The following is a 127,283-nucleotide window of genomic DNA, read 5'->3' as shown; positions in this document are numbered from 1 at the left end:
AAAACCTAAAATTGGGCCAAATGCTGCTTCTGCAGCACATGCAGCTCCAGAATGAGGAGCAAACCCGTTCCGATCTGTACGCTCAATCTGCATGAGCAAAATGAGTCAGCTGTGTGCAAGCCTGCCCTGCTGACTCCACCACTCCTGTCACATGTGGCTAGGACAGAATTAGGCCAAGCGTTGTAGTTCATGATGCATCAGCCCTCAAACTCTTCCTACAGAGGTGCTCAGACCAGAGGTTTTAGCAGACTGGCAAAAGCCATTTTAGGGTTTTTGGGGAAAGATTTTGCAGGGATTCTTGCAGCTCAGACTGCAGAGAGAGATGCTACTTACCCCATTGCACAGCATCATCCCACAGAGCATGGTGTCAGCACGGGAGTGCTGCATCATTAGTGACATCTCACACACACAGGGACAAAGTGCCCAGCTCCGCCACCTCAGGGCATCCTGAGCTTCAAGACAGTTTCCTACCATTTGTGGAATTCCAAGACAAGGGCACCCAGTGACTGCCTGACCCTGCAGAAGGTTGTGGGGAGCCTGGAGGTTGGTTTGAGGCTGCAGACTCTCCCCCCACAGTCCTCAGTCACCTATAGTCACCGCTTAGGAAATATTTACAGCAATAACCCACAATGCCCAGCAAAATTCAGGAAGTGCATTGTATACATGCATATGTGCGAGAACCAAACAAGAAATTCCTCCTAAGTGTGTGGCTGGAAACAGCTGCAGGTCTAAAAGTGCAGGCAGTTTTACTTTTGCACCCTCTAGACAGATTCCAGAGGTCTTAAACTGCAGCTCCACTGCTCCTGCAGCCAGGGCAGATGGACCGGACCCTCCCTGCCTTCCCCATATGTTAGCTCCAAATGCCACAAGGTCCCTTACCGATGGAAAACACGTCCAGCTAAAAGGAAAATATTTCCACAGTGTCTGCCTAAGCAGTTTTTGTAAAGCACTTTTCACAACACTTCCCAGTTAGTAAACAATCAAAGCACAAATTTGGACTCCAATTGCAAGCAGGATGTGACAGGAATTTTGTAGCAAGCATATGGTGGGAAGAGGCAGCTCATTAAAATGAAAGGTACCATCTGACAGCCAAGGACTCAGTCCTGCATCTAAGATCCAGGTATTTAGGTCCTTAGTTCCTATGGAATTCAGGACATTATGGTGCCCATATAATACTATACACCTGTCTGTCTCTCTAGCCTCTCTGTGCCTCATGGCATCAGCAATGAGAGAAAATTTCCCTTCCCTTCTTAGTATTTTTGGTTGACTAGTCTGCTTTGCATAAAGACACCCTAAGAAACCAACATCGGGAACAGATACTTGTATTTATGCTGAGTGCCAAGTGATGCCTAGACAAGGACAGCACCCTCTTTACACACCAAAATACATATATAGCTCATCCAGTTACTGAGGAGAGTGTTAAGATAGGAAACATCAGTTCACAGCCCATCTTTCCCCATTGATACAGGCCTGAATGGGATCTAAGGCTGCACAGCCGAACATGGCAGAGCCCCAGGTTTCCATGGAAACAGGCTGTAGTAAACAGGGCTCTCCGGCTGTACCGAGGTATTCACAGCACTGCCCTGGGACTGGGCAATTTAAACCAGCAATCAGCAGGTAATAGAGCACATTTCCTTGCATATTTTCTCCAGGTGTTGCAAAATGGAAAAGGGTAGGTAAGGGTGGGAGAACAACAAGTTTTGAGGTGTCTCAGAACCTGCAGAAACCAACACAAAGGCTCCCAGGGCTTTTCAGGGCTGCATTTGGTGTGCAAGGAGCAGCCGTAGGTTCCGTGGGCACCAAAATGCAGCAAGGCACAAGGATGAAGGCACCAATGGCTCAGAGAGGGATGCTGAGTCCATTCCCTGCTCACCCAGCCTTTCCCATGGGATGCAGCTAGCAGAGGCAGCAGCTGGGACAAGGGGTGCTGTAATCACAGCACATGATTCATTGGCTTCAGCTTCTCCCATTTATCAACATTCAAACACAGTGATATATGGAGCAGCAAGAGATGGCAACACTTCTTGTAATGCTGCCCTCATCACCGTATATCACCCAGCAGAGCCACATTAGCTCCCACACCTGCCTGATCCTGCTCCAGCTGAAGGCAATGGTGGAATCTCCAGCACACCTGGAGCTGCCACATTGATCAGCCCTGCAGAGCTGCACACACTTAGTCCTGTCTCCTTCAAACCCAGGAATAAAACAACATCTGCTCACTCACCCTGTGTCCTGGGCTCAGTGGGGCTGGATTTAAATATGCAGTTTAGGATGCATGTGGGTGGATGCATAGAATGCACATCAATGACATCAAACAAGACAGAAAATTCCTTTTAATTTGGAGAATACAGCACCATTGGCTGCAGAGACTCACAGCCTCTGAACACTCTGATCTCAGGGTAAAAATTGTATTTTACCCTGTGCTTCATAGCTCTCTGCTCAAACATTACTTTGAGCTGCTTCAACCTTTTAACAGAGCATCAAGCACTGCTATCAAAAATGATATTTCAATCTCTTCTAAGAGGAGTTTTGTTCAAAACCCAAATGAGCCAACCAAAATTAAAATCAAGCCCTAACTCTACTTTTACTTTCGTATCTTCACCATGAAGTCTTGCCTGATCAGCAAGTGCTACCAGTTAGTCCTTCCACTTCCAACCCTGCAGAATTCCCTCTCTAAAGTGCTTTCTTTGCCTTCAAAACTCTACCTTCCAGTTATCACCACTCACCTATTTAGAGGCCACTTATCAGACCCACAAGCAATTATTTACAAATGACATAGTGAGAAGTTTTATCTAATTAGCTACATAGCAAGTCCTGGGCAGGCTAGTGTATCATGGCATGCACAGATGCACCCTGACAGCTCATCTGATTAACAGCAGCTGTCTTGTATCAGAGCTGGACTGCTCCATCCCAGTTCAGACACCAACACAGGCAATTGCAGTAGATTATCAGAATAGAAGAGCTCTGTATGTCTCACTTACTAAGAACATTCAGTGCCCTGGGGCCACTAGCTCTCTACTCAAATCCAACAGATTTCTGAATATGGTTTGTTTTATTACCCATCCTAATCTCAAATTTTGAGAAGGGAGAAGCAGCAGGATAAGCTAACAGAAGAGATGCTCTTTTGCTTTGTTTTGCTCTGTCGAGTCACATTGCCCTGATTTACCTGGTTCACTGCTGCTGTGCCCTGGATGACAGGCAGCAGTCACTGAACCCAGGGTCACTTCTGATTTTCTGGCACTTGTTGGTCTGGGCTTTTTCTCCCCTTCTCCAGATAACACTGTAAGCTAGCAAACATATTGCCTTATTGACCAAATTAACCTATATGTAGCTGAGCACAAAGGAAAATAGATATTAGCTACATAACCATCTCCAATGGAAAATAAATACAACATAGTTTGAAGGCCACATTCTCTGCAGATGTAGAATGGTGCAGCCCCATTCCTGTAAATAGCTCCAGCCCCATTCATGTAATTAGAGAAACCAACTCTTAGGAGATTCAAACTGTGTTATTTCCAGGAGGCTAACGCAGCCTTCCCATTGTGGGCAGGGACAAACACCTGATCTCAACACAACTGGAGCAAGTGCTAATACTTATTTCCTCCCTAAGGCAATACAGACTGCTAATCACTTAGTGCAATCAATATCTCAGTACATACTACAATAAAAACATGATTGCCATGTCAACCAACATGCTGACATTTACCAGCCCAGAGAAAAAAATCAAATATCAATAGATAAAACTAATCAATAGGTAAAATAAGAACAGCCTTGCACATGTCAGAGCCAGATCATCCAATTAGAGTGCTGACACATCCCAGAGCAAATAACCCCTTCGTGAATTTTGCCTCAACCTGAGAACTTGAGCCACAGCAAAATCTCTAAGCACTGCTCTTTCAGATAGGAACAAAGTGCTCTATTAGTTGATAAGGTAGTTGTCCTAGTGTTTAATTACCTGCACTTGAACATCACATCTTTATTTCTAGTCTGAATTTGTCTAGCTGTAACTTCTGGATACAAGGTTTCATTGTGCCATTTTGTACTAGATTAAAAAGCTTTCTATTGTCAGAAATTTTCTTGTCTATAAAGGTAACTGTCACCTATCATTAATCCACATATTAAAAGCTTCTAAGAAAGCTAGAATCAAATGAGCTTTGTGGTTTTCTAAATTTTGCATCAATTTTGCAGCTCTTTGTTAAACCTTTTCCTATGTTCCATAGTTTTTCTATGTGCATTTTCAAGCATGGCCAAAACACATGGCCAAAACACCAGGAATGTTCTCCTAACCACAGGACACAGAAGCACCATTTCCATGTTTCACCTGGGAGCGCCCTGCTTGTCCATGCAAGGATATCCATGCTCTTTGCCCCAGCTCTGTGGTCTCACACTTCATTTGCCACCTCCCCATTCCCACACAATCATTTCACTGATGCTACCTCTCAGCACATGGAGTTTCATCACATCCACATGGTCTGGACCAGAGATGCAGTGATGTCCAGTGGTGCTGGAATGGATGCAGCTCCCAAGTCCCATCCTACCAAAACAAAGCAGTTTCAGCTCACACACTATTCTCTAAATTTCCTATTTTCCACAAACTTAACTAGTAATGACTTAATACTCTCCAGATCAGTGATAAAGACATCTAGTAACACTGTTCCAAGAGCAAACCATGTAGGATGCAAAAAGTTTCCCCAACAGACACTTGTAGATGCATGTTACCCATTTCTCCACCCATTTAACATAGGTTACATTGATTTTAAGCACTATTTTTAGCAGAATGCCATGCAAGATTAAGTCAACAGCTTTGAAGAAGTCAAAGTCTGTTATGTCAGAATTACCTTTAACTGCATTTATAAACTCCTCAAAGATCACTTGTTTGATGAGCAGCTTTCTGGAGCAACGGATTGACATTCCACAGACCTTTTCACCATGCCCTGTGGGAACACAGCATCAGCAGACTAATGACACTGAAGTTACTTGGATTATCCTATTTCTCCAAGCCATATCAGATCACCACTATCTTATTTCCAGACCTTTAAACCTTACCAGGTGTCTGATTTGTTTCAAACTCAGCATTGGGGCTCAGGGCACATGCTATCTGACAACTACCCATCCTAAAACAAAAATTATTACTTCCAAAAAGTGCTGTTTAATGCTGTCCTAATAAGCTATTAAAGTAACAAGTTCAGACCTGCCTGCAATGAAAAATGGGGAAAACAAGCACACAAGTATTGTGCATCCTGCCATAAAAGCTTAGCAGAATGGGGCTGTAGATGGTGATAGCTTTGCTCTTGCTCTCCTTGCTGGCTAGGAAAGGATGTGTTCAGACACGAGGCTGCGGTTAGGCTGTGGTGCTGGCTGTAGCAGAACGTGTTTCCTGTCACTAAATGCTGATTTGGGGACCTCATGGGCTGCACAGCCCTCTCCACCACAGAGCCCTCCATGAGCTCACCAGGCAGCTGGAAATAGTGACTTGAGCCTCCTCCTCCTTGCCGAGCTCAACTTTGGGTCAGTATTTTCCATCCATCCTGAGAAGCCATCTGAAGCAGATGAGTTCTGCTTCAGGTGAGGCCGAGAGGACTATTAACCAACAGGAGATTCAGGAAGATGAGGCACAGGAGGAATCAACATGTACAAAGCTGGCAAGGCCAAGTCTTGACTTGCATACAAGAACCTAACTTGAGGAAAGCACCCAGGTCTTGATGCACATTTCCATGCCACACCAGGAGGAGAGGGATGGCCCTGGGGTGCAGAAAGGTTAGCAGCCCACCTGCTGCATCCCCAGGCTCTGAGAAGGGGTTTGCTCCAGCTTTCCTGCCCAACAGAACAGCCTTGTACATCCTATGAGCCCTGGAGTGGGTGTCCTGGCTCTGCAGCATCTCTCCTCTCCAGGCACACAGCCAGCTGCACTGCACATGGATGCATTATCCCAAGAAGCTCCTTCCTCAGGTCTCTTCCTGGGTCTCTGCACTCCAGATGCTTTTTAAAAGCTTTATTCCATGGTCAGCAAAGCAGCTTTTCACTCAGATGATCCTCCGTATTTCACATATGAATAATATTACTCACTGGGATTCTCTATTACAGCTTATCTGCAAGTTGTAATAATCTCTTCTATTTGGAGAGGCAATAATTTTTCCTCACTGAGTCCCACTCTTCAAACAGAGGAGTTTCTGCCTTAGGACTGGATTCAGCAGAAAGATTGCAGAAGCTCTTGAAAACTCTCAGTCCTGCAAAGCTCCACAGCACAGCAGCTTTATTTAGACCCATTAGATCTGCCAGATCAAGGCAGGGTTCTGCCCCCCAAGGATATTGAACTTGATTCCTCTTAATTCATTGCTTTAACTAACAGGAATTGCTAAGCATTCTGCTGAAACCCACCTGTGTCCCCTGAAGAGCTCCCTGCAGGGCCCCAGGCTCTTTTGAGCCAGCTGCTGCAGTTCATGTAATTACATTTTATGAAAATCCCAAAGTCAAAGCAAATGCTCCTGGTTCAGACAGACTGTGTGTGGCCCTGATCCGCACAGCATCCCTCACCTACCAGGGCATTTCTCCTAAGAGGTCTGATGCCTCTCAGCCATCTTCACATTGGTTTCAGGCTTACTCAAACCACTTGGCTCACAGCTCAGCAATGCATTTAAGACCTTCCAACTTAATTAATTCTCCTTCCTTCCCCAGGAGGGATAGGTAAAACTGTGTTGCTTCATTAGTTCCATTTTACAAGCCAGCATAAGGCAGCACCAAGGATGACATTTCACTAGAAAGCAGCCCAGGCCAAGGCTCCACTGCATATTATCCCCTCCATTGTAGCCCCCTGCACCTGCAAGGGGGACCAAGCAGGTTAGAACTTAAAACACTGAACCTGAATGCATTGAGCTCACCTGTGCCTCCTATCCCAGGAAACTGTGCTGTAAAAAAACTGCTGTCAAATGTGCAAGAGAAGATACCCTGGTCTACACACATGGAAACAGAGAACAGAGCCAACTTTTCCTTGCTGGCTTAGAGGAAGCATTCCTCCTTGCCTAGAGGAACTTAGAAAAAGGTAGAACAAGCTTTCCAGCAAGCAGGACCACAGCAACGTGCTGTCAGCATATCAGAAATGGACAGAAGACCGCTCACAGAGAGAGCATTTCATTGCAGCTATTGCTAGTAACAGCAGACAACGACAGTGCCAGCTCAGCAGTGACTGCAGCTCGGGTCTGCCATCGTCTGAATCACATCGCTCTTCCTGTGCACAAACCCCAGCAGAGGCTGCAATCCATCCCCAAGCTGCACGGAAGCCTCCGGGCTAATGAAGGGAGATCCCGGTGCTTTGGAGGGAATGCCCAGTCCTTAGTGCCTGCAGGATGAAAGCACCAAGGCAGTGGAGCTCTTCTGCAGCATGCTGCAATGGCTTTGAATATCAGTTTTTTAAAAGAAACATTAAAACATACTTAAATTCTAAAGATGCTGCAGTACCATTGCTTGGTGTTGTGATCCTGCCTGGATTTTTCAGTGAAACGAAGTTGTACCTATCCGTTCTGATTAGAGACATTCAATAACTGGAAAGAACAAGATGATGCAAGGAATTTGATAGGCCTTACTCTTCTTGGAATGAGTAGTGCCTTAAGATATAAGGCGCAAAAAGCCTTGGAGGTGTTCCCTGTCAACAGGGGTGTGTGAAGTCAGACCATCCACAGGCACAATCTCCTGTAACACAGCCTAGCCCCAGTGTTCTGCACCCAATTCCCTTCTCCCTGATCCATTCCCTTCTCTTAGCTGCTCAGTGCAGCAGCCCTTCTTGTATTTAAAGATTATTAACCAATTTCCTCTATTCAGAGCTGAACAAATCAATCCTGCACACTCCTCACCTCATAGGTCATGTCTGACACATTCACCCAAAGCCTCTCTAATTGCTCCATGTGCTTCCCAATGCACAATGGGACACAGACACAATTCAGCAGCTAAGGTGACATTTTAAGGTGTTTGGGTTTCTTTCTCTTTGTCATGTAAGTTGCCTGTTTCATCACAGCTGAACAGCAGAGCTGAGTGGTGGCTAAAGTCCAAGTACTGGCAGGGAGCTTCTTGGCATGAGTATGTAGGGCTAACCAAACCCAACCCACAGCAAAGTAATTGAATCATTCCATCTAATGAATTCAAATCTATTGTGACCTGTTTGCCACTTCTGCAAGAAAAAGAAGCTGGGTTTGTCAGCTGATAAATTATCCACTGCAAATTCATGAATTCTAAGGCCAAAGGGGACCATTAGGCTCATCTTAGCCTGACCTCCTGGGTAAGCCAGGCCAGGGAATTTGACCCACCGGTTCCTGCAGCATTAAGGGGTGGGTGACCCATTTGCTCAGAGCACTCTGCAATACCCTTTTCCCTGGCCCAAGCCCAAACTGGAAGGCAGCCTCCACCCTCCTTTCTTTTGCTTCCCTCTCCAGCATTGTTTCTCTGCCCACATTCATTAAATGCCGCCCTGGAGCAGCAAAGCACCCTCTGTCTCCTGCGGTTAAGGAAGGGTTGTAGCCAGAGGCAACAGCAGCTGGTTCTCATTTTTTTTTTTCAGTAGCATTCTTGAGCTGAAGAGGCTGGGAGGGAAGCAAACCCACACTGTGGAGTTACCAAACACTCTTAAGGCTGAATTGGGAGCCGCTTCTTCCAGGGAGCTGCTCATGCTAAGGTGTTTGCATTACTCTCAATGAAGCCACAAGCCTAGGTGAAAACTGTCCAGTGAGTGGTGTGGGCTCATAGCCAGGCCTGGGGGCTTGCCCATCATGCCCCCAGCACCACTGAGATGACTCCAGGCTCCTGGTCATCTCCTCAGCCAGGAGGCAGCACTCAGGGTGCTGGGCTCAGCTTTTGCTGCTTGGGTTTAGCTATAAAATTGAGCCTATTTCTAAGCAAGGACATGGATATAGGCTTGTTTATGGGTTTTATTTTGGATTGAAATGCCTACTCAATTAGCCCTCAGGAGCGAGGCTTTTATGGTTAGCTATTGAGGTGTTACTGATGATGCTTTCCACAAAGCAGCAGCTCTGCTTGCTCTTAAGAGGGGTTTTTGCATGGGTCCCCAGAGCAAAATGCCCTGATAAGCAGGACACTGCTCTTCAGTTCCCCTGAGCACAGCCGATAGGAACAGAGAATGAGAGTCTGCTGAAAGCTGTAACTTCTGCTTGCACTTCTCTGGGGTGCCTATGAGGACAAGAATAGTCAGTGAGATACTACTAAGGAGACAGGACTAGTTCAGAACCAGACTGGGTAACTAGTCCCCTGACTTCTGTAGCACCAATGAAGGCCTAAGAAAGCAGAAGCTAAGTGTAATACTTGAAGATGACCTGCCCCATCTCTAGATAACTGCTTAACAAAGAACAAAAAGTCCCAAATCCCATGCAATTCACTTACCAGACTACAAAAGCTGCTGGAGACCAGAGCAACACCCCTTCCCTCCTAGCAGACCACACTGTGAGGAAAGGAGGCTCTTTGCCCATGGCTCTTTAAGCCCGGAGCCTGGCTGATGCCAACGAGCATCACCTGGTGCAGATGTCCAGCGGGAGCGGGATTGGGAATGGGAACAGCTGTGCGAGGTCCTGCGCTGTGCTCATCCCCCACGTGCAGGCACTTAGTTATTAGCACAACAGGGCTCCAGGGGAGCAAGACCAGAGGTTTTTTAGGGTGGGATGCAGGGGCTGTGCTGGCTGGGGGGTGGTTGGCAGTGCTGCTGTGCCTCTTCCCCGTGCATTACCGTGGTGTCACCGCCTCGCTGTGCGCGGAGGGGAGCGCCTCGGTGCCCCCTCTCCCTGCTGGGGCTGCGGCGCGGGCCGGGCGAGGAGGAGGAGGAGGAGGAGGAAGAGGAGGCGGAGGAGGAGGCAGGGCCGCTGCCGGCCGCGGGCTGACATCAGCCGCCGGGGAGGGGCCTCCCCGCGAGTTTCGTGGCCGGGCGCATCCCGCGCTCGCCGGTGCCGGGCCGGGCCGTGCCGTGCCGTGCCCATGGCGCGCCCGCCCGCCGCCCGCCGCCTCTGCGCCAGGTAGGCGACGCGGGGGACACGGGCGGGTGCCGCGGGGGACCGGCGGGACCCGGCTCTGCAGCGGCCACAGCCCGGGCCGCCCGCGGCCGCTCGGGGCGGCTCCGGGTCGCGCTGCAGGGACTCGGCGCTTCCAAAAACCGGGCACCGCGCGCGTTCGTGGGTGTTTTTGTGGAAATCGCTTCTGCGGGCACCGCGTGCGGGAGCTTGAGGCTGCTTTGCCTTTCTCTTGCTCCTCTTTAAAGAAAAAAAAACTCCAGTGCAGCCCGCGCGAGGCCCCGCAGCGCTGCTCAGGGCGCTGCTGTTTACACCGCTCGTGTTTTGTTTTTCTTCTCGTAGTCCGATGTGGGGACAATGCAGTATCTGGACTAAAGGGGGGGAACGCTGGAGCCATCTGCAGTGTAGTATTTTTTTGGCGAGCTCCCGTTGTGTGCTTCACAATAATCTATGAGCAGCAGCCAGTGGGCTGTCTAGTTTTAATGAGCATTGGTTCATTAGGACAGCAGGTGTTTCTTGGTTTTGTCATGCTGTATAGGAACTCCTGGCAAAATGAGGAGAGAATGTGCTGTTAAAACCCCTGCTCTGCCTGGCCTGGCAGAGTTGTGGAGAAATACGCTGCCTTTTGGGCAGGCTTTTCTTGTCTCTTTTCCCTGAAAACTTTTTGGAGAATAAATTTTGGCCTTTCTTATAAAACAGGTCCTAGAAGGGGGCTTCAGCCCTCTAGCTCATGCACATGAACCCGGCCAAGGGCTGCAAAGTGAAGGCAGGATAAAAGGGAAAGGGTAAATGTCTGTGTCTCTCCTGGGCCTGCTTAGGAGGGAGGAGGCTGCTCAGACTCCTCATGGTATTTTTCAGACTTTCCAGGCCTTGCAAGTATGTGAAAATGGACCTTCCCTGTCTATATTGCCCTGCCTGCTGCAGCTGAGCTGCTGCTTGAGTGTCACTTGTGTCCCTAGGTAGAAACATCCAGCGGGAAGTAGCTGCCTGCCAAGCGTGGGCAGAATCTCTGGCCCTTCTGACCCTGCATGTGGAGCCCGTAACGGGCAGCAGTGAAATCAGGTCTTCCTTGGTGTGGTTTCAGCCCTGGCAGGGTGTCAGGCCGCAGGAAGGAGCGGGAGGCCCCGGCCTGCTGCCCTGGGCAGGGAGGGGAGATGAGTTATCTGGAGGAAGAGGATGGGGTGGGAGGAAGTGTCGCAGAGATGCAGCAAAGCGAAAGTGTCTGCCCGCTTCACTGCATCCCTGGTGTTTCCCTGTATCCAGCATGCCCTGAGCAGAGGTATCTGCTGTCATTAGGCAGAGGAGCTGGGTGCTGACTTCACCAAACCCCTTCATATTGCAGGTGCCCAAGTCAGGAGTAACTCTGCTAATAGCAGCACTACTCAGGGTGTGTTTTTGCAGGAGTTTCTCTGTGGCTCTTTGTCAGCCCTTGCTAGCCCTGCTGATGCTATTTAGTTTGTTGCCTTTGCTAGGGCACAACCCTGGCAGGCGGGTTGGAAGAACAGAGCTTTGGAGGTGCTTGAGTAGTTGTGATGGTCTCCAGGGATGGCTGGTCCACGGTTTGGCCCTTGGCAGCTCTGGAGATGCTGAGGCCCAGGAGCGAGGTATGGGCATGCCCTGGGAAGAGCAGCACAGATCTGACCGATCCTGCACAGAAAGGACATTAAATAATGTGTCAATTTGGTCAGAAGTGCATAAATCGGCCATTGAAACTCATCTGAGAGCGCATCTTGTTCCTGGGCCTCTGTTTCCCTTTCCTTGTGGGGTCTTCTCTGCCAGTGCTGCATATTTCCAGTAGATCAGTTGGCTTTTACAGTGTTAACTGTCCTCAGCTTGTGGCATGAGCAGTCTCTGTCTTGTTCATTGATGCCACCGTGGCAGGTACATGACCTGGATGAGTGGCAAGTAATTACAAAGCTCCGAGCGCCACGGGCTTTTCTAGAGAAGGCAACTTTCCATCTGCCCGTGGCAAGCTGAGACACAAGAGCTGTTGTCCTTGCACAGAAGGCAGCAAGAGAGGATGCGGCTGAGCACGTGGGTCAAGCTGGGATAAAGCTGCGTTTGTGAGGCGAGATGGGAAGAGGTGCTACGTGCAGCAGCGTATCCACCACGGGTGCTCTGCCCTCTGCAAGGGCTCCTGATGATTTACTGCAATTGTTCACCCTGAAACAGTTTGTTTTCCAGGTACTAGTTCTTGTAAAGTAAACTTGCAAAGCTTTAAAAAGAATGGGCTTTAGACCATGCGGAAAGCACTGTTGTGTTTTGTTTATTTGAGAGAAAAAGGACGTCATATGTGTGGCAGTATTACTTTCTATTAAGACACAATTAAATACCACCTCTTAGAAGGAAAATAAATATTTTCTGCCTGTTTTCCCGCAGAGATGAAAATTAGCACCACCAGCAGGTCTGGCCCTTGTTGTTCATTAGGAATTTTGCTGAAAGAGCCGAGTGTATGAACCTTCTGCTGGGGCGCCAGGCTCTGCATTGCCAGAACCCTCATGTTTGTGTTTGCAGGATCTTTCACCTGCTCCTTGTGCCTTTGACCTCCTGGCATCTTTCCTGCTCTCCTTCTCTTCTGATGTTCCCAACTGCTACAGCTCTTCCCTTCTTTTCCCCTGGGTAGGGATCCTCCTGATGGAAACAGCAGCGTTATGAGAGGTGTGATCAAGTGTGGGCTGTCCTGGATGCACAGCTTTGCAAAGCGGGGGTCAACTGAAGCCTCACGGGGAAAACACAGTGGTTTGGGCCACCAGAATGCAGGCAGTGACTCCTTTTTTTCCTTACTTTGCCCTGTAGGTGGTATTTGAAGCTGCTTGATTATTGCATTTGAGAGTATTATTTTAGGGGTGTCTTTAAAAAATTGAAATCTTTCTTTTATGGGTCCATGCAGGTGGGTTCCTTCAGGCAGAAGGATGTGAAAAACAGGACAAGCATTTCTAAAATAGCTGTGCTGCATAATAGGTGACTTCAGCAAAAATTACATGATGGCTTAGCATGCAGTATTGGTTTTGTTGACATCTGTTTTGGACATTTTGAGTAACTCACTCGTAGTTCCAACATTGTGAGTAACGTGGTCATCCCCAAAGCCAGCAAGCAGGACATTGGGTCGCTGCATGGTGGGACCAGGACCTTGGGCATCTTCTCCCATCCCTCTGTGTCTCACCTTGCAGGATGTGGGGAGAGCTGCTCTCTTGCCCTGCTCCCTCCGGTGTTGCTGTTATCCTGTTGGGTGTTTCAGGATGCGGTTTAGCTCCAACCTGGGCAGTGCCTTGCACAGCATGAGCTTCATCCTGCTTCTAACCAATAGATGTTGCTGCAAGGCCAAGAACTGTCTTGGGAGCTGATTTGACTTGCATGTTTGTGCGGGTACACCAAATTAGTGTGATAAACTTTTATTTTTCTTTCCTCTTCTCTGTGCTGGCTTAGCTGGTTTGCGCTTGAGCAATGCAAGGCGAAGCCACCACCCTGCTTGGTGCATTTGAGAGCTGTCCTGCTGCAGTGGCTATCCTGAAATGCTTCCCATGCTACAAGGGATTTGTGACAGATGAGGCACAACTGGCCTTCAGGCCTCAGAGAACATAAATTCACAGCTTTTTTCCTGTCCTGCTGTAGCTCTGCTGTTTTTGTGTATTTGCACGTTAGGTGATGCCTGAACTTGCATTCAGCCTTGCGCTAGGAACACATCCAGCCTCTGCCATGTTTTGTGCTGCAAGAAGCCAGTGGCAGCAAGTTTCTTGGAGGGATGCATTTTATTTAACCCTTGATGCTGCTTTGCTCTAGGAGCAGGTTTATCTCAAAATTGCTGTCTGGGTATGTGCCTTGTTCTGCAGCCCGGCTGCTCTGTCTCACTCGGGTCAGCCAGCCCTGCTTCCAGAAGTCAAAGCCACTTCCCCAGTACAAAAAAACCTACTAAAACCCACACTGAGCAAAACCATGAAACAAAAATACCTCCTGCCTCTGGGTGCTGGGGCTGGACCGAGACTATTTATATATTGCCTGTGGAAAAGATTTCCATTGACTGGGGCTCTGTCCTTTAAGGTACTTTCAATTAAAATCTTATTTGGCAAATCTGATTTGCTAAGTGGCAGAGATTGAACCTGTTTAAATGGGATTCTTCTCCCTGCTGAAGAAAGGAGGCACAATCTTGTTGGAAGGTGTTTTTAGCTCGCATCTATCTGTTGTTTAACACAGTAAGTCAGACTGAATGCAAACACAAACCCTGTGCCCAGAGCCACCCCTGGGCAGTGTTAGCACCCACCGTGCAGGGACGTGATGCAACTGGCCAGGGAAGGAAGTGGATACTGGCCCTTACGCTGCAGTTTCAAGGGCAATATTATATCAGCAAGTTGCATTACAACCCTGTGCTTAACCAAGAGTCCCCTGGGTGAAAAGTATTTGCTGTGGCACATCCTCAGTATCCAATAGTTTCAATTTCACAATAGAAATAAGTTAAATATTTTGGCTATTCCCCCTTTTCTTTCACAGCCAGAATTTTGCCCAAAGGTGACAGGTGCTGGGACCAAAGGCCTGTCCTTTTCCACTCTGAGGTGACACATGGTATTTCTGCAGCTTCTTAAGCTCTTGGTGTGAGTCAGTACCTCTGCAGCTGCTAAACCTGAAGAGTTTTTCATCCCACCTTACCTTGTCTCCACTCATGTCCTTCTCTTGCCTTTGCAGTCGCATCCTCCACAGCGGCCAGGTTTGGTTTGTGGCTCTGCTGCAGGAGTTTGGGACATTTTATCTTCAGGTGCTGCGGGAGAAAGTTTAAGAAAAAGGATTAAAAATGGGAGAAATCCCATATGTTAGTGCTAGTATGTGTAGCATAACTCGGTGTTGCAGCCATTTCGTGCTGAGCCCTGGCTCCACCCAAGAGCAGATGTTTTGTCTTGGAAGCTCCGTTTAAAAATGTATGGATAAAGCCTGGTCCTAGCTGTGCTCGTGGTTTGCTCCGAGGCTGCGAAGGCAGCAGCATCAACCACCAGTGACGAAAAGGAAAATCTCTGTCGGAAGCAGCCTGTGTTTCTCTGATCCCTGCAGGGATCTGAGTACTAAAACAGACGAGTTTGCTGCCACGCACACAGAATTTCAAGGCTGCAGCCCCTGGCCAGCTCCTGCATCGCTCGTTGTTCCCGGGGCTTTGGTGCAGGATACGGGGAGCATGGGAATAGCTTGGGAATGCAGTCACAGGGGGTGCTTTCTGGGATAAAGGTGCAGCAGACAGGCAGACCCTTGTGTTCTTTTTACACATAGAAATTGGACTGTGAATAACCAGAGTGTGCTGGCAAATACTGCAGGATGTCCCGTTGGGTATGGGACACTGGAAGCAGGGCCAGGTGTCTATACGGAGTTAACTGATGCACTTGGAAATACCCACGTTTTTCTCCGCTGTTCTGGAAGAAAGCAAAAACTCACGTTGCAAAGTGTTTGTTTCCTTCCATAAATGATCCTTTGGCAGCCCTCTGTTTCTGAAGGGCCCTGGACGTGGCTGTGGTCGGTGAGATTTCGGGGTGTCCTTTCAGGCTTGTTCAAGCACCTCTTGGTGGCTTTACCTGGGTAGGTGGCCAGGTCTCCCAGGGCTAGTTGCCCGAGGCTAGTGTGGCTCATAGGGAGGAGATGTCAATCCACACACATACAGAGGAGAGGGAAGTAACCTCTCCTAGTGTGTGTTTGGAATTCCCAAAACAGCACTAAATCTGCACATTGTGGAAGGTGCAGCTGCTCCTGGGAGGCTCTTGCAGAGGCTGTTTCCACAGTGCAAACGCAGCCACTTCGCAATGCCCTGGATTAAACCAGGCAGGCTTCTCCGGCACACAAAATCCACATGGAAGTGGTGTCTTTCCCACGTGTCGCCAGCCTTGGGCTTCATCCCTTCCATGTGCACAGTAGCAAACAGCTCCCAGGGAGAGTGTGGGCAGCAGGAAGGGTGAAGAGGAGGAAATGTGGGGATGGAATAGGAATGGGAAGCTAAAGCCATAGAGAATGTGGCCTTGAGGAGCTTGCTTTGGGAAAGGGACACCCTTTGCGAAGGGGAAGCTTCGGTGCCAAGTGTTTGCAGAGTAGGTGTTACCCATGGAGCTAAACTAGGACAGAAGTGCTAAAAATTCTGGGAAATGCGGTGGAGGACGAAGCGTGTGTGATCCTTTGGAAGGAGTGGAACCAGCCTGCAGGATGCTGCAGCTCCAGGGTTTCCCGTGGAGCCAGCGGGCTGTGCTAGACAGTGGGCTGCTTTTCCTCGGATCAGTGGGATGCTGCGATTCCGGCCTCGCGTGTGATCCGTGCTGCTGCGAGGGGTGGCCTGGCCTCTCCGTGGAGCCCTGCCCTGCATGGGCGGAGGGGCTTGCAGATTAAACGTATGGAGAACACAGACTTTTCCATAATGCCGTAAAGAAACAAAAAGCTGCTTTTTAAGCATGGTCATAACCCTATTTGGGTCCCACGCGGCCCTGATTTAGCAGGGGAAGCCCCCGTGCTCGTCAGGGATGGGCTGTAGGCAATGCTGGTGCAGGGAGGGCTGTTCAGTAGCCCCCAAGGCTTCTCACGATGAGAAACCCTCGGCTGAAGGGAAGTGAGACAAGGAAGGAGCAGAACCAAATGGGCTACGAGTTGCTGGGAAGTCACTGGAAAAGCCTCGGTGTGAACTGTGCTACCGTTGCCGTAGGATCCGGCCCTTTCCCGTGCCTGGCGGGTGGCAAAGGGGCATCCTGATCGCTGCAGCTGGGATGCAGGAGGATCGGGATGATCCCACTCCTGTGCAGGGGACCAGGTGACAGTGGGTGCCCGGGATGGGCTGAGGGGCCCTGCTCCAGCCTCTAGGGCTGGCAGCCCCTTTGCGTGCGGTTGTTTCCCTGCTCCAAGTCCGTGTTGGAGGCGAGAGCAGCTTGCGAGGGGAAGGGAAGGGGGGCTGCAGCCCAAGGAGTTTCCAGGCAGCTTGAAATGAGAGAAGACCGGGGCCCTGTGGCCTCTGTTTCTGGGAAAACGAGACTTGGCTTCAGAGAAGTAATTTGGGGGTGGAGGAAAGGAAATCTCATCAGGCCCTGCAGTTGCGCAGCACAACGGGAATGGTTTTGTGGGGTGGAGTTTGTGCTGGGTTTGAGCAGAGCGGGGTCGGATCCCTGCAGATCTGCTCCCAGAGCCTTTGGAGCGCTGCTTTGGGGGTGATGAAGAGGATGGGAGGTGCCAGGCAGCCCCTTGTCCCACCCTGGATGTGCAGGGGAGCAGCTGGGCCCTGAGGATGCTGCTGATCCCCCCTCACCACATTCGGGAGGACAAGCACAAGGGATCTTAGTGACTCTGTTGCAGTGGAGAAGAGGGACCTGGTCTTGAAAACCTCTCCTTTAAAGCAAGGAAGGGCCATAAGTGAGAACTAAACCCCCAAACCAGCCGTTTCCAGTAACAGATCTGCATGGCCGCAGTCTTGCACGGTGCTGGTGGAAGCAGTTGAACAGGGTAAGTAAAACAGCAGGTAAACGTGCTGTCCTCGCTGCGCAGCTGCTTGCAGGGCTCCCTGGTTTACTGCCGTGCGTCACAGCCGTAACGCAGCGTTTGAGCTGCGTGCTGATTTAAAGCACAGTCTATACTTCAGTGAAAGGATGTGTTGCCCTAATTGCCAGACTAATGCTGTAATAAAAAGCCGTTCAGACTGCGTGTCCTCCGTCGCCCTCTGGGTTCTGGAAGCCCCCGAAGGGAATAGGGCTTCATTTCTGGTGAAATCCTCCCAGGAGCTTTGCCTCGATACAACCCAGGATTGATTCATTTGAAGGCACCGGTGCTGTGCAAGACAGCAAATCCTTCCTAGAAGTCAGGGAGTTTTCCCTGTTGCGCTGAAATGATCACTGGGTTTATTTTGAGTATTTTCTGTGGCAAAACACAAATGCTTCAGGATTTGGCCTGCTGCATCTGCAGGGTTGTTTGCCTCTATGGGGCAAGTTTCGGATCTTAGAGGTGCTCTCCTGGCTGTGGTTAGGGGACTGAGACAGTACAGAGAGATGGAGCATCATCTTGGTGTCTCCTGAGAAGGGGAGAGTGTCCTCCCTGTGCCACCCTGTTCCTGGGTGGATGAGGCTCTGCATGCACCTGTGCAGCTCAAATCCTTCTGCAAAACATTGCTGAAGTGGTGGGTAACCTCCATCTGCCTCCAGTTTTGCCTGTTGCTATAAGTCAAAGCACAGAGGAGGTCATCCCGCGTGGCCCTGGGTTGCATGGCCTGCATATGCTGCCGGGTGACTTTTGCTGTGGGGAATTTGTCACAACGACGGAGCTTGTCGGAGCCCTTCTGAATGGAAATGGGGTCTTATTCAGCTCTGCTAATAAGAGGGTAAATGCAGCTAAATACAGCTGTTGTCCTCCCTGTCATTTGGTATTTATTAGCAAATATGCAGTAGAATTGAATCCCTTGTAAGTGCTCTGCAGCTAATGGTAGATGGCAATTAACTGAAATGAGCACTGCCGAGCGCTGGGGCTGCCATCAGCTGGGAGAGGAGGTTTGGAGCCAGCGGCTTCCAGAGCCCCCTGTAATTTTCCCCTCTGGCTTCTCCATTTCATGCCCTTGTCAAAAGACTGTAGGGAAAATCACTTTTTTTTTTTTTATCATCCCATCTCCTGTGCTTCAGAAGATGTGAAAGAAACAGATCCAGGCAGCTGGAAGGGATTTTGGAGCTAGGAAGGACAGGGTGCAGCACCCCTTGTTCCATCTTTGAGTCAGGCTGATGCATCTTGGCTCATTTTCTGCCTCCCCCGCCAGTCTTGGTTGACTCTTCTCCGTATTGCCCTCGTGCTCGAGGGTCCTGGTTGTCCCGTAGGCAATTCCCACATCCCAGCAAAGGGACCATGAATCCTCAATGGGCTCTGCCGATGGGACACTAGTGGCTCCGATTCATTGGCTTTTCTCTGCCCTGCACAAGGGCTGGGGAAGGGAATCACTAAGGGGGTGTAATTCCCCTTCCTAGCCTGATTATTTTCCTTAAGGATGTGCTGCTGATGGTTATTTTTTTAAATCATGTTTAATTAGGTAAGCTAGTGAATATACATTTATGCTGAGTACCTGGTAAATTTGATCTCTTTTTTGATTGGAAGAGTGCTTCACTGCCTCTGTTGCCAGTGCTCTGAAATCGCATTTATTTTCATATAAGATTTGTTCAGATTGCAAGCATGATGCTAAAATCTCTTGCATCATTAATTCACATTAAGAGAAACAAATTTTAGAGCGAGGCTCTCTACTGTCACTTTTCCCTCCTGATTGTATGACTCTACCCATCTAACAGTTCATTTATTTTATTCTTCACTCAGACCTGACACAGCTCAGGTTTGGAATGGGTTTTGCAATGGAGCCCCAGGTTAGAAGCAAATAACTTTTAAATGCGATTTTTGGAAAGGAGCTTGGGCCCTGCGATGGGGATGCAACTTCATCCATCCCTGCAGCTGCACGTGCTGCTGCAGCCCCCGGGCTTCAGGCCAGGGCTTGAGATCTTGCCCAGAAGCTCCTGGCTCGAAGACACCGGCGCTGCTGTGCCCTGGGCTGGCAGGGGGTGACAAAGGTGGCCATGTCCCTCCCTGGTTTTCTGCCTGGTGCATTCGGGCGGGAGCTGGGATGGGGTCCAGGAGATCCCGTGGTCGTTCCAGGCTCCCGAACGCGCGCCGTGAGCCGTGCTCCCCTCCGGATAGCAGCACTCGTCGCTCATCAGAGCGCGGCTGTGGCAGCGGAGCTGGCAGTGGTTGTTAATGGCATCGGTGACACCTCGAGCTGCTCGCTGGGTTTCTCTCTTGGCAGCATCGCAGCCCTCCTGGGAGCCTGATTGCCTTCTGCCTCCTGCTGTGTTGCCTGAAAACACTTGCTGTGACGGAGCCCTTGCGCTTGGCCCGTGTCTGCTGTAAATGGATGGGGTTTTTTGCTCTTCAATCTTGCAGGCTGCTTGCGAGGCGGGTGGGAAGCGGCACGCGTGATTCCTCATCACTGGTTGTTATCTGACTGCAGGGAATGACCCTGGGACACCCTGTTAAAGGCAATAGCTGCTCTTCCTGTTTCTCCCTGTCCTTTCTGCCTTCAGCTTGGTTATCCTTTAAGGGCAGCTGTGGAGGAAGGAGGGAGCTGGCAACCAGAGCCGCTTGCAGGGGCCGCTTGGGCTTTCCAGGTTGAGGAAGGGACTTCTCGGTCCCTGTCATGGTACAGTGGGCGGTTGTCCCTGTGGTGCCTCGCGGGAGCATCGGGAAGCAGCATTCCCACTGGCGGGATCCCACGGGGATGGGCACCAAGCTGTGTGCAGGTTGCTGCGCTCGCGTGTGGCCGAACGCTGGGTTATACTTGGCCTCCTGCTGCTTTGAATAAACCTGCTCTTTTTGGTGCTGCTTCTCAAGCGATGCGCTTGGTCCCCTTCCCTGTGCAAGGTCACGTATGGGGGGAGTGTCCCCCGTTATCCCAGGTTGAGATGCCCACGGCTCAGCGGGAGCATCGCCCTAGCAGATGGAGTAAGAGCTGCAGAGCCCGGTGGTTGGTATAGACACAGCGATGCCCTCGATGCCTTCACAACACCAGCTCCCACCTGTGCACTTAGAGAGTGGTCTGTGAAATTGTCCCCAGCGGTCCTTGACCCCATGGCTTGCTGCTGCCCATGGGCTTGGGTTTGTGTCCAGATGATGTGTGATCCGCAGGAAAAGAGGCAGAGGGTGCGATCCCTGGGAGGAGCCGGGCTCTAGCTTGAGTCTCTCAAGGCTGGTTGAGATGTAGGTGTACCTGTGTCACGCTATATATATGTGTATATATATATGTTTTCCTAGGTGTTATCCTCAGCTCTTGTCCCTTCCCGTGGCAGCCAAGGCTCAGCTGGGGGTGATGCAGAGAAAAAGCCACCTCTGCCCTTCCCCTGTCCACCAAGGTCCCAAACCGAGCGGTGACGCTAATGAGAGGAGTCAGATGCGCTGCAGAGCAGCCTGCTCAAGGACGAACAGATTTTAATTAAGGGCTGTGTGTGAGGGTCATGTCATGGCGCTGGGCCTGGAGAGTTACTATGGGAACACCAGGAAAGCGCCCGGAGCCCACGCATGGCTCTGTGCGAGTCCCAAGGCACAATTTTCACTTCTTATGTTTTCGGTGGCAAATACAGCCTGAGCAAGATGCTACTCTGGGCATTTATAGCTTGGACTGTGCTGCTGTGGGGCTGTGTGTATGGAGGGGAGGCGGTCTGGGTCTTAAATTGCAGAGCAAGTTTGATCTGTTCTTGACTGTGATGCTGTGAGTTAGGGAAACTGGTCCCTAGCTCTGTTTTGGGATGTTTGCACTGGTTTCAGCTCAGTCCTGAAGGCACCCAGGATGTTGGGAAGTGCTTTGTGTGGAAATCTGGCCTGGACTCTGCCCTTTGCAGGTTTTCTCGCTGCATTCACCTTCATTCACCCCCATCGCTCCAGTGCTCGCGGCTCCTCCCCAGGTTCAACTACTGTAAGTCCATCTCCACCAAGCACCTTGAGTTGCATCTTGCTGATTTGTGCATCAGATCTCGAGCCTGAAAACATGCATTGCAGCCGATGGGAGGTTGGTGCCTCCCGAAGTGCAGGAATGGGCCCTCCCGATGCTGCATGCTCCAGCATGAGCTCATTCCTGCCAGTTTTTGTGTGGCCTGGCAGCAGCCTCAGTAGAGAGGAGCTAAATGTTTTTAGTAATAATAGGCTTGGCGTTTTCTTCTTACCCCTTTTACCCAGGGACTCATGTTGCACCGGCATTCCGAGCAGCTTTCTTGCCCAAGTAAAATAGCCCCTCGAATGTGGGCTCTGCAGCGAGCTTGAAACCAGATCTTTGTGTGGGAGTCCGAGGTGGGAGCTCCAATGAGCTGTTTCTCAATCCCTCCCTTGTTATTCCGCGGTTCTGGGGCCAAACGTGCAGCGAGGCGGGAGCAGCCCCGCGGGCGCTGGCAGGAAGAGGGAATGGGAGCATCCCGAGGCCTTCCAGCTGCAGCTTGGGGATTGTCCCGTGCCTGAGACCTGGTACAGAGCAGTTGGTGGCAGTTGTGCAGCAGGGACGTTGGGCAAGCTGCTTCTCCAGCCACGAACCCTTCTCCTGCTTCCTGCTATTCTTCATTGATGCTCGAGTCAAAGCCTCTTCAGGGCGTTTGTTATATAATAAAACAAACTCTGTTTTTGTCTGACCTTCAGTTTTCTGCTTCTGGACAAGCTAGCTTGTTCCTCATGTGCATGTGTAAAAGGTCTATCCGTGGTACCTATCCAAGCCCAGAGGTATCTTATCTACCTTTGGCATATGTAGAGCTTGGCTCTAAGTAGATAAAGCAGAAAGAAGAAAGCAAAAAAGATCAGAGGAGGAAGAAGGAAGCAGCACGTTGCAGAGAGACACGTGGTGGCTGCCCGCCTTGTGCCCGCAGCAGGGAGGACGTCCCCGAGCTCTCGTGCCTGTTGCGCCCTGCAGGCACCGCTGAACACGCAGGGCTGGGTCACGGAGGGGACCCGCGTGTCCCCACGGAGCCGGGAAGCCGCGGGGAGCGAGGCGGGAGGCCGCCGCGCGCTGCGGCGCTGTGGAAAAAGTGACGGCAGGCGAGGAAATGAAAAGCAGACGCCGAGCGCTGCGAGCGGCTCCGCCAAGGCGTTCCGCGCGGTCCCGAGTTTTCCCTGGAATCCAATCTGGACGTGTGGCAGTTTCGCTCCCTTCCCTATTACCTCTGGGAGCCTGGCATGTGGCTCTTGCACCCTGCCAACCGGGAGGCCCCGCGTCCCCATGTCCCCATGCTGCTTCCTACCGTGGTCACTCCGTGGCATCTTCTGCCACTCGCGGGTGCCATCAGCGTGTCCGGGTGCCTGATCCTCGGGGTGGAGCATTTCCGAGGGGGATCTGATGTGTTTTTGGAGCCTTGCGTGGGTTCGCTTGACCGGGCTGTCCTGCTCTCGGCAGGATGGAGGCGTCGTGCCTGGAGCTGGCCCTGGAAGGAGAGCGCCTGTGCAAGGCTGGCGACTTCAAAGGCGGCGTGGCCTTCTTCGAAGCAGCCGTGCAGGTGGGCACCGAGGACCTGAAGACTCTCAGTGCCATCTACAGCCAGCTGGGCAATGCCTATTTCTACCTAAAGGAGTATTCCAAAGCCCTGGAGTACCATAAACATGACCTTACCCTGGCTAGGTAAGTGTGTTGGTTACGGCTCATCTTAATCACACACATGAGCTCTTGAACAGCCCTTCTTCCTCTGGTCCCCTTGCAGAACCATTGGGGACCGCATTGGAGAAGCAAAGGCAAGCGGCAACCTCGGGAACACGCTGAAAATACTCGGGCAGTTTGATGAAGCTGTCGTCTGTTGCCAGAGACACTTGGACATTTCCCAGGAGCAGGGAGACAAGGTAATCTGTTCCTGGCAGCCCACAGGAAATATTTCCTGTCTTTAAGAATGATCCGCTCGCGAGCCAGCGCATGTGACATGGTGGAAAGTGGCTCTGGAAGGAGATGCGGTGTGACACTCCTGTCTGGCTGCATTGCAGCTCTGACAGTGGCAGCTGATGTGACACTGGAGGTGGGGAGGGAAACTGTGGGTCTCCCGGCTTAGCTGAACATCTCTGCGGAGCATCGGAAGGGTCTGCACTGCGATACCAAGTGTAACCCCTTGTGGCTCCCTGTTTTCCTCCCTTTTAGGTAGGTGAAGCCAGAGCACTCTATAATATAGGCAATGTTTACCATGCAAAGGGAAAGCACTTATCTTGGAACATGGCCCCAGACCCAGGCTACCTGCCTCAAGAAGTCAAGGAGACGCTACAGAAAGCTTCAGAGTATTACGAGTAAGTATCCGAGCTCGGCCACCCCTTCCTGCTGCCGGGAGCAGGGCTGCTCGGGCACCCAGGACTGATAAAACGCACGCAGGTACCTCGCTAGCAGCACATCCGTGTCCGTGGGGCTCCCATTTTGCAGGATCTGCAGATTGGATGCGCTCGGATAACTCCGAGGTGCAAGATGACGGTCTTAGCGAGTCCCATTGGAAGCTGTTTTCCCAGGAGGCGTTTCCCGGGCTGTTGAGGACATGCGATTTCTGCAAGATGCTTGTTGTGATGAAAGGGGCTGGCAGCAGCATCTTTAAGAATCAGGCCACTGGCTGGGCTGTCTCTGGGCTTCCACGTGTGTAAACCCCATAAATCTCTAAATCCTGCTTCTTTATTTCCCTGCCAGGTACAATGAACGTGTAAAACAACGCTGGAGTTCGGGGCGTATTTGTAGAAAACGGATAGGGCAGCTATAAGTCCCCTGCTCTGGAGCATAATATTTTGATAGATTAAGCTGGTGTGTTTGATTCTGCAGCCCGGGGAGGTTTCCATCCTGCACGCTGCGTTCCTGCTGCTGCAGCCCCCAGGACGTGGTGCAGCTTGCGAGCTTGCAGATGTGCATCGGGGGGCTGCGTTGGCTTAAATGACCAAGGGCTGAAACAGCAAAATGCCCCACGGCGCTTCCCGAGGCTGCGCCAAGTGGAACTGCGGGTGGAGGGTTAGCAGGGGAGGAGGCTCCGTCCGAGAGATGCATTCCAACCTCAGGATTTTGTACCCATTAAACTGGGTGATAGATGAAAGTGAAGATTAGGTTTTGCTGTTACTCTTCCATGGTGCAGATGAAGTGCTGGGGAGCTTTTAACAGGAAGCACCTGGCACGTTTCTGTACTTGGTTTCTAATTTTCCCTTTCTGAATAAGAATGAAGGGGGAAACCGCTGTGGGTGGCACCAGCTGGGTCTGGCTCTGCAGCTGAGCTGAGACTCAGACCCAGGTGCTCTGCAGGCCCTGGCTCACAGGCACAGGGCAGTTGGGTGCTGTAAAATTTTATTCTTTGCAAAGGCAAAGCTGGGCCTTGGTTTTGTCTCTGAGGCCAAAGCTGGACGCTGCTGCCTATTCTCGCCTTCTTTTTTTCTCAAGAACAATGTTTTGCATGTTGCAATGAATAGGGAATATTCCCTGGAGGGAACCAGGTGCGACAGCAAATTCTATTCGAGGAAGGTGAGAAAGGAACTGCAAGCTTCTGAAAATCAGAGCTAAAATTCCCCTGGTGGGTCTTGATAAGGTTCTGTGTAGACTGAAGCATGATCTATGCAATTAAGGCCACGAGTCTGCTCCTGCTTGGAGCTGTTTTTGGAAGGAGGGCTCTGGGCTCGTGCAGCCCCTGCTGCTCTCTGCTGGCTCTGCTGGGAATGGACCCAAGGCATGAGGCTTTCCCTCCAGGTCCTGCTCATCCCCGGGATGGATCTGTGGTTTGTCCTGGTGCAACATCCTTCTCCTCCCTAGATGACTCCAAAGTTTATACCAATTCCCCACCCAGGAAGGCTTCCGCCAGGCTTAACTTTGGGGCTAACATCTTTCTCCTCCTACTGAAGGGTTTTGCTGCATGAATGGGTTGTTTTTAATAGCCTGTGAGCTGACGTGCTGCTCTGCTTGATTTCAGGAGGAACCTGTCCCTGGTGAAGGAGCTGGGGGACAGAGCAGCCCAGGGCCGTGCGTACGGCAACCTCGGCAATACCCAGTACCTGCTTGGCAACTTCAGCGAGGCCATAGCCTTCCACAAGGAGGTAGGAGCTGGCCGGGGCTGGAGGAAACAGCCTTTCTTCCCAGTGTGTCCCAGGGAATGCAGGGAGCTGCTGGCTTCACTCCTCGGGGTGCATCAGGGTCTGGCCTGGAAATGCAAGGGAGGCTCCCAAGGGCCAGTTTGCAGCTGGACTTAGCAAGGCTCTTCCGCTCTTAATTTGTGTCAGTGTAAATTTTAATAAATGCAAACTGTGAATTTAATTAAGCTGCTGAAAGAGCTGCCAAGCAGAAATAAATGTTGCTTGCGGAACATAACAAGCTTCTATAAAGCTGTGCGGAGGGGTGAGGTGACAGTGTCCCTGCCCGCGTGCGCACGCGGCTCAGTTTGCAGTTCGGAGGCCGCCCAGGCCCTGCTCAGGGGAGTGCTGAGCCCCTTGGAAAGCCCAGGCCCTTCCATCCTGCTGATTTGAAACGTGGAAGATGCGGGGAGCGGCTGCGGTGCAGACGGGGGGATAACACGTGCACGGTGCCACGGCGCTGTGCAATGTGCCCAGCGTGTTCCTGGGTGTCACAGTCCATCAGCCTCATCCCTTTGCTCCCTGTCCTGAAGCTCCCCGTGCTGCCGTCTGCTCTGCTTGGAAGTAGGTGCCCTGTTCCTCAAAAAAAAAGCCTTAAAACTGAACAGCTGTGCGCTGAGCACCCGAGTGGGAGGCAAAGGAGGATGTGGTGCTACTTCCCTTCTCCCAAAGGTCCTTCCTGATGCTGAATTGCCAAAGGGGAGAGATTTCCTATGGCATCCAGCCCTGAGGCATGTCTACCACTGCCTTCCTGGATGAGAGTTTTGCAAACGAGATTAGTTGTCTGGAAAACTTTGAGAGAAAGTTTGGAGATCTTCCAAACCGGCTTGGATGTGACCCTGTGCCCTGGGTGTCCCTGCTGGACTAGATGATCTCTGGAGGTCCCTTCCAACCTCAACCGCCCTGTGATTCCGTGTAAAGCTGCCCGTGGCCAGCCCGTGCTCACGGACGTGTCCCTTGCAGCGCCTCGCTATTGCCAAGGAGTTTGGGGACAAGGCGGCGGAGCGGCGGGCGTACAGCAACCTGGGCAACGCGCACATCTTCCTCGGGAGGTTCGACATCTCCGCCGAGTACTACAAGTGAGTGCCCGCTGCCAGGGCAGCTCGGGGCGACGGGCCCCTTGCACGGGCGTCCTGCAATGACCCAGTCTTTGCTGCTTCCCTCCTCCGTGCAGGAAAACTCTCCAGCTCTCCAGACAACTCAAAGACCAAGCGGTAGAAGCCCAGGCTTGCTACAGTCTTGGGAACACGTACACGCTGCTTCAGGACTATGAGAGAGCAATCGACTACCACCTAAAACACCTGGTGATAGCACAGGAGCTGGGAGACAGGTAAGGGAGACCTCGGGGGATGCAGTCTGTGCTCCTCTGGTTTATCTTTCTCTGTAACTAGGGCTAAAGAACTTGTGTTCTCAGAAGGTGTTTAGAAATCTCAGAGCCTGGGCTTCAGCGCAATCATTTGTTTAAAAAAGCAACATGATTAAGACCTTTATCATGTCACTCAAGCCTTTTCTTTCCAGAGATCATGCCCTTAAAGCTGTGCCAGCGTGGGTTGGATTACATGCCTGGTGAGAAGCGCTTGAAGAGAACCGTTCTTTTCAGCACGTTTCCCTGCAGCTCCTGCTATTCTTTCCTGGTGGGACCCTCCAAAACTCCTCAGATTGACAAAAATTGCCAAGTCCTTCCAAACCACGGCAATAGGACAGTCATCTGCCTTGTCCTGGCTGCTCTGAGATAGCACTGGAAGCTTCCACCTTGAAATGAGCCGTGGTGAGGAGGCAGTGTGCTTTGCTTGGCCTCCTTCCTTCCTTCCTTAGGAGGCTTTTCCTCAGTCTTCCTGGGAGGTAGCTCCTTTCTCCGGGATGTTCTCCCTCCCATCCTGGCGTCTCCCTTAGGCCGCATCCTCCACTAGATGGAGCAGAGCCGCTGAACCGGGAGCTCCGCGGCGCTGCTGGTGCAATCCCACCCCGGGGTGAATCACGCTGTGGGGGTGCAGCCCTGTGGGCTCCTGCCTTCCCAGGAATGCGCCCCATGAGCAGCAGCCATGGAGCGGGGTGACAAGAAAAGCGCTCAGATGCTGATGGAGCCGCCCAGACCTCCCCACGCGCTTTATTTTTTATCCCCACACATGTGCTCGCTTGCAGTGCGCTTGACTCGCTGCTCCGGGGATGCCCGGGATGCCCGGGACAGGGTCTTGAGTTTGCAGCTTGCTCTAGTTTTGGGGCACGGGGCTGCACCCCGAGAGCCTCGTGGGAATGGGGAGGTGTTTGCTCAGTCCTGGTGCTTGCAGGAGTGCTGCAAACCTGCCACGTTTTCCTCCTTGCTGGCTCTGGGTGCTGGTGAGCGGCCGGGGTGGCTGCTCCGTGCCCTGTTGTTGGGGGCCCTGCGAGTGTGACCATGATGTGTCCGTTCTCCTCCCGGGACCCCAGTGGAGGGTGCTCAGCATCTGGCCCTGCTGAGAGGCTCTTGTTGAACGGCTTCTGCGGAGCAGGGGTGTCCCTGGGCTTGTTTTCCACCCTGTACCCCCAGGGTGAGGTGAGGGCTTCAAGGGCAGAGGCAGGTTCAAGCTGGGAAGATGCTCTGCACGGGTTGGAGAATCTTTGCTGTGCAAGGTGGGAGCTGGGGGAGGTCATAAACTCATAGAATCACAGAATTGTCAAGGTTGGAAGGGACCTCTAGAGATCATCCAGTCCAACCCCTGCACACGCAGGGTCACCTAGAGCACGTGGCACAGGACTGTGTCCAAGCGGGTTTGGAAGATCTCCAGAGAAGGAGACTGCACAACCTCTCTGGGCAGCCTGTTCCAGGGCTCTGGCTCCCTCACTGTCAAGGAATTTCCTTAAGTTCCTGTGGAACTTTTGGCACTTCAGTTTTGGCCATTTTCTCTAGTCCTATTGGTGGCCACCAGTGAAAATGGGCCAGCACCATCCTCCTCGCTGCCTCCCTCGAGTTATTTGTAGATGTGGATCAGTCCCCTTGCACCCTTCTCTTCCTCTCTTCCCAGCTCTCTCAGCCTCAGTCCTGGCTCCTGCTCACAGATGAACCCAACCACCCGGGTCTCTGCCGGGCTGCTCAGCGCCGTGGGCACCGACCCGGTTTGCAGCATTGCTCAGGCCCTGCTCGTACCGGGCTCAGCAGAGTGAGAGCTCCACATGTAACATGTTTCCTTCCCTACGCAGGACCTCTCCGTAGGTGGGAGCTCTGCACTGGCTGCTCTCCGTGGAAGGGCTGCTGTGCCGTGCCCGGCATTTCCGCGGCTGACGGTTTCCTGTTTTGCAGGGTGGGAGAAGGAAGAGCCTGCTGGAGTCTGGGAAATGCCTACGTCTCCCTGGGGAGCCATGAGCAGGCCCTGCGTTTTGCAAGGAAACATCTTGAAATCTCCCAAGAGGTGAGAGAAACTGGTTCAGGTCAGAGGGAATTGGTCCACCAGACACTTCTGCTTGTGCCAATAAGCTACGGTTATGGGTTTTGTTCCCCACGCAGGTGTGGGGGGTCTCAGATACCTGCTGGTGTCCAGCCCTGTAGCAAAGTCCCCTCCCTGCAAATGAGGCAGAGGGATCCAGGCTGCGATGAGCCCTGCGGCTCTGCCTCTGCTGCAACACGGTTTGCTGCAAAAACCTGCAGCAAAGACCTGCAAAAAGCAACGCCGGCCTCTGCCCCTGGAGCAGCTGCTGTGACACTGAGTGCAGAGGTGACACTGTCCCAAGTGTCACCAAGCATGCAGGCTGCTGCTGGTGACGGTGCCAGGGCACCCTTTGGGCTCTGCTGCAGCTGCAGCGACTTTCGGCTGTGCCCCCAGATAACTGCAGCTTTCCTGGTACAAAAAAATGAGGCGCTTTCTGGCTTTGCCAAAAGCCAGAGCAGTGTTTGCTCTTTCCTTTGTGCTATGAGGAAATCGGCCTTGGCCTCTTTAGCGTTCCCCAGATGAAGAAATTGCCCTTTAGAAGAGCTAATTGAAATCATCGCATGCGAGTGCTTTGTGTGTTCCTCTGCCTGCCTATTGGACTGGCTGGATCCTGGAGTAGGACTGACACACCAGCCTAATTATGCACTTAATTATACTTATCAGGCATGCAGAGGAAACGCTGTTCTTTGGCCCTGTACATTTGAGGACAAATTAACTTCTGCAGCTGAAGCCTTCCAGGAGCGCCGTGGCGGGGGGCCCGTTGCTCAGAGGCAGGTGGCTGCGAAGGGAGGTGATGCCTCTGATCACAGGCTATGTCAGGAGCAGCTTTCTGGCTATAATAAACCCCTCCATGCTGTTAAGTTTGGAGCAGTAGAGCAGAGGCTGCAGCCGTTCGGGAGCGCCCGTGTTAGCATCTTTCTGAAGGCGATGGGTTATTTTAGCCTTGAACCAGGTCAGCTGCCTATTGCCATTGTGGTTTGGTCCTTCCCAGGCAGTACAGAGCGTTTTATGCAGGGAAATGTGAAGAAGCTGAACGTTTGCACGCTGGTCTCTGCACCTCTCCCATCGCCCTCTCCTACCAACGTAAATGTGATGGTGACACTCGAGTCTGAGATGAAATCCGTCGGGATCGACAACACCAGGAGCTGCTGCAGATGCGAGCAGGGCTAACTGCAGGATTTCTCCTGAAACAGCTGGGTTAACGAATGTAGACCTTAAAAAATAAAATCTGCAGCCGGCCCCAGCTGCTGGATGTGCCTTTCCCACCTTGGCATGTGGCTGGGTGCTTTTGGGCATGGAAATGACCAAGCTGAAGGCAGAAAACCTCAGGCTGTGCTCGGCAGGAGCCCTCGTCATTCCCTTGCCCTTGTGCCCTGGTGTTAATGGGGCCTTAATGATAATCTGGTGTGAGTGGAAATCAGGGAAGCCTTTAACAGAGCACGGCAAGTGCTACAAGACCCAAGCAGGACACAGTAATTTCTCTGGAGATGGTGTCAAGAGCAAATCTCTTGCAATTGGCAGGGGATTTGCAGCTGATAAGCTGTTTGATCCGGCTTTCTTTAGTGGTGCTTAGGGCTTTCTCATGAAGAACGTGAGGATTTACGGTTTTGTTCTAGGGTGGCTCCTGCTATCTCAAAGGAGCACAAGGAGCTGGGGCAAGGCACTTAATGAGGAGCCAGGCGGCTCTGCGACCAGCCACGGTCTCCCTCGCGGCGGCTGCTCTTTCCCTAAGGATGAGAGGCCGCTTCCGAGTGATCTCTGCTCGCTGGTGACACGGGACACGGTCATTCTCGTATTGATTAATCTTTGAGGAGCAGCGTGGGATGCAGCTCCCACTTTAGATAGCGGTGCCACTGGAGCGATCTCTTCCTGAAGGTCTAATTGTGTGGGAAATTCAACAGTTCTGCAAAGGTGAATTGTGTCTTGAAGCTTTAGGATCAAATAAGCTACGAGTGGGATGGGAATTCTCAATTTAGCGTCTCTTGAAGTCCCCAATTCTTTTCCTTCCCTCTTCCTGCCTTTCTGGTGGATTCACAAGGACGTTTCCCGGTGTGTGGACGCGTCCTCCACTCGGAGCCTGGTGTGGGAGCCGCTCCAAGCTCTGTGGATCGGAGCCAGGAGAGAGGGTCTGGAGCATCCGAGCCGTGAATGTGACCCTGCCCGGGAATGCGCCCCGGGGCCTCTGCCATCCGGATGCTCCCAGCACGGAGGCTGCTGGCCTTGGAGCTCGGTGCCCGCTAACCCATGGCCTCCCGCTCTCGTCCCGCAGATCGGGGACCGCAGCGGGGAGCAGACGGCGCAGCAGAGCGTGGCCCGGCTCCGCGCGGCGCTCGGCCTGCGCGACGAGGACGGCGCCGCGGCCCGGCGCGCCGCGGGCTACGAAGCGCAAGGTGAGCGTCGGGGCGCTCGGCGGGAACCGCGCGGGAAGCGGGAATGCCGGAGCAGGATGCGGCGCCGCAGGCAAAGCCTGCGAGGCGTTTGCGAGGAGAGGGTGAGGATGGAGCGGGTTTGTGGCACATTCTCGTAGGGAAGCCCTGTGGCCCCGGCGTCTCTGCAGCAGAACTGTTCCCTAGCGAGAGGCTGAAGCACCTCCTGCATCCATCAGCATGTGAGCAGGCTCCCGTTCTCCTCTCCTCCATGCTTTCCATGAGCTGCAAGGACAGGGAAGGATCCAGCCCTGGAAAAAGGGCATGGAGGGGGCTAACAGAGCCAGTCTGCGTCGGGAAGGAGATTTCCAAGCAGCAAAACCCTTCTTTTGTCTCGTCTTGAAGCTCTGCAGTCCCCTTTAACCTTAAAGTGACTGGTAGGACAGGCCTGTTGCTGAATGTTAAGTTACCTGCTGGAAAGGGAAGGTTTACCCAAAGCCCAGCTGTGGGAGAACCTATTTAGCTGACGAACCTTGTGGGAGCCCATGGGACTTGTGTCCTCTCCTGGTGGCTCCTGCTTGGAGGTCCTGGGCGTCCGGGCCGGTGTTTCCTTGGCTCCTCTCACCAAGTTCTCCGAGAGCCGCTTAATATTCTGGGAGCAGCCGGGTGGCAGGAGGCCGAGCTGGACGGAGGGGCAGCGCCGCACGAGTCCTGTGAAAGCAGCGACCTTGTGCCGGAGCGCAGCCACGGCGAGCTTGGAGCAGCGAGCTGAAGGGAGGGAAAGGAGCTGCAAGGCAAAGGAACAGGCGCTCCCTGCTCCTCTGAACACCCTGAAACGGGACCCCGCAAGCAGCCAGTGCCCTGGCACTTTGCACAGGCCGGCCTTGCCCTTCGGAGCGTGTGTGTATCTTAAGGAGGATTTTCTTGGGATCTGGGCACTTGGGAACGGCAAGAAGCACAGGCCGGAGCTGGGGGATGCCCCAAGCTCCAGCTGGTGCCGCCCTGGCTGGCTCCGCTATTCCAGGGGGGTTTCCAGCATCCTTCCTCCTGGCAGCATCGCGGGGAGGTCCCCATGCCTGGTGGCCGCCCCTGCGCTCGGCTGGGTTAACCCGGGTCTCCCGTGTGTGTCAGTGGCCTCGTGGTGTCCCCTCCGCGTTCCCGGGGTGTCCGGGAGCCCCGCGGAGCCGCACGCCGGGTTGTGTCCATGCAGGAATGTGCGCGGTGCCGCGTGCGGCTCCGTCCTCCACGCGGTGCCGGGCTCGGCTCCTTTGAACCCCCGGATCAGGTGGGGGAGAGGCAACCCGCTTTCATGTTTCCCAGGCTGTTTGTTTGTTTGCCTGCCTGCTTTAAATAGCTTTGAAGTATCTGAGAAGCGCGTGGGGCTGCTGGAATCGCCTCGGTTGACCAGCCCGCTGCTGACACGACGCAGGAAAGCAGCCAGGCCTGGCCGGCCGGTGGCTCCAGCGGCGAGGCCGAGCCGGGAGAGACGCCAACGGCTCCGGCGTGGAGCCTGTCCCGTCCTAAACCAGTCGGACAAAACGTGTCGGAGCACTTGGAACTGTTAGTATTGAGCATCTGCAGCCCTGCTTGATTCACTGGGCAGCTCCAGCCGAGCCTGTTTTCCCCCCAAGCCTGGGCTGCTCTGATCCTCGTGCCCTGAATCTGCAGGGCTTGGAGGAGGCGGCGCTGCCTCCAGCCGAGCGGCTTTGGGCAGGGAGCGGGGTGGCCTCGGGCCTCCTCTGGGTCAAACTCCCTTAAAGGATTTTGTATGGATGGGATCGCTGGCAGCTCCTGGGCCCAGGAACCAGGCAGGGGTTCAAAGCCTGGGGACAACCCACCCGCAAGGAGGCGGCCGATCGCGATTCCCAGGCTCCGGAGCAGGGCCGAGTGTGTCGCTGCTCTCGGAAGCTCTTCCCGCGGGTGTTTGATCCACTGCAAGGCTCTGACGAGTGCAGAGCGCCGCCGTTTCTCCTACCCATCCTGGATCCCTCCGTAGGCCGCAGCCGCCTCCGTTGGGCTCGTTTGGCTGTTGGGGACGTTGCGGGCGTTAATTACCGCGTGTCGCTTCCTAGTTCATCCTCGGCTGCCTTTTGATCTCGCTTGCTCAACGGGAGCCGATAGCGGGAGACGGAGGCGACGGAGCTTTGCTGGCTCCTGCCAAGACCTTGGCGGCGGTTCCTGAACCAGCCCTGAGGTTACGCGGCTCCTCCCGCTGGGTTTATCTCCGAAATTCCTCCTCTCTCCCAACTGCTAAACCCTGCGCGAGGCTGCGGCCAACGAGGGCTTCCTCTAAGGCGGCTCCGAGCTCCAGCAGCTCCAAGAGCTGCGTTTGTCTTCGCTGGGTGGCAAGGTGCTCTGCGCTCTCTAGCTTCTGTGAGTACAAGCCGCTATATTCATTTTTCCCCCCTTTCTTCGCTAAAGCTTTATTTTCAAATAGCCTTAACCAGCTTAGAGAGAAGCTAATGCCCGTTGCAATGGGAGAACGGGAGTGGATCATGCCCCAAAGCACAGCCAGCAGTAACAGTTGTCATCTGAGACGTGGCATCACCACCAAGGGACAGCCTGGTGCCACCTGTCCCCAAGGGAGGCTCTTGCTCCAAGTCCCAGCTGTAGCTGTGCAGCACTGCTGCCGTTTCAGCCTTTTTTTCTACATGTTGAATATACTTTTTTTCTTGTAACAGTTTTTCCATGGGGGGGAGAAAAAAACTCTGCGAAATTGTTATTCTGGAAAAGGCTTTTGTAGCGCTGGGGTTTTGTCTGGAAAGCTGCTATTTGCTCAGCTGCGTGCTGGCCTGTGCCAACGAACACACAACTTGGGAGCTGGTCAGGGAAGCGCTGGAGCCCGCTCTTCCCAGCGGGAGAGGTTTCCGTCCTGTCCTTCGGCTCCCCGCTCTGATGAGGAGGATGAGGACGCGGGGCCTTGCAGGGGATCGGGGTGGCACCGGGTGTCCTATTTATCCCTTCAGCTCCAAGTCAAGTTTCCTCTTGGCTTTTGCCTGGATTGGGAGCGGTGCTGCCGGCACCGGGAGAGCCTCGCACCGCTCCAGGCTGTATCCTCAGGCACAAGGGCCCAAGTAATCGGGATTCCCCCGATCCTCTCCCTTCTCAAGGGCAGGTACATGGGCAGAAGCAGCACAGCAGCTTGATATGAGGGTTTTATGACTCGGTCATCATAAATAACCCGTATCGTTTGCTTCCTCCAGCTAGAGAAAAGTGCTGTTCTATCCCAGGAACACCAACTGGGGGAACAAACGCCAGCATTTATCATGTGAGTGCCGGCAATAATAGAGGTCAAGTGGATTTATGGTGCCAGAGCCCATTATCCATCCGAAGAATAATTAAAGCGCTAAATGAGCTGCTTGTCCTCCAGGAGGTGTTTTTTTTTTTTTCTTTCTCCTTCCTCTTTTCTTGCTGCTGTGCTTTTTTGCCCCGTTTTGAAGTGCTTGCCGTAATAACGGAGCTCTGGCTTGGCAGCGATTTCCTGATGAGAGGTCGAGAGCGGGTGATGTGAGATGCTCTGCATCCTTTCGTGGTGCTGGACCATCTCTCCAGCCACTTCTGAGCTCAGCGGGGTTTATAAACTTGTCTTTCCCTGAAAAAAAGAAGGTCCTGAGCTGCTGGGGTCTGTATAAACCCTGGGAAGAAGCTGCCCAGGGGTCAGGCTGCTGCTGTCTCAGTTAAAGATAGAGAGAAATGAAATTAGGAAAAGGCAGAGCCTTGGACCTGGTAAAATGCAGGTCGGGCTGCAAGGAGCTCCTGGAGGGGCTACTGCCCCTTTCCCCTCTAGCTGTGTCTAAAAATTTGGAGCCTCCCTCTGCCCCGGAGCAGGGTCCTTCCCTCGGGCATCAGCACGGAGCTGGGGTTTGCAGGGCAGGGGCTGCAGGTGGACATCAAGGGGATATGGAAAATCCACAGGGAAAAGCAGGCAGCAGGTGTGTGTGTGTATGGAACCATGCAGGGCCTGTCCCCTTGCGAGAGGAAGGAGGTGGGAATATCCAGGGAAGGTTGCATGGATGCCCCAGGGCAAGAGGAGGGGAGAACAGAGGGGAAAAGGAGGGTGTGAAGGGAGACGGGGCTGTGCTCTGTGTTCCCTTCCTTCCCAGTAACTTTCCTCCCTTCCCAAGTTTTGTTGCTTCCTGCCAGGCTGGGAGGTGACTCCATCCACTTTGAAAATCCTGGAATGTGAAAACGGTTAAACTCCTCCAAACTGCAAAGTGTGAAAGAAAAATCAGAAAAAAAACTTGCTTAATGGTGGCGTTGAGATCACAGGGGGAGGAGGGAGAGGTTTTTTCTGGGAAAAAACATTTTAAAGAGAAACAAGAGGGCTGAGCACGGAGAAGAACAACATCTGAGGAGCTCGGGAAAGCAGGGCATGAATGCGGGCAGTCAGGAGCCGCGCTCAGCTGATGTTCACAAGAAGGGCTCGGCTCGCGCCGGCCGCGGCCTTGGCGAACCTGCGAGACAGAGCGAGCATTTAGAAATGCCCCTGAGGTTTTCCGCTGCTCCGCGGCAGGCTCGGTAAACACGCCAATAAATACCGGAGAGAAAGAAAAAAAAAAAAAAAAACACCCTTGCAGAGGAACAGAGCTGGGTTTTCAGCTGCTCCATCCGCTGCTGCTGTTGGTTGGAGTTGGGGCGAGAGACGGGGCCGGGGTTGAACTTCCGCGGAGTTTTCGGCGGAGTTGCTGCTGTTCCTGGGAGAAGCCCCTTGGAGGAGGCGGGGGCGGCGCCGGGAGTCACGCTCCGAGATGGGGGATTAGCGGGACCGGCGCCGCGGGTGCTCGTGAGTACGGAGAGCCCCGCGGCCGGGCTGGCGCGTCCGGGGGGAACGGGAGACGCGGCGCAGGGAATTGCACCGCTCCGGGGGGGATTCCGGCCTTCGTGCTCTCCCAGCTCCACCGAGCACGGGGTCCAGGTGGGGACAGAGGAACAGCGGCACCAAAACTGCCAAAAAACACCCTGTTCTGCTGCCCTAACTGCTGCGCCCGTCTCGGCTGCCTCCGTGTATTAAATTAACCCCGGGAAAGGCAGGTTTACTCCGATCGGAGATTAATGCTTTCTGGCTGGCAGTTTTAACGCTATTGCGAGCACAAGAGCACCTGGGGACGGAGGTGTGTGACTAAGGGCTCCCTGGAACGATCCATGCGTATCTCTTTGGGCGCACCGTCCTCCTTCCTGCTTCCCGGGAAGCGCTGCCGTGACCGAGGGCTCGGGTGGTGGGAAAGCAGGGGGGTCCCTGCGGGACAGGGACCGGCTGTGCACAGAGGGGGCCCTTCCATGGCTCTTTCCCCTAGTTCTTTTGTCCTTGTGACTGCACGGAGAAGCTCAAGGTTGTGCCTTGGATGCATTCTTGAAGGCCGAAACATGCAGATATGGGGCAGCCCCGCAGAATCACGAATCTCTATTTCGGTTACGGCCGTTTCCAAAGCTGGAGCTGATGGTCACGCCGCCTGCGGCAGCGGGGTTTGTTCCTCCCGATTCCCGGGATTTTGTTCTCTCCAGGTTGCGGCATCCCCCCCTTGCTGGTTCAGTATCCAAAACCTCGCGTAGCCCAGGCTGCTCCCGATCCTGCTGCAAAAGCGTTTGGGGAAAAAACCCCAAGTGGATACGGAACAAAACGCTCCCGATGCCACAGACGGTCCCGCAGCCGAGGGCCGCGGCTCTGCGCCGGGCTGAGTTTGGGACACGAGCGGTGACGCTCACGCGGGGGCACCTTGTCTTGCAGGGGCCAGGCCAAAGAGGAGCCAGCGCAGCAGCATGGACAGCCTGGACCTCCTGCAGTTCCCCTCAGAAAAGGTAAGCGGTGGCCGTGGGATTTGTCATGCTTGGTCCCCAGGAGGCTGCCGCTCAGCCCTCTCAAAATGTCATTGGTAAAAATCACTTGTCCTCATCTGTCCCTTCCCGTTTCCAGCTCTCCTAAGCGCCCCAAGGAGTATTTCCCCTTTCAGAAAAGCACGAAAAGCTCCCTGGAATTGCAGATGGGTGCATGGGATCAGTGGGACCCAGCACTGAGTTTGGGTCCCTAAAACATCCCCTGGGTGCTCTGCTTGCAGCCGCGACGCTGCTCCCGCGCGCCCTGCTCCCCTCCTCCTGCTCTCGCCTCCCTCCTCGTCCCGAGCTCCTCCGTTTGCAGCTCCCAGCTGGTTCCCCCGTTCCCTTATCCCGTCTCTGCCACACTAAAACCTGCCTTCCCGGCTGGATCTCACCCTCGAGGCGCCCACGCGCCGTGACTGCCCCCCGGCAGCAGCGTGGGCCGGGCACGGGGCGCCAGCGGAGCCGGAGCCAGCGCGGCCCTCGTGCCAAGGCTCCTGCGCCCTGGGCGAGGGCAGTTTTGCCACGGTGTTTGCAAGGGGTTTTAGCGAGCGCGGCTGCCAAAGCTCGCTAGCAGCAGCGGCTGTTTTGGAGCTTTCATCTGCCGTTCCCTCTGTAAATAAACCAGCCATGTCTCTCCCTCCGCACCTGCGTGTTTTAAAGGATGTTTCTCCTGGCTGCGGAGGAGCCGGCTTCCTTGTGTGCTGTTTGCGTGATGCTGCTTCTGCAGTTATTAAATTACCTGGCAGGGAGGTGCAATGCGTCCTGCTTGGCCTCCCCGTGTCCCGAGCATCGATCCATGTCACCCAAGGGTGCTGCCCCTGCGCCTCTCCTGCCCCCAGGCCTTCCCGGTCGAGCAGCGTTTGCAACAACCGTTTCCTGCCTTCCCAGGAGCAGAACGGTGACAGCCACCACGTTGGAGAGCTGAAGATCACGGGGAAAGAGTTCCTGTCGTTACCCGTGCGCTCCAAGAAATACCGGGAGCACCAGCCCAGCGCCGAACGAAGGTGCCCAGGGTCCAGCGCGTCGCCGCTGGACGCGAGCGAGGTCCGAGTCCAGGTGTCACCAGCGGTAGGAAGATGCTCCTTCCCCTGTGCTCAGCGCGGTGCTTCCAGGATGCTCCTTCCTGCCTGGTTTTTAGGGATCCGGGGTGGCCGCGTGGCACAGGTCCTGCCCGGCTCTGCCGTGGCACTTCGGGAGCTGCAGGCAGGTCGGTCCCCTGTTCCGTGTCCCCGTTTTGGCACGTTGCTTCCAGGAAAAACAGGGCCCTTTCCAGGTTTTTGCAGATGATCCAATTGATCCCGGAGCCTGGGATGGCAGCCGCAACCACCGCACGATTCTGGGTGGTGGGAGGGGGCCAAGAGAGGCTTGAACTCGGGCATTACGAGCCCGTAATCTTGGAGTGAATCCAGATGGGATAAACCCAAGCCAGGAAAGACAGGCCCTATAGTCCCTACTACTTTTCTTGGTATTTAACAAAAGCAATAGGAAATAAAATGTTTCCAAGTTGGGTAGGAAAGCAGCTGAGCTGCAGGGCTTGGGATGGAGCCTGCCCATGGCCTGGGATGCCTGGAAGTGTTTTGGAGCAGAGGGCTCTGGTTTTGGTCTGCTGGCTGCGTGTGCACGTGCACACGTACGGGTGTTTACACACGTGCATCCCTTTCCAAGCACAGACCCGTCCTGATTTCCTGATTTTTCAGTTCTCCTCCCTGACTGCTACAGACGGGATTTTTGCCCCGTTTCTTCAGCCTCCTCTGAGCTGATTCCCAGCAATGCCTGTGGCAATGGTCTAACAGGAAAAGCATTTCCTGCCGCTCACCGGCGCAAACACGATCACGGAGAGGGAAAACAAAGCTCCACCGAGGAGACAGCAGCGTGGGGGCATCTGAGGGAACACAACGGCAGAGAAAAAAAACCACTTCTGCCAGAAATAGCCCTGTATTTTTAACTCAGATGTTCAGCCAGAAGCCAAACACAAGCCGTGCTCCGACAGGAGCGCGGCAGAGAGCTTTCCTTGGGAACGGAGCAGGAGCAAACAGGCTGTGGCTGTAGGAAAACACCCGTGGGACGTCGCAGCCGCCGGTGACCTCGTGACAGCGACACGAGCAGTCGGTGTGACAGGGGCCCGGCTGGGCGCTGGGGACCCGAGGGGGCCACGTGTCACCAGTGTCACCTGCCTGTGGCGCGTGCGGGCACGGAGATGCGGGGCTGCTCGTGCAGGGGGGAGCAGGTCGACCCGGTGCTGCCGTCTGCTCCTTCGGCCCGCCGGGTCACAGTCCCTGTTTTCAGGGAGGACGCGAGGTTGGACCAGGGAAGAGGCTGCTCCTGGCCCCTGCAGTGTGGGATTTGGCCCTAGGATTGTCCGGCCCTCAGCACAAGCAGCGGCTCCCTTTCCCCAGGGCTTTGGTGTCATGGGAAGGGACATCCTGGGGATTGGGAATTCTGGGGTCCTCAGCTTGTGTCTGCCACAGGCCAGCCCCACACCACCTCTGTCCTCCCCATCCCGGCTCGTGCTGCCTCCCCACGGAGGTTACAGAGGCATCAGGGTGGTGGCGGCCATGGAGTCACCCGCGTGTGGGGCTGGCCACAGAGTTGCTTGAGCCGTGGGTGGAAGGAGCCGTGCTGTTGTGATTAGCGTTGGCGATGATGATGATGCTGCTGCTAATTACGGAGCCGTGGGGAAACTCCCCGTGGGAGGAGGCAGGGGAGGGCGCGAGGCCGGAGCGTGGGCAGGGAATGGAGCCGGATAGGGGAGCGCGGCCGCTCCGAGGGCAGGAGCCGGCCCCGGTCCGGGCGATGCCGCCTGCGCGTCCCCGCGGGCCGCGTTCACTCGGGGGCTGAGACGCAGCCTCGCTCTTTAAAGCAGCATCAAAAACGCAGGTTTTGCACCATGTGAGGCTTGCTGGCATCGAAGGCTTGGGCATGGCTGTAACCCCTCTCTTCCTCCTCCTCTTTGCGGCTCCCGTTCTTCACGGCCTTCCTAACCGCTGCTTTTTACAGAGGGTTATTAGGCGTGTGGGATTTTTCCCGTGCTTGAGAAATATCGAAGGCCACAACCGCAGTGTTGTTCCCTTGCGGCCCTGTGTAGCTGAGCCTCGAGGTGTCCGTGGGTTTTCTTCTCGTGTGGGTGAAAATGAGGGGGGATCAGGGCTCTAGAGATGGTCCCGCTGGCCTGGACGCTTGTGCTGCTCCGCACCGAAACGTCGCTGCTGCCCGGGAGGTGCAAAGGCAGCAGGAGCCATGGGGGGAGGCAGCAGCATCTTCTGCCACGCGCTGCCTCTGCCGCATTCGTAAATTATCGGTTTCTTTCTTAAATATTAACAGCTGCCAGGTAATGAATTCCCCCTCTCCGCATGATAATGGTGCTAAAATTGGGATTCGCCTCTGTTTTTGCTGTAATTATGCAGCGAGGGTGCGTGGTGGAGTGGGGGCCTCGGCAGCACCGGGCCTTGGGCCGCATGAACTGAGTCCTGCGGAGCCCCGAGAAGCTGCATCCTGGCGCAGCCCTTGTCCTGGCGCCGGCATTCCGGCTCCCGGGATACCGCCGCATCCCGCCTGGGGAGCAGGGCCGGGTGCGGGAGCCTCCATTGCAGCAGGAGCAGCCACGTGTGGATGTTTGGGCTCGGAGCGACCGGGAAGGGTCTAGGAAGGAGGCAGCAGGTCCCCAGCGTCCGCGGGTTCCGGATCTGCTGAACGGAGCTCGCCGCCGTGGTCTCTTCTGGCCGACGTCGCAGTTCCTGGCGCTCTGAAGCCGCAGTTGAGGTCTGCCCTCCTCTTTGCGCAGCCTTTTCTGCTGGCAAACTGTCACCCGTCACGCGAACGAGGCAGCAAAAGAGACGCTGCGCTCACCATTTCCCAGAAACTGTTGCTTTAAAGAGAACAATGCTAAAAAGAACGGGGGGAAAAAAAGATGAATTGGAGCCAGAGGCATAAAACTCTGAATGTTGGACTTCTCCCCAAACCTAGAGCTCCTCGCTCGTTTCCCGGGGCTTGGCTGTGCCTGGGGCACTTGGTATGTTCACAGATCTGGCCTCTCATGTGCCAGAACTGCTTAAAAAACCATGGCCCGGGTGCTCCTGGGTTTAAAGGAGCAGGGCTCTGCCTCGGTGCAGCTTCTCCCTGATAACGGCTGATGCTGTGGGGGCTGCAGCTTGGCCCCCAACACGTAAATGCAGGAGCAGCCGGGGCGAATCCGGGCAGGGCCGGAGCCACGAGTCCCGCAGCGGGTCCTGCATCCTGCCTGGAGCATCCGTGGCTCCCGCTGCTGCTTGCGCCTCTCCTCCCGCCTGCGTTTCCCATTAGCAGCGCTATTTCGAGGCTCCCAAAGGCAATTAACACGAATTAATCTCAAAAGCCCTAAATAGCATGTGTTTTCAGAGCCCCTGGCCCTTCCCGTTCCCCGGGGATCGCGGCTCGGTGCTGCAGGGTTGATGAGGAGACTCGGAATTAGGGTAAGGCCCCATAGACCCCTGCGGATGCAACTTTCCACCCTGGATCTCGGCAGCGAGCGCGGGGGACGCGCAGGGCCCCGCGGTGCGGCAGAACTGGGGGGGTTGCCCCCATCTAGGACCGCCTGCACCCCTGTGTTCTCCAGGTACCCGCACGCACAGACCTTCCTCTCTCCGCAATCCCTGAACGCAGGGAAGCTTCGTTCTGCCCTTCTCAAAGGGTGGCCGGGCCGGGCGGTCGCGTTTTGCGGGCGCCCCTTGCGCAATGGAGCCTCGAGGCCAAGCGAGGCCGTCGGGCACGGCCGGGTAAATAACAATTAGGGCTCGGGCGTCTGCTGCAGCGCGTTGGTGCCGAGCTCGGACGTGCGAGTCCCCGGCTCCGTCCTCGGATCCGTCGTCCTCCTCCGAAGAGGCCACGCGGGAGTTGAGCCCCGTGTATCGACCTTGGCTTTTGCGCTAATTAATCGGGAATGCGGGTCGCGCTGTTTGGGGCATGGTGGGGATTTGGGTTTAGCAGATTGTTCCTGCTCCGTGGGGACGGCTGCTTGGCTCCCGCCGGCCGCATCGCCCTGCTCTGCCACCCGGCTCCAACCTGAGGGCTCCGAGCAGCCAGATCCCGCTCGGAACCCGACCTTGACACGGGAAACGCTGTCAAAACCCGCCTGGAAAAGTGGCTTTGTTAACTCCAGCTGTAGCTATTTTAAGGGCTGCTTGAGCACCCTTTTGCCTCCTGAGGAGATATTGGAGTGATTTCCAGTGATTTCCATGTCACGAGTGCCCAGGTCTCTGTTGTAGCAATGGTTCCCTGAGCTGGGGTTTTGAGGGAGATCACAGCATAACGGGGAGCGATTGCAGAATTAACGAGACCAGTGCCCAAAGCGGTGAAATCTGCGCAGGGGGGCGAGCTGTTTTGGTTTTGTTTGAAGCAATGAGACTCGAGTTGTTGGAGATCTCCAAACAGAAGCAGCTTTTAGCGCCCGCGTTCGCGGGGACGAGTGGGCGAGTTGTTGAAAGGGAGGAGGAAAAAAAAATCCCTCCGTTTGAAAGCGGTCCAAGCGCAGGGGGAGAACTGCATCCCGCGGGGCCGAGCGGCGCGCGGAGCTCCGGGGGGCAGCAGGGGCTGCATCCTGCACCGGGAGCAATGGGAACCCTCAGCCCCGCGCGCTTCCCGCACCTCCAAGCACCCTGCAAATCCTTGCGATGAGTTTGGAGCCGGGGAAAGGCGCGGGAAGCTGCGTGGGCTTCATCCCAGCCGCTCTGCCGCTCCCGGAGCGGGATGCGCCCGCGGACGGGGAGCGTTTGCTTTTTAAACCCTGCTGCAATTGGAACCACCCCCCTTCCCGGGGACACACTTAAATGGAGAGCCCGTCAGGGGAGGTCGAAACCTCCTCGGCTTTTGCAACGGGCAAAATATCCTGCAGCAGCTGAGAGCTGCGGCAGCGTGGGGAGGGCTAGGGGAGCTACTCGAGCGCGGGGATCGGGGCTGCCCCGCGAGCTCCTTCCGCAAAATCGATCCCGACGTGTTTTTAAGGAGCCGCGTGCGCGCGGGTGGGAGGGGAGGAGGTGGGAGCAGCGCTGAGCGTTCACACGGCTCCGCCGCGCGACCGAGCGCGTTGGGGAGCGCCGAGCGAGCAGCGAGCGGGGCCGGAGAGCGGCGGCATCCGCAGGGCGGCTCCGTCGGGACAGCGGAGCCTGGGAAGAGCCGGCTGCCCCGTGAGTAAAGCCCTGCCCTCTCAAAGCGAAGGGGAGCCGGGGTGGGAGAAGGGGGCGGATGCAGGGACGGAGCCGAGATGCCCTCGGGTGTTGCCTGCAGCTGGGTTTGGAAGTTTGCCGGTTTATCCTTGGCTTGAACTTTTTATCATGAGAATTGCTGCAACTTCAGGGGAAGGAGATGAGAGCGGCACGCGGAGCCTTCCCGTGTGCCAAGGCTTTTCGGGAGCCGAGGGGATCCCGCTGCTCCCTGTACCGGACCTGCCGGGTGCCTCCGTCGCAGGGCAGCGGGTCCTGCGGATGCTTCACTGGATCGGATCTTTGTTGAAGCAATTCTTGTTCTGCCAAAAAGCTCAAATCCCACGATAAGTTTTGGGGGGTCTTTTGGGTGCTTTGTTTTGTTTTCTGGTGATGGGTCAGGGTTTGGAGGGGCGCTCGGTGCAGTGTCCCCTCCAGGTGATCCCCTCCCGCTGCCCGATCCCTGTGTCCATCCCTTTCCCGCTCTGGAGAACGACTTTGCTCCAAGCTCCCGGCTCCGAGGTGCTGTCAGGAACAGCTGGGATGGTCGGATCCGCTGGGATGGGGATGCTCCAAGGATGGAGGAGACCTCCTGGCTTGGCTTGCAGGACTCTTGTCCTCCCTGTCCTCACGCCGGCACCGGGACCTTGGCATGGAAACACCACATGAAACTAGCATGGGAGCAACCACCGCGGTCCGGGCCGATCCTGGGATCCGTGGCTTTCCTGGATCCGAGCGGAATTGGCCAAGGGGGTTTTGGCACAGACCTGCGTGGCTGCAGCTGCTTTCGATGGCGTTTCCAGCACCTTGGCTGTGCTGTGTGAGGCACACGGGCACCTGGATGCGCTGCCTGGGCTTCCTTAGCCGGGCAGCTCCGTGTGGCTCTGCATCCCGGTGGAAACGTCATCCGCAGGAAGCGGGAGTAAAACTCGCTCCATCTGCCCTCGCTGTCGGGATGCGGGATGGCGCCAAGGGTCCGTCGGAGCGGCAGAGCGGGAGGCGGGAGAGGGGCTCCCAGCCCGGCTTGCGCTCCGGCTCGCTGCTAATTTTGATGCTGCCCTAAATAGCAGCCGAGAGATCTCGCCTGCTCCGCTCAGCGCACAGGAAAACCGCTCCTGCCTCTGCAGCGCGGGGCTCCATCCCGCAGGCACGAGCGTCTCCAAGGGCAGCGTGCCGTGGGCGACCCACACCTGTGGCTTTTCAACCCATTTTGGCCATGCTCCCCTTGCCAGCAGCAGCTCGGGGCTGGCAGATGCCTCTCTTATCGCAGTCTAATTTTGCAGCCTGTTCTCAGGAGCCCTCCAGAAGTGCCTGGTGCTCTCGATGGGCCCTGCGTGGAGCTGGTGACGGGTGCCCGGTGCTGCACGTACGGGCACAGCTTGAACAGACCGCGGTGTCGCGCCGGGGGGTTACTTGCACCACAGCTGCTTTCCCAAAGAGCTGTAATTTTTGTGCCGTTGGCTGCAGCGAGCGGCACCGCATGGCTCTGGAGGCAGAGGAAGCACCAGGGCAGCTTGGGGTAGTGGCTGGGGGCAGCATCCCTGTCTTGGGGCCCGGGCACGGGATGGTGCATCCGTCCCCGGGCATCGTGCTGCCGAGGGGCCACCAGCTGCTGGGAGCAGCGCTGCAAGGAGGGGAACGGGATGTGTTTTCTGAGCGTAAAACGCCCTTTCTGCCCTGGGATGGCAGCAGCATCCCAGTACCAGGGAGGGGGCACAGGACATCCTGCAGGGTCCTTCACTCTCCTTGTGTGTTTTGTGGTCTCTGCAGAAGATCAGCCGCAGCCCCTCGGACGAGGAATGCTTCTTTGACCTGCTCAGCAAGTTCCAGAGCAACCGCATGGACGACCAGCGCTGCCCGCTGGAGGAGAGCGCGGCCGAGGCCGCCGCCACCCCCGTGCCGGCCCTCGAGGAGCGGATCAGTAAGTGCCCAGGTGGCCCTGGCTCGGGGACGCCGCTGCCGTGGGGGTCCTGCGAGCGGGGTCGCGTTCTGCCCGAGCCCAACGCGGGCATCTCGGTGGATGTGCAGGGTGGGTGATGGGCTTGGGCTGCTGCGGGTGAACTGAGGCTTGCAGAGCAGGTGGCAGAAGAAGCGTGAACCGAACTTGGATTTTTTTTTTTTTTTGTGCCTCTTTGGGACATCTCTGCAAGTGCTGTGTAACTTGCACTAGTGTAAGAGAGAAGCCAGGAGGGCAGGTGAGCACGAGGAAGACGAAGGAGAAGCAGGGACAAAGCACAGAAAGCAGCTCAGGGCTGCGTTTGCACTTCCATTTCTTATCTTTTTTTCTTAATGAAACCGTGTTGAGCTCTTCTGTTTACACCTAGCTGGAAGCAGCACTAGGACACGCAGGTCTCACTCAGGTGCTTAAGCACCATCCAGCAGGGCTCAAAACATTTCACTTAAGCTGGTCAAGTTGCTTAGCAGTTTCCAAAACAGCAGAAAGTGGTGGCAAAAGCGAGGTCCCCAGCACCACTGCCATTGCCAGGGCTGGAGCAGACCTGCACGCTGGCTGCAAACGGAGCTGCCTTCCTGCCCTAAAATAGGGTGGAAACAGCCTCGTTTTTTTAAAGATGTGCCTTTCGGGTGCAGAAGCATGTTTGGCTTCACCTGCTGTGTAATTTAGAGGACTATTTTTGCAACACCAACCTTCCCGAAGGAGGCACAGGGGGGCCGAGTTCTGCTTCACTGCCGTCCGGCTTCAGCGGCGTCACTGCGAGAGCAGCCGAGTGCCTCGAGGGGAGGGCTCCGGATCTTGCTGCATTCCCACATGGAATTGTTTTGCCTATCCATGCTAGGACAGCAGGTGGAGGGGCTATTCCCCCTGAGGATTTATGGGGATAATATATGCATACAATGTGTGTGTGTGTGTAGGTGCAGGGCTGGATCCCCCCGCGCAGCCCAGGCTGGACGTGCTCCGTGGAGCTGAGAAGAAGCAGGCGCAGGCCTGTTTGGCTAACGAGTGTTTTGCTAACGAGTGTTTTGCTATTGCGTGCTCGTGACGCACGGCCTGCAGCTCGTAAAGGCCACACTGAGATGCTGGAGTGGAGCTGGGGACAGTTTCTGGGAGCAGTGGGTCTCCATCCAGGCCAGCCTGGCAGAGGTGGCAGCGCTGGCTGGGCCTGGCAGCGAGCCTGCCTCGGGAACGTGGAAAGCGGCAGGTTTATGTGTGGGGTTTCTGCTCCTTACCCGATTAAGGCACTTGTTACTTCCTCGCTTTGCTGCCCGGTGGGTTTGTGGGTACATCAAAGGCTCACGAGGCAGGATGGTATCAGCACACACTGGTGTTTTGACAGCCCAGCCCTGTAAAATTGGATGTGTTCAATCAAAGGGAGGCCCAGGAAAGGTGCTGGCGCCAGTGGGAGGGGAACGAACAGCTCGAACCCAAGTGTTTCTGCTTCCCCCTTGCAAGGAGAGTGGCTGTACCCGGCCGCGGGGTGGTGCAGGGCCTGGGCACAGCGAGGACAAGCAGGGCTGCGACCGCCGTGACCGGCTCTGTCCTCTCCCTGCTCGCAGCGCAGCCCTCGCTCGTGGCGTCCCCGCAGACCGAGGAGTTCTTTGATCTCATCGCCAGCTCGCAGAGCCGGCGGCTGGACGACCAGCGCGCCAGCGTGGGCAACCTGCCGGGCCTGCGCATCACGCACAACAACCTGGGGCACCTGCGCGTGGAGGGGGACGCCCAGGAGCCGGGCGATGAGTTCTTCAACATGCTCATGAAGTGCCAGGTACCCGCGGGGCGGGGTGGGACGCGGGATTCTAGGAAAATTCCCATCCCCTGAGCCCACCCGGCCCTCCTCGGGGGGCCCCGCTCCTGCCCCTACCCCGGCTCAGGGCCCGTGTCCCCCGTGCAGTCCTCCAGGATCGACGACCAGCGCTGCGCGCCGCCCGACGCCATCCCCCGCGGCCCCACCATGCCCGACGAGGACTTCTTCAGCCTCATCCAGCGCATCCAGGCCAAGCGCATGGACGAGCAGCGCGTGGACTTGGCCTCGGCCCAGGAGGAGGCAGCAGAGGAGCAGCAGAGGCCCAGTTCCAGCTAAGACCTCACCTTTGGTTGGGGGGGTTTGGTTTGGCTTTGTTTTGGTTTGTTTTTTAAAGGAAAATAAGCGTAGGCGGTTTCAAACCCGAGTGCTCCTGCTCCACCACGGGCTTCTCTCCGAGCTGAACCTTGGCGCTGCGTGGGGAGGCTCTGCTCCCGGAGGCTGGGGACAGCTTTGAAACACGGGTTTTATTTTAGTTCACGTGGCCACCCTAACGCTGGGCAAAGCACAAGGGAGGACTTTGGCAGCCCCTTTGCTCGTCACCTGCAAACCCAGGAACTTGTGCTGGCAGCCGAAGGAGGAGCCCAGAGCGGGTAGATAACTCCAGCCTTGCTGTCTTATATTTCCACAACACTTTAAAGCAATGGGGAAAGGGAAGAGCACCTTTCTGGAATCCTCCTGGCCTGCCTGCATCGTGAGGTGACACAAATTGCCTTGGATCCTTCCCAGGAACATCCTGCTCGACTTTGCTCTTCCTACAGGAGGAAACAAGTCCAGGTCAGCGGCTACCCAGGCTCTTTTAAAACCTCACCCCCAGCTGCAGCCACGTTCCCCTGCTCTGTTAAACCTGTTCTGGGCTTGCTGGGGACTCTGCAGGAGAGCCCCGTGCTGTCCCCTGGCTTCCCAGCCACACGCCTGTGCAGAGTTGGACCAGAACCTTCCTATCAGGAACCCAGGCTCTCCTGCTCTTAGTTTCTAGTGCCTGGAGCGGTCGGAGACTTCAAGGGAACAAAGCCTGAAAGGTTCCCGACCCGCTTAGACAGCAGCAAACTTTTCTGGCCCTGGCTTGTCACAAAAGCAAGCAGAGCCACCAGCAGCCCCTTGGCGCCCAGCCCCAGTGGGGGAAGCAGCCCCTTCCTCCTCCTCATTTCTCCTGGAAACAGTCCTGATCCCGGTGCCCCTGGGGGGCTGCTCTGGGCAGGGCGCTCAGCCCAGCACCACTTCAGCATGAAAAGGAGCCCCTTGGAGCCCCAAGCTGCGGCGTTAGCCGGGAAGCCGGTTCCGCCCAGCACACAGTGCCAGGATCTACACTTATTTTCACTCCTTCCTTTTTGGAAAAGTGGGCAAGGCAAGGCCGGAGAGGGGAGCAGGGATCTAACACCAGGAGGTGGAACATTTTTTTTTCTCAATTTGACCAGAGAGGCTTCTCTTGGACTCCGAATTCTGCCAAACTAGATACGTTCCTCTAGAGAAACGGATTTTGAACAAAACAGCACTTTCTAACTGCAATGCATTTAATGGAAACATTTCCAACCAGCAGTAAGATTTTTAGACCAGTGATGCTGCTTATGGGGCATTTAACCTGCCTGAACTGACCGGCTGGAGGGGCGGCTGCGTTGTACCTGCCCCGGGGAGGACTCACCTGCCCCCCGGCCTCCTCCCTGCGCAGCTCCCAGCCCCGGAGATGCCGAGATCCGGACGGGAGGACGTGCCCAGCCGGCGCTCCTAAGGGGAGGGAAACGCTGGAGATGAAGACACGGAGCAGCCGTGGGTCTGCGCAGCTCTCGGCCGGGTGGTGAACTGGAATCTGACCGTTAAGCTTTCAGAGGTGTTAATTATTTGCCATATACTTGAATGTATGAGCTTATTTATTTTTTACATGTGTATTTGCTAATGTCATTTTATTGGGGAATTTCCAACCCACAGGTACTTTTTTTTTTTCTAAAAAAAAATAATCTGCCAAAATAATTAATATATTAGAAACAAATACAGCTCCGTGGGAAGGGGCGGGGGGGTTGTGCTTAATAAATATTTGTGTCTAAGCTTCAGTGACAAACATTCATTTCCACTATTTTCTGGCCAACGTGGCTGCTGTGCCAAATGCAGAAGCAATGTTGGCCTTTTGGAATAGGGTGGGAGGGCATGATACTTTTTTGTGGGAGACATCAGCAGTTATGAAATGCTAAAAAAAGGGTGCATGCAGCCACCTACACATCCCTTTACATTAAGAGTACAAATTTATCTTCAAGAGCAGTCACCACGGGCAGTTCTGCCTGCCTTAAATGCTTAGGATCTGCCTTACTGTACTTACTGGCTAGAGAGGAAGGAGCCAAAGCCCTGAGCATTCCCTGCCTCTGAGCAACAGCCAAAGCCCAGAAGTTACCAGGACAACAGAGCATTAAAAAGCAGCCCTGTAGCCCAGTCCCAGAAAAGAGCTGCTTTTCTGCGGGAGCTTGAGCTGTCCTTTAGGAGCGGGGCTTAACCTCTGCTTCCAGGACAAAGGCAGGCCTGAGAGCAGCAGATTCTGGACACGGAGCCCAGCGAGGACAGAGCCCGGCCGCCTGTGCTGCCCACGCCAAGATGAACGAGGCGCCGTGGGTTGTCTCGCTTCTCTGTGCTCGGACACAAGAGGCCTCTGTGTCTGACTTGAGAACCGGGGCCCCGGATACGCAACGGAGAGAGGTTTAGATTCCTGGGAACACGTGAAATCCCTGTAAGGGATGGGGTCTCACCTGCTGTCTCTCTGTCCTTAGCTGCTGGGGAAGGGCGCACACGGCCTCCAGTAGATGTGTGTCTCACACACAGTATCTACAAAACTGAGAGATATCCAGTGTGAACAGGATGAAAAGCCTCAGCTGGACTCGACTCCAGAGGAGCCCGCACAGAGGAGGGTCCAGAGGAACTGCAGCATGTGAAGGTGAAGGGTGTAGAGGGCAGTGCTGGGGGAGGCCAACAGCCCTTCCCACTCGTGCTGCCGGGCTGGGATTCCCGCAGGGAGCTGCTCTCCAAGGCTGACACCCGCCGGGCAGAGCCGGCATTGCCGGAATCGCCGGGCAGGCAGCCAGGCCTCGCAGTGCTCCGGGGCGGCTCTCAGCGCCCGACGCAGCTGGGGCGCCCCCGGGACACGTTTGGAGGCGAAAGGGACATCTGAAAAACAGGCAGCGGATACTAATGTGTGCCGCTCAGCTGCTCGGATGCCCCGGGAGGGAGGCGAGAGGCAGCTCTGCTGCTTGCTGGGATTTGCGCGCTGCCAAGTCACGTCAGAGCCGCGTCCCGGCACTTACCTCACCGCTCCCCGGAGCCTCCTGCTCCAGCAATCCATCTTCATGGGGCTGGAAGGGCTCTCAGCCCGCAGTGAGGGACTTGCAGAGCACCTAGGCCCTGCAAACTGCAGCCTGGCTCTTTCCAGGCTCCTCACAGCCATCCCGTGGGAGCCGGCCAGGCTGGGAAGCGGCCGGGGGCTAAGTTAACTCCTGCTGGGAGAAGCCAATAGCCCAGAGCAGGGCTTTGGAAGGGGAATGCAGTACAAAAGAAAGACTTGCTGGAAGGGAAACAGAAAGCAAGAGGAGGCCAAGGAGCTCCCATTTTTCCAGGCAAGCCTCATGGAATAGAATTCAGGAACACATGCGCTCCCATAACAGACACCATGAGATGCTTCTAGAAATGCGCAAAAGGCTCCGTATTTGCGGTATCTCCTGAGAATGCCGTTTCGCCACCCTTTGCAGCTGCCACCTCCCATCCACAGCTAAAAAAAGAAAAACACCCCTGTTTGCTGCACCTTCAATGACACTCAAGGTGCTCTGCTGCACCAGGCCGCCCCTTCACTTTGCTTTCACCTGACACACCTCAAGCTCAGGAGAAAGGCTTTTCCTCCTCACCCTCCCGAGCCTTTGGCTAAATCCTGGTCTGCTGAGCTCCTCCTAGAAGTGGGCTTTTCTGCTTCCTTTTACTGAGCAGAGAAGCTTGCCTATGACACAGGACATTTCAGGAAAAAATCCTCAAAAGCGAGCACATTTTTAATGTAATCTAAGCAACAAATCCTCCTGTATTATACGCAAATTCCCTCACACAAGTACAAACTCCCTCCTTCCAGCTGAAAGCCCTGAAGTATTTTCCCAGGAAAAGCAGCCGTTTCCTGCACTGTTGTACCCTGCAGCCTCAGTGTTTGGTGCTGACGAGTCCCTGCGGGCTGTGCTCTATAAAAACCACCCTGTTTGCTGCATTGATTACACGGGCAGCAGCCAGCAGTGAGGTCTCTGCACGCCACACAGGTCTCTCGCACGATCTTACCCTGGAGATCTGTCAGCTCCACACGCTCTGCAACTTGCTCTGGCCGAGACACTGCCCTGACTTGTCAGGGCGCTGCATTTCGTAGCAAAGCGGCAGCAAAAAATGTGTCACCTTCTATCCTGGGAGCTGGTTCCTACAGCCTCAGGTGACAGCATGACAGCCTGCTGAACGAGCACTCCGGCTGCCAGCTCTAAGGGGCCTGGACCAGCCTCTGTCTCCATACAGCATCAACTACTAGAGATGCTGCACTGAAGAAATAGTAAAAGAGAAATTCTGCTAGTTCTTAGAGCAACGCAGGAAACCCTAAGCTTCCCATAGCTTGGGGCATAGTAACAGCTAAGAAAAGCAAAGAAAGCAGCATTAAAGAGAAAAAAAATCAGGTTATAAACAACCCATTGCCAAGACAGCATAAGACCTGCAATAGCCATTCTGCTCTGCCCCATCAAAGGCAGTAGCACAACGTGGGCAGGATGCTGGGTCTCGGGTTAAGGATAATAAGATTGAGCCACTCTCCTAGCAGCACGTCCAGACGTAGGATTCCTCTCTCTTAATACATGGATTGCTCTATTATCTGGTTGTCTCACAGGGAGAGAGCAGGAGACCTGGATGATACCAGGATCTGATTGTGCAAAAAAGCAGCTGATGACTTAAGTTCCTGTCAGCCTCTCAGAGCTGTTTAATCACTTTGATACTACTTACCCACAGGAAAATATGACAACCTTCCTGCCACTCAGAACTGTGTTTATAACCAAACACACAAAATTACTATGAACTCTTCATACAAATAAATAAATACATTAATACATGCAGTGTCATCACTGACTACTCGGCCAATTAAACACCACGAGCACCTAGATATGTTTTGCTGAAAGAACTGGGATTGTTCAGCCTGGAGAAGAAAACATTAAGAATTTTGCTGCTTCCTGCCTAAGGTATTTTTTTTGCAGTCGGGGGGGTTGAGCCCTGGAAAAGTGCAGTATCATCACCTTACTACCTGATTCATCACTACCCAAGTTATTAAGTGCCTGGTTAACACCTAAATTTTTCAGTTACAAAGTTGTTATTTTTTCTTCTGGCTGATTTTAATGTGCAGCAGTAGCAATAATGAGTGCCTCAACAGCTGTCAAATAACACTGAGAGCTTTCTAGACGCTCTATTTATCCCTCATGTGCTTTACAAATATTAATTTCAGCTCTTGTGATACAACACGTAACATAAGACCAGAAAAGGGTGCTAAAACTTCCATGCAGAACTGCTCCTCCTTAGATTAAAACACACTGGCCAAGAATTACTGGTTCTGGTCTCAAAAGAGATCGATGCAGGATTGCTGACGCTGATTAAGCACTCAGGATGGCTTTAAAGTCCACAAAGCAAGTAACAGGGAAAATACCCATATTCCTTCTCTAAAAACATTACCTTGGTCAAAGGCAAAACGACGCAGGACAAAGACACAAAATAAGAAGGCCGGGACATCCCTGCATTTATTTTAAACAAAGACAATGAAAATGGGGAAAGAAATTCTAAGTCTCTCCCTGCCACAAGCAGAAGGACACAAAAGCAGTTCATGAGGTCGGTCCCTTGCCGACGGTCTCCGATGGAGCCTCCCCACCTTCTCCCTCCGCAGGAGGATTTTGGGGCTCGATATCTGCAGTGCTTTCCAGAAGCAGTTCCAGGGCTTCCTCGCCAACCACACGTCTCACCTTCTCCCCTTTGGCTGCCAGGATTTCCTCGATATTCCTGAACAGCAATTTGAAGATCAACAGTGACACCACGGCATGGGCTGGATGCAATACTCAGGTGGAGGCTGTTATGCTCCACTCTCAGCATTAACAATATGCAGTGCATCCACACATAAATTTTATCACAGTATTCCTCCATCAGGAGCCTTAGAAGCACATTATTAGCTATTACAGCTGAGCAAAAAAAAGAAAAAAAAAAGGTATCTAAGGGAGTTAGAAAGCACTGAAATTATACAATCAACAGCATTTTGGTCCACGCGTTTGAAACACTCAGGGAAAACTAGCAGTGATTTAATGAGGCCTAACAGAGAACAAAAGAACCAAACTAGAGACAGCGATTCATTTGCCAACACCAGCAAGGCTGTCTGTGCATCGTACTGCTTCCAGCTCTGCTTTAAACCACATATTTGGATCCTAGGTAATGACTAATGTCCACTGTATAGCAGATTAGATTGCTCAGTTTGTGCACCTTAAGAAGCTGTATGAAACAGAGATTTATACCCAACAAAATTTTTGCTTTTATCTAAACCACATTTAAAAAGCATGAAAGAAATAACTTATCAGCTCAGGAGGATGCGGTAACATCCCGACAGTCCTTTGCACTGCTAAATAAGAGATAGTGTTGCTGTCGCACCTACCTCTTTCCTTCCAGGTCTGAAAACCATCCTAAGTTGTCTGCTATGACGTGGTGATTCTTGCAGCCGGGGCACTTTACTATTACCACCCCTTTATGGTAGGCCAGCTTGGAAATGGTTTTTGATGATCGAGTCTGGCAGACCTACAAGGCAAACAAATTACATTTTATGACCAAGCTGATCACAGATGTCAGAGGTTTTAAAAGAGAGGAAAACATTTTATTCACCCAATTTAAAAGATGTCCCCCACTATCTCTAGCTGTTGCAAGACGGCTTGAGCACGTTGTGACGATTTGTAGCGTTGTACTCAGTCACACGCAACACGCGCTTCCCACTTGGGTGTACAGAAAAGATGTGGCCTCACAACATAGTCACCTTGTTTCCTCATGAAAAACAGTTTTAAACATTTCCATAGCTTTATGTTATGATGAGAAGGCAAAACTACGAGCTGAAAATAAAATATTGGTGCTTTGGGGAGTTCAAGTGCTATCGATACCTACAGCTGCAATGTTAAACCTCAGAAATTAGACCCACATTTTCACCTACTTTGGGTTTATTCTGAATTTTTTCCTAAAATATACTGAGAAATTATTGTTACTTGGACTGAGAAATGTCCTAACTTTGAATTAAAAAATAAAATAAAGACCAACTGATCAAAAGCTGCTAATGCACAAGGGCAGCCGGGGGGGGGAGTAGCTTAATATGAGTAATTTGTGCCCCCCTCGCCCCACCGCCATGAACACACATTTAAAGGAAAAAAACGGGAAACGATTTCTGCGGAAAGCAGCCTGCCCCCGTGCCCGTTGCGACAGAGGCGGTCACGTGCCAGAGGGGCCTTTTTTTATTACTTTTTTTCTTGAGAAAGAGCCGTTTCCTGAGCGCGCGCGCGGCACCCGCAGCCCTCCCGCCCGCGCACCTTGCACGTATAGACGAGCTGATAGTGCGTAGCCTCCAGCCGCCCCACGGCGCTGCACAGCCCGCGCCGCGCCGGCGGCCCCCCGAGCGCCGGGATCGCAGCTCGGGCTCGCGGCGGAACGAGGAGGAGGCGGCGGCGGCCGGGGCAGCCCGCGGCGGCGGCGGCGCGGAGCAGCGCACGGGCGGCCTCCCGCGCGGCGCGCTGCATGGCGCTGAGGCGGCGGCCGCCATGTCGCGGCGGGGCAGGCGCCGCCCGCCGCCTCACGGCCCCGCCCGCCCGCCATCTTGTTAGCTCGCCTGCCCCTCGCGTGAGGCGGCGGTCGCGGGCACGACGCGCAGAAACGTGTTGGAGTCTCCTTCTTTAATTACAGGGGCTTACAGTGGGTGTTTGGGAATTTCGCCCTTTCCCCGACACAACGAAAATGCATAAATTCTCCCTCTGCCTCCTGTTCCTTATGCAAAATATCAGGTGGGCTTTTTTTCCTGAAACAGAACTTCTGGGAGCACAACCCCTGCCTCAGGGAGAATCTAATCTTGCTTGGTGTAGTACATGTCTCTTGCATTACTCCCTTTCTAAATGGGAAGAGAAATTCTGGATAGCAAATGTGTCAAGTTCCTTGAAGACATCCAGTCTAGAGCCTCCACCCCTTTAAAAGTGGTGCTTGTTCAGATGGTTTTAAAACTTAAGTAGGTTCCTGTGAACAATGGAAATAAAGGTGGGAGCGTTGCAGTCCCCAGTGTGTCCCCCGTTGCTCTTTGGTGTCAGGTCCTGCTCTTAGGAGCCTTCAGTGTCTGTGTTGTCGCTGCCAGAAGTGTTTTCCCAGTCTGCTTCGTGGGGCCTGTTCTTTACCCTTCGCATTGCCCTTTTTCTGGGGGAAAAAAAAAAAAAAGGCCTTCTATTTTTGCAGCCCCCATATTACAATGCTGTAGAACTATCTGTGTGGTTCCGTACAAATGAGATAGCACAAGCAGTAGCCAAGATGAAAACTAACACAGAGGAGTCTCAATCCCTTCAGCTGGAAGCATGAGCCTCCAGTGATAAGCACGGTATTAAATTTACATCCTCCATTAATCAAGCTTGGGGACAGGGGAAGGTCAGAAGAGAGGAAATACATTCGGCAAACCCAGAATCACACAGATAGGTCTATATTAGTTCTGTGTACTAAAGGCCAGACCTTCGGTAATGCTCAAAGCAGTCCTTCATCCTCCTCCGCTCCTTCTCTGCCAAGTCCTCGCTGGCTGAGCCACACTCTTTGCACTGAAATGAATCCAGACAAATATCAGCCAGATTCACGTGAATATCAGAATCAATGGGAGCACCAGGTAGCGCGAGTCTGCTCTTGAAAGAGCAATTTACAGGCACTGAGAGGCTGACCGCCTCTATCCCGTCTTTGCAGGGCAAGACTTTTATATCCCAAATTATTCTGCATTTAAAAATCAAGGGGGAAAAGAGAGCCTTCAAATGACAAAGAGCTGTTTACAGCCCAAACCTTCACCTAGGAAAGCACTACAGTGTATGCTGGCTTCCTACATCTACCTGGGCCTGCAAAATGAAGTGCAGTGTGTCCATTTCTGGTTGTCTGCTGTAATGCACGTGGGATAATAATACATTCCCATTTAATACATTTAAGTATCACCATTTGGCATTCGCTCCAACTTGTAAATCTAAAATTCTATTTCTTGTACTAACAAACAGTAATACTACAGACTGTTAAACTGAAAAAAAAATCAGGAGGAGAAATAACCAGCAGGTGAGTGCTCTGCAGATTGGCAGTCACCCTTTTTAGAGAGTGAATTTTGCATGAAACACTGTTTTCCTGGAAAAGCAGTAGCTGCTTTCCATGTTTCTCAAACCTGGTAGGGTCAGTCACTAACAAGAGCTTTAGAGATCACAAACTCCAGTCAAAATAAAGAAAAGTCCACAAATGTTCTCTTACACCAGTCGATTCTGGAGGCTGACTGTTCTCTCGAGTGCTAAATTGCAGGGTTTGTCCTTCAGTGCAAGCTTCTAAGAAAAATAAAAATCACAGCTTTAGTTACAATCATCCTTGCATAACTTCTCACTCCACCAGTTTGTCAAAAGGAGCTACCCACTGCTACGCAGACTTCTTTCGGATCAGTTTAATTTAACCTTTGCGACAAATCTCCCAACTCAATAGATTGTCCAGAAGATCAGAACAGAAGGGGCTTATTCTGGTGTGCTAGTTTCCTTTTTTCCCCGCCAATGGGTTGTGGAAGAGAATTTCAAGCTCTTAGAGGAGCTTGCTAATTCCCCCTCACTGCTGAATCATTTCCACTGGGGATGCCACAAAAACAGAACCAGTGACAGTGTTAATTACATGGTTCTGCTTTTGTGAAAATAACCTGCAACATTAAACAGAGGAGGAGAAGGAAAAAACCCTGTTGAATGCCCTGTTTTATGCTGTTCTCAGCTCTGCATCAAGCACAAAATATGGCTCAACAAAGTATCCTGGAGCCTTTTTTTTCACCTGGTACCAGGTGATTCTTCCTGGGAAAAGCCAGTAGACAGATCAAAAAAAAAGGCTTAAGGATCTAGAAAGATTTAATGACCCTGGTTTTATCATGTCATTCCAGAGTTCAGAGATATGGAAAACCCTTCTAGAATTATATAGTACAGAGAAAGCATTTAAAGCTTTCTCTCCCCAAAAAGCTTCACAAGTATTTCCAGCACCTGAGATGTTCTGCTTTTATAAACGAGAAGGATAGCGGCACGGCAACCAAACCTCAATTTGTGGTTATCTATTCTGAGTCATCTCAAGAAGATTTTGAACACTGCACCGTCCTCTGTGGAATCCTACCTCATGCCTTCCCAACAAAAGCCTTACGTTTATTATTCAGGTGCGTATCTTCATCTAGGTGACCATGAAGGGTAAGCTATGGGACAGAAACAAAGAAGGACATGAGAACCGCCCTGTATCGTGTCCAAATTACTAGCTAGGAACAGATGCTTAGGCAAGAGTGCGGACCAGACCTTTCACTAGTGTGTCTTGCTGCCAGCAAATAGGGACCTTCTTGAGTAAGAAGTTGTGGGACTGTTCATGGATTTATTCTCTGTGATGCATCCAGCTCCTTTGGGCCTCATTTTTGGCCTCCAGACAATGTGACCGTCAGTTCCACAATGAAGTTATACACTAAGTGAGAAGTCTTTACTACCGATCTCTCTTGGCTAATAGCAATAGTTATTTTTGCCTACCCTCAGGCAAGAAATATAACTAGAAAGTACTCAAAGTCACTCAGTGTCCCCTGGTTAGCTTAGAAGTGACATTTTGTCAGTTTTGTCTATTTTGCTGGCAAATACTATAGCTGTGTCCCTGGAAAATGCCAGGCCACTAGGAGAATCTCTCCCTGGTCTGTTTTGCTGCCTCTGTACTTTTAGATGCCGCTGTGAACTGAAAATTGCTATTATTTGGGAAACTGAGCACTACTGAGAATCCAGAACCATCCCAGAAGGAAGCTCGAGGTCAGCAGGGCACCCTACTCACTTCCTGAGAGTCTCTGGAGGAGGTGTCATCCAGGTCAGATGTCTGAAATAAGAAAACCAGTAAGTTAATCATTTCTTAGAAGCAAGGAAGAGGCAGGACAGGATATACAGGGACTGAAAGCTAGAAAGAGAAGTGTGGACTTCCTCCCTCCTACAGCTCTGTCTGACCACTTGGAGAAAGCACACAAAACACCATGGTAATGAAAATCCCCTGTACACGCAGTTTTGTTCCAGAAGCTTTTGCACCGTTCTCACTCTGCTCCAGTTTAATCCAAATGGCTCATAGGTGATCACTATTTTGAGTTCACCTGTTCAGCATCCCCTTGTCATCCTTGGACACACTCCCAACACAACCAGGAAAGGCCTCAGCTTGCAGCAGTCCAGCCCTATCCCTGCCTCACACCCAGCTCAGCCGATAGAACCATCATGTCTTTCATTTTTCTAAAGTCAACATTTCTGTGCAAATATTGCTGCCCACTGCTTGCTGAACTCGAGCTCTGGAGTGTTTTAGGTCCAAAGTCCTCAGGAGAGCCCCATTCCGAGCCCATGCGCAGCTTCCCAACCCTTCGGACACTTAACATTCCCACAGACCCACCGGTGTCGGCAGCTCCAGCTGCAGCGTCTTCAGCTTGGCCTCAGTAGCCAGTAACTGGCTCTCCTTTTGGAACAACTGCAGTTGCATCTCGTCACATCGCTCCCCCAGCTCCCGAATCTGCTTCCGATACGCATCCCTCTCAACCAGGTTCTTGGAGTACTGCGTGTAGAACTGCTCCCGCATCAGGAGCGCCTGGGGAACGGGGCAGTGTATCACGACAGGACATTCGGGGCTGCAATATCCTCCCGCTCGAGCAACAGCGCAGGAAGGAGCCGCTCGGAGGAGGGTGTTTTATTACCTGGTCTCTTTCGGAAGCCACTTCCTCCATCTGTTGCAAGACGACTTCAATGCGCTGCTTGTACATCTGGGAGTCCTTCCTCAGAGACATGCACTGCAGCTCGAGCATCTCCTTCTCCTCCAAATGCTGTTGGGACAAGATCAAAACCACCCCGTGCGTGGGGCAGGTCAGGGGTACAGTCTCCCCACAACTGCTCTGCGGCAGAGATTGCTACAGCCAGGCCTGCACGCGAGGCCAGGAGCAAGGGCAACCCAAAGGCTGGTCAAGGTGACTAAGGGGATAAAGAATTGACATGTAATGGAACAGTTAATCATCATGTAACCTCCTGTCCTTCCCCAGGCTGAGGCACGGCCTATTAAATGACAGACACTTAATGCTACAGAGAGAGAATACTAAAATGTTAGTGTATTAGAGAGCTTCATCTGCCTTTTCTTGCACCTCGCTCTGCCCAGCAGGAATTCTTCCCACCCCACATACTTTGTCTTGGAGCACCTCGGCTTGCCGCAGCTCCCTGCGGAGGCTGTAAATGGTGTTCATCAGCTCCTGGTGCTTTCCTAGGATGTGGCTGCAGTCATTCTCCAGGGCCTCCTTGGAGAGGCTGTTCTCCAAGTTCTGCTCCCTGGCAACCTGCTGGACAAACAGACGGACATAAAGCAACCAGCGAGCTCCAGAGTCACTTTCTCTCCAGTCCTACGTGCTGCATTTGGCTTAAGAAGACACGGCCATCGCTGCCCCACACGATCCTCCCCATGGCCGCCTCCCTGCCCTGCCCCTCAGAAGCCAAATCCAACCATCCCTCGCCAACCTGGAGAGTGTTCTGCAGCTCCTGGTTCTTGGCCAGCAGCAGCTCCTTCTCCTGCTGGATCTCCCACATCACCTCGTGGCTCGGGCGCTGCGCTATGGCGTGCTTCAGCTTCATGGTGTGCTTCCTCTCCAGCTTGCAGTCATCCTCAGCCTTCATGAGGCTGTGCTTCAAACGGTCGATCTGCAGGAAGGTTCAGAGATGAGCAGGAACCAGGAGAACACTCTAGCCTACAAAGGTGCTTTTCTTGGGGCAGCCATCTCGCTTCGTTCCCCAGATGGACATGGGGAAAGTTCCCATCCCAATTTGGTCTTGGCAGTTTGGTGCTCTGGGGACCGGAGTCCTGCGTGCTCAGCAGGGCCACCCTAACGAGGGGACCCGGTCCTCAATGGGGGGACTCTCCCTGCCAGCCTGCAAACCCAGGCCGTGCTGGGCTGGTCCATCAGGGCAGAGCTGAGCGAGGGGCTCAGCACATCCTCCCGAGAATCGCGTGAGGAGAAAGCTCAAAAAAGGGGTAAAGGACCTCGAGGAGCAGGTCGCGGTTCTTCATGAGGGCCGCGCTCTTCTCCTCGCTCTGCTTGGCGTAGCGCATGGCCAGGCTGTAGTTCTCCTCCTTGCACTTGCGCAGCTCCCGGCTCAGGCCGTCGCGCTCCTCCCGCATCCTGTGCGCGCGCTCCTGGTGCTTGCGGAGCAGGCTGTCCCGCACCCACATCTCGCGGACGGCGTCCTCCTTGGCGCGCAGCCACGCGCCCAGCTCCTGCGCCCGGCGCCGCTCCTCCTGCACGGCGCTCTGCAGCTTCGTGATCTCGTTCATGAGGAGCTGGCTCAGGCCCGACTCCCCCGCCGTGTCTGTGGGGCGGGAAGGGTCAGACCCCCCGAAACGGCGGGGAGCATCGCGGGCCCCCCTTGTGCACAAGCCCTTAGGGCACACAACCAGACCGGTCTTGCTGGCTTCCCTTGGCCTTTCCCTCTCAACATCGCTGACAAAAGGAAGGAAAAAATCCTTCCTAGGTGCCCCTGCTGGAGCAGGAGGGTTGGACTGGGTGATCTCTAGGGGTCCCTTCCAACCTCAGCCATTCTGTGATTCTTCCTCCCTGCGACACTGCGGGGCTGTTCTTGCCAGTTAACTGAACCCTTTGCAAATGCACAGGGGAAAAGCTCCCAATTCTGCTCATCTGAGCAGGGGAGGAGGAGAAGGGGAGGGGAATTCCCCCTCAAAGCACAAAACACCCTCAAATGATCAGGGTTTGGTTTTGTTTTCCATAGCTATTACCTATAATCATGGAGAATACCCTGCTGGGGTCCTTGCCAGTTATTTTCTTATACAGTTGTGGGTAATAAAGCTCAAGACTCTCCAGAAATGCCTCAAAGCCCTTGCGGCCTGTCCGTTGGAGGATGTCCAGGAGAACACCTGAAATGACAGCAACAAGCTTTTCTACTCATCTGTTTCTCTCTTTATCCATTTCTAAAGAAACAAGGAATTGTGTCACCATCCCACCACATGCAGGTTACAAATTCTGGACTCAAATTTCCAGAGAAATCCTTGGCAAGTTCCAAGTAACCGTTTAGGAGTATTGTAGCTATGGACCCGTGTGTCCCAGGAGACAAGGGCTACACTTCACCCACCTGCCTTCCGCTTGCGCATGACCAGGCTGGGGTCATTAAGGATTTGTTCCTCGTCATCGTGGCTAATCACCTGGCACTGGCGGAGATAGGGGGTTATATGGGAAGGATCGATCACAGAGATCAGCTTCACGCGGAAGTTCTCCAGGTTATTCCAACACGTCTCATCGTTATCCTCTTCCAGCATGTTGGCGAGGGAAAAATAGAAGCAAGTTGCGATGTCCTTCCTTGGAAACAACCCAAAACCCAGAGGAGCGTGGCACTGGGAGAGAAAACAGGTTAATTCACCAGGACGCGTCTTTTAGATCTGGGTCTCCCGTGTGATGTCCAGCTCGGCGGATTGCCTGTGCAACGTGGTGATATCGGAACTGCAGCCGTGTCCACGAGAGCTGCTAGGTGGAGATGCCAACACGGGGGCTGTCCCCAGTGCTCCTGGCACGTGTTTGAGGGAGAAGGGGCGCAAAGCCCTCATTAGGGGCTGCCCGTTAGCCCTGCCGAAGCTTCCTGCTCTTCCTGGGAGAGCCAGGTATCCTCTCCAACACCCCGTTGCTCACACAGCACCCGCGTCCCATCGGCTCAGCGAAACCCCCTCGCCGAGAAGCAGAGAGAAAAAGGAATGCAGAAAACCCCTCCTTTACTCAGGCTGCTTTGATCGAAGTCAATTTATCTATTCAAATAAGAAACTCGAATAATTTTTCTTTATCCCTTTGCAGCCAGGCTGTTTCATAACGGGTAACTTCTGAAATCCTGGTCATTAATTAGCGTGCTCATATCACTTGTATTAGTTGATTACAGCAGCCATTCCTGGCTTGCGAACCTTGATGTTAATGTTTTTCCTCGTTTTGTTTGTTGGGAAAAACAAAACACAGTTCTGACAACTAGCAACTATAGAGGCCCTTGGATTTTACACACAGCACTCGCTGCATCTCTCCAAGGTCATTTCAAACTTGTTTCTCTGCTCCCGAATAGACAAAAATTCCCAACATCTTCAGTGCGTACTCGCTACTCTTTATGTAGTCTGGATTGACACAAACCTACTTGTTACTTATCATGGAAAAAAACAGCTCGCTCTGCCTGACAGCAAGTCAGCCCCAGCAGATTACAAGTAGAAACACATTCCCCTGCGGAGAAATACCACTCCCTTCCCATAGAGCTGTAAAATCAGGTTTCTCCCTGTAAATACATGGACCAACCTGGGCCGGCGCAGTCAAAAGTCGCCTTGTCTGCGTCCTGTCTCGTGGGGAAACCCTTGTCTTTCCTGCAGGTTCTCCTTAGATTCTGGCTCAAGCAAAGCTCATTCCTGGAGCAAAAGCAGTTAAAAAAGAGAGAAAAGGGGAAGCTATTCAGCTCTGCTCTGAGACAGGGAAGGAAGTGAGGAGGGAGAGAAAAAAAAAGGAAGCCAGAAATGAGAAAAAACATTAGTTACTGGTCATCATCACTGCAACTCAGCTGAAGTTGTCTTTGTGCCTTGGCTTTCCAGTGTGTCACTGACACACCAGCTAGGGAGGCTTCTTTGTGCCATGGTTGGAAAGAAGGGCTGATGAGATCAAGTCACGGAACAGCCCTGTTCAGCTGGTTTCAGGGGACAGTCACCGAGACTGAGCAGTGGCCCTTCCAGTCCCATCCTTCAGCAGTTAGCACAACCCCTGGAGCAGGAAGGCAGCAGGAATCTCTCTTGGATTGGAAGGGAGAACTTCTGCAGCGCTGCCTCTAACTTCAGATGTCCGTAGGCTTCAAGCACAATAATGACAACTCACTATCTTGAAAGAAAGGGAGTCAAATCTTGGCAAAGTAGGGAATGTAACCCACGATTCCCAAATTACAGGTTATGGCTGTGAGCATAATTGAAGGAGCAGCACAGAAAGCAGCACGGTGACAATCTCGAGCATCAGCTTCTCCCGCCTGCCTCTGCCCCTTCCCACAAGCCTAGAAACGCAGCGGCAACAAGAACTGCTGCTTTACAGTCTCGAGAAGGTACATGCTGGTACCATGGCAGCATGACACATCTTCCCATTAGCTTCCCACTCCGCTCTTTGTTCTCGTTTCTGGAGTTTTCTCCACGGCTGTCATTCGGAATGGGGCAGAGATGCTCAGAGATCCTACAAGCCTGTGCTTATTAGTCATTAAATTAACTTTATACTAAAAAAAGATAAAAAGATGCAATGCCTCTCTTAGCTGCGCCCTCGCTGAAGGGAGGGGAAGTTGAAAGTCTCCTAATTGATGGATCCGGGCAGGCTCAGGAGCTCTGGAGTAATAGATCAGTTTGATGCAGAAAATGATGGAAGATAAAGGCAGCTGATCCAAGCCCAGCTCCATCCTGTGCTTTTAGCCACACACACATATTCATTCCCCACGTCCCCCCCATACTTTTGTTTATGGAGCCTGAAAACTGTTAGGTATCCACTCGGACTTCCACCAAAGCATTAATTCCCAGAAAAATAACGACACAGAAGAGATAACTTAAGTGAGAAAAATAAAATATCTGTATTTCAGTAAATACTCAAAACACATTTTGATACAAAATTAATTTACTGCTTATTTGGCAGCATTATTTCAGTCAGTTACTTGTCAAACAAAAATATTGTCACAGCGCTAAAAAAAAAAAAAAAAAAAATTCACAAAAGACAGCAAACAAAAAACCACTCCCTCGGTGAACCACATGTTCTGAAATTAGAGAAGCTTTCCCATAAATAGCGGCCAACACAAAAAGGAAATAAATACCTAGCACTGCTGGCTTCCCCTGATCTCAGCAACACCTATGGCATCACCTATGGCAGGCAGTAGTTTGAAGAAAAACAAAATTGTTCTGTGCTGGGAAGTCTTCACCTCCTCCCCAGGATTTTGTTTTGTTGTCTGCAGTTTGTTTAAATGCATCGACTTGGTTAGGTTATGGGAAGAGAAAAAAGAAAGAAAAAAAAATTCAGTGCAGCCGTTTTCCTTCTTCCCTGGGTCTGTGTGTCCGGCTTGCTGGAAGTGTTAAGTGAACAGTGCAAAACCAGCTGCTGCAGCCAGGCAGGAGGGCAGAGCCCCATTTTCTTTCCAGGAGACTCCTATAAAAGAGCACAAACAACTCCAGTTAGTCACAGGACGTTTACAGAAGAGTCATCACTTGGGAGTTCCTAAAAGCAATTCTGCAGAAAAGTGAAACCCAAACCACCTCACCTGACGAGCAAGGCAGCCACGCGCAGCACGGGCCAAGCGAGGCTTCGTTAAGGCGCTGTGAGCCTGTGCCCTGCCAAAGCTGCTCTGTCACATGCAGAAAAATGAGGCCCAAAGAAAAGCCCCCCAAATTGTTTTAAGAAAGATTAAACACCATAAAAAGGCCCCATGGTCTCAAGCCCCGGTTTCCCCCCCAGCCATTATCCACTACTATTCCCTTCCTTTGAGGGGGGCTGTGAATCAGCTGTGGAAGATTCCCAACTGCACGGAGAGCTGCCACTACCTGCACAGGGCTGACAGGAGTGTCGGAAAACCCAGTGCAAGGAGCTCCTGCTGGAACCTGCTCCAGGGATTTCCTTTGGCTTCTCCTGCAGGTGTTCAGGGCTCACACACACGCGCCTCTTCTCACCCGTAGCTCTTCAGGCTTCCCTGTCCCCAAACCAATGCAAAAATACAAGATTCCCAGAGCAGTTACTAACCCCTTCCCTCTCACGTCCTCTTCCTTTTCCTGAAGCGGGCACTTCTCCTGATTTGAGGAGCGCTGGCGGCGGTCGCATCCGCGCAGGAGCCCTCTGGAGCCATCTCTTCAGTCTCCATGTCCTGCAAAACAACCAGAGGACACTCCTCACAATAACGCACACTGGGTACAGTTCACAAGAAAACCCCTTAAACCATCTCTTTATTTTAGGTGCTCAGCAAGATTTTCAAAATAATCTTCCATTCACATTCTGAATTAAGCACCGGCAACGACGCTGCATCGTGTTTCATAAAACATCCAGCCAACCACGGCTGACATTTCCCAGGGATCGCAGTCCCACTTTGCACTGACTGACTACAGTGTTGCTAAAAAGCAGGGGAGAAGGAAAGCTGGTTGTTGAAGATGACACAGGACTGACATTAGCAGCAAGTCTGGAAAGGCCACCAGACAGCGAGAAACTGTCAGTGACTTTTGGACCAGCTGCTCAGAGTTCAAATTACCCTGAACGTGACCCAGATGCAAGAGTCAGAGGTGCAGTGGAACAGTTACTGCTGGCTCCTACTATGGGAAAGCTCCAGTTTTCAAGCTTTCACCAGCTGCAAAACTGTGCTAATTCAAAAGAACCATTAAGGACCAGAACTCTGTCCCACTAAGATCAAGAGGGCTTCCTCCTTGGATTATAGTGGGAATGATGTTTAATGAGCAGCAACTTTCTGCTTTTAATATGCAAGAGCTCCATTTTACCTGGTTGGCTAAGTCGGCCTCACGGTGCCCAGGCTCGGTGCCAGCTGCCCCATCCAACTGTTCACCCAGCAAGTCTTCCCCACAGCTCCCTGCGTCTGCTTCCTCCTCCCCGCTCTGCCACTCCTCTTCATCACTCTCGTTGTATTCCCTTCTGCTGACGGACAGGGTCGTTGTCACTTTGGGAGGAGGCAGGGTTGCTAGCACAGCTGGGAGTGTAAATGCTGCCAGGAATCTGGCTTTTAACAGGAGATACGCAGGGTTATCACCAAGTTTCTGCTCCACCAATTCTCTGATAGCTTCCAGGGTATCCCTAGGCTCCTCGTCCTGACTTGAATCCGCAGGCAAAAGACACGCTGCACGCTCCTCTAAAGCTGCCTTCTGCAGAAGTAGCTTTGAAAGAGTTTTTAAATTGCACAGAAAAGGTGGCAAATAAGGCAGCCTGGTCTGCAGCGGGGGTACGTGGACACCTTGCTTCCCACTGAGCCACTCCTTGACTAGCGCCTCGTCTTCCAGGGAGATCAGGCTGAAGTCGAGCGGGTTCTTTTCCGCGCTGGGAGTCGCTGGCTGGGGCAGCTGCTCCGCAGGGGGTTTGCAGGCAATGGGTCTGGTTTTCACTACTGGAGCTGCCACGCAGTGGAAGATACCTGGGACAGTGCTGGGAGGAACCGCATCTCTTGGCTGGAGCACGGCTGCTTTCCCAGCGATGGGTGGGTTGGAAGGTGATCCCTCTAATGCAGTGGGGTCACAGCTCTTCCCCAAACTCATGGCACTTGGCACACAGTGGGAATGGCACCCTTGGGCGCTTGCAGGTGGCTGCACGTGTGGCAGCACTGCAGTTTGTAAGGTTGGTCCATCGGCTGGGAAAGCAGCCTGAGTTGCAGAGGAGTCAGAAACGTTGGAGAACCCATTTGGACGCGCAGGTGTTGGCGGCGCGTTCAGCGAGCGGCCCCCAGGATGTGCTGAGGTTGCAGGGAAGAGCAGTGCGGAATGGTTCCAAGCAGCCACCTTTCCCAAGAGCGGCGCTCCGGCCAGCGCCGGACTCGGAGCTTCTGTCCCTGTCCTGCTCGCGGGGGAGACGCTTGTCCCACCTGGCACGGGAGCCGTTCCCAAGCCGCCGGAACCGCTGCCGTTGGAAGTCCCTCCTGCCTGACTCTGGGCTCTCGCAGCAGCAGCCGGCAGCCCCTGAACGCCCACCGCGGTCTGCACAGAGGTGGGAAGCAAGGCCTGGGGGGCCACGACCCACGTGATGGGCAACACGCTGTTGGCAAGCACGCGGGAACCAGCCTGGGCAGTCACGAGAGCGGGCAGCAGGTTGAGCGGCCTCTGCTGCGACCCGTCACCGTTCAGCTCGCGGGTCCCTGGCGAGCAGAGAGACAATTTCTTGTTGCCAGACTCGATGCCAACAGGGACCACTGTAATTTGTGGCACAAAAGCTTGGTTCTGCAGCACTACCGGAGCTGGGCTAGTGGCTGCAAGCTGAACACTTCCCCCTCCCAAATTTTGGGCCTTTTGCACTGTAGCCAGATTCATGTCTGTAGAAGCCCCTCCTTCAGGGCTATTTCCAATGCTTTGCTCACTTAGCTCCTTGCTGGATTGCGCTTTAGTCACTGGGGAGCAACCAGGACTTTGCACAGCGTCTGGTCCCGGGGAGGAACAGTTTGAGAGCACAATGCTGCTCGAAGCTGAACCTGCAGCAGAAGTCACTGCTGGCAGAGGAACACGCCGCACTTGGCTGCCGGCACAAGCAGCTGCTGCGGGTTTGTTCCCTGCTTGTGCAGAAGGAATGACTTGGTGTGGTGGATGCTGGATTATCATAGGCCCCGAAACCAACACCCGTGGGGCAACAAATACTGGCCTCTGCACAGCTTTATTAGCCTTGGATTCCCTCAGCCGCTTCTCCCTCAGCAATTCCGAGACAGTTTTCGGCTTTTGCCTTTGAACGTGGGTTGGAAGAGCTGCCTGCGCGGCAGGGCCGAGCCTGCTGCTCTCCAGGACGCCGACGGACGTGTCCCTGGCTTTGAGCACAACGGGTCTCCTGACCGTGTTCTTCGGGATCCCCTTTTGGGAGGGCCTCTGAGCACAAGGGTGTGACGAATCGCCTGGAGAGGGTCAGGAGAGGGGAAAAGTGTAAGAAAGAGTTTGAGTAGCGTTTTCAAAGGACAAAAAGTGAATAATGGCTTCTAAAGTCTTCATAAAAACAAGTAGTCAGTACATGCAGAATTCTCATTTGGGAGAAACAGGGATTTCCCGCAACACTTCAGCATGGATTTATTCAAGCCCTCTTCTGAGGTCCTTCAGAGAGTGCCAATGCTCCCCCTTTCCCTTCAGCGTTTTTGCTGCTCCTTACCAGCGGGGTGACAAACTTAGCCAATAACTGAAAGTTCCAGGAATTAGCAACAATGAGCAGGACAACATAATTTTGTTCCCAAAGCTCTCCCTTTAGTTAAACTGGGGCTTAACAGAATGGTGAGGAAGTGAAAAGCTTTGCACGTCATAAAAATAAATATTCTGATAAGTACCTGAAGTCTCCGCATTTTGGGAAGCCTGCCAAAAAAAAAAAAAAAAAGAAAAAAGTTATACTCTGAGATAACTAAAGATCATTAAGACAGCATAGACATGAATCAACCCCACACCTGCCAACAGCCTATGCAACTGACCACATAATCAGCATTTTATTGCACTTTAAAGTAAAGAAGCAGGTAACACATGCACACAAACAGCACCACTTGCCACAGGCAGGTAAAAACGTCTACTCGAATCCGAGCTCAGTCAGAAGGATGAGAAGCAGAGCACGTGCTGTACCTGTTGAGGCCTTCGCACATCGGCCTTAAGGAGCTCGGACTGCCTTAGCCTTCTCTCACGAATAACCTTCATGCAGCCGTTGGTATCAATCTGAAAGAGCTGCAAGATGAGACTTGTCTTAAAGTCAGACTCAGAACAAAGACCTTCTGGTGGAGCTGGAGACAAGGAGGCTTCACATGAACGATTTTGGGACATTCTTTGGGGACTTAGAGATATTCCTGACAGTATTAGGCTTTGGGTATCGGATTTAAGAAATATCACAGGTATGCCAAGAGGACAGACTTTTCTAGTAATTACACAAACAGTTTAAGTCAAACATAAACTATTTGTTTCAGCATAAATACAGAAATAAAGATCCCTCTTCTAAAGTAGGGAAGAGCATTAAAACAGTAAAACCCACCTGAATGAAAAGCGTGAACAGGGGAGTGCTCGTGAGACTGATGGACCTCATCTTCTCCTGAATGGCTTCGGCTAGGAAAGAGTCCAACATGAAAGTTAGCTGGACCTTCATTTACAAGATACCAGAAAGCAGGGGCAAGAAGCCCTACCCCGATGCGTCTCCTCTACCTTTAGTGTGATGGAAAGCCATCTTCCCAGGCTGCAAGGTGCAAGGCAGCAGGACGTTGCCTACCCAAGGTGTCACTGCCATGAGGAGCCTTCTGTCGAGGTTTATTCTTCTCAAACGCTCTCTCTCTTGACGATGAATTTTCTCCATGCTGTTCTGCAGCCCCTGAGGCCCCTGGCCAGCAGCTGGGCTAACTCCGGATACTTCTGTTGAAGTGGTGGCAGAAGGTTTTACTATCTTTGATTGCTGTTCATGAATAAATAAATAGTTAGGATTCCAGTTAAGACAGTTCTACCATAATTACTCTTGGACCAGTCTAGCCACAGGACTCTAGAGTGCACAATGACTATGAAAACCAATTACAAGCTTTTCCTCTTGGACTAAAGCCCAGGATCTGTTAATTCCATCAAATAGCATTTCCCTTTATAAACAGACAAGCAGGTAAGAAAAAACACTTACACGTTTCCTCTGAAAGTACGTGTTTTTCCTTAGTACTCTTCTCACATTCTCCAGGGAGATGCGTAGCACTTGCTTGCCACATCTGGAAGCCTAGAAAGCATAAGAAATGGGATGAAAAGGAAAGTATCTGATACCTGTGCAAGGTTGGTATTTGCTCAGTGCTTGATCAGGGATTAAAACACAGCTCCAAGTCAGTTTCCTGCTGGCTTCTGATCTAAGCTCCAACCCCATCGACAACAGAGTGCCCACATTCACCTTGGTCACCTCTTCCATGGGGTTCTTCACGCTGATGTCGGAGGAATGCGGGTGCGCGATGCCCCTCAGGATGGTGTTCAACTCTGCCGAGCCACTGGCGACTCCGGCTTTGCCTCCATCAGTCGGTGCGCAGGGAACGTCGCTGCTCCCAGTCTTCGCTTGGGCACTCACAGAAGGGAAAAGGGATGAAGTTGGGCATCTTCCCTGGTTGGACTCCTGTGGGTCTGTCCGTGTCGGTATCCACAAGTCCATGCTAGGAACGGCACATTCCTCCTCCTTGTTTGGCTCCTCTGTCTCCTCCTCGGAACTTTCTGTTATCTCCAGTTCTTCCTCTGTTTCTTCACTGCTGCTCTCTGAAGAGCTGGAACTCTCTCTGCGCCCGTGTTGGTGTTTCCGTAGCTTAGAGCGTTTGTCCTTATTTAAAGGGAGCACAAACAAGCCTTAGCCAGTGCCTTGACCTGCAGAACTCTCCAATTAGTACTAAAGCCATTAAGTTAGAAAGCTTTGAGGGGCAGCATCCTGTCAGTAAGCTGTAGTCTCTAAATGGATGGTTCTGCTTTATTTCTAAGATTAAACAAATCCAGTACAATTCACATTTGGTTTTGGACCTACATTTCAATTGTTTCATATTTTTGTAGGTAAAGAAAAAGCTACTGGTGGAGACAAGCTAGTGCTGAGACCTGGTACACGTGGAAGGAAAGGGGAGTGCATTTTTACAATACCTTAGACCCAATCATGAGTTTCCACTTGCTCAGACACTGGGAGCCCGTCCGATGCGGCAGTTCAGAAGCTATTTTACTCCAGTGACCTATAAAGGATGCAAAGCAGAGCGGACCAATTAAAGCTACACAATCTGATGAAACTATTCCTCCTCTAAAACATCTGCTGGACAATAATAATACTCTGGGGGAGGTGCGAGGTTTTTCATGTAAAAAACGTTATTCCAAAAGCAAAAGACCTTTGCAGTGCAGAGTATTACAGGCTATCTTGTATAAGAGACAGAGTTACTACATGAAATGTATTGTAAATCCCCAGTGCTCCCCTCTAAACAACCAGGCATTAGAGCTACAGCAAATGGCTACAGATTCTATTACACAAACCCTCAATAACTGATTTCCCAGAAACAGACAATGAAATATCAGGAAATTTTTAGTCATCAGTAGGATGCAGACACTGCTAATGTTGGCCACGGGTTTTTAATTCCAATAGAAAGGAAGGCAACTCAACAATACTTTAAAATTTTAGAGATTAAACCGCAGTAACACTTACCCAGGCCATGCTTTTCCACCAGTTCAATGAGCTGCTCCTCTTCCTCCAAACTCCACTTGCCTTTCTTTACATCACAGTGCAATGCTTTTAAGTACCTTCAAAACGAAAGCATTAAAGCAAGGATCACTCAGCCCCGCCTGTACAGTTCTGGTGCATAATCTAAAGCTGAACAAAGAAATCAAGTCTCATCAGGTCTGTCCTCTTGCTACGGGGTCCAGCCCTACTCCCTTAATCAGCACCTCTACAGTCCCTTCTGTTCTCAAAAATACCAGGCCATGGGACTAGGAATTAAGAGGCAGCTGTAAAACAGGTTGCTGGAATCGGGACAAACGACCCTAGTAGTTTCCTTAGGTCAGGTCCTGCACTGGGAATCACTCAGCCCCTGTCTCACTGTTGGTGTTCGGTCACAGGCAGTGATCACCTAGCTCAGTGTCACAGAAACACAGACTTCCTCCCCACCTTCACTCATTCAAGTTTGGTGACCCCTCTGTTTAGCATAAGCAATTCAAACAGCTTTGTAAAATAAATTATATCGTGGTTCTTGACAACAAATTTGAAAGCAGACTGCGACGTGTCGTATACTGACCGATCTCTGCACTGAGCATCGCTTCTTCCCGGGACTTCTGTGCGGATTTTATACCAGTCACGGGCTCCATACTTCTTAACTGCACTCAACAACATCTAAGTTAATCAGACAAAGCAAGAGTTGAAATTTTCACCACTAATAATGCTGACAGACCTGACACAAAAGCAGTTGACCCTACTACCCTGTGTAATAAATCTGACAACAGAAGTGTCTGGGAGCTTGTAAGCTCTCCCAACTTGTAACCTGCCTGTCCTGGTCCATTTTACATTCTTTCATGTCACTATTAAAGCTTAGATATACACGTACATGCAACACTGCAGCAGCCTAACCTTGCATGTTCTACATGTCAGAGCAAGGAGCTTACAGCATCTTCCTCTGGTGTCCAGGGTCCTTTCTTCAAACTGGGATCCACGCTCTTTGTCCATCGGTAAATCAGCTGGGTAGAATCTCTTCCTTCCATGTAATAAGCAACTAGAAATTTAAAAGCATATATTGAAGTCTGTTGCAGATAGTGTTTCTTCATTTACTTGCACTTTAAGTATTTCAATCTCAGTTAAATACTTTAAAGAATCAAAAAGATTCTCTAAAGAATCAAAAGAGCACAGCACACACAAAACATTATGTTTCAACCACATATGGAATATGGATAAAGACCACGAGATACATTAAGTTCTTTCAGATTTGGTGAGACTCCCATGTAGGTAAAGGAAAACTTCACTGCTGTGTCACTAAGAGATGGAAAATTCAACAATTCTCTATCATTCCTATCACCAATACAGGGTTTCCAGCTATCAGTATATAAATGGTTTCAAGACTGGCCAAAAGCACAGTTATGTCTTGCTCAGATCACAAGCTAGAAAGGTAGGTAGGAAATGCAAAAAGAGTTGGGATTATTCTGGCAAAAGCAGCATTCACAGGAAATGTGACTTTGTCAGTTCTCTGAAAAAGAGCAGGCTGGGTGTTCTAGCAGGCAAAAAACCCTTAACAGACATAAGTTTGGGAGAATGGGAAGAAAAATCCCCAAAGAACTAAAGGACCATCACAGGTGAATAGAAGAAGTTCTCAGTTGTATGTCACTTAATGTCACTTACTTTTCTTGTATGGGATATGACTTCCAACTCTCATCTCCTGGATGAGATCTGCAAGCATCCGGTCTTCTTCTTTGGTCCATTCTTTCCTTTTCAAGTCTTTGTTATAGGCTTGGTACTTCTGCAGGCACTGGAATGCAGTCCTGTTTGTCTTAACACAAGGAAAAGAAAGCTCCTCACTGAACTGTGGAAATTCATGAAGAAAAGCTTCAGAGGACAAGCCTATCTTCTGGTGCCACCGAAAAGCTCTCAAACTTCAACTGTTATAAAACCTCTACTTACAGCATAAAGCAGAAATGTTTATCAACATTTATAATGTTCTACTTCAGCACGCAGAACGTATTTTATTTTGGTACTATATTTGAAGGCTTCTCAGAAGAATATTTCTTAACAAAGAACTAGCATTTAACTTTGGTTTTCCAAAAAGTTAGCATGAGGCACATTTAAGCCCAAACTAGCTTTTGGCCTCACTTCTCACTTCTGAACCCACAACACCTTACCCCCAGTTCCTGGGCTATAGTCTGCCAGTGCAGATAGTTGTGATTAGCAGCTATTTCCTTGAGCTTCTCGATTTCCTCCTCACTCCACTCCGTTTTGTTGATGCTCGGATGCTCCCAATTTTGCCAAAATTTCCTCAGTTCTTCTGAATTACGATGCCCATCGAACTAAGAGAAACAGCAAAGTCAGCTTTGTCTTGTAGCTAGGACTGAAACACTAATACAAAGAACACATTTTATAAAATTTCTATGTGCCTTAATTGCTCAGCAAATTAAGCAGCAAATTAAACAGCAAATTTAAGCAATGACATCAAATTGTAAGTACTCCTGTTCCTGCCAAGTTGAAATCATACAATAGGTAAATTCTAGAAACTTGCAATGAAAATAGTGGATGCAAAGTAAACCTAGCAGGTAGCTCTCAAGAGAAGAGACATAGATGTCAGAAGTAATAAAACAGCAGATCTCTGGACTCACATGGATGTTTGAGATTTTATCCCAGTCATGCTCATCAAACCTGCTTCCTAGCAAGTCGCTTTCTGGGAGCTGGCTAAATAAGTCAGGCACAAAATGGACACAGAGAAAGAAGAAACCACATTAAACAGTTAATTAAAACAGTCAATTTCTCTATCCAATCTCATTCCATCTTATTCCTCTCAACATTTACTGATTTTCATGAGAGCTGAAGGCTTAATACCTCACAGCTTCAGGATGTAAAATACGTAACTTTGCTCAAAACAAGGTTCCTTCCTTACTGGATTTGCTCAACTGCTTTTACTCAAGTATAAGCAATGTAGCACTGAAAATACAGTTTCCTGGTGGCAGGCAAAGCTCAGAACTACAAAAATCCTCAGAGCCCTCTGCCTCCTTGTTGCTAAATCAAGGACTGATTCAAGCAGCACTTCTGCAGTAGCTATATCACATTTGTGTATCAAGATCCAGAACACATTATTATTTAGTGAAGAGTAGTCAAAATGAGAGCTCTGAGGAGCTTAAACATTTATTAACCTCTTACAAGCCAACACAAAGAAAGTTTTCTCCAAAGGCCTCATCCAGAAGTGTTCAAGGAAGTAACCTCCATGAACATACTTTAATTTTCACAAATAACATTAAAAGATGACTTCTCACTTAATCGCCTCTATTTCTCGTTCTGCTTCTTTGATTTGCTTTTCCAAGATCTGTTTCTCAATTTCTGTCTTGACTTTTTCCAGCTTCTGGTTCCAGTAATCCAACCTGCACAAAGACAATTTCATCATTACTTAGCGCTGCGAGATGAGAACAAGGTCAATGGCAACAGAAAAGGTAGGGGAGAAACGGTTTGTGTTGACAACCCAAAAATGTGCTGAAGGGAGGTTAAATCTCCTCGTATTCCCTCTCCTTTCCCACAACATTCTCCCAGGAGAGCTGACTTTCTGCACAGTACTCACTTCAGTAACTTGGGCTGAAGTAGGCGCTGCAAGCGGTCGCTTACAATCGATTGGTGCAATAAAGTCTTCTCTCTGCTTTTCCCTAGAGACAACAAGACAATCTCTGTTGAGCCCTCATTTCCAAGAAGGAGCCCCATGGCTTTCAACATCCCTTTGAAGGCACCCCATTTTCACTAGAAACTCATTAGCTACAGGTTTTTGTGGCCAACCATAAGGGCAGAGGTGCTATGTGGGCTAGATAAACAGACCGTCCTCCCCACCTGACAGGGAAACAATTCCTACAACACCCCATTTACTCTTAACCATTTTTTTTCTGTGGATCCAAGCATGGAATATGAGAAGTGCTGATGTTCCACCACAGATGGAAGGCGGAAGGGGAAAGTTAACAATATGAATATATCCACTTGTTACAGCTCCTTTAGAACACCCAGCAGCAGATACAGTTTCTTACATTTTGTTGCAATTAGTTGCTCAAAGGATTTTATGCCTTGAGCTGCCTTTTCCCTGGCATCTTCGTTGGATGGAGGGCCCTGGCAAAGATTAAAAAGGATATTAGAAGAGTCAAATACACAGAGAAATGGTCCTTACTTCTTAGAAGTGTAGCATGAGCTACAAAAAAAAAAAAAAATGAAAGAAAAAAGAAACTAACTTGTGAAAAACTATCAAACTGATCAGTTACCTTCATGAACATAGTCACAGATATTCCAGAACACATTATAAAACAAGCAGAAACAAATACACCAAGGAACTTCAAGCAAGTTAGTGGCCTGCTTGCGTTAGCTGAGAGTTGATTAAAGAAGCACTTGGAATGCGAGCCACATTTTATGCATGTTTGTGCCAACTCAGTCCACACTACCACCACAGGTAAGAATAAACACCACAATTAGCAGTTATTCCTTGAAAATTGTATTAATGTATATAGTGATGACTGATATCTTAGCTACAACCAAGAATCAGGTCCCTCTTTTGCCAGAGATCCTTAAAAACACAAACATACAAAAGCAGCATTTGCCTCAAAATTCTGTTCCAGACACAGCCAGGTTTCAATGAGAGTATGAAGCAACAATGCAAAACTGGTCATGGAGATGAAAATAATCATGAAAAACAAGATAATTCCACTGCTTTACGGCTGGAACATCACTCCTCAGAACTTACTTAGAGATTTTATAGTGAGACATGGCTTAAACAAATATTTCAAAATGGTATGTTTGTGTTCTCTTCATGTCACACAAAAATTATCCCGACTATTTCTCTTCAACTCCTTTTGACCATATCATCTTGACAGGTAAGATTGCAGTGAGGGAGATTTTTGCAGTTAGAAGATGTGAACTCACATGATGCAACGAATTTTCAGTTTGGTAACATTTACTCAGAATTCAAGGCACAACTTGAAAAAATAAACATATAACATAATTATATTTACTTACAATTCCTGTTGTTTTATCCTTAAAGTATGGCTTCATAAAATGACCCAGAAATATATTCGACGGCAAGCTTCGACCATCTCCTGCTTTTGCTGGTTTGGGACCACCAAGCTCCCACATGATTTCCTTCTACAACACAAGGAGTGAAGGGCACATGAGCATCCCCTTGGAATTCTCTCCTTTCAAGGAGCACTGGCTGGGCCAGCACAGACATTCCAGGCTGGGTTCAAGCAGTTTGCAGCACCTGGCTGTACATTAGTGCATGTTTTGGGCACAGGCTTATATAACACAATATTCAAAAAACAACCAACCCCACAACCTTGCTATAATATGTTAAATGCAATATATAAAATCGCTAGATGCAGCATTTTTTGGTGACAGGAAAACAAGGAAACTGGAGAGGAGTATAAGCCATCCAAAGGGCCAGTGAGGTGCCCTGGGTTGAGCTGCTGTGGAGAGGATGAGCTCCAGTCTCCCAGCTCCTGGCCAAGGAAGGTGGTCGCTGCAGCAGCGCACACAGAGACTCCACCTGCTGCAGCTGATTCCAATGGGATGTACTCCGCAGGTCCTGGGAAGTTTTAGTGGACTTGGAGGGCAGAGGAAGATGAAAAAGTCAATCCAGAAGAGTATCTTAGCTGTGTTTCAGTTACCTGCTGTTCCCTGTTTTGTGCAATCAAAATTTCAACTTCCTCAATCTTCTCCTGGATAACTTCCTGGTACACGTGGTTCATCTGCAGACAAGTTTCTGGATCTTCTGGGAGACTATTTTCAATATCATCATCACTACTGTCCTCTTCCCTTTCCCCTTCCTTCAGGCAAGTGAGGTGTTATAGAAGGCCATTAAAAAAAAGAGATAAAGAAAAAGAAATGTGTGTTTTAGAAGCAACGCAGTGTGATAATTATTTAACCCAAAGCTTCAATTAATGTTAGAAAAATGGTTTTCAGAAGAACTGGGTCTGAGCAGCCAGCCTTGTCTAGCTCCCATCTTCCTGCTTATTTCTGCCTTGTCTAATTCCCTTCTTTCTGCTTATTTTGGTCTGATACTTGAGCCACAGAGACTGACTCAAAACCCTCCCAAGAGCTGGGCCATCAACTGCAGAACTGCAACTAAACTGCAAGAACAGCAGTACTGGAGCCCCCTCATCTGCGGAGGCAGCACCATCCTCTCAGACTACCCCCTCATTTGCACTTGAATGAAGTTTTGAAGCAGTTTTCCCCTTGTACGGGGATGGCTCTGAGTTTCATAGAAGTGCTGTATAAGATCCAAAAAAGGCAGCAAGTCTGTACAAGCAGCTAGATCTGTCCTCAGAAACTGGTGTCTCTAGGTCTGGTGTGCTTCCAGTGACAGCTCTCAGCAGAGAGCAGCAAGGCCTGGAGCAGCAGCTTGTGAGCTCTGTAATTTGTTTCAAAATTAAGTTTCTGAACTACATGTGAATAGCAAAAAGCTTGGCAGGAACAACTAAATTTCCAGGGCAATTATTAGACCTTCCTGAGCTGTAGAGACAAAGCAGGTACCCAGATTTCCCCAAAACAGCAGGAAAACTCCCATCCCTTTGCTGCCTGCTCCCTTCGATGGGCAGACAGAGGTCATGGTTAAAAGGTTACCGTTTCAGCACGGGAATCTGAGTCATCATCTTCAACATCATCATCATCATCTGCCAGACAACAAAAACACATAGGCCGGTTGCAGTGAAAAACAGGCAGCTTTAGAAATAAAGCCTTTTCAATGAACGCACGCAAAATAAAACAGCACACAGCATCTCAGACACGACCACGAGGATTTTCAGGTATCACCAATGTCGTCAGACAAAGGTGACACTTGGTTACAACCCTCCCGGCCGCTTGTTTGCTCTGGGGCTGGCAGCAGAGCAGCTCCTGGTGACAACAGCCAGCAGCACCTTGGGGCTCTTAGAGCTCAACGCGACGCAGGGACTCCAGGGTGCAGAGCTGAGCGAATGCCCCAAACCAGCAAAAATGGAGCTCATACGTGGGCACCCGCACACCCCGCGACAACGGATGGGGACACGGGCGGCCGCGGGGGCTGTGACGGTCACCACAAACACCGGCGCCGCCACCGGCCACCCCCTCCTCCGCCACGACAACGGCGTTTTAGGAGGCCCGAGCCCGCTGCGCGGCTACGCCGGGGGCTGCCCACACGGACGGGACAGGCTACGCCGCAGCGGTCAAGGAGGGGCCGGAGGGAACCGCGCGGCTCCGGGGCAGCGCAGGGGCCCTACCCGTGCCGGAGCTGAGGCCGCACGCGGCCGCCCCGCCGGGCTCCAGGCTGCGCTCCAGCTCCTCGATCTCCCTGCGGATCCGCTCGCGCTCCGCGTGCAGGTCACGGGCGCCGCCATCGCGCGGCCGCGGGGCCCCGACCGGGCCCGGCCAGCGCGACATGGCGGCGCCGCCGCCTCACGGCCAGCGCCGGGACCCCGCCCCGCGGCCCCGCCCAATCACCGCCCGGCGCCGCGCTCACGTGACGGGCCGCCGCGCACGTCACGCGGCGGCGGGAGGGCGGGGCGTGTTTCCCGCCGGTCCCGAAAGGCGCCAAAACAGGCGCGGGGTCGCGGGACCCGCGCGACGGGGAGAGGGTTCTTGGTCCCCCGGCCAAAAAGCGCCCACGGTCCTTGGTCACGGAGGCCTCGGTGGTCCCGTTGAGGCAGAAGCACCAGCTCTGCAGCAGGACGCAACACAGTGTCATCCGTTGGCGCAAACAGTCCCTAGCTCGGGACTTCAGAGCTCTCCATCCGAGTCTGTTTCTGTATTTTTACTGTCCATCATCTGGAATTTCAGAAATTCGGTCTATCGATTTAAGGAGATCAGCAACGAGCTGCAGTGATTCTGCTCCAGAGACCAACTGCCTGCAATGTGAGAGAAACACGCTATTAGTTTTACCTTTAGGAAAAGGCAAAGCACCTTGCACGAAGCACAGGCCCTGTCATGACACACAGTTTATCCAGTGGTTTCAACTGGGCTTGAAAGTCAAGTGTCAACTTGAAAAGCCAAAGCAGGGCCAACCTGACTGCTTGAAGGGAGAAAAACAACTACTACTACTACAAAAAGGTTTTACATTAAGTAAAAAACAAGCAAACAAACACACCTAAGACATCTCAAGTATTTCTGAATGACACAGTTGTCTAAACTGTGAGGCTAATAATATGCAGATAAGGAACAAGGACTAACTGATCTGGCATGCAGAATATAAGACCCTAAATTTCAATCATGCAAATAAAATCACTGGGAAAATTCAAAGCTGCCCTTTGCATTAGTACTTAGACAAGCATCTGGGACAGAGTTGCACAAGCCTTTTAAAATATCTTACTTTATTGAAGACTGAGAGCTTGCTATAACTGTGAGGAGGTTCTGTAGGGCAATATCTGCGTTTCGTTTCATTATGGCCAGACTAGCAGACTGGCCTGACCTCAGGGCTTCGTTCTCTGTCTTGTAATTTTTCAGTTGAGCCTTGACAAGGGAAAAAAAAAACAGCATCAACAACAACAAACACTTTACATGAAAAAACAAAACAAAAAAACCCTTCCATTACACACTTTCCAGTTTAAGCAGGGCACAGCAACTAATGGGCAGATACCTAGCAAAAGTCCTCCTCAGAGCTTTTTTGGGGCTACATTTAAGAATGATATTTTCAGTCAAGTACATTCGGTAAGGCCTTAGGAACAGTGTTTCACACCTGTAGTAAGGCATTTTCCTGCTTCAGTTTTGTAGCACTGTTCTCTGCTTTAACAGCCCGTTTCTGAAACAGAAAAATATATATATATTTATAATCATAGTAGTGATTGAGGTTTGAGGCAATTTAAGGAACATAGGAATGGACAATTTCAACACATAGCTTGAAGTGACATGATTTGTGTTCACCAAAGACCTACAGTCATCAGCTGGAGGTTCTGTTCCACGTGCTGCACCATTGCTTCCAGATCTTGAGCTTCTTTTTCTTCTTTAATTTTATTTTCCTCAAGCTTTCTTTCAAGTTTTCTCATCCTTAAAAAAAGAATAGTCGAAATGCAATCAGCCCTTGCAACACCAAAGCCCTGTCAAGAAAATTTGAGAAAGGGATCGAATAGCCCCTTCATCCACATTATACCAAAATGAAGTCTTCCTATAGAAGTAAACTTCTAGGCTGTGGCTCGGGGGATTTCTTTGCTCAGCATCCACTTATGGTAATGGGGATTATAGAGCTGGACGCAGAAGGGCTGTACAGAGAATGTGTATATTCACAATCAGTCTAGGTAAGGCTGTGTTCTGAATCAGTCACCCCTCACCATGAACGTAGCAGCTGCCTTGCTACTAGCAGCAGCACAAAGTGATGCAGAGGGATCGGGTGGGAACTGAAGTCCAACCTCAGATCAGTCTGGATTGTTTAACTCCAGGAAAACCTTCTGGTATCAAGCTGCTCAGCAGCAACAATGACAAATACTTTCTTCCTTCAAAAGAATGACAAAGATTCATTACTTTGTTAATTTGAAGCTTTATGAAATGCTTCCTCTCAAGTCTCATCCATATTCACTCTAACCACATAAAATAAAGTGCAAGCCACTAAATGTGCTGAGCAAACACCAGCTTGCTACTTATTCCCCGAGTGTTTTTCTGTAAGAAAATCAGGTTTATTGGAATCAAGCTTCCAAATAGAATAGATGTCAACTATGTTTTTCTTTTTTTAAAGATGTCAGCTCCATCCAGCGAGCACCTCTTCTAAGGGAATTTATTGATGCGGTTACTTTCCCCCATGCTGCAGCTTACGCACTTGTCTGCTTGCGTTTCAGAGAGAATCTGGAGCTTGCTGATCTTGCTTCTCAAAGTGGCATTCTCTTCTTGCAGCTAGAAGATAAAACAACAATCATTGGAAGTGAGGACACGGTTTCACTGCACTTTTACACCCGTGCAGCCCCAGGAAGCACAGAGACATTCCACTTTCTCCACCCAAATGCTGGGGAGCCTTTAATGATTCCACACCATCCTACTTCCACACCCAGCTTTTCCCTCTTGGAAGCCGTTCGGCTCCGGCTCACCCTGCGGGGACAGGAACAAAGTCCCACGCGGCGTGTGGATCACCCAGCGCGGCCTCCCAGGCCGAGGGCGGGCGGCAGCGCCCCGGGAAGCGCCGGGACACCCGGGCCGGTGCCTCGGGGCAGCTTTTCCCACTCCCGCCCCTTCCCGCCGCCGCTCGGGCCCGCAGGGCGGCCGGGACGCACCTCCTCGTAGCTGGGCGGCGGCGGCGCGGCCAGGTGGGCCCGCTCCACGGCCGAGGGCCGGTAGCTCCCGCTCCACTCTCCATCCTCATCCTCGTCCTCGTCCGGTGGCGCCGGGACACGGGGGCCGAGGCGGGGACCCGCCGCCCCGGGCCGTACCGGGAGGCCGGCGGCCTCCCCGCCGCTGCGGGCCTTGCTGCGCACGAACTCGCGGAAGGAGAAGGGGTTGGGCTCGCCCGGGGGTCCCGGTCCTGGTCCCGGTCCCGGCCCCGCCGCCGCCATCGTCGCCGCGGCCTCCCGCAGGGGGCGTGGCCTCCCACCACACGCCACCGTGGGGGCGGAGCCCCGCTCCTCCAATCGGATACTTCCTCCATCGCCACGCCCCCTTTCCCACCACCGGGCCAATGGGAGGCGCTGCGGGGGAGGCCCCGCCCGCGCAACCTCCCGCCCCCTTCCCCTCCGAGGCGGAAGTGAAGCGCGCCGGCAAGATGGCGGCCGCCGCGGCGTGGCTGCGGGGCCGCGCGTGGGGCCCGGCGCGGCGGTGAGGGCGGGAGGGCGGCGGGGCGGGCGGGACGAGGGGGCCGCGGGGGCCGCGCCGCCCTCCCGCCGCTCACGGAGCCGCCGCTGCCCGCAGGTGCTGCCGGAGCTGCTACGGCGGCGGCGCGGGGGTGCCGCTCACGCGGCCGCTGCCCGGCGCCCCGCAGCCCGTGTTCGCGGCGCCCGGCGGGCGCGAGCGCTTCGAGACGCGCGTCACGGCGCTGGAGAACGGGCTGCGCGTCGCCTCGCAGAACAAGTTCGGGCAGTTCTGCACGCTGGGCCGTGAGTAGCGGCGGCCCCGGGCCCCGCTCATGCGCCGCGGCCCGGGGGCCGCTAACGGCCGGTCTGCCCCGCAGTGCTCGTCAGCTCCGGGTCCCGGCACGAGGCCAAGTACCTCAGCGGCATCACGCACTTCTTGGAGAAGCTGGCCTTTTCCGTGAGTGCGACGGGCGCGGGGAAAAACGGGCAGAGACCGAAAAGGAAAACCTACACACACATACACAAACTCTATTCCCAAAACCAGTAAAACCCCCCAAAACTCCAGAAAACTGGGTGTCAGCACCCAGGAGCAGGCGAGTAAAAGGCCAGCTCAGCCCTCGCGGCAGCCACGTGCGTTTGAGCCGTTCACGCTGACGGTGACATTCTTTTGATGGTCACAACTGTGTTCACAAAGTTAACCCCGGTTCCACCCCAGAATGTGCTGCGTGTTCAGCAAACGTTGACTTTGGGGACGAGCCCCAGGCCCGCCGGGCCGTCGTGGGCAGGTCTGGCTCTGCTGCCTCCTGATGCCGCTCTCTTGTTTTCAGTCCTCAGCGCAGTTTGCCAGCAAAGATGAAATTCTCCTCACGCTGGAGAAACACGGGGGCATTTGTGACTGCCAGGCCTCGAGGTAGGGCGGCTTCTTTGTGCGCTCTGTTACCTGGAGGGCTGTGGCATTGACAGGAGTTTGGGACGAGTGAGTTTTTGCCTTTGGTGTGTGACAGCAGAAACAAATCTGCAGTTTGTGGCACCTCCTGGGAAGCCAGGGGAGCGGGTGGAGGGTGTCAGTGCTGTCTCGTGCTCAGAAGCCCTCGTGGGGCTGGGCTTTATCTGCCATGTCCTGTAGTCTGCCTAATGCCCCTTGCACGTGGTGCTGCCGCGTGTGCCTGTGTTGCAGGGACACCATCATGTACGCCGTTTCTGCCGACGCCAAGGGCCTGGACACCGTGGTCGGTCTGCTGGCTGATGTGGTGCTGCAGCCCCGGTTTTCAGGTCTGGGAACTTACGGCCCTGTCTCAAAACGGGAGTCCCGAGCCGTGACTTGCTCAGGGGACTTCAGAACTCCTCCTTAGACTGTGCTCACGCAGAAGCTAAAGTTCTCATTTAGCAATTAATGTAGTTTGCATGGTGGTCGTTATGTGCTGCTTCCTCTCGTTGTAGATGAGGAGATGGAGATGACTCGAATGGCTATTCGCTTTGAGCTGGAAGACTTGAACATGAGACCTGATCCGGAGCCTCTGCTCACGGAGATGATCCATGCGGTAAAACCCCCCGGAGCCCCCAGCACCCTGGGTGCTGCCGCTGCCTTTGCTTCCTCAGCTGCAGGGTTTGTTTTAGGCTGCTCTGCAAACAGACTGCCCTGCTATTCAAATAGATTTCAGTGGGAGAGAGTTTTGTTCTCTCTCCATTTTGAAATCCTAGATTCTGTACACCTGAAAGGTTTCAAATTTAAACAAAAACTTACCGTCATTTACATGGGTGACAATATGTTGTTGACTTATGCCGACATAAATGAATTGATGCCCAGCCTGTTCTCTCTTACATGCCTCAGTGAGCTAGGCATAAGTCCGAGATAAAAAGAAAGGCTTAAATTGAGGGGAGAGGGTAATGTTTGTTACTTTTAATGCTTCCGCTTCCTTCTAGGCAGCCTATAGAGAAAACACAGTTGGACTGAACAGGTTCTGCCCGGTAGAAAACACTGACAAGATCAATCGGGAAGTTCTGCATTCCTACCTGCGCAACTACTACACGCCAGACAGGATGGTGCTGGCCGGGGTGGGCATCGAGCACGAGCAGCTGGTGGAGTGTGCCAGGAAGTACCTGCTTGGAGTGGAGCCCGTGTGGGGCAGCGCCAGGACCCGGGACGTTGACAGATCTGTGGCTCAGTACACAGGAGGCATCGTGAAGGTGAGAGACCTGCAGCCAAAACTGGCCAGAGCAGCCATCATTTGGGCAGCGAGTGAATAATCTGGAGTTTATCAAGCTGCACACGCACAGCAGTGAATGTCAGTCCTAATAGGTTGTCTTTTCTTCCTACAGGTTGAAAAAGATATGTCAGATGTGAGCCTGGGCCCTACTCCGATCCCCGAGCTTACCCACATCATGATTGGGCTAGAAAGCTGCTCGTTTTTAGTAAGTATCAACCCCACACCTGTCATTTCGTGTTCCTTGTGCCTGAAGCACATCCTATCACAATGTTTTGCTGCTGATAGTGCAAGATAGCTTCTTCACAGAGCAAGTCTTTTTGCAAAGCTGGGAAATTTGGCAAAACCAACTACAAATGCCAGAATTTGCTGTCATTCGTATCATTAGCCAGATGCATCTTTGATAAAGACACTGATTTTTTTATACTCCTCTTATGTATTTTTTTCCCTGTCTCTTTTTTTTTTTCTTCTTCACTGATCCTTGAGAGCCCTACTAAGTCTCTGCTCTTAGCTGACTGAATTTCTCATTGCAATTCAGGAGGAAGATTTCATTCCCTTTGCAGTATTAAACATGATGATGGGAGGCGGCGGCTCTTTTTCGGCTGGAGGGCCCGGCAAGGGCATGTTCACCCGGCTGTACCTCAATGTACTCAACAGGTTTGTTGCTTTTCTGTTGAAGGGATAGCAAAAAGAGGGTCTTCTCCTAGCCTACTCACATGAAAGACTTTGCCCTTTGAAAGTCCAAAATACCTGGATTTTATGTTAGCTCATTCTACTTGAAACACATGGGACCAATATGTCAGTGAGCACTTTGAGAGGGTGAAAATAACAGGGCAGAAGTAACCAAGAATCTTGTCTTCCTCCATCAGTCTAAACCATCCTCTGAACTAGGGAATATCATCAAAATTGGCAGTAGATGGCAGTAATCCTGCTCTGTGCTGTTGTCCTTTTGGTTTCAAGGAGGCAAGGAGGGGGAAGACAGTAGATGAGTCACAGGGAAATGTTGGAGGCAGGCACTGATAATCCCCCTAAGCACTGCTGAGAATCCTCCTCCTCAGCCTCAAAATGGGCTACGAGGACTCACTGTTTTCTACTTCTGTGACACCTGAACGTTTGTTTGTGTGTTCCCAGGCACCACTGGATGTACAATGCGACCTCCTACCACCACAGTTACGAGGACACGGGGCTCCTGTGTATTCACGCCAGCGCAGATCCCAAACAGGTACGGAGCCCTCCTGCAGTCAAAGGCAAAGGTCTTTAAAAAGTAATTTTATTGCTTATTAGCAAATTATAACGTGAGAAGAACCTTCATACTCTGAGATAAATTAGTGGCATATGTGTCTATATAGAAAAATCAGTAGGAGCTGAGGGATTCTGGTCACCTGTCAGATAGTCAGTGTATACACAGTCTGTGTCCCTTATGCATAACTGTAGTCTTAGTAGAATGTTTTAGTTTACTTCAGTGGAGGCTTTTTTGTAACTCTGCAGAATTATGGGAATCCAACAGAATACTCCCCAAATCATTCAGTTCTTCTCGGCTAGATCTCCAGAGGGAAGAAGTATCCGCTCCTCCTAGCTACTAAACACTTTATACTGCATTAAGAAAACAATTAAGCATTGTTCTATTTTTTTTTCAATTTTCTGTTTCTTCTAGGTTCGAGAGATGGTGGAAATCATTACAAGAGAATTTATTCTAATGGCAGGAGCATTGGGAGAGGTCAGTCACCTACCTTGAAATCTGTGTGGATGGTCTTTGAGCTGAAATACTATTTTTTAGCAAGTCCATCTCAATAACGAATTTTTGTACAAAAATTTCATGTGTCTGTAAAATAATATAGTCATTTTAGCAACACATTCACAAAGAGGAGGGCGTTTGCAAAATTCTTAAATGTCCTATATCCATTCATAGCAAATCTTTATTTTAAAAGACCTATTGCTCATTCTTAAAGTCTGGTGTGTGCTAAGAAAAGTTTGTCAATTGTTCCGATACCCTTTTTTCTTTCTCTGACACAGTACATCTAGGATAGAACTCAGATCCATCTCCTTCATGGAGCAGAATCTGGCACTGAAGCCAGCCTGTCCGTTTTCTTCCAGGGAGCGATGGTATCTTGTATCGGAGAGCAGTGGCCACGCTTGCTTCAACACCTGTATTTGTTTCTTTGCAGGTAGAACTTGAGCGAGCAAAGACCCAGCTGAAATCCATGCTCATGATGAACCTTGAGTCTCGGCCGATCATCTTTGAGGACGTGGGGAGGCAGGTGTTGGCCACGAACACAAGGAAGCTGCCTCACGAGCTCTGCGCGCTCATCAGTGAGTAAAGCTGCCTGCCCTTGGCTCCGCTGAGCTGTGGTTACGCTCTGGGAGTGCAGCTCGGAGACGAGACTCGCGCTGCAGATGAATTGCCTTAGAAAGCAGCGTGGTGCAAACACAGACGCGTGTTTCAAACTTGCCTTCCCAACTGCTTGCAGGCTGGTGAAACACTCTTGTTTGACAGAAGGAAGGGAAACGGGCACGGGAGAGAAGGGCCACAGCTAGTGACTGGTGTCTCAAGTCAAAAGAAAAGCCACAGACCACCTATGAGGAGAGGCTGAGGGAGCTGGGCCTGTTCAGCCTGGAGAAGAGAAGGCTGAGAGGGGACCTGAGTAGGGACCTGAGCAGTGTCTATAAGTACCTCAAGGGAGGCCGTGAGGAGGATGGGGCCGGCCTCTTTTCAGTGGTGGCCACTGACAGAACTAGAGGAAACGGCCACAAACTGAAGCACCAAAAGTTCCACAGGAACTTAAGGAAAAATTTCTTACCAGTGAGGGTGCCAGAGCACTAGAACAGGCTGCCCAGAGAGGTTGTGGAGTCTCCTTCTCTGGAGATCTTCCAAACCCGCTTGGACGCAGTCCTGTGCCACGTGCTCTAGGTGACCCTGCGTGTGCAGGGGGTTGGACTAGATGATCTCTAGAGGTCCCTTCCAACCTTAAGCATTCCACGATTCCATGATTCTGGCAGGTCTTGGGTCAGCCCTGCAGCAAGGCTGCTGCTTGCTGTTCAAAACGTGGTGGTAGGTTCTGCCTTCCGTCCCCAGGTGACGTGAAACCCGCTGACATCAAGCGAGTGGTCACCAAGATGCTTCGGAACAAACCGGCCGTGGCTGCGCTGGGCGACCTGACGGATCTGCCCTCCTACGAGCACATCCAGGCCGCCCTTTCCAGCAAGGACGGGCGGCTCCCGCGGCTCTACCGGCTCTTCCGATAAACCAGCGCGGGCCGCGGCCGACTGCCATGAACTTGCTTTTTGTTTTTTGTTTTTTTTTTAAAAAAACCCACATGTTGGATTGTAACATTGCGGCAACCCCCTGATACCTTTCCAGGCATGCTGTGCAAACACAGGATTATGCTACAGCTGAACAAGCTGCTGAAAAAAAAAATGGAATATTGGACTGAGAAGAGCTCTGTGTTGTGGGTTTATGAGCCACCCTGGCTCTGCATGAGTATTTTTTACCTTCTGAGTAGATCTATGGCAGAAGGTGGCTGGATGCAGCCTTGTCTGGGCGCTGGGGAGAACGCTGCAAGCCAGAATGTCTACCAGGAGGTGAAAGCACCGCATCTGAGGAGTAGGTATGTTACCAGTAAGGCATAGTGCAAGACCAGCCTTTTGGGGGGCTTAGGAAGACTGAAAATGCTGTTCAAAGGTTTGTCTTACACATGCAAATTCAACTACTTCTAGCCAATATCAAGGTGGACAAATATTTGTTCAGAATTAATTTGGAAAATATTCATTATTATCCCTGCATATTTAGACAACAAGTTCTCTGCATTCTAGTTTTTCATTAGAGAAATCATGGATCATTTTGTCAGTGTAACTTACCTGCTGTAATCCTCTCTGAAACCATAGGTCTGGAAGAAGCTTCATAATTTTGCTAGAAAAAACTCAAAGAAAAATAGACCTAGAGGGTAAATAGTTTCTGGGGAATCCATATACAGAGAGGGCCTGCATAACTCTATGTGGACATTTATTCTAAAGTGGAAGCAATCCTATTCTTTAGATTATTTCCCTTGCAAGTGGATTATGCTGAAGAGGGAAGCGCTTTTACTCCAAAATCAGTATCCAAACAAGAAGGTACTAAAAGAGGTGTTGCCGCATCTTAAATTTATACCCTACCATCTTCAAATTGTCCCTCAGATGGTTTAAGGCCTTTTGAACAAAAGCCAGAGCTGCCAGTCTCACAGCAAAGATGGAGCTAAGTTACAAGTCAACCAAGTGAGGAGGGAGAGAGCATAATAAAGTCACATTACAGACACAAAGCTAAGTGAAACACATTTGATATCCTGGAGAAACTGTGTCCCACAGGAGAGGAGATCCCTCCGCTGTGGGCTTGAAGCCCCAGTGTGCTGCACTGCAGCAGTGCAGGGGCCTGGGGCTTGGCTTAAGGAGCAGTGGGGCTGGGAGCAGGACCCTGCGAGCAGCTCCTGTCCCCTCTGCCCCATAACTGCCCCCATGCAGCTGGGAGTAGGGGAGCTCCAGGGAGCCCACATTATGGAAGTCTCTGTGTGCCTCTGTCCCAGGCAGGGGCTGTGTGTGTGTTTGTAAAGAAAATAAAGAGACTTCTGAATGACTGGAGTGAGCAGTAACTAGCAGTTCTGCCGTTCATCAGCCGAGGGCTGCGTTCCTTGAACTGGGAAACCAGACTTGGTCGCACAGGGTGAACGTGCAGCACCCGGGCAAAGCGCTCGAGCTCTCACAGCCCTGCAACAAGAGAGGGGGCTCATGCGAGGTACAGTATTAATTTATTTTTATTCCTTTAAAAAGAAAGGAAATCCAAATACCTGATGGTTACAACAGGCCGACGCTGTAAATATTTGTACCGCAGAACAGAAGCTCTGTCGTGGACAGGTTGCATAGTTAGCAGCACTTCCTTCACATCCTTTGCTGTAGGAGATGGCTAATCCATCCAATTTGTGCCCACAAAGAGTTTTTCTGTCATTAACTGTAGTTATACCAGCCCCAGGCTGGTGCCTGTAGTATCCTTACATTTAAGAGGACATTATTTCAAAAACAGTACTTATGCACAGTTTACTGAATTTGGAAAATAAAACCCAGTGGGACTTAGCTCATAGAAACAGAGCGAATGGAAGTAAGCTGATCTGACTTGCTGCAATTTCTTTGGATACTTCCTTAGTACTCGATACCTTAATGACTTTGGTGGAGCATCACTTAATAGCTGTACTTCAAACACTGTTTGCCACAACAGTGTTCTGCTGCTGAAGGCCAAGCAGAATTTTATCCCCTTTAGGGAGGACAAATATTGGCAGAAGGGATTGTTTCCAGAAGTCTCAACAATGGAAGAAATTTACTGGTTTGAGAAATTCCTATTTACCCCCTTAGTACCAGCAGGCCTGTAGCTCACGAATGGAAGGGAGTGCTCGTACGTGTGGAACATACAGTCGTACAAACACAGAGGTCTTGCTCCAGAGGGCTCCAGAGCCCCACCTGGGAACACCATTCTCAGACAAAGCTGCTCAACTTCCCTAACTGGTCCCTGTTAAGCATTTTATAGAATTCCATACATTTGGCTGCACATAAGGAAGAGAACACACAGTAGATTAACTCAGACAAACCCACGTTTTCACTCTTGTGTGGAATTTTGTCATCTGCCCCCAGCCCTGTCAATCCCAAGGGCTGCGCGCGCTGCCTAGAGTCATCTTAGCACAAAGACATTGCACCGGGCTGCTGCCAGAGAAGAGAGGGTTAAAAACAAACCAGCCAGCCCGTTGGTGTGGATGTCCTAAATAACCCACTCTTTTCTTCAGCAAAAGCACTTGAGCTGCGTGGATTAGCTCATGCAGATGAATCCAGGGTGAGGTTTAGGACATTCTCCACAAGCCACAGCAACTGCCAGAGGTGCTTAACCAGACAACAATTCCCTGCGGACTCGGTCGTGGCCCGAAATCCTCTTTCAGGGCACCTCTAGCCCAAGGGTTGCAGAGGCCTCGGCTCAGGAAATGCTACACACGCTGCTGGATTTTTGGTCCTTTTGCTCTTGCCGTTTCTTAAGTTCCCTTGTAATCCGTCTCTTTATTCCGATTAAATAGAGCTCTCTGTCAAACTGCCCCGCGGCAAGGGGAATGCTACAACAGAAACACAAGCAACAAGATCAGGGCACAAACTCGTTCTTCCTATGGCCAAACTAGACTATACAACAAAGGCCAGAAAAGTCATTCTTGTCTTCTTAAAGCACCACTTATTGCTCTGAGAGAACAGGTGAATGGAATTACATTTTCTAGATACCTGGGTCTCAAATGCCTTGAGCGTGCTACTCACAGAAAAGAGATTTTCACTAAATTTCAGCGACTACCAGGACCACAGCCCATGGTTGGGATATTAAGACAGCTGGAAGATCTGAAAATACTGCACACACTATGATGAAATGGAATCGCTTCTCAGAAGGGAAAACAGGATTAATTCTGAAAGGGGAAAGAGGAACAGAAAAGGAAATCTGTCCATGCTGACAGAAAAAGTAGTGAGAACTGCATCTCTGATAAAACACAGATTCATAATAAATTGCAATGGACTCAATTTTCCTTCCTCAGATGGATTAATGGAGGTGGCAGCAGAGATTTCAGATCTGCGCTGTGTGGTTTAAGTGCTCTTAATTGCTCTGACCACTGACAGTGAACTGTGTAAAGCACAAATCAGGCTGCAGGGAGCCGCAGGGGACTGATTCCCTCTCAGAGGCTCCTGGGAGGGCACAAGGCCGGAGCGGGAGCCTCTCCCCGGGGTCCCCGGGGCCGGCACGGCGCGAGCAGAGCACTCACTTGTCTCTGCCAGGCCTCACTTTCACACGGAACAGGGCAAACACAGGCCGATGGTCCGACGTTCTGATCCCGGGACAGGACGAGTACTTGACAGCATGGATGTCGTCCTTGTGCCGACTCCGGTACACGACTCGATCCTGGGAGGTAGGGAGAGATGGGAAACTGATAGTAATTCCCTTTGCTCCTGCTGGAGAGAGGTACTGGCTCACGAGAGACAAACGTGTTCACTTATCACACCACCGAGCGGAATTAAGGGACTTTGATAATAAATTCATGAGGAATCCTCACCAAACTCACCAACAGCTGCGTGCCCGTCTCAGAGCACAGTGGATAACATACTGTGTCAGGCTGCAAGGCAGGGGAAAGTAGGACTAGCAGTCTGTGCCCAAACTGCCCTGTGCTCAGGATCCTTCCTCCCAAACCAGCTCCGCAAGCACAGTGCCCTTGAGCAATATTAATTCTCAGAATATTAATTGTCTATAATTGTATCTTATGCAGAACAGCTGTGCCAGGGAGCACATCCAGGACAGCTTTTCAGCACAGGTGGGAATCCCCTTTGGAGGCGTATGTGGCCGAGCAGCCTTTCTGAGAATGCTGCTCCAAAAGCACCTCTTACCGTGTAAGAAGGAGTCCTTTGTTTGGAAGTGGTGTCGTAGCTGTCCTTTCCTATGTCAAACTTGTAGGAAGGACGGAAATGAATGTCAGCTTCTTGGAATCCTTTGAAAATAGACCCTGCAGAGGAGGGGGGGAAAAGCATGAGCAACAAATACCTCCTTTCCCATAGACCTGGCACACTCTGTGCATTTACTTAACACTGCTTAACTATTGCTGGCTAGAAACTGCAGACTGGTGCACATGGGAGTCAAAGAGAAAGAGCAATAAATTGCCTGAGAGACTACATGACACGTAAATGTCTGAAAATGCAGAAGTCTTACTGACTGTCAACAGGTTGGACATCTGCTGTCTTCTCTTTTATTTAAGCAATCTTAACACCAGAAAGCAGTGGAGGTCTTTGGAAAAGTGGCTGTTGAATATTCATGTCCCTAGCAAACTTTGTTCCTGGAGGCCAGGGAGAAAAACAGCTGTCCCTCACCCCTACTCATTTCACTAATAAGCTGGTCATACTCCAGTAGTTTGGACATGTCCTTTTCCAGGTTCTGCTTCAGGATGGAATCCACAGCCTCACGGTCCTTGTTTAGTCGGAAGTTGAAATCACCAAACCAGAACACTTCATCAAACCGAGTTGTGACATCACCTGCAAACACAAGCCAGGAGTGTCAGTACAGAAAAAATTTGAAGGCGTGAGAAAACAAACAAATGAACAAGAAGAAATCCTTTTCTTCCCTGATTCTGAGCAGAAAACACAATTTTGGTCTGAAAAACAGACCAAACTTTACCTGTGAGGCCCCAAAACAGTTTGATCAGAGAAAGTTAATGTGATTCTGAAGATGAATAAATTCATCTTCCTAGAACAGCAGCTTAACATGACATCTAGATATGTAACTAACAGCAGAGTATTAAGGAACAACAGTAAAAACCTGGCCAGCAGTTTCGGATGGCATTCAGACCAACCGTCTCGGATGAGCAGGCCCTTTCTGTCTCCTTAATGTAGGGCAAAAGGCAAAGCCCAAACACTGTTCACCTGCACTCACACATGACCAAGGTTTATGCTTACTAGAACTGGATCGATACGGATTTGTGTCCGGAACATTCTTGGGAAGTGCGAGGGCTTGAATGGTTTTACTGTAGTCCATCTTCCTCTCATTCACTTTACTGTCCCCAGCTGAAAGACAGAAACCCCAATATGAAAATCATGCATCATTGTCATTTGTCGTTATAACAGTAATGTCAAAAGGATATTAGACATTTTCCACATGTAAAACATAATTCCCTGATCTGGGGAGCAGAAGGAACTAGACAATGACAGCAAGTAAGCAGAAAGGGACACAAATTCATACAGTTCATTTTTGTATTCCCTCTGCAGCTGTTTGCTCTCGTAAAGCTGTCCCATTCCTCCCTCCCTCAGGACATTTCTACCAAGCTTATAAATGTCTCACATGTGAAATGGGAGGTAATGAAGAGAAAAGAGGTCCCAAAAAACGTGAAGCAGATCCCCAGAGCTCCCTTGGTTTTGATCTGAGACACAATTCGAGTTGTCACTGTGGCATATTCCACCTCTGCAAGGAGAGAGAAAAGCAGTGTTACAGAGAGGCCTCTGGAGACAGGGAGCAGGGAAGCTGGGAGAAAGAGAATGGCGGGGAAAAGGGCAGGACACCCCATGGCAGCAGTCCTCACCAGCCAGCTCATACCAGACCACACACCTGAGCAAAACCAGATGAGGTCCCTCCGGATGAAGACGGACATGTAGAGCACGCCGTGCGCCGCGGAGCAGAGCAGGACGTAGTGCGGACCCAGCGTCTCCTGCAGGCGGATCTCCCACTCCCGCCTGCGGGAGAGAGCAACAGCCGCATCACCACAACAGCCGCATCACCACAACAGCCCAGAGGCAACAGCCGAGCAGGGAGACGGGCACTGCGAGAACACAGCAAGCCCTCCGGTGAAGAAAGGCAGGAAAACACCAACGGGACCTTCGCTGCCAACGCAAAGCTGTGCTGAAGGCCAACCTTGTGTGGAACCCAACCGCCCCGCGCGTCCTGCACGGGGAGAGGGTCGCTGCACAAGCACAGCACAAGTCTGGGGAAAAAAATGGTGAGAAGACAGCAGGGACTGACATGAGGCTTCAGCTTGTTCTTCTAGTGTTAGTCACTATCACACAGACTAGAGATTTTGGAGCCAGGGGCTGATGATTAGCTCAAGGTTGCTAATTAGCAGCTGCTGGGGAGCTGGCTCACCACAGGCAGACTGTGTCAGCTCCATGGTGAGAGGCCAACTGAAATCAAGCAGGAGTTTTACCATGAGCTCCACTGAGAACAGGGACAAGTCCTGCATTTACCGACTTTGTGCCATTTTCCTCTAAAACCCATTTCCCCTGGTGCTTATGCAGTAGAATTCAGACTTAGTCAACAGATGGCTTATTAGGAATATTGAAAATATGACCAAGAATATTTCTAGATTTTTTTTTTTTTTAAAAAGGTACCAGTTAACAAGAAGAGAGGACTGCTCATTACATTGTTGTTGCTACCTGTCTGGACAGCCTTCCTGAACGCCTATGACATACATATCCTGGGCATAGTCAGGATCCGTCGGTAACAAGAAGTCATCCAGATTCACTGGAAGTTCCTTTTAAGAAAGGGTAGGAGAGAAGAAATTAGCAATATTATTTGTGCAACAACCTATTACAGAAGTAGAGGAAAAGTCCAGACAAATCTACAGACTTCACAGCATTTGACAGCAATTTGGCCTTAAAAATAAATAAATAGATAATGAAAAAACAGGTTACTAAGTCATAATATTATGAAGAGACATAAATAGGAAATAAAAGTACGCACCTTCTGACCCTGCATGTTCCAGGTAGCCACGAAGATTCCAACGTTCCGATCGGGGAAGTAGCGGCTCAGCTCCTCTGCTCCCAGTAAGGCACCGTTGGCCAGGAGGCTGCCTTCCAAGTAGCTTCTGTAAACAGGAGAGCCACAAAAGAGCATCTGGGCGAAGATGCTGCCATCCTGGTTTGTGACACGCGGGTCTTGTGGCGACCACGATCGTTCTGTCTGCTCGGGGAAAGAACTTTTATTCTCGGTGTATTGGTTTGCTTCCCTCAGGTTCCACAGAACAGTACTAATTTTTACAGCTTTCAGCAACTCAAAGTTAAAATTGGTGACGCTCGATGGAACTCAAGGGAATGACTTGCAGGGAGATGGAAGACAATGCAAAAAAAGCATGAATTTGGTAAAGGCACCAAGGGGGATCATCTCTTGTGGGTGCCCCACGACCCGTCATGCTCCTCAGCTGGAAACAAGCCCTGTGGCCCATTGGCACAAGGGCAGAATTGCCACAAACCGATGTCCTTTCCAGAGCCAGGAGCCAGCTGTGACCCAGCGTGGGGCAGCACACGGGTTATGTGAGCAGAGGAACCTCCCAGGTTTTCAATCCCGCAGCACCTGCCTCGGGCACAAAGTGAAGGGATCGGCTCGACACTCGAGTACCTCGGAGCTGCTCACTTTGCACTTCAGCAGCGCCATTCCCCACGCGCTGGCACTGAGCGGCTCCTCGGCCAGGATTCACACTCACATTCCTCCTTCCTTTCACCTTGGCACGCTAGTTTTCCCTAAAAGATTTCTCTAGTCCCCGATCTTAAAGCATTTCACATCCCAAATGTGACCCCCATCACTTCCACACACCCCCTGCCTCTCCAGAGCACGCTGCTTACAAAAGCAGGGGGTATTGGCAAAAGGAGAGCAGGTTGAATAAGCACTTTTAATCTTGCTTAAGCTCTGCAAATAACGATTACAGCCTAACGTCAGGGAAGGCCGGGCAATGCCCTGCTCTCCCCAACCCCTCATCAGAGGGGAGAACACGAAAACTCATCACCGACAAACCAGCAACAACCGCTCTCTGGGTTGCTCGGTTGGTTTTTAACCAGTTAGCAACATCTTAGTTTATCCTCGCAATTATTTTTTCCCCTATCACTAACTCGCACAGTTTTTAGATCAATGATCAGACTTACCCTTCAAGATCCTGCAGATTATTATGTATCTGTAACATCCAACTTTTAAAAGCTAAACGGAGGACTTGGTGTAACAGGGCTCCTGCTGCACAGTGTTGTCAGCAGGAGCTGTGTGCTGGTTGGTCTCTGCAAATAGAGTTTTTGCAGCTAATTGCAAGACGAGGATTCAATTAACTAGTGAGCACATGAGAATCTCCATGCCAGCTCCTGCCAATCAGTAATTTAAGCTCAGCCAATTACTAAGGCAAATGAGTAGCCAGAGCAGGAGGTCAGGGCTGCAGCTGGAGAAAGTGCCGCCCTCGGAGCCTTCCCGGAGAGCTGCGGATCCGCTGGGATGCCCTGAGTCCCTTTGAACCCGTGATTCGATGCCGTCAGGATCCAAATGAGCCCAGCACGAACAGGGGATGCTCGGGGCCCTGCGGTACCATGCACATGTACCGGCTGCACCACAGCTAAAGCCTGGGTTTGTTGCCTTCCCCTGCTGGTTGACACCTCAGTTCTGGCCCAATGTGCTTTTAAGGTTAAAAAAGAGTTATTCCCAGTCATTAGCACCAACAGCTACTGTCTAAATTTCAAAACAGGTTGCTCTCAGATTCTTCTAAATACCTCACAGCAAGCTACGTTGTACTTTTTAATGAAAAGTAACACATAGCACAAAGAATGCAAAATAGACTATGTGGTGTTAAACTTCCATTTGTTTCAAAGTGTTTAAAACTGAAGTCTTTGCAAAAAATAAACAACAATTTTGTCATTTAGTGCCAGCGAGCAGCTCCCTGCCTCAGACCGAGAGGATTCCCCGGGCAGCGGGTGACCTGGTACCATGCGAGGAGGAGCCGACGGCCGTACCTGCTGCGGACGTCCTTGGCCCGGATGGGCGCGAGGAGGCTGAACGTCGACTTCATGGAGTCCGTGGAGCAGCTGTCACAGCCCATGGCGCTGCCGTGGAGCCGGCTGTCGCTGGAGCTGCTGCTCACCCTGCCCAGCCCGCGCTGCCGCTGACGCCGGTAATCCAGACAGTCCGCGTCAATCCTATTAGTCGTCCTCAGCGCGTGCGAGGCCACGTTGAGCTCCACGGGCGGCAGCGGCCGGCCGGGCGCTATCTGGGACAGCCGGGGCTTGCTGCCCGCGAGCGCCCTGCCCCGCAGGAGCTCCCCGAAGCTGCTCGAGAGCTCGGACACCCGTTTCCCCAGGTCGGCCGCGTTGCCTCTGCTCTTCCCCGCGGGACTCGCGTCGGAGGCGTCCGGCGAGGAGCTCTGCTCCGAGGGGGCCGCCCGGGCGCCGGCCGCGGGGCCCAGGGGGGCGTCCTGCAAGGAGCCGTTGGAGGAGCTCGTCTCGTTGGCATCGGTCAGGCTTTCCTGGCTCGTTTTTAACCGCCTCCACCTCCTCCAGCTCTTCTCATCCAGGGAGGCCGCGCGCTCCAGCCGCGGTTTCCTCGGAGGCCTCGGGGTGATGGATTTGATCCTCGCGTTGCCTTTGGGCTCTTCGGCTGGAAGTTTCAGCGCTCCCGGTGCGGAGGAGCCGGTGCTGGGGGGCTCCTCCGGGGTGAGCTCCCTGCTGTCCCCGGCCCCCTGCCTCGCTGCCTGCCCGGCCTTTTTCGCCTGCAGGTCCCGCACGGCTCTGCCCTCCGGGCCCTGCGTATCGCAGGCGCCGGCGTGCGGGGAAAACCCATTCAGGGCGCTCATGGTCCTGGCGGGCCCCGCTACCGACGCTGCTCCATGGGGAGGCTCCTCGGGGGTCTCCGCAGGGTCGCGCAGCTCTAGCCGCGCCGCGGGGGCCGGGGATTTGAAGGCGGCTCTGTCTCCGGCCGGGCCCAAGGGGAGCGCGCAGGGCGCCGGGGACGCATCGCGGGCCCAACGGCGACAGCGGGACGTCCCCAAGGGGAAGGCGGGGGCGATGCGCGGGGCTGCCCGGCCGGGCGGCTCCTCACGGCGCCTCGCGCTGCGGCCGCCCCGCGCGCGGCGGGGCCTCGCCGGGAGCCAGCGCCGCCGCCGCCGCCATTTGCTGCCCCGGGCGCTCCCGGTGCCGCCGCCGCCGCCTCCAGGCCGCGGCCGCCCCCCGGCCCTGGCAACGGCGCCGCCCCGCGCGCGCCCTGCGGCGCCACCGCGCGGCCGGAGGGCGCGCAGCGCCTGTGGGCACCCGCCGAAACGCCGCCGTTCGCCCCAAAACGGCTCCCGCTGCGCGGGGCTGCAGGCCCAGGCCGGGGCGGGAAGGCCCCTCGGCGGCCCGCGCTCGCTCCAGCAATAACCACAGCGAGCAGCAAGGTGTGAAAGTGCTCCAGAGCGCAAAATAGTTTATTTAAGAATTTACAGTGTCAAATCTTACACTTAGGAAAGACGGCGGCGCCCAGCTCCGGCGCAGCCCCCCAGCGCAGGGCTTGGGGTGGCCGCTACTGCCAGGACAAGCGGCCACCGCGGGGCCGGGCGGCTCTTAGGTACAAAAGGAAACCCCAGCCTGGCCCCAGCACGGACGAGGACCGCGGGTTTCCGATCCCCCCTCCCTCCCCGCTTTATTTTTCATTTCTCTCTTAATTACGTATAAACCCTCTCCAGCATAGGTAAGGCGATGCCCACCTCAAACGTGATGATGCTTAAGAAGAGACAAACAATTAGGGCCAACACAGGTTATTTCACATTCATGGTATTTCTACTCCAGGGTAGAAATTCAAGTAAAATCAAAGACTTTGGGTGGCAAATTCTAAATAAAATAGGGTCTATGTTTTAATAAATATTTAAAGTTTATTCTCTCTTTTTTGGGGATGTGAATATGAATGTTGCATATCACTGTTTTCAAGATTTCCTCTATTAAACCTAAAGCTCTTTAAGTCCAGTGGTAGAGATCTAATCCACCTACTTTTAGCATGTTCAGAATTTAGCTGTTAGCTATTTAAGACCTTGGTTATTTTAGTAATGGGAATTCAAGAACAGAGTATTACAGACAGATTCTGGCACCTAAGAGGAAAAAAATTAAATGACTTCCAAGCTGTTACCTCGCTAATTACACAGTGCCAGCAGTTTGAGAAAGCAAGTAACCATATTGCACTTAAAAGGACACTCACTCATCAACTAGTACAGCATTGGCTATTATACAGAGCTTCTTTCAGACTATACAATTTGCTTTACAAGAAGTCTAAACCACGAACTACATACATACTAGGCAAGATCCAAATCAAATTAGTATTAGATTACAGTCACAGTTTTCATTCAATATAGGTCAATTTATTTGGATGAGCTGTGGCCCCCTCTTCCCCCCTCCCCCTTTCCAAAAACAAACGAGCACATCTTGAATTTCATATGTTGACAAATCAAGTCTTGTTTTATAAGCATTAAAATTGTGCATGGTCCTCTTAAGGCCACAGAGTGTTATATTACAATGTGGACATGTATGTCCCCCACTGGGAGGGGAGTCTCCTTCAGAAATTAAGGAATCCCTGACACCTATGTCTGAAAGTCACACTAGTCCGTTTAAAATAAACTTAAGGAATCAATTGCCTATGCAATTTACCAAGAGTTTTTGTAACAGACAGCAGCTATTTCCTCCCTTAGGTCTATTCTTTACCACAACGAGCTGTTTCTAGCCAGTTCTTAAAAGGAAAAGGTACATATATTTTATGTTTGGTAATTACTTGTGTAGATGAGGTGCGAGTAGCAAGACTCAGGAAAAAAAAAATCACCCATCCTCAAATTACTGTCCTGTTAATTGCAAGCTAGCACTGATGCACGGGCCATAAGATTGAAGAGTTCGTTGTATAATCAGAACAAGAGTGTGAATTTGAATACAAAACCACGGTATTCTACTTCAACGTTGGGTATTTCCTCTGTCCAATTCTTCCCAGCCTTGAACTTCCAGTAACTGCAGGAGACTGAAAAAGGAGAATAGAAATTAAACCTACAGTGACACTGCCTCTTGTGTCATGCCACTTTTTAAACTCTGCACGCTTTGTTCAAGAAGAATGAATGAAAGACCAGAGTAGCAGTTGCTAATTCCACTGCTTTAGCTTGCAGAATTCCCAAATGCTATGAAGGTAGGGAAAGCAGGGAGACGAATGGGATTACTTTTCAAACAATACATAAGAGCAGGAGGGGATGAGAGGTAACTAGGAAAAACAAAGACAGTGATAGTACGATCAAAATGCTAAGAGATGGTAAGAAAACTGTGAGAAGAAAAAGCAGAATTTGTACTAAAACGTGAGGCCAAACATAGTTCCTTTAGGGGCAAATGTTGACTGAAAACAGTTAAAGAGGGCTCCGCATAGTTGATTTACCCAAGCAATACCTCCCTTTGCTTAACACACAGGATAAGTAAGTCTCTGGCTCTGTTTCAGGTAACAACTAGGGTTTTACTCACTTGTGCAAATTGAGAGGGATTGTAGAACTGTACTGTTCCTGCTGGAGGTCCCCCTGAGGGTGGTACGGCGGAAGGCTGCAAAGGGGATTGTATGAGTGTTACAGAACTGCCTCTCAAACTTGGCTTGCTCAGGCACACAAAGGAAATGTTCACAGTAAAAATGCCAATAATACATACAGAGCAGCATATTGTAACAACTGCAAAAAGTGCCGGTACGGTTCGCATCCATATCTTTAATATTACTTGCTTAATGTAGGAATTGGCAAAACAATGTCACATGCATAAACTGTAGGTAGCTCTGAAAATCCAAGGCATGCAAAACCAAAACAAGACACCAAGTGCGATTTCACCGGATTAGTACCTTCCGCTTTTGTTAGTAGACCTTAGGACTTGCCCCAAAATAAACAGTCTGTGTCATTTTTTACTATATTTTTAATATAAACTATCAGAAAGAACTTGCCACCCGTTTATGGTGACCCTAGAGTACTCAACTTACAGCAGAGATGAAGCATTCCTTTAATTCCTACAGGGGTTTTGCAAATGAAATAAGCTACGTGTCATCACTGATTTGAAACTGGCAGCAACAGTTGTTTGTTTTCTTTTGTGTTTGCTTGACTCTTGTTACTTGATTTTAAAATTAACTGACCTCTGGTATCCCAGAAAAAGGTTGATCATAATTACTAAGTGAATCATTTAGAAACTTAAACATAACAAAAAGCATGCCTGGATTATGTGCATTTGCAAATACAAAAAAGGTTTGAAGACCCTGTTTGAGCGTTAAAAGGAACGCTGCATCGTTACTCACTTTTAATGCTATTTCTGTGAAATGAGGAGACAGGAAAATGGCTAAAAGTAGCATTAATAAGTATTTGAGCAAATGCAAAATAAAGAAGGGAAAATAAAGAAGTTAACATAAATGAGAATGGCCAGCCACATGTACCTGATTAAAATGCTGGCTTACTTCACGTGATAATGAACTCATTGAACTAGAGCGCGAAAGCTACAAAACAGCAAGAACACACAAATACAAAAAAACACAAATAAAAGAAGTCGTCATGCATGTCACTGCTCCAAGCTTTCAGTTGTTTTATTTAATTTTAAAAGTCTCACTCTGCCAATGGTTAAACCAACTTCAAGTTAAAAAAAATAAAAATATTTGTAGAGCCAGAAGTTAGTTTAAATCAAAAGGACTTCGTAAAGCACAAAATTATGTAGGTACAGAAAACATTTAGTAGAAACAAAGGTAATGTTACTCTGCCTGGCGCACAGCAATCCATCCTCCTTTTTGTGTCTTGCATTTACTATTAGTCAAATTAAATGCATGCACGGAGGCAAGAAGAGACCCTCAAACTGCTACCTTAACATCTCAGGCTGAAATAAATGTTTGTAAAAATCTATTGTATAGAACAAGATCATAACACAAAGACAGACATGGAGACTGAACTTTTCATATAGACTTAGAGGTCTTTTCTGTACAACTTTGGAGGGTGTCACTTGTTTCCACCTCAGCTAATCATCCTCCATTGAGTTACTTGCCGTTTTAGATGGCCCAGGTTAAGATCACTACAATTAATGGTTAAAATACACTGCACAGGTCCTTAGCCAACTCCTTTGGATCAAGCCTTACCTCGCCTGACTGGGAGCCATCAGGGTTGGAAACAGGAAGCCCGGATCCAGGTGGAAGGATTGTAGTGTTTAAATACTAAAGAAAAACAATGCACTTTTTTTTTTCTTTGTTATTGTATTTCGAATATCCCTTATGATGCTAGTTCACACTTCAGCTATACTGATCCCAGTGAGGCAAAGACATGTTGCAAATGTTGCAAGCCCAGGTGAAATGTGCCCAATACAGCTACTTCCTACCTGCGTGATTCCTTATCTGACACACAGCAAATATGGGATTTACAGCACTGCCAAACTGGGAAATGAAACTTTTAGTGAGTTTCCCATTTCCATTTTGACTTGTGTTCCACCTTCCCTATTTTTTCAATGAAGATTCAGAGTTTTCTACCATGTCCCCACCCCACTCCACCCACAAAACAACCCAGAGTTTTGAACTGCACATACACATCATCCTAACCCACCTCTGGATCAGCAGCTGCAGCAGGGTCTGTGCTGGGTTGATTTGCAGCTGATCCGTGCTCTCCAGCTCCACTGCCTTCCAGAGGCTGGGATTCCCCTGGGACTGCAAAGGAAAAAGGATATAACCAAACACACTATATCAGGGTATTTGACTTAACAGAGTGAGCGTCATCAGTAGAAATGATTTTCTACAATATCAGTCTTCTCCCAGAAAGAGAGATAATCTAAAGAGGACAATGTTAATATCTCCAGATGCTTCAGTCTTGCTACAAAAGCAAGAGAAAATAGCACAGATAACCTTGGTTATCCACATGCAGCATCACTACATGCAGTACAGCATGCAGTGATGGCAAAGTGGACTGACAAGTAGATGTGCAGGTAAGACAGTCCCTTCCCTTTCTTTCCCAAATAGCAATCTTGGAATAGAAATAGGTGTCAGCAGTGAGTAATAGATACTTGGCAGGAACACTGCACAATTCAAATTTTGCCCTTTAGATGACCCAGCTCCTCTGTAACAAATGACTGAGTGCAGAGTTAAGCTTTAGTAATTCGCTTCACTGCAGTTTCTAGACCAATTTCACTACTAAGAACAAAAAAAAACAGAGTTAACAATAGTGCACAGAGTTAATGAGTGTTCATTAAAGGATACACAATGCACAGAGAGGGAAAGGGACTCTAAAATGTCCTCCACAGACTTATGCACCCACGACACACCTGAGTTTGGTACAAAGACATTTGCAGGGACTGGCATTGGTGCCAATGGAGCAAATAGATCTGATGGAGCAGGAACAGCAGCACTCGACTTCGTTCCACCTGGGTTCAGGACATCAACATAACGAGCTCTACTTCCCGCTAAAACATAAAAATCCAGAAAGAGCAGAAAAAAGATGCTGTATTAGTTACCTCTGTCTATTTTGAACAGTCACCCAGTTATACCATCACTCAGAATCAGAAAATGCCCAGGAGATAGTGTGATCTATGTCACAGAGCAATTATGAGAGTGATTACAATGTAGAAGCTGAGCACCAAAGTCAACATTGGCCGCAGTTCCATATCAGTTGCCAATCCTTCCCAAACACTTTCAGAAGAGACAAAACACCCATGTTAAGATTTTAATGACAGAAAAAGTCTGAAGTCTTTCATATTTCCAGCAGAAAAAGCTGTCTATTACCTGCTCTTCTGGAGAAGATGTTGACAGGAGCACCAGGGGGGCCGCCAGGCCCAGGTGGAGCAGTCTGGGGAACTTTAGGAAATCCAGCTGGAGGGGGTGGTGGAGGTTTACTCTGCAGGGAGGAAAAAGTTCAACCACATTTGACTGCTAATTTGAAACCAAGCCTTCAGCTAACCTCATCTATTTTTTACATATTCAGAATACATAAAATTTGAAATACAGACACTTTTTCAGTCTGATGGCTTGTTATCTAACCTCAAAAACTTCAACTTATCTACACTCACAATAAAAGGAGTATTGACACCAATGGTTCTTATTATTTGTTTACAATGGTCTAGAATGCTTACCTTGAAGAATAAGGGTGGACAAATTGTTGACTTTTTGCTTCAGAATGCATTTCTTTTTTAAAAATAGACCTCTCCCCCACTTTTCCTCCTCTATTCTGCATGCAACAAGCCAATTAGCAGGCAATCATCTACGTGATGTCAGCTTTTATGAAGCTGAACTAAAACTTTGAGTAAATTCATTTTAAAATTCTATTATAGCTACTAAATCCAACTACACAAGTAACTAAGGACAAAAATGGTTCCAGAAAAACATAACATACAAAAATCTGTTCATTAGTTTCCAGGGTTGCACATTTTAATCCAAATTCCGCAAGATGTAGCTCTTAAGAGCCAATAGCAAGTTAAAGAGAATTATATGCTAGCACGGATTTCAGTTTTCCACTTCGGCAAATACAGAGACCTAAAATTACCTCCTCTTCTGGTTCATCCAAATTAACCCAGCGTTGTTTCTTTTCATCCCAAACAATCTGCAAGGAAATCACAGTTGAAGGTTAGGTGTCCAACTTATGCTTATTCATCTCAGAATAGGCATAATTTTGAAAGTTTTTCACATAATAACATTTTCCTACTAGTTGTTCAAACAACACTCATCTACCATCCAGAAAAACAGTTGGAGCAAATTAAAATGTATAGACATAATTGATTTAGAGGCCTTACTGATTTATTCTTGTCATCTGGAAGGTAAGCTTCATTCTTTCCTTTTCCCATCAGCCAGCGAAACCAGGTTGACCCAGTCTAAGAAGAAATATGTCTAGTCAATTCTCGCAGCATTTTGCTTACAGCAAATTCAAAGAAAAAGAATCACATAATAGTTCATTTTCTTTTAAATTCTTTTGTTCTTAAAATCAGTTTTACCTTTCTAGATGGTGGCTCATTCTTTTTTTCCGTTTTAGTCTCTTTCCTTTCAGGAATAGATGGAGGAGGAGAGGGCTGTTTTGCTGCAGAGTTGGATCTCTCTCGTCCCACAGAATGGACAGAGGACTCTGAAGTGGTCCGAGATCTTCGCCCGTAGCCCTGCATTACAAACACACAGAAGAGTACAAAGTCTTCACTGCTGGAGGGAATGGATTATATCTCATTTTGCTAAATAAATTCCTTTGAAAACTTAGGACCAGACACAAAGGCACCAGCAGAAAGGGAAACGGATAAAAACAGAGACTTAGTGAAAGAAACAGCCTGCTCACAGTACACCCTAGGTGCTGAGGACTGAGATGCACACCTGGATCTTTGCCCCAGTGCCTAGCTAGATATAAAGCAGCACAGGCTTAATAAGCAAGTAGCTAAGGCTCTGTCGTGGAATCTTGCTCACAAAGACCATTTCAAAATGCTCCAAGACACTTGGTGCTTGCAAAGACCAACCATGATGCTAACAGCAGAAGAAACGTATGAAATAAGGATACCATGCCAGCCATTCTGCCACAGAAATCCTCTTCTCTCTGATCTGGGAAAGTATTTCTTGATGGAGATGCCGGGGCAGTTCTCTGCATGCCTTAAAAAATGAAATTAGATGATGTTAATGAAAGCATTTTAGTGCATTTTTTTCACTAGTTATAAGTTTTGTGCTACAAAGAACTTGAGCTTTTAAAGGACACACACTGAAGCTGCTGAGATTTTTGTTACTGGATGAGTAATTAGGTTTGTTCTAAATACAGGTCACAGTAAGACGACAGATTCAACTATTGGTACGGAGCAGTATAGGTTTCTTCACGTCTTACACAGCTCTCCCAATTTTAGTATGCCTGCCTTCATGTGTGAGAATTAAAACTCATCAAGGGCTTTGAAGCTGATGTCCAGAGGCAGAACTCCCTGAGACTCCAGTCACAGACTTTACAAACAGAGCTGCCAATCCCAGTTTATTCAGTGATTCCATGAAACAGGAAGTTACCTGCTGAGGCTAAAACGTCATCTGGTGATTGACATCTCTTTTAAGCTATGCTCAATATGCAAGATTAATACTTTTTTAAACATTTCTTTAACCACACATTTTATTTAAGTTTCATTACCCAATACTTCATCTGCCTTTTCTTTTTAAATACTAAGATATTTTGCATTATCCTCCAAATATTTTATTTGGAAGAAAAGGGATTTATAGTGGTGCCAGACCTGTTTCCTGGTTTGCAGGCTCTTCTGAACGTGGTTCAGTCTCTTGTGGTGGCCCTCCCGGAGGTACTGTCGACCCTACGTAGAGTGGTGATGGTTCAGCTCCGTACTGACTCGGAAATCCTGCAGGTGCAAAGCCGGGTCCTGGACCAACAGCCGGAGGACCCACCGAATAGAACGGGACACTTCGAACGGCTTCCTGGTCAGCAGGAGGAATCGCAGCAGCCGACCCATCAAGGATGGTCTGAGGTGCTGCAGCACAAAAGAATTAGGAGTATTAATTAAGTGAAAGCTCCACAGCACAAACCCTTGCTTCTGCAAGTAACACACAAGAGTGAAACCTCACTGTTTCCATGACCCTCTTAAGAGGTTTCTAATACTAGAAACCCAAATGTTTTCTTCTTTGTCATGAGGAAGGATAGGAAACACTAACCTGAAGGCATCAGCTGCACACTTTGCATCTGTTGTGCCATATTGGGCAATAAGGATGCTAACAAAGCATTTTCAGTACCAGGACCCATGTCATGGCCGACTCCTGCTCCATCACACTGACTGGCATGGTCTAATTCAGAGCTTGGTGTGCTACAGGCATATTGTTGTGGGGTAGATCTGTCTGCGTTATAAGCTATTGCACCCTCCTGCACAAGAAAGCAAGATCTTGTTAACTCTTTCAGATGTTAAGTTCACAAACCAGGGGAACATTTAGCAAGGGAAATCTTAGAGTGAAAATAGCACAGATAATTTGTTAGTATTTAGTCAAAAAGAGGAAAGAGTTATAAGCCATTTGTCAAGATCAACCAAAACACTTAATGAAAAGTTTTTAACAAGGTTAGTTAAATAGATCAAGCTTTCAAGTTTCTAATGGATCTTTGTAAAGAAAGAATACACCTTCCCTTCTACTTTTTTACAATTTATCTGCACTAATCACATACAACTTTTTTCCCCCCAGCAAACAGATCCTTTGCTTATAACTGGAATTATTACAACTTAATAAGCCTCCCAATTCTCCTTGCACTAAGTGATAAAAAGTCTCTCATACAACGTAGCCATCCTTTAATTATTCTGCAAGGAATTTTAGGGCACTAAAATATGGTACATTCACTTGATTTAGATCATAACATTTGTGTTTTGTGATCTTAATGATATATTCATCTCATGTTTCTATAGTTTAAAACATATTTTAAAAATTAACATTGACATTAAACCTTAAAAGGTAATATTTCATTGTGGCATGTACATTCTGTACCTTGATCTGTCCATCCACATGTCGAAGCCTTACTAACCATGAAGGTTCAATAAAGGATTCTTGTTCTGGTTTCTCTTTTATCTGTGGGTCAAATAGGCGTAGCTGTGATGACATCTAGAAGAAAGAATCATTGCAAAGATTAACAGGCAACTTAAAGAAATACTTTAAAAAGGCAACTTTAGTCAGAACTTAAAATCTACAATATGAAGCTACAAACACTGAGTTCTGGGGAACATTCTTCCATATGTTACCTGGATTAACTGGCCAATAAGTACAGGTGAATAGTAATGTGGATCTTTAAGAACAGTTCTGGAAATTACTTCACAATAATGAAAAGCCTGAGCAGCAAGGCCCATTTCTGCGAGGCGGCAAGCATAGATGAATTTGAAAACCTGCAGAAAGCAAGAAGGTGAAAAAACACGTGATCAGAACATTCCCAGAAATATCAAATAAGAGTTTGTCATTTCAGTCAAAGTTCACATACACCATTATATCTACAACAAGCATCTTTAAAAAACAAAACCAGAACTCTAGTCTCTTTCCCACCACCTCAATCTTCTCTTCCACCCAATATATCCTATGGGAGTAATCTATTTAGTGCAAACAAATCCTGCTTGATTTTTCCTTTGGGATACAGACTTATGACAGCAACGGAAACAAAAATTCTCAAGTTCAGAATGCCCAGAGAAAAATGGAAAAAGGTTGACTCAGTGACAAGCAACAGGAAAAAGCTACTCTGCACAGCATTACCTATGAGAATTCCAGTTTGGAACTGATAAAATATTTTCTATGCTAGACAAAGCACATGCAAGATAAATACCCAGCAAAACCTGACAAAAGTAAAACAAAGCATCTCTTCACCTGGAAATTGGGTAAGTTGCCAGGCTGAGTGCCTAGTGACTGAGCATATTCATAGGCTTCTGTTCTTTGGATGGCTTCATTGGTGGCAAACTTCAAGAAAGGCAAGCTATTGGGGAACGAGGGAAGGAAAAATATTAATTGACATTGAGATGCTATACACTGTCAACAAATACAGATCTGTAAATTTGAAATAAAATGAGAAGCAGCAGAACACACAGCATTCCTCTCTTAGGACAAGGAGAGACATCAGAGAAGTATCTCAAACAACTGTGGCTTAATGCTGATGGCAGAAGCACTGCAACTCAGTCTCAAGCCATTAGGCTTTTATTTTCATATTTTAAAAGTTAAAAACAAAAACACACATGAGAAACACGAGCTAAGCCAAACCTATGATTCGATCCAATCAGGACAAGCTTTGTTGTTTTCCTTGTATAGACCCCAAATCCGACCTGGGCCATAAGGTAACAAAAGTGAGCAGCATCCAGAAGGCCTTTGGAAGCTGTAGAAAAGAAAGAGACAGAAGTCAGGATATTCTCTCTCTCTGTGGCACATCACAATTGTGTGTCCCACATTGTTCTGTCTTTGCATTCAAATGTACCTTTACAATAGGCACAAGCCCACACAGAAGTGTTCTGTTTCACATTTTAAGCAGCAATTGTCCGTTTTAAAAAAAAGCTGAGCAATTAAGTTTTCAGAAGTTCAACCATCACCCTGTCCATTCCCCAAGAGTTACCAAGAGTGTCTCCCATGGTAGCAATAGTCCTGGATTCCAAGTCCATGTTATTGGTCAAGTTGGATAACACCATTGCTAGATGCGGCCTCCAATCTCCCCATTTCTCATCTCCACAGCACTAAAATTAGAAGAATTACTTAGTCACACCACTGACTGGAGCTCTATATAGGTGTTTCAACCTAAAAAAAGGACTAAAAATTAACTTATCTGGCATTCTAGACCAGATACTTTTGAAAGTACATGAAAAGATTACTATTGGGAGCTACACTACTCACCGCAGCACCTACTTAAATCTCAGCTGCAGCTTCAACTGGAATCTTACCGTGGATGCAGCTGGCATCCTTCCAGACATGAGCTGGTAAACAGTCTGCAGAGGGTCATTAATTGGGAGACTGTTGGCAAATCTACAGAGACATTATACAGAAAAACAAAAACACAAACGCTGTTGGTAAGCAGTTAAAATCCACTTGAACACAGAGTCGTTTAGTTTTGGAGAAGCAAGTGCAGCTTGAAAATGCTACACTGAAATTGCCCATGGATAATGCTCAGAAGCAAAACAATTAACTAAGTGGATCTGCCACTGACATATGTCAATCCAAGCTAGGAAAAAAACCAGCTCATGATTGTCCCTGTGCCAGCTGACTAGGCTCAGTACATGATTTCACAAGCTGGGAAAGCAGAAAAAGTTTAGCTTGTCTACAGACAAAATTAACACACTGCTCACACTGCTTCTTCCAGGCAGAAAGAATGAGGGTACCAAAGTTACTTTGCTTTAGCCAAGCCACACGTACACACATTCCAAAAAATAAAGAGCAACAGGTGACTTATGTCAACCAAATATACATGTAAAAGTGGTAATTTTTACATGAGTTAAGGATAACTCAATTTTGACATCAAGAAAAGCACTGTACCTGGTCATAACTCTTGCATGTGTCCTGCTGTCCATTTTACTGGCAAGTAGCAGAGCATGACCCCATAAACCATGCTTCATGGCTGACTCCAGAGCATCCTGGTTAATACAGAAATTAGTTTACTGGAAAAAGCTTAATGTACAGCTTAAATTAGCTTAACACAGTGATTGCTTTATGTTAGCACCTTGTGACTGAATTAAAAATGTTTGCTTGGGTCAAATGCTAGCATATGAATAAAAGCTTTTGTTTAACTTCAAAACTTTAACCAAATTACAACCCATGTAGAAATGTAAATAGTAGCATAAGCATTTACCTTCTTACGGCCATAAAGGAGCAACTCTCTGAATCTTTCTGTCTCTTTCTCAAGGCTGTCAATTGTGGTTATGAGACTGTCTGTGAGAAATGAGAGCTGGGCTTCGCCAGATTCCTCTTCGACTTGTTCCAAAGCTTCATTAGTGAAATCAATCAGATTTGCTTCATTAGGTGACTTCCCAGGGAGCCACACTGTTTTATGGTCTCGTAGCAAAAGTTCAGCCAGATCTGTTCCCACTACAGTCTACACATGAGAAAAGAAAAAGAAAAATCAAAATAAAACCCCAATCATACTAAGGATATTGGAATTCTATTATTCAATGTTGTCTTCATTTTGTTAGTTTGAGAGCAGTGGGTGAATGTCAGGCCTCTGAGGACCTGAAGGCCAGTGACTCATTTCCCTCTTCTGCCAATCAGCAAACTACTCTCCAAGATAAGACACTACGCATATATTTGTACCTTTTACATAAATACCATTTTATCTATAAAATGTTCTAGGAAAGAAAAATTCAAGCAGTAGGACATACCCCATTCTGCCTGCACAACAGCACAATGAAGTCCCAAAGCAGACTTGCAGACTCTTTATCAATTAGATTTTCATTCTGAAAGCACTGTGTGGCTTTATTTTGTGCAAAATTAATAACATCCACTTTATGGGTGTCATCCCTGGGGGGAACAAAAAAGAGAGGTGTTTAACGAGACAAATAAAACATTCAGATCACCAGTGCAAACAGCATAAGGAACACACAGCTTGAGTATTATTTAAGCAAGTAAAAAGCAACAAGTATTTTGAGTCACTAAAACCTCTAATTTATGGACACTTATAGACATTTTACAGTTCAATAAAGAAATGAAATCTGAAACCATAAGAGTCATTTAAAATCTCTAAGAACATACTTAGCAAGAGGACCAGGAAATGCTCTCATCTCCTCTTGCTCTGGAGAATGTTGTAACATAGTCTGAAAAACAAATATAAACCATAAGAATTTCTTGTAACTATGAACTGCACTCTTAAAAAAAACATAAGGAAAACAGAAAAACACAGACCTGGATCTAACCTATAGTGTAATCAAGGCTATTACTCTTGAACAAAACACATATGGCAACGTGCAAACTGTGGATGGATAAAAAATGTCAAAACCCACTTTGCATAGGAAGTCATTCTGCAGCATCACTTATATGAAAAACAAATTAATGTTTACTAAAAAAATCCTCCTCACATCCCCTTATTAACTCCCCTGGTGCTGTTCCAGCACTTGTGTAGAAGTACTAGCACAAAAAAAAGACACTTTACCTCCATACTGTGTACTTCAACCAGAGCTGGCTGTCCTTCTGAAGGCAGGTTTGGCAGCACTTTTATTAAGTATCCCCCAGGAGCAAACCTAGCACAGATATGAGGCACTGAAAATTTCTCAGGTGTTGAGGGCCTTAAAGGTGCTGAAGTGGGAAGAAAAGGTCAAGTAAGCAGCAGGAACCTGAGTTGCAACTTTTTTGAACTTAATGATGTATTTATCCTACTCAGTAATCTTCAGTAAATCAAAGATCTTTCGGAGATTTGCAAATACAAAGTTAAAAGCCATAGAATTTCATTCTATGCAGAAAGGGTACAAGATAATAAGGAAAAATCTAAAGTGAAAATTTAATCACCCCCATGACATATAAGTAGCATATTTCAGAGCCTGTCTAAAGAGACACTTAGAATTGCAAGTATGCAATACTTAGCAAACACCATCTAGCTACTATTCTGGATATAGAATAGAATTATAGAATGCTTAGGGTTGCAGATTTCAGCAAGGGATTATCCTCATGCTGAAAATAAACAAAAACTTTGCTCAAAACTACTAAGAACAACGTTTTCTTGTTAACAGGCTCAACGAATACACAAAAGAATCACATATATAACAAAAAAAAAAATAATAAAAAGGCAGACTGCTGCGGAGACCCCCTCACACCCACAGTACCCTCCCTGCACGCCCCACGTTGGTGCAAATACCGTGTTCTACAGCCGACCAGCCGGGTTCAGGTGGGTAGCCGTAATCTGGAAAAGGCTGTTGGCCGTCAAAGTTAGCAGCGTATCCGCCGTACGGATAATCCGCGTGGAGCGACACGGCCTGCGCGGTTTCGTACGCGTTAGCCGTTAGGTCGTGATTACTTCTATACAGCTGGCTCTAAACAGATGATATTAGTAATTGTTAGCAGAGAGTGAAGTTGCGTGAAGCGAGCAATACAGCAAACACGACTCAGGAGATTGCAAGGATTTTTTCCTCCCGTTTTTAGATGGTTCTTAAACCAGGCTTACCACATCACTACAAAGGACCTGCACATGGCAAAGCTGCCTAGCAAGTCAGTCAGTATCTCTTAGTGTTCACCCCCTCAGTGTTTTAACTCCTATTTGATCTGTTCACATCCAAATGCATTCAGTTCTCTCACAGAATATCCATGTGCTGTGGGTCAAGGACAGCACTGCGATGTTCAGAGGAAAGTGTTGCTGTATCAGCAGCTATGGATCCAAAGCAGGAGGGTTCTTCACCCTTCTTGATAGAAAATCTGACCCGAGTAAACCCAATAAACACCTAGTTGACTTAAAATGCTACAGATTAATGCCTAAATGACCTCCAGCACTACTTTCAATAGTATTAAAAAACAGAATTCAGACTGAAAAATCACCTAGTCTTCCAACAGACTTAATGTATTAACACGTAAGACTGTGGCTAAAAAGATATTTTTGACCAGCAAAGATAATTTATCTGGATATTCTCTGTATTTTTCAGGTATTTGTATTCATGACATAGTTATATAAATAGCCAGAGGTTAGATTTGGCTTTGCTTTTAAATACAAGATAGTAAGGCACAAATGTTGAGTTAGTTTTCTTGCAGATTGCAAGTGCAGTATTAGCCTTCATGCTTGTGATGAGAAAAATGATGCAACACTCAAAGCCAGACACTGCATCAACTACAGCCAAGCACAGCAAGGGCAAGGTTCTCACAAACAGCAAATGGATTCAGTAGAAGAACATTTCTATTTCTGTATATGTGGCAACTTGCACAACTGAGTGCTGATTTTGGTTAAGGTTCTCTTGACAACTATGACAAATATTAAGTTCAAAACTGTATTAGAAAGCAGTTTTAACTTACAGAGTAAGAGTTGTCAAAATGCATCTTCCCCAAGCTAAAAACAGAAATATTTTTGTATATTTCTAATTTCTCACCCACTCCTATCACAGAGGATTAAAGATGACAAAGTTATTAATCCTGTGTCTAAGATGAGCTCAACTGACAGACAATACCTGACCTGTCCTTTAGAAACTCACTTGTTGGGAACGAGAGCTAAAACTGCTCTGGCGGCTGTGCACGCTCCGGGAGCTCCGGAGGCTGTGAGCGGAACGCTCGCTGTGGACGCTGCGCCTGTCGAACTCGTCGCCGTACGGATCTCTGGGAGGTTCAGCTTCATCATCGAAGCTGCCGGCGAAACGCGGATCGTATCGCCAGTGATCTTCATACTGCTCGAGTCTGAAGAACAAAGAGACAAAGCAGAAAGAGCCACTAGTACCTTAGAGGAAAGCAACTTGGCTGCATACGTATTAAGGGGAAAACTGTAATTTAGGAAACCTCAAAACGGCTTTTAGATTATTTCCTAAACTGAGGTTTTTATTACTGTAAACCAATTGACATTTGCTTGGAAAACATTCCATCATTCCCTGAGTGTTCTAGGAAAACCCAAAGCATGTTTAACCAGTCTGAAAACAAACCCTATTTGCCTTAAACTCTTTACCCAGGAGTGACATGACAGTTCAGTTTTCCCCCACAACTCCCTCTGTTGAAGGAAAAGAACTAGCAACATACATCTGTGAAGTATTTTGTATAATAATTTATTTTTAATAATTTATTTTAAAATGTTAATAATTTGTCACAGATTATATCAGCCTCCTCATGATATATTAGCAGGAGGATTTTGCTTACAAAGCTACATAATATCCCCAAACTCTGAAGAGTGGCACGACTATCCCAAGAGGCAGGACACGGATGGAACGGACGCACCTGTTCCCATAGGGATACGCTTCTCTCTTTTGGTAAGGGTTGTGCTCAGCATCATACCAATACCTCTGGTCATAACTCCTAGGATCTCTGTATCTGGGGTCATATGCTGAGGAAAAACGCTCCCAACGACTTGGATCTTTGGAAGACAAAAATAAATAGTTTAGCTATTTGAAGACATTACTTATAAATTTTCTCAACTCCTTCCTCTTCAGTTACAATCAGTAGGTTTTTAAGAATATCTCTCTCATCTGTCAGATAAACATCACTACTATACATTTAGTTAGACACTCTTTAAGGAGACAGTCCATCAGACAAACCTCCCACAACAACTTTAAAGTTTAGTCAGAATTCCTTTAACAACTCAAGAAAAAAAATATAATCTAACATATATCTTTGCTGTCAGTCTTTAGAGCAGGCAGATTTTGTTCAAAATTCTCCCTGGCACTATCCAAGCAATTCTCAGAGAGAGATACTGGCTGGTAATCTGAAGGGAATTCAGATAACCATGGACAAGGCCAAACTACGGACAAGGTCAGTTTCTGTTTACACCCCCCACCTAAATTTTGCAACCTGGCCATAGGTTATAGGCTAAGGATTAAAATCAGAAACACTAGCTGTGGTATGCATCCATCCCAATTAGCAAAAAGAAAAATGTAAGTTTAATGGTAAGTAAAAAGGCTCCATTTATTTTCTTCTTATTTATGCTGAGCAAAAGCTGGACTGCACAGTGTTCAGAATCAGAGTCCTCAGATCAATTTTCAGCCAGCATAACTTTATTTAAGCTGTGGAAAATAATTTTATTAATACAGGAGAAAAAATTGTAATAATGGTGATTTTTAAGTCAGTCTTCCCCATATATATATTTCTAAACCCAAAATTTATTATATAAAAACACAGAGCACTCTTGACACCTTACCTCCGTAATCATATAAGTTAGAGTAGTAGCCTGAATAATAATCACTCCATCCACCTTTTGCATAGTAATCTTCATTATACCCTTGCCTGAAAGAAAGGGCACAGAGTTACTGCACAGAGTTATTCCTCCTGTGATACTCGGATTTTCTCTCTTGAAGCCAGCAGGGGATATGCAGAACTACAGTGCCACAACTAGAGGACCAATTTTAAAATAATGCATTTAGAGGAAATCTAGGAATCATAAAATTAGACCTCCCAAACCTACACATGATTAAATTGCTCGGTGCCATCAGAAGCTGACAGCTGTTATTACACAATAGTTTGGTAGCTTTTGTGACAAATCCAGTTACTTATGGACAATTAAACACAAAAACTACTGCTGTAACTAGCATCCTTTGAATGGTCTCAAAAGCCAGTTACTTAATAGGCAATGAAGTAATTGCTCCCTCAACTTTGGGCCTTTATTACACGTCATTTTTGGGAAGCCATCGTACAGTTTCCAAAAGAAAGCTCCAAGAGGAACGACAGGTACACAGCAAGACGTAGTGCAAGTGCAGACACATAAACACCCTTCTGTGTGTGCACAGGAGGGAAAGATTAAATGACAGTGTTGAATGACAGAAGCTTCCAGGCTCTTCTATGACAAACTGAACATACAATTAACAGCACAAACCCCAACGTGGTCAAGCAAGTCGAGCGACACCCTCCACTGAAAGGGCACGTAGAAAGCTCGCTAATGTGACGCCTACTTTTGCAAAGGAGGAGACTTGATCTTATCATGAGGAGTTTATGCACCCATCTTCTCTGCCCCCTTCAGAAGGATGTTATTCCTCTCCCCACTGCCCTAATTCTCCCAAATACCAAGCTGCATCAATCCTGAAATATTATGTGAAAGTTTCAGGCAAACACTATCGCACCAGCTCTTTCACTCTTGGACTCTGCTGCCCTGCAGTGTCATGGCACGGGCCACATTTTAAACTCAAAGCACAGCATTCCCCGAGTGCTATCTTAGTACAACTAGAAATCATTAACTCATCTCATTACAAGACATCACAGTGCACTTAGATTCACTTAAGATGATGATAAAGTCACCACATTGAGTCATTGTTTTGCACTTCTCAAGGCCAAAACTTCCTATAATCTTTCCAGAGATGGTAAACATAATTTTATTCTCAGTTTCTGTCTTTTGAGAATATAAAACACCATATATTAGAAGGCCATGCACACTGTTATGCTTGCAAAACAAGTTCCAGACCAATGTACAAAAGTGCCTTTTACTAACATAACTAGGGACTGCTGTTTAAGTGTTAGTTAGAAACTAAATTAATACCAGCTAAGAGAACCATGCCCTATATTTCTCTTTCACCCCACACAGGCAGAAGAACTAAACAGCCTTTTCTGCCTGGAAGGAAAGCTAACAGTCACATAAAGAACTGAATGAAAGGAGGGTTTCAGCAATAGAAAAGACTGCCAGAATTGTAGCAGGATCCTTTCTGGGAGGGCATTTGATACTCCACGTTCCTACAGCGACACACGATGAGTTCTTGAGCTCCTTCACTGTGCCTTATGTTATAAAGCTTCACCTGGAGTAATTACAGGATGAACTTGAGGACATGCAAACTCTGCATTCCGTGCTAGGAGTGCGTACCTGGAAGAAGGGCGGTCAGAGCAGTGACTGGCTCTGGAACTAGGACGCTCGGGCTCAGGATACCGGTAGCTCCCAGCCTCTGGGAATGCAGCACTGCTGCTATCATAGTGCCTGTACCGCGGGTCATACTGCCCATAGCTGTCCTCCTACGGAAGGGAGAGGGACACGTGAGGAAAGAGACTTCCTACCTCCAAAAATAAAAATTAAACCAGCAGTAAAGCTTCTTTCAAGACCAATTCCAGACTTCTTCCCCCTTAACACAAGCAAATCCGGTTATCTGCAGAGATGGAGCTTTATAGACTGAAGCTTTTGGTACCCCTCGGGGCAATACAGCCCCTTGTGCATAGATTTAGGTCCATCAATAGCCAAAACTTAAGAAAAATACATGCACAGAACTTCTGAATTAAAAGCAAATCAGCCACTACATTGGCCACTCTATTAAACTGCCAGTAATTCAGGCAGAAGGTGAGAACCATGTTCAAACACCCACACAGCTAAGATAGTTATAACTGCCAAATTTTTTCCAAAATTGGCAATAAAAATGCTGTAAGTTGACATCTGTGCCAAATGGAATTGATATTAGTAACCACATTACATTTTAAGTATCTCTGCAAAATAAATTTAAGATCCTCCTCACACCTCTCAGGTCAATCCTTGTAACTGAGGGTTATCACATTGCTGGTTCAGCTTTATGATACTTGATAGATATTGTAGGTTATTGGATTCAACAAGAGGCAGCAAGGAACTATAACCAAAAAGTCTTCTGCACATTTTCCTGTTATTTTGAATCTTCCTTAAAATTAAATACTTCACGCAAATGCTATGCTGAATGCTGATGAAAACACCACTGTTTAAACCGGTAATTTAAAAGATTAGCATTACTAATACATACTGAGAAGAAGGGGGAAATAAATATTTACCATGTAATAGAGATGAGCTGTGGCTCTGGGGTCTCCAGGAGGGTAAGGTGCTGGGTATGGAGGCTGGTAGGCATCATACGGATGGCGATAGTAGTAATAAGGATTTTGTGGTGGACCAAAGGCACCCTGAGGGGTCTGAGGCGGCGGGGGACGCTGCAGGTCTTGCTGCACACTCAGCACCGCTAGAGAGGTGGCAGGAGCAGCTGTGGAAGATGACTGTGCAGGCACTGCTTGCTTATCGGGATCACATCCCGCTGGGAGCTGGGCTGAGCTGCCCTCTTTGGGATGTGGGTGGCTCCCAGGCACCTGCTCCTCATGCTGCTGGGGCTCCTGCACGGCTTTAGCCCCCGCTTGGTGGCTTGGGGCTGCTGGGGGCTGCCCGGGTGACGACGGCTGCTGCATCTGAGGCGCTTGCATTCGTGGTGGAGACGGCACCGCTCCCTGTACAGCTCTGTCTGAGACTGCTTGGTACTGGGGGTCTTTTGTCACCTGTTGATAGAAATGCTGTTTGTCACGCACTTCGGGACCCACCTGTCCGGCACTGGCAGCTGGCTCTTGAGGATACCCTGGCCCACCGGGAAGCGATTGATTATGCACGTGAACAGAATTATTCGCACTGCCTTTCTCCAGCGTCCGCGGTGCTGTGAAGTCATGCACACCAGCAGCTTCTTCTTTGCTATTTGAATGATTTGTGGAATTATTAGCCTGTGCTACAGAACTAACAGGTGGGACTAGTGCACTTGCACTTCCACTCGGGTGATTTGTCCCTGGAGAAACAGCTGAGTGAGTCCCCGGTTTGCTAGCGAATTCAGGAACAAAGCCTTCAGAATGAACATTCAATTGACTGTCTGCAGTCAAATTAAGCGGAGTTTGCATCAGCAATTTTGCAGGATGATTAGAGGCAATATCAGAGGAATTAACAGGACTTTGCAATAAATTATGGTTTAACAGATTAGTATTTGGAAGTGCATTGACTAGCAGAGATCCAGCTTGCATTGCAGGTAATGGCACATTCTCCCCAGAGATGATCCCACCAGCATGTGAAGGCTGGGGACCCAGTGCAGGCCTGTCCCCAACCCCAGAATCCTTCATTGGCTGATTGTTTTCATTTCTGTTTAGCTGATTAGATAAAGAAATAGAAAAATTAATTGGCTGAGCTAAGTTATAGCTTTGATTAGGCTGAGCAATGAGGATAGGCTGATTTTGCAAAGACTCTGTAGGTGGAGAAGACAATAAACTTGCATAACCAGAACTTGCCTGAGACTGAAGTGCCTCCTCTTCTCCCATTTTGGGAGGATTCTCAAGATTTTCGGAAGATATATTTCCATCTTGGGAAAGATGCACAGCAATAGTTCCTGGTTTATTTGGTTGCTGATTAGACAGGCCTTCTTCTGGCGGCTGAATGACTTCTATGGTTTGCCTGGCAGGTACATACACTGCAGGAGCAGCAGGAGCTAGAAGAACATTTCCCCCAAAATTAGGTAACTCATTATGAGCCCACAAAGTTGTTGCTGGGCTGTCACACTTCTTAACCACTCCCTGAGCTCTTGTTGAGGACCTTCTCTCAGGCAATGACTGTATGTTTTCCATACCAGATCCAGAATGCAAGGTATTTCCAGCTTCATCTGCAACTGCATGAGGCAGGGGGTGTACCTGAGGCATGAAAATGGTTTCCAGATTATCCGGTGGCTGTTCAAGATTGCCTGGGGAGGCAGTCGGCATAGCTGTATTTTTCTTGGTATTCTTTTGGTTTGGATGGTTCTCTCTTAATTCAACCACCATCTTTGCCTGGTCGATCTCTGCAGGTTTTATCCCAACTCCATGGGACCTCACAGGTTCAAAAGAACTATTTGCACTTGTCTGGAATACTCCGGTAGGCTTAGGAGGGCTGGGAGTTGGAGGCTGGGAGAGACTACCATGGTAGTTCTTGCTCATGTTTAGCTCGCTTGAATCCCCTCCCAGAGGAGAAGAGTCAATCTGTTTAAAGAAGCTCGCAGAAGCTTCTTCATCAGGCTTCCCACTTTCCTGCTGAATGAAAGTACCAACTTGCTCTTGAGGTCTCGTTGAGCTAGAAGCACTCCTGTGGCTCCGGTTGCTGTAGGTGGAAGACACACTATCCGGTCGAACAGGATAAGGGAGTGAATCAGGTGCCTCCAAATTTGGTCCTCCCTCAGCACGGCTCACGACAGAGTTCTTGGGAAACACCTGACCGGGCAAGGATCCGTATCGGTAGGGATCGGAGCAGGCGGCTGGGGACGGAGCACTCATGTTCGGCGGTTCACTCGGCAGCACTTCTTGATTCTGGATGCACTCCAGGTTCTCAACATTTTCATACTGTGCCCCACTGTTTCCAGATGGGCCTCCAGCATGTGTCGTGTCATCATTAGCAAACACAGAATGCTTACTGGTCTGTGTCTCCTGGGAACTGCTTATAGCTTTAGGAAAATACTGGACATCCATTCCTTTTTGTACCATCTCACTGGCTGAGCTTGTACCAGTCTGCACCTGAGACACAACATTTGTTGCAACCCGCTGAGGATGCACTGGCTGGTGATACAAGGGTCCCAAATTTGGCTGACCAACAAATTCAGTTTTCTCAACCATGTAGTTTTTTTCAGATGAAAGTATTTCCTCATTCTCAGCTTCATCCCCTTTGAAAAACATAGACAGAGTTCCTGACTCTCGACCTGTGGGGGTAGGTCTATTTGATGCACTAGACATATCTAAAGACTGGTTTTGGGGGTTATTTTCCTGAGCTGTGGGAATAACAAAACTGGAGTCTTGCAGTGGTGGCTGTGGGTAAAACTGCTCTTGGTAGGGTTGATTTAACCAAGAGTTAGTCATTTCTGTGTTCTGTCTAAACATATTTCCAGGCTGGACGCTATTCACGTGGTGACTGCTACCTGCAGAGCTGTTTTTCCCATTTTTTTCACAACCAGCTAATGAAGGTGCTTGCAGGATGTTTTGTGGAACAGCTTGGTGCACAGGACTCTGCTGCAAATTTGTCTGTGGGGAAGGATGAGAAGTGCTAACAGAAGACTGAGAAATGTTATGAACGTCAGGTTGAAAAGATGGCTCAGGGTAGGGCACAACATTTCGAACTGGAGACTGCGCGTTACCTTGAACAGGTCTCCACTGGGACATGGGCTGCTGAGGAGATGGAGAGAAGAGTGTTGCAGTGGATCCCGGAGGAGCATCGCTTGTTTCTCTGTTAACATCTTGCCTAACTCCAGGTTTGTTTGATGTAGACACCATTCCAGGATGCCCACTGAAAGAATTCTCAAGTGCTGCTCCTGTATTATATTGCAATGACACTGCAGGCCCATGGAGTCCAGCATCCGCATTTGGATAAACCTCTGTTGTACTATTTATAACATATCCTGGGGGCGGCGAAGAAGCTGGAATATTAGAAAACGTGCTGGGATTTATCCCCACTTGAGCCACAGGAGCTGATAAAGGCGTAGGCAGTCCATGAGGATTGTCTCCTGCATGTGGAGGTGAAGGATGCATAAGAGCTGGTTGGGGAAACACCCCTGGGGGAGGACTTTGCATAGCCAGCGCGTGGCCCTTGGGCGCAGTACCTAAAGAGGAGCCCTGGGGCGTTTGTCTGCCGAACGCAAAGGGGTCTGTCACGGGCTGCACCGGGACAGCGGCTGCGTTTGGGCGTTTTGGGAGGGAGCTGCTTCTCCAGAACATGCTCCGAGGAAGAGCGGCTGGAGGGGGAGCCGCGGCTCCGGGCGGAACGGCCTGCGGCGGCTGCTGCATGACGGGCTCCCACGGGCGCAGGGACCACGCAGGGAACTAGCAGCGAGGGCTGCTCGCCGAGTCCTGCTTCCACACTGCAAGAGCAGGAGGACAACAAGTCAGTCTTGGTTTCATTTCACAAAACGCAGTGCTTAAAGCTTATTCAGTTTCGAAATAAGCTCACAGTAAAAACTTGAAACTAAATGAGAGGCGGCTCTATCTTCTCCAGAACTCATAAGAAATATCACACATAGCATTGCACTTCTAAAGCCAAGACTAGTATTAACAGGGTTTAATCCTGCTTGATAACTGCACACATTAACAATTTTAACATACAGCTCCAAGAGAAGAGTGTTGCATAATAGTAAAAATTTAAAAACAAAACACAATTATTTCCCCCCATTTTAGTAGGAATTTGGCCAACACTCTGTTGTGATGTTTACTGCAGGGTGGAATAGGCAGATACAGAAGTATTCCAACTCTGCCAGCAAGAACTTCAGTCAGTACTAGTTAGCAATTGGTGCACATGAAGTTCAATAAACTAATTAGGAACATTTATTTTTCAGTTTTATCACTGCTGACCAATGTGGAGAGAAAGGGAGTTGACAAGACTAGAGTTTCTCTTTCCTGGTGGCCCAGTTCAAACAGACGAAGCTTTCAGCAGTGTGCGATACCTTGTTTTCTAGTAGCACATCACGGAGAGTGAAGTACCCACGGCAGTTGTGTCTGGTATGACACTTCTGTGACACAGAAAAAAGCTGTGCAGTCTTTAATTTCTAACATTCAACATCTCGTCAGAAAGAGCAAAAAGGTGAGAAACCAAAGGAGCCGGATGTTTGTAACCAAGTCGAAGTTTTAACAGGTACAGGAAGCCTCAAATGCAAACGCTTTTGGTTTCTAGCTCAGCAAATATGCACGTTGAGGGAGCACTGCCTTGCTATTTATTCTACATAGCTTTATAACTAAAAAGAAAAAAAAATCCAAGAAAAAGCATACTGACCAACTCACAGGACGATATATACTTTATCAGACATCAATACAACTTGCCCTTGAGGAAAAGTCTCTCTTACTCATCACTGAGAAATCCAAAACTCCTCTGCATAATCTAGGCCCCTCTTTCAGAGGGCCTGAAGTGCCAGTCAACAAAACTGGGGAGTCTCTTTTTTTTTTTTTTTCTCTCCTCCATATAGACATATATTTTACAGAATACAAAGCAGCCAAAAAATGCTATGCTAAGTCTTAGTTCTTAACTGCGGGCAGGAGCAGACTTCAACACAAAAGCGTTAACTAAAACGCTGTATTAGTTGTTAACTGCATTTGCCTGTAAATTTCTCTTCAGAGCACGGCTGCACTGAAGCCCCACCAAGGAGCACTCGTCAGAGCGGGTTTAGCACGTGGCCCGTGTCCCTCCGCGCCGATACCCAGCTGTGGGGTTCCCAGCAGGACACGGCTGCTGCCAAGCAGGATATTACCGGGAAACCCGCCCAGCCGCCTCCTTGGGCTTCCACGTGCTCACCAACCGCCCGGCATTTCCCTGAGACTGCCTGAGCATCCCCTTTCTCATCATATTCTTTACTGCATGAACTGCAAAAATCCTCCTCCCCCAGTAAACTACTGTTTTACCCGACACATTTCAAAGTAGGAGGGGAAAAAAGGCAATAAAAACATCAGCCAAGGTGGTTGCCCTACTGGACAGCACAGCTATTAGACTGTTGGATACCGACTGTTGTTAGCTGGAAAGTTGTTTGTGAAACAAAAAGCATAAAAGCCAACTGTTTTATAACTCGGATACTTCCAAATTTCTAACACGGACTTTGCTCCTTATAGTGTCTTATAAGATGTACACAAATAATTAAATTCCTAATACTTTATGCCAGTCTTTTAACAACCAGTACCAGGACTTAGGTAATGAAAATAAGTGCACAGTTTTACCTTTAACTGCTGCCTTGCAACTACTACAAGATGTTATATTACAAAGGTTCAACACGAGGGTATCGGATTCCTTACAGGAGGAAAGTTAATATTAACAGACTGCACACAGTAGCAAAAGCACATCAGATTTAATGATTTTAGTCCAAATAAAACAAACACAACCATGTCAAATACTTTAAATGTGAAATATAAATTTGGAAAAAATACTGACCCTCCCCTTGCACTGCTCCCTAAATGCAGTATTAACTGAAATGCTAGTTTTAATAACATTGCAAATAAAAAATAACTACACAACCTAAGAGCCCATCAATTCTTTGCTTTCCCTAGCCTAGAAGTTCTTAATTTTTTAGAGTTTACTAATGAATAATGCAGAGCAGCCTGCTAAGGATTAGTCACCAGAACTAGCAACTGCAGAAGTTGTTTCCAAATATACCAAGAAAACATTACCAAAAAGGAGAAAAAAAAATAAACCTACACTCTAGACAAGGCCACTAAGAAATGACATCTGATGAAGTGTATAAACATGATTGAATTAAATTCCTCTGCAAAAAATTACCTGCACAAAGAAATAGTTTATCTGTGAGGATTAATTTAACTCTGTCTCCAAGGGACATACTCTTAAGCAGGTCACAGGGCACTAATATTAACTTACGCGTGTGTATGTCGATACATACAGACAGGCACAAATGAATGTATACATGAAACACTAAATAACCTGATCATCGCCACAATCTCATACCTGAGAATGTAAAATAATAATAATAATGTAACTCCAAGTAGAAAAAAAATGAGCTTAGACTCTTAATATAATATACAGTACTTTTTTTTTCCAGATTTTTTTCTACTGTAGGCAGCTCTATATCCGCACACACACGGGTGACACTCCAGCTGACACCTTCACCCCTGGCTACACCTTGACAGCAGCTGACAGCTTCCTACCTGCTCCCTCGCTAGCGGCCACCACAAAGCGCCACTGTCAGGCAGTGCAAAGGGCTCTCCTGGAATCAAAAGCAGGGAGCGCAGTGTGAATCACAGACAGCAGCAACAAAGCAAAACCAAACCAAAAAGATGCTTGCATTTGTGTGTACAGGACCCGCAGGCCACGACAGCTGCCCTAACACCGCGCTAAGGGCCCCTACAGCAGGGACAGCGCAGGGCGCCAGGCCGCGACACAGGGAATTCCAAGGAAAAGGGCTGCAGAGACCTGTGACACCGCACAGCGGGAGACGCTCAGCTCGGGGAGAATCCGGGGAATTTCGGCGTTTTCTTAAAGCGACCGCACACCAGCGAGCTGCTTTAAGCCGCAGCCCTCTCTCCCCCGCAACCTCCTAACGGGGATTCAAAGCGAGGGCTCCACCGCCACCACCACCGCCGCGGCCTTCCCGGGGCAGTGGCCGCCGCTGCCTCCCTGCAGCCCAGGCCGCACCGCGAGACCCCGCTCCCGCCTCGCTCCCCGCCGCCGCCTCCGCCGCTACCTGGCAGCGCCGCGGCCGGCGCGGGGCCCCCTCAGCGCCCGGCGCGGCCCCCTCAGCGCCCGGCGCCGCCGCCAGCACCGGCGCCCGCCGCCATCTTGGCGCATCCGGCTCCCAGCGCCGCCGACGTGTCACGCGGCGCGCGCGCGCTGACGTCACAGCGCGCCGGCGCCGCCTGTTTGGGTTTCGCGCTCGGCGGGCCGCGCGCTGGCCCCGCCCCCTTCCGCCCTTCGCCGGGTGAGGGGAGTGGGGAGGGGCAAAGGCGCGCCGCGCGTGCGCAGTGCGGCCGCGCCCGCTGGGAGACGCGGGTTCGAGTCCCGCCTCGGGAGGGCGCCTTGGGGTGGAGGATTTTAGACTATATATTTAATTATATCCTGTTAACGCCACCAACTGCTGACACTGGATATGGCTCCACTGCGCACACATAGCAGTTGCCACAGCGAGGCACGGCTGTGCAGAGGCCCGTGGGCTCTGCCAGGCAGCAGGGACCCCGTCATCCCCCCAGCCAAGGTGGCGGCGCCATTAGCCCTACTGATCCCGTCCCGAGGGCTGCAGCTGAGCGAGCGTCCTGCAGCCCGGCCCTTTGCCGAGCGGGGCTGCCTTTAGCGGGAGCGCCTTTTCCTCCAGGCTTCACCTCAGACCCATGTGGGGTCCCTTCCCAGCCAGGCTGGACACAGAGGGGTCCCGAGCGGCTGCAGTGCCAGCCTCGGTGCAGCCTTCCCCATCCCCAAGCTCTCCACACACCGGTGGCAGCGGCTGCACTGGCGGAGGAGGCCGCCAGGGTGGGATAAAGCACCATGGGCGGCCGCACACCGGCATTCCCGCCCAAGGAGACCTTCCCGCCGCCCCTGAGGCGACGGAGCCCCGCGCGGCTCCGGGGACCTTCTGTGGCACACAAGTGTCCCAAACCACGGTGTAAAGACACCTCAGTCCTGCCCTTAGGCCATCACTGCGATGTATTTATTTTGCAAGCTTAGAAATACCCGCTCCCAGGGAACGATAACGGTCCCTTTCAGGCAGAAAGCCCTCAAATACCTCCCTGTGCAGGTCACAGCGTCGCTGTGCTCTGCTTCGTGCCCCTGTCCTGCTCCACGGACGGGTTTCCCACACGCAGAGCTTTTGAGGATGGAGCCGCCGTTCCGGACAGCTCGCTCCGGAGGGGAAACCAAACGTGGCTGAAGGAAACGTCCCCACCGTGGGTCGCCATCAGTGCCAGGGCTGCCCTGGGTGCCCGTGGCCGCGGCGATACCGGGCCAAGGGCGGCAGCCAGCGCCTCGGTGCCGGTGTGAGAACCCGGACAGCACAGAGGGTTTTAACGTCCCCTCATCTCTCGCTTTTGTAGCAAGGCTCCTATAGACCGGCCCGCCAATTGCCATTCCCCTGCAGGGGTGTGAAATGTCCTCCCTGGATGTTTTCCCTAACACGTGTCATCTGAGGAAATGTGATTTTGGTTGTCCTGGCTGGCTTTGTAGAATATATATATTCTGTAAATACCATCCACAGCTTGCACCCAGACCTACAACTGCCTGTTTACATTGTACATTAAACTCTATACGCACAATTCAAACACTAAGTTGTGATGGTATCTCAGCTTTACCACCTTCCTGTTTAACCTGCACTTATAAAATTTGTTAAATTAAGACATCGAGTCCCTTTCTAGCATGAAGCTTTATAACTGATTTGCTTTGCTAATCAAATGAAACCAATTTGGGCCTTGATAGGGCCACGTCCCATGTCAAAAGACACTTTGGAAGAAAGGGAACAGCAACCCCCCCTTCTCTCTCTTTTTATCAGCTTGCCTGCGATATCACACAAGGGATACTGACCTTTGCCATTGAGTTTGGGGAATTTTTGCAGCCAAATGCAAACACAGCCCTGCCCCAGAGGGCTGAAGCGGCTGTTTTCTACGTTCGGAAACGGGAGCAGCGGCTAAAGGAGAGTTTCTCGTATGAGCATCGCTATTCTGTACCGCGTTAGCCAACTCAAACAAACCGAGCTCTGTTTATTTACTCACTCGGTTGCTGACTCGATTCAGCTACCCCGGCCACATTAACCCAGGTGTAATTGCAGAGAGGCTGCACCTTGGCTGAGTTTGGCTGCTCGTGCACATTCTTACCGGGGTGATGTGGACGGCAGAGGATTCAGCAATCAGGGTTCAAGCAGCTGTTCACAGCTTTCCTGAGCAAACATCAATAGCCCGGAGGTAAAAGCAATACAGAGTTGCAATTTCTAAGTGTCCCATCTAATTGAGCAGGAATAATGAAAACAAAGAATAAAAAAGCAAGCCCTGCAGCGTGTAAACAAATAGCTCAGATGCACCCAGAGCGCCGTGCCTACCATCGGAACAGCTCTGCGCTGATCCTGTTTTGTGCAAACACTCCTGAACGCTTCCCTGGCCCCGGAATTGCATTCCGGAGCCGCTCAGCCCTTTTCACCTGGAATTCCCAAGCAGCCGTTCTTCTCCTCAGCCATCCGTATCCCGCGTCTTCTGCAGACGTGAGGGCTCGAGCTTGTGTTCAGCTTCAGGTAAGTTGGAGGAGATGAACACGGGGTTTGTGGGAAGTCATGAATTTGGGTGGAAAGGCTGGAAATAGGACTGTTTCGTCTTCTCTGGTGTCTATCTCAAATTATTCTGTGGCCAATTGCCCTTTACCCATGTGCCAGTGCAGACCTTTCTGTTTTGCCTCCTTCCTAGGTATTTAGCCTTCCTTCTTCTTGGATTCCAGGAAATTATATACTTTGCAACTCCTCCTTTCTTTAAATCTTTAAGCTAGCCAAGTGCATTTAGTTGCCTCTTGTGATGCCGTGTGTTTTGCGCATCCTCAAGAGTCCCTTTTTGTGCCTGTTTCGCAGCAAATTCCTGCCTTGACCCCGTGTGCTACATCCTACACCAGACAGCGCCGGGGGAGGTGAAGGTCTTCCCAATGCCTTGGATTGGC

At 50.0% G+C, this 127,283-nt stretch overlaps 8 protein-coding genes across 13 annotated transcripts; 2 read left to right on the top strand and 6 right to left on the bottom strand.

The window, feature by feature from the left end:
* Positions 1–9,956: 9,956 nt before the first annotated feature.
* Positions 9,957–47,354, top strand: GPSM1 (G protein signaling modulator 1). Its single transcript, XM_088525346.1, has 14 exons — positions 9,957–10,007; positions 22,888–23,109; positions 23,189–23,324; positions 23,614–23,756; positions 25,397–25,520; positions 26,517–26,632; positions 26,728–26,883; positions 28,831–28,939; positions 31,227–31,347; positions 37,049–37,119; positions 38,026–38,205; positions 45,081–45,231; positions 46,824–47,032; positions 47,159–47,354. Exons 1-14 carry the CDS (start codon positions 9,970–9,972, stop codon positions 47,345–47,347), a joined length of 1,965 nt encoding a protein of 654 aa, XP_088381472.1. The 5' UTR covers positions 9,957–9,969; the 3' UTR covers positions 47,348–47,354.
* Positions 47,355–52,814: 5,460 nt separating this feature from the next.
* DNLZ (DNL-type zinc finger) lies at positions 52,815–54,855 on the bottom strand. Its single transcript, XM_088525345.1, has 3 exons — positions 54,649–54,855; positions 53,736–53,875; positions 52,815–53,095 (listed from the first exon to the last, which is right to left on the bottom strand). Exons 1-3 carry the CDS (start codon positions 54,853–54,855, stop codon positions 52,921–52,923), a joined length of 522 nt encoding a protein of 173 aa, XP_088381471.1. The 3' UTR covers positions 52,815–52,920.
* A 454-nt stretch (positions 54,856–55,309) lies between these two features.
* On the bottom strand, positions 55,310–61,687 carry CARD9 (caspase recruitment domain family member 9). 3 transcript variants are annotated; one of them, XM_088525342.1, is made up of 12 exons: positions 61,471–61,687; positions 61,118–61,255; positions 60,368–60,693; positions 59,848–60,027; positions 59,520–59,672; positions 59,043–59,168; positions 58,745–58,936; positions 58,151–58,192; positions 57,494–57,542; positions 56,585–56,655; positions 55,823–55,905; positions 55,310–55,516 (listed from the first exon to the last, which is right to left on the bottom strand). In XM_088525342.1, exons 1-12 carry the CDS (start codon positions 61,652–61,654, stop codon positions 55,423–55,425), a joined length of 1,638 nt encoding a protein of 545 aa, XP_088381468.1. In that variant the 5' UTR covers positions 61,655–61,687; the 3' UTR covers positions 55,310–55,422. The 3 variants fall into 3 exon arrangements, with proteins under 3 accessions (XP_088381468.1, XP_088381469.1, XP_088381470.1); XM_088525343.1 differs by having other exon boundaries at positions 59,520–59,669; XM_088525344.1 differs by lacking the exon at positions 59,520–59,672.
* A 3,335-nt stretch (positions 61,688–65,022) lies between these two features.
* Positions 65,023–78,715, bottom strand: SNAPC4 (small nuclear RNA activating complex polypeptide 4). The gene is made up of 22 exons (XM_088525341.1): positions 78,455–78,715; positions 77,823–77,872; positions 76,868–77,026; positions 76,221–76,346; positions 75,245–75,323; positions 74,794–74,875; positions 74,495–74,599; positions 73,844–73,916; positions 73,373–73,537; positions 72,876–73,023; positions 72,149–72,255; positions 71,785–71,879; positions 71,199–71,293; positions 70,652–70,737; positions 69,930–70,343; positions 69,675–69,764; positions 69,218–69,461; positions 69,051–69,121; positions 68,651–68,749; positions 68,368–68,392; positions 65,849–67,947; positions 65,023–65,226 (listed from the first exon to the last, which is right to left on the bottom strand). The coding sequence occupies exons 1-22, from the start codon at positions 78,612–78,614 to the stop codon at positions 65,116–65,118; spliced, it is 4,683 nt and encodes a 1,560-aa protein (XP_088381467.1). The 5' UTR covers positions 78,615–78,715; the 3' UTR covers positions 65,023–65,115.
* A 248-nt stretch (positions 78,716–78,963) lies between these two features.
* Positions 78,964–81,703, bottom strand: ENTR1 (endosome associated trafficking regulator 1). Its single transcript, XM_088525445.1, has 6 exons — positions 81,425–81,703; positions 80,977–81,050; positions 80,102–80,213; positions 79,906–79,968; positions 79,540–79,679; positions 78,964–79,078 (listed from the first exon to the last, which is right to left on the bottom strand). Exons 1-6 carry the CDS (start codon positions 81,701–81,703, stop codon positions 78,985–78,987), a joined length of 762 nt encoding a protein of 253 aa, XP_088381571.1. The 3' UTR covers positions 78,964–78,984.
* Positions 81,704–81,909: 206 nt separating this feature from the next.
* Positions 81,910–87,427, top strand: PMPCA (peptidase, mitochondrial processing subunit alpha). Its single transcript, XM_088525340.1, has 13 exons — positions 81,910–81,962; positions 82,056–82,240; positions 82,315–82,394; positions 82,765–82,847; positions 83,115–83,209; positions 83,378–83,478; positions 83,861–84,124; positions 84,257–84,349; positions 84,680–84,798; positions 85,273–85,363; positions 85,796–85,858; positions 86,307–86,451; positions 87,215–87,427. Exons 1-13 carry the CDS (start codon positions 81,910–81,912, stop codon positions 87,382–87,384), a joined length of 1,542 nt encoding a protein of 513 aa, XP_088381466.1. The 3' UTR covers positions 87,385–87,427.
* A 2,670-nt stretch (positions 87,428–90,097) lies between these two features.
* Positions 90,098–97,284, bottom strand: INPP5E (inositol polyphosphate-5-phosphatase E). Of its 2 annotated transcripts, XM_088525339.1 has the most exons (10): positions 96,415–97,284; positions 94,394–94,517; positions 94,087–94,184; positions 93,266–93,390; positions 93,002–93,121; positions 92,620–92,727; positions 92,038–92,199; positions 91,561–91,676; positions 90,945–91,081; positions 90,098–90,257 (listed from the first exon to the last, which is right to left on the bottom strand). In XM_088525339.1, exons 1-10 carry the CDS (start codon positions 97,248–97,250, stop codon positions 90,125–90,127), a joined length of 1,959 nt encoding a protein of 652 aa, XP_088381465.1. In that variant the 5' UTR covers positions 97,251–97,284; the 3' UTR covers positions 90,098–90,124. The 2 variants fall into 2 exon arrangements, 1 of the variants encoding a protein (XP_088381465.1); XR_015913397.1 differs by lacking the exon at positions 90,098–90,257 and having other exon boundaries at positions 90,971–91,081; positions 92,070–92,199.
* Positions 97,285–98,139: 855 nt separating this feature from the next.
* On the bottom strand, positions 98,140–121,029 carry SEC16A (SEC16 homolog A, endoplasmic reticulum export factor). 3 transcript variants are annotated; one of them, XM_088525337.1, is made up of 31 exons: positions 117,197–117,402; positions 116,277–116,422; positions 114,630–114,715; positions 113,714–113,849; positions 112,987–113,185; positions 112,811–112,844; positions 111,669–111,843; positions 110,970–111,112; positions 110,573–110,634; positions 110,203–110,341; positions 109,677–109,919; positions 109,364–109,461; positions 108,775–108,856; positions 108,453–108,570; positions 108,107–108,218; positions 107,720–107,825; positions 107,110–107,250; positions 106,859–106,972; positions 106,046–106,250; positions 105,616–105,864; positions 104,913–105,001; positions 104,368–104,526; positions 104,170–104,247; positions 103,923–103,979; positions 103,166–103,277; positions 102,709–102,846; positions 101,997–102,097; positions 101,540–101,614; positions 100,853–100,912; positions 99,913–99,987; positions 98,140–99,427 (listed from the first exon to the last, which is right to left on the bottom strand). In XM_088525337.1, the coding sequence occupies exons 1-31, from the start codon at positions 117,271–117,273 to the stop codon at positions 99,359–99,361; spliced, it is 3,678 nt and encodes a 1,225-aa protein (XP_088381463.1). In that variant the 5' UTR covers positions 117,274–117,402; the 3' UTR covers positions 98,140–99,358. The 3 variants fall into 3 exon arrangements, with proteins under 3 accessions (XP_088381463.1, XP_088381461.1, XP_088381462.1); XM_088525335.1 differs by lacking the exon at positions 112,811–112,844 and having other exon boundaries at positions 117,197–121,029; XM_088525336.1 differs by lacking the exons at positions 100,853–100,912; positions 112,811–112,844 and having other exon boundaries at positions 117,197–121,029.
* Positions 121,030–127,283: the final 6,254 nt, after the last annotated feature.

The sequence above is a fragment of the Tinamus guttatus genome, unplaced genomic scaffold (assembly GCF_059628265.1).
Source record: "Tinamus guttatus ecotype Peru unplaced genomic scaffold, ASM5962826v1 Tinamus_guttatus_pri_ptg000226l, whole genome shotgun sequence".
NCBI classification, from domain to species: Eukaryota; Metazoa; Chordata; class Aves; order Tinamiformes; family Tinamidae; genus Tinamus; species Tinamus guttatus.
This window is presented reverse-complemented; position numbering and strand designations above follow the sequence as displayed.

Bases quoted from the DNA above. Each gene is read 5' to 3' on its own strand.
- GPSM1 (XM_088525346.1), top strand. From the start codon at position 9,970: ATGGCGCGCCCGCCCGCCGCCCGCCGCCTCTGCGCCAG. The intron at 25,521-26,516 runs GTAGGAGCTGGC...TGTCCCTTGCAG, and splicing joins CCATAGCCTTCCACAAGGAG to CGCCTCGCTATTGCCAAGGA. The intron at 38,206-45,080 runs GTAGGAAGATGC...TGGTCTCTGCAG, and splicing joins GAGTCCAGGTGTCACCAGCG to AAGATCAGCCGCAGCCCCTC.
- DNLZ (XM_088525345.1), bottom strand. From the start codon at position 54,855: ATGCAGCGCGCCGCGCGGGAGGCCGCCCGTGCGCTGCTCCGCGCCGCC. The intron at 53,876-54,648 runs GTGCGCGGGCGG...TTTGCCTTGTAG, and splicing joins AGCTCGTCTATACGTGCAAG to GTCTGCCAGACTCGATCATC. The intron at 53,096-53,735 runs GTAGGTGCGACA...ATTGCTGTTCAG, and splicing joins TCAGACCTGGAAGGAAAGAG to GAATATCGAGGAAATCCTGG.
- CARD9 (XM_088525342.1), bottom strand. From the start codon at position 61,654: ATGCTGGAAGAGGATAACGATGAGACGTGTTGGAATAACCTGGAGAAC. The intron at 61,256-61,470 runs GTGGGTGAAGTG...CTGTCATTTCAG, and splicing joins CATGCGCAAGCGGAAGGCAG to GTGTTCTCCTGGACATCCTC. The intron at 59,169-59,519 runs GTATGTGGGGTG...TTGTCCCAACAG, and splicing joins CCGAGGTGCTCCAAGACAAA to CATTTGGAGGAGAAGGAGAT.
- SNAPC4 (XM_088525341.1), bottom strand. From the start codon at position 78,614: ATGTCGCGCTGGCCGGGCCCGGTCGGGGCCCCGCGGCCGCGCGATGGC. The intron at 73,917-74,494 runs GTGAGAAGTCAT...TGACTTATTTAG, and splicing joins CGAGAAATAGAGGCGATTAA to CCAGCTCCCAGAAAGCGACT. The intron at 70,738-71,198 runs GTAAGTGTTACT...CATCCTTTATAG, and splicing joins GGTGGAAAAGCATGGCCTGG to GTCACTGGAGTAAAATAGCT.
- ENTR1 (XM_088525445.1), bottom strand. From the start codon at position 81,703: ATGGCGGCGGCGGGGCCGGGACCGGGACCAGGACCGGGACCCCCGGGC. The intron at 81,051-81,424 runs GTGCGTCCCGGC...TTTATCTTCTAG, and splicing joins CGCCGCCCAGCTACGAGGAG to CTGCAAGAAGAGAATGCCAC. The intron at 79,079-79,539 runs GTAAGATATTTT...CTCACATTGCAG, and splicing joins AGCTCTCAGTCTTCAATAAA to GCAGTTGGTCTCTGGAGCAG.
- PMPCA (XM_088525340.1), top strand. From the start codon at position 81,910: ATGGCGGCCGCCGCGGCGTGGCTGCGGGGCCGCGCGTGGGGCCCGGCG. The intron at 81,963-82,055 runs GTGAGGGCGGGA...CGCTGCCCGCAG, and splicing joins GCGTGGGGCCCGGCGCGGCG to GTGCTGCCGGAGCTGCTACG. The intron at 84,350-84,679 runs GTAAGTATCAAC...ATTGCAATTCAG, and splicing joins TAGAAAGCTGCTCGTTTTTA to GAGGAAGATTTCATTCCCTT.
- INPP5E (XM_088525339.1), bottom strand. From the start codon at position 97,250: ATGAGCGCCCTGAATGGGTTTTCCCCGCACGCCGGCGCCTGCGATACG. The intron at 94,518-96,414 runs GTACGGCCGTCG...TCCTGTTTACAG, and splicing joins GCCAAGGACGTCCGCAGCAG to AAGCTACTTGGAAGGCAGCC. The intron at 92,200-92,619 runs GTAAGCATAAAC...TTGTGTTTGCAG, and splicing joins TCCGTATCGATCCAGTTCTA to GTGATGTCACAACTCGGTTT.
- SEC16A (XM_088525335.1), bottom strand. From the start codon at position 120,961: ATGCAGCAGCCGCCGCAGGCCGTTCCGCCCGGAGCCGCGGCTCCCCCT. The intron at 113,850-114,629 runs GTAAGGTGTCAA...TGTCTTCCAAAG, and splicing joins TAACTTATATGATTACGGAG to ATCCAAGTCGTTGGGAGCGT. The intron at 105,865-106,045 runs GTTAGTGTTTCC...TTTGTGCTGCAG, and splicing joins TGTGCAGCTGATGCCTTCAG to CACCTCAGACCATCCTTGAT.